The following is a 144179-nucleotide window of genomic DNA, read 5'->3' on the forward strand; positions in this document are numbered from 1 at the left end:
GTGAAACAGGTGCCAAGGCCAGATGATACCTAATTTGGTCAAGGGACAAAGAGCGTGTACAGTATTTGGAAATCCTCCAGGACACAGGGATGTGGGACACTTCTCACCAGTTCAAGGGAGTTTTTCTAAGATAGCAACTCCGTTCCTTCACCTTCGCACTTCACTCCATCTCTTGCTGTGAAAGGGGTGATGGTGGGGGAGACTGGGGTAAACCTAGCCCTATAACCTGCCTGGCACTCCGGTACTGTGGACTCTGCCTGAGGATCCAACAGTTTAGGTGATCTCCCGCGGCCCTACAGGCATGGAAGGATCTAAGGATCAGTTCTACCCTGACCCCTGCAGGTTGGTTGTCGGGTCCTCGGAGCGCAGAGTGGCACTGGGCCCGTGGGACTCCCGGATTCAGCCTTGTGCTCACTTGCCCACCTGAGAAGGCGGCGATGGGGCCTCAGGAGCCAGAGGCCGAGGTCCCCGCGCGGCTGCAAAGTGACACCAGCGCCCCCGAGTGCCCGGGCCACGCGCAGGGCCCGCCAGGCTGGCGCGCCATCCTCCCCGCCCCCCGCACCGCTCCTCCCGGTCCCCACCCTCCACGTTCCCACCCTCCTCCTCCGCCCCCGCCCCTCCCCCGCTCCCCGCCCCACAGCGTCCCAGCCGCCCCGGCCGTGAGCGCAGGCGGCCCTGCCACCGCACCTGCTGGGCGCTCGCTCGCTGCTCGCACCCGCGCACCACTGCTCGCACCCAGCCCTTCCCCACTGTCGTCGCGCGGTCGATGACTCCCCAGACTCCTGGCCGACGACCATGACCACGTCCCTGCAAGGTGGGCAGAGCGCCGCGGGCCGGGCGGCCGCCCAGGAATCGCCGCTGGCCGCGCAGGTGTGCCGCGTTGCCCAGGGCAGGGGCGACGCCCATGACCCGGCGCGGGTCCCCGGACTGCACCCGCTGTCGCCCGCCTCCGACGCGACCCGCTTCGGTGCTGCAGACAGGTAGGCAGCTTGCGGGGGGGGGGAGGGGGAGAGGCGTCCGGGTTCGCAGTCGGCTGGGGTGAGGAGGCGGCCCAGGGGTGAGTGTGTGCCCAGAACCCAACCAAGTTTTGAAAGTGTCTGAAGACAATTCCCATGGAGCCAGCCCCCGCGGGGTCAGCAGGGTCTCAGGATCTCCAGGTGCCCTGTTATAAATAGCATCGCGGGTCGGTGGAGAGCCGTCTGTCTCACCTCTGCCCTTTAGTGTGAACCAGGAGGCCACACTCCAGACTGACCACACTCAGCTCCTGGGTGACCCTTTTCATACTACATTATGGGCTTCAAAAACCGAAGCGTGAATGCGTTCACCTCCCACGTAGAGTCTTCTGGGGACCCCGGAGACGCAAAGCAGGATTGACATTTGAGCAGTCTTTATGTTCCACAGGAAAGAGCAGAGGCTTTCAAAGGTTTCCCATCTCCACAGAAATCAGCACCAAGTGCCTTCGGAGTTGTCATACTTTAGGAAAGAAAAAAGGCGACAACAGTATAAAAAAAAAAAATCTGTGGCCCTTTGCAGGCATACATGCAAATACCACTCTTGCTTCTTTGTCAGGATTGCAAAGTGCTCTGGCTTCAGCCAAGTTAAAATAACTCACCAGCGGGCTAGCGGACATTCATGCTAACACGTTTTATTGACTTACCTTCCCAGAAGGATTGCCTTGATGTTCAATATCTATAAGCACTTGAAAAAACGAACAGACTGTGTGTGGGCAACATTGTGAATGAAATTTGAAGCGAGATGAACCACATCTATATTTAATAAATCATAATTTCCAGCAGTGATGAGTAAAAATTCTTGGGGATGAGTTCATTGGATGTAACTTACAGATTTTGTCAATTTAATAGGCGCCAGGCAATGGCTCATCCCTCGGGGTAATGTTTGCATAAATCATGACATGGCCTGTATTGGTGTTCAGGAGAATCCTGAGTGCAGGAAATGGAGTGATCAAGCCTAGTGAGGTTTTTTTTTGTTTTTGTTTTTTTCTTTTTTTGGCCAGGTGTGTGTGTATGTGGGGAGGCTACAGAATTTTTTTGTGCTAGTCGGCATATTTTCTCTTGCTCCACAGAGAGATAGCACTTTCCTGTAACTTGTATGGTGTTAGCATTGTCACAGAGTAGGGCCCATTAGCCTTAACAAAACGCTCTTTCCCCTGACAGCAACTATAGTTTCTATTCGGTTTTATGTAAATGACGTCCTATGTTCTCTTGGTGTAGGAGAAAAAAAAATGATCTGGATGTTCTGGAAATGCCGTCTATTCCCAACCCCTTTCCTGAGCTCTGTTGTTCTCCGATTACCTCAGTGCTGTCGGCAGGCCTGTTTCCCAGAGCAAACTCAAGGAAGAAGCAGGTATGTGCTTCTCCGTTTGGAAAATTCTAGTGTCTTCAGAGGTGTAAGTCCACGCAGACTTAAAAGAATTTTGCAATAAAGCATCAAGAGAAAATTTCCTTGACTCATGCTACATTACCCTTGCTGAAGAAGTTTTCCTTTGGGGGCCTCAGTTTCTTCAACTGTATAGCGGCAATGTCCAAAAGATCCCTTAGATTCTTGGGGAAGAATAAGTGAGACACGCATTGTCCTTGTCGGCTACAGTCATTCACTAGGTAGATGGGACAGTTGTGTATGCTAACAGGTTATCAATTTCAAATTTCAATGTTAATTGGAAGGGACGGAACAGTAGTAGCGGGTGGGTAGGGATTGGCTGTTTGTTTGCTTTTAACAATATCTTTCCACTTACACATTTCATCCTGCGCTAACCTCAGTTACCAAGGGAGAGAGCACTGTAAAGAACCTGGCAGGAATGGAGGGATGGTTCAGTAGCTGAAGGGTTTTAGCCTGAAGATCTGAGTTTCATTCCTGGGACCCGTATGGTAGGAGGAGATAACTGAGTCCCAAGAGATTTTCTCATACTTCTCGGTGGGTTCTATGGCAAGTACATGTGGATAAACACTACACACACACACACACACACACACACACACACACACACACACACGGAGAGAGAAAGAGAGAGAGAGAGAGAGAGAGAGAGAGAGAGAGAGAGAGAGACATGCATACACACGCCATCTTTTAAAAAAGATTCTGCATAAAGTAATTGAAGTCCAGGGGCTGAAAATACTTTCCAGTAAGTCCCACATTTTGGAATCTCCAGTTGCAGAAGATATCTGACTTGAAGGTAAGGTTCAGAAAATGAATTTTTATTTTTGTATTTTCTTTCTTGTTTAAGTCTGACTTATACAAATCAGATTGCAATGTCCAAGCAGCCAAGAGACGATGCCTCATGATTATACATTTTGGGAGAGAAAAAGCAACACATCCTAGAATTATTCATCTCTTCTCATGGACTTATTCCAGTTTTGAACCAGCAAAATAAAGAACATAATCCACCTGTTCTTTTACAGGGAAGGAACAATAAAATTCAACACTCAGATAACTGTGGTGAGGGGAGGGAAGGAGACAGGTACCCATGTTTCCATCTCTTCTCTTTTCTTTCCCCCTCCTTTTTTTTTTTTTTTTTTTTTTTTTAAACCTCGGATAGGTTCGGTGATGTAGATTTTCTTAGGGAAAGGGAGGAAATACTAAGGGAAGGAGGCATATTTTTATTGCAAGGCAGCAATAATGGACATAGCAAGAAATGTGCATGTAGGAGTTTTACAGGTGTGCAAGTGATGTGTGGATGGAGAGGCCCGAAGTCAACGTCAAGTGTCTTCCTCAAACTCTCCATCCCTTGTTTTTACATTTATTTATTTATCTCTCTCTTTTTCCCTCCCTCCCTTCCTTCTTCCTTTCCTCTCTCCCTGTGTGTGTGTGTTTATTTTCATGTGGAGGTCAGAGGACAGATTTCAGGCTTGCTATCTGATTCCACCATGTGGGTCCCAGGGATCAAACTCAGGTCATCAGACTTGGCAACAAGAACAAGTGCTTTTATTCACTGATGCGTCTTCTACCCCACCCCCTACACATATAACCTTTTTCTTTAAGACAATGTCTCTCAATGAACCTGGAACTCAGCAATTTTGCTAGACTGGCTGGCCAATGAGCTCCAGGGAACTAAATGTCTCCAACTGTACAGATGCACACTATCATGTCCAACATTTGGAAATGCTTTTTTGGTGGCTGTCTGGTATATACCAGACAGGGTTGGGACCTGATGGCAACTGGGAGAGACTAAGAGGGTCCATTCTCATCAGAGTAAGATTTAAAGTCTGATTGCAAAGCTGCACATAGTTTTACTGAAATATCCCAGCACATTGAGAGTTTGGGCATGGAGTTAGGGATGACAGATTTAAATGTGTGCTCTGTTGCATTGTTTTATCCTGGGTGAGGAACAATCTAAATGATGTTGGCATACTATTCAATTGGAGGAATTTATCAGACAGTTTCTTCAGTCATGGAAGGCTACATACTTCTCACATTATCCTCGACAGTAGACACCTAAGCATGTAGAGATGCTCTCCAAGGAGTGATTGGCAACGCAGGCTGTGGTGTGTGGTTGGGGTAGAGGCTGGAAAGAGGAAGAATGGTTGAAAGGGTGGCCTGGGAAGACTTTCTTTTTAATTTTATGAATAAACACAGGATCCTTCTGTCTAAAAGAAATTCTGATAGAATAGGCTGAGTTCAGAATCGAAAAGGAGAATAGGTATTGGTGTGTTCATGCTCACGGGTGGTGCAGTTAGTGGTGACTTTCAACTAGACAAAATCCAGACTCACCTCGGAATGGGCATCTGGGCGTACTGCAGGGATTATCTTGATTTGGTCTAATCTGATGTGGGAAGATTTCTTCCTGGAGGTGGGACCATTCTCTGAGCAGACACCTGACTGGATAAGATGGAGAAACTGAGTGAGCTGAGCAGGCAGGCATTCATCCGTTCATCTCTCTTTCCTGTGGATGCAGTGTAATTAATCATCTCAAGCCTTGCTGCTGTGACTTCCCTGGCAATGGCAAACTGTAACCTTGAACGGTGAGCTGAACTAAACCGTTCCCTCTTAAGTTGCTTTCATCGTAGTATTTTATCACAGAAAAAAAAAAAAAAAGAAAGAAACTAAGATTAGAAGAGAAAGAGGGTGCCTAGGTCTCAGACCTGGAAGTGATTTCAGATCAGACAGAAGCGTTGGCAATGGTTTTTCAAGTTCGGAAGATGGAAAACCAGGGAAAAGGTGACTCGTTGCTCACTTCAACAGGTTTTCTCTCTGCCCTTGCAGCCTGTGTTGGGCCTGACAGAGAACACTGCACACATACAGGAGGCTGAGCCAACTTATGAACTAATGCTGGCTGACTTACTGGTGCCTATTCCTGAGGGGTGTCCCACCTCCCAAATACACTTTTGCCTGTCTCTACCTAGGCCCAGGACTGATAACTTCATATAGAAGATGTCCCATTGTTGAAGAAGAAGATAGGTTTCCCTTTTATTCTTTCTTTTCTTCCCCCTTTTACCTCTCCTAAACTTTGCATTGAGAATTGATCTTTTATTTTAATTACTTTGTACAATCTCAGTTCTTTGGGATGTGGTGCTTTGAGTACTCATGGCTCTCTATATCAGTTATTTCCATAGGCTCAGCACCTTTATCACACACAGGCATGACCCACCCCCCTTACAACACGCTACTTCTGGCCCCAATATCTGCAGCCTTTGGATGAGATGTTGTGCATGATGGTATGTGGCTTCATTGCCCCTCCCAATATGACTTACAGCGGAAACACAGGAACATGACACCTTTTTTATGCATCCTCTTTCATTTGTTAAATCATTCCAGACATGTTGGAAGAAAATTCTTTTCTCTCCCTAGGAAAAATGAAGAATCGTTACTTGTTATTTACAAATGAATGTCTAAAAGGTTTGAGAGACTCCAGACTAGAAACGTTAAATTTCATTTGATCTTTCAAAGCCACAGTCAAAATCAGGCCACAAGTGTGCTTCCAAAAAAACATCTCGAGATGCTTCCATGGAGTGTGATTGGTATATTACACTGGAGCTACAAATAGGATGGGCTTTATCTCTTTGGCAAATAATATGTGCCAAAGCATGTAGTGCTGTGTGATTTCAGTATTATTTTAACACAAGAACTAGGATGGAATTCTCTTCTTTAGTTTCTACCCTCTTTGTTTTAATGTTACCCACATCAAACCATGAGCCTGCTTCTTTGTGTTTGACAGTAATAGCTATTTAAAATATTCCTTCCTTTAACATATGTGATCCAGGAAAATTACTTACATTAAAAATGATTTTCATTATGTAAAGAAATGCCTTTTATAATTTCTGATAGAAATTTGCTAGGAAATTATCCTTTACTGATGGATGCCAAAGACCCATTTGAAGACACTTGGAGAATAGAAAAAAAGGAAGAGATTTTGATCTTCACAGCCAAATTATTTCTTGTGTTGCTTTTCAGGCCCATAATTCTTGAGCTTGGACACAGTTTGTGTAGGTTTCTGGTCGGTTGACTCCCAGGACTGTATAGGGTAGCTAATGCAGAATAAGGTGCTTGGACATTTTCAAGACTCAACCCAGTGAAAAATCATGTCACTGAATACTGGGGTTGGGAGGGATGCTTAACATCATCTTCTGCCCTACTTTCATTGCTCTGTAAATTGTGTCTAAGTGATGCTAGGTGCTTAAAGGTGATGTAATTAGGACTTGGCAGTTGTATTTCTTCAGGACTTGATAGTAATATTTTTTCAGGAGGTACAAATTTCTAATGACAGCAAGGACCAAGGACAATGTAACTAGTGTAGGTAATAAACTTTTGTGAATATTCTTAGCTACAGCCTTACCTTCAATACATGACAGCAGGTCCAACTAACCCTGTCTGTTAATATTCCTCTAAAGATGTGGAATTTCTTTCTTTTTCTTTTTTTTAATACAACTCTATGATTTTCCTATGGCTTTGCTTTCCTAAAATTGATATGAAAAATCAAAGAATTAGTTATATCAAATCATATTTGTTAGTATTGTTAATAACCAACTTTCATATGCAGTTTATGGTCCTTGGTAAACATCCAAGGAGAGTATTAGAACGTAGTTGGTTACTGTAAGCTGCCTTGTCAATCTAGTATTTAGGAGGCTGAGTCAGAAGGATTGTGAGTTCAAGGTCACAAGGTATTTATAGTGCATCCAATAGAATATAATATCTTTATGTGCTCTGTGATAGATATATACTGTTTCTAGTCTGTCCTGCAGCATTCTTCTTTCCCCCCTTCTTTCTCTCATTCCCTCCTCCTCCCTTTCTTTCCTTCCTTCCTTCCTTCCTTCCTTCCTTCCTTCCTTCCTTCCTTCCTTCCTTCCTTCCTTCTTTCTTTCTTTCTTTCTTTCTTTCTTTCTTTCTTTCTTTCTTTCTTCTGTCTGTCTTTCTTGAGGCAAGATCTCCATGTAGCCCTGGATGACCTGATACTTGCTATGTAGAAAAGGTTGACATTGAACTCACAGAGTTCCACTTGCCCCTGAGTTCTGAATGCTGAGAGTAGTGTGTGTATCATAACTCTCAGCCCCTGTAGTCACTTCAAATATAGCTTATGAAAACAAAAATGTCTCCCAAATAATTAAGACATTAGTTTTCCATATTCTTTGCCTTGGATATCTTAAGGAAATTTCCTCTAATGTGTTGGTGTTGTTCAAAAGATAACTGTAAACAGAAGTTTCTGTCCCACCCGGTCTCACAGCTATTCAATCCCAAAGAAACACAGAGAGGCTTATAGTAATTAGAAACTGTTTGACCTTTTAGCTTGGGCTTATTATTAACTAACTCTTACAACTTAAATTAACCTATAATCCTTGTCTGTGTTTAGCCACATTGTTTGTTACTTTTTATCAATAAGGCATTCTCATCTTGCTTCCTCTGTGTCTGGGAGGTGACTGCATCTCTTTGTCTTTCATCTCTTTGCCTTCTGTCTTCTCAGAATTCTCTTAGTCTGGTCACACTGCTTATTTCCTATTTCCTCCCTGGCTACTGGCCAATCAGTATTTTATTAAACTAATATGAGTGACAAATCTTTATAGTGTGCAAGAGCATTGTCCTACAGCATATAACTAGATCTCTATCTTCCAATTAAAAGTCCTCATGCCATTGTGATGCCAATAATTATACCACTGTATATGCTGTCAAGCCTATATGTGTGGTTCAAAGGATTTATGTATGCTATTCTATATTCACTACTCTAATATGCATAAAAACAGAGAAAGAAAATCTACCCAAAAGCTCTTAGTTCCCACACTCAGCGATTATCAAGTTTGCTTAGTTTACTTCAGCTATTCCTTTAAAAAATTACAATTTTTGTGGGGATATTTTGGAGTAAATCTAAGGCATTCTATCATTGTAACCCTCTGCCTAGTTTTTATATGTGAGCCCTGAAAAATACATTTAAGAACTATAATCCAAATGGTATTGCTTCCTAACAAAAATAATTCCTTGATATCATTTGAAGACACTCATAATCAAATTTTCTCAGTTGGAACGACACAAGAAACATTCACATTACATATTGATTATGCTTCAAATGTCTGAAAATTAGCTGTTTGGAAGTCTGAATTTAGCTTCAGATGAAAACAACATACTAAATTGTATTTAGGTCCTCCAAGCTATTCTACAAAATTCCATTTAATGTGAAATGAAATGCAATATATATACATTTGCAAGAAGAATAATAGAAACAATGTTTGTTTCTATTAGAATGTCAAACAACTCTATCTCCATCACAGTCATTTGTTCCTTTTGAACGGTGCTACTTGATGAATATCATTGTTATTTTGGAGAATGTAAGAGTGTACAGATATTGCAGCACTGTTAAAGCAGTCTGTAAGAGCCAAGGTTTCTCAATGGGTCCTCAAAAACTACCTTTTGTGGAGAATTTTCCCTTCTTGCAGAAGTCCTTGAAGAAAAACGTCCCTGAGAAGGAGAGGGGAAATGGACTCCTTGTGTGTTTTCTTTGCTGTGTGCACAAAATCATCTGTTCCCTTCTCTGCCACTTTTAGAGCCTGTCAATATGGCTTTGAAAAGCTGTGGAGAAAGCTCTTTAGTTGAGAGAAGGTGGGAACATTGCAAATGGACTTTGGTTGGTATCTTAGCCATGTATTGATTCTCTGGAAGAAACAGAGCCTCACATGAACTGACTGGGAAAGTTATGTTTTAGTACAAAAGTATAAAAGTTCACTGGTTTCATGAGAGACTGGAACTGCAAAGTAGAAAGTCAACAAAAACCAGGGCAACCAAGATCTCACTCTTTCCTCTCACAGACACATCACCTAGCCGGTGCTTCTTGCGACTTTACTTTGTCATCTTAGCTTGTGTTCTTCTTCACCAATGGCTGTCCTCTGGTTCTCTTAGTAGTGATTCAGTATGCCATAACTGACAAGAGTCTTTGTCTGCAGAGATACCATCCCAGCCTATCCAACACTGAAACAGTTGTAGTCAAGGGGACAGAGGGACCTGTCCACTGCATGCTCATCTAGTGTGTGGGAGGGTCTTCAAGGAAGGAAAGGTTCAGCAGGCATGACAAAGAGAGACAGAGAAAAACCCCAGATGCCAAAAGAGCTTCCCTAGAGTGTGTGACTGAGAGTACACCAAAGCTAACTCTTGATAGGTATGTGTGACAGTGGTGACCACTAATCAGCTGTCTGACTTTGCCTGTGCTCTTTAGTGTCCAATGGTTTAACTCACGGCTTCTACATGAAGCCCATTTTCTGATGATGCTACTCTTCTGAGATGGTCAGATTGTCTTGAACTTCATGAAGCATGCTGGCCTCTGATGATGGGACTGTCAGCCTAGGTCATCTCCGCCTTGTGTAACTGACCTTCATTTACAACAGAAGCCCGATAGCTCGTTACACTCTAGTTTCTTTAGCCCATCACCCACTTCAGAGAATTCTAATTGGAAGTTTATTTACCTCCAACACTTGGTTCATTTTGAGGTCACATTTTTCAGTTCATCTTGATTTTTCACATTTTAAAAGCTTGGCTTCTGTTTTGATTTTGCCTCAGGTTATAGATTATATTCTGTCTGGGGAAGGAAAATTGGAGTCATTCACTGTTCAGTATAAATGTGTATCTTAATATAATAATTCCCCAGGCTTTCATATATTGCTTTGGAGAAAATGCTAATTTATATGGATATGTAATAAATTCTATTGTGTGAATATACACCCTTAATAAGTAGAGATTAACAAACTAAGCAATTACCTTTAAGAAACATAAAGGGCAGGTAAAAGGAGAACTTTGGAAACAGAGACCCTTGGCCCTGGCAAAGGAATAGAAAACAAGACTCTGAGGTAATTTAGAAGCTAAATGAGAGTGAACACAGGAAGAAACTCCCTTGCTTTCATGAAGTCTTATATTTAACAATTTTCAAAGCCACAGGGAAAAATGAATGCAAACAGAAGACTTGAACTCCTTAATCTGCTTGCAGTGTCTCCATTCCTAGAGGTCACTAGTGAGTTTGAGGGTTATCCACATGTGTGATTGCATAGATGAAACACTGTATGTGTTATTTTGGAATCCTTGTAACTCGAGAGCATTGTGAACTTACAGCATCCTGTGCTTAGCATTGTATCTGTGGGATGATGTGAGTCAGTGTGTTGTGATTGAAAGAAGTTAGAGTGAGGACCAACACGCCCACAGTATAATAGCATCCTACTGCCCATGCTTCCCATGCTTTGGAGCTCTGCCATTTTGTTTTGGTTCCAGAACAGGTGAATCCCATGACTTTTATGTCACACATGACTCCTGTGTAGTAGACAGAAGATTCATAGGAGGATGTCTTTCTTCTTCTCGCTAGATGCCTTTCTGAGCTTCTTCCATGTTCACTATTGATAAAGAATACATCTGAGGTGAGATGGGACAAGGGTAACAGTCCCTCCTCCACGGAGAGGGTGAGAATAGGAAGACCTGGTTCAAGCAAACATGGTATAGCAAGTCAAGTCAACTATCAAAAAGAGAACCAGGAGTCATCACATCTGGGAGGCAAAAGGGTGTGTTGCTGAACCAAGTACTTAAACTGAGAGAGCTATCGATATGAGGTTAGATGTGAATATTTGAGGTTGCCATAGGTCCAGTCTATACTTAGCTTGGGTTGGCTTCTTAAGTGTGCATTGGCTATAGCCCAAGTTCTTCTTCAGAATCCTTATGTTCCACCCTCAAACCCTTCATTTGGTTGTTAAGGACAAAATCTGAGGAGACTATTTTCTGTTCTTAATTACTACTGGCTATACCCTTGAACCAGGCAGACTAGACTCAACACAATTCCCTTTGTCTCTGCCCCTAACATCCTATTTTAAGCTTCCTGCAAAGACCTTAAAAGGCCCTGGTTCTACATTTGATCGTCTTTATTCATTTTTCTATGCATTGGTTACTAGGAACTTATAAGTACAACAAAAGGACATGGCTCAAAATAGTCTATTGACCCACATAAACCAAGCCTAGGAGCTTAAATAAACTCAGAAAACCTTTATGGAAAAACAAACAATACAGATCACATCTCTTCCACTGGATGAAAAAGTTTTTATCAGTGAAAGTCAAGATAGCATCTCTTCCTTTGGCCTATGGTACTGTACACAGTTGATCTGGTCTAGTGGCTCCTCCTCTATATTCTACACTTTGCTCATGAAACTGTGCTTAGAGTCCTGTCTGTGATGAACTAACTAGCAAGCTTATTTCTTTTGCCTCAATGCCCTTGGTGTGTCTACTTTCTGTGCTTGGAGACCCTCCCCTGACTCTTTATACACTGTTAGGTTTTGGCATAAGATCCTGCCATTGTTGTGGTCCCTTTGCAGAAGTGTGCACGACATAGCTTTCATTTCTTTATTTTCTCTACCCTGGCAGATTGCTCAGTTTGGGTTTTAACTGCACTTCTATGATCTGACTTGTCTTTCTATCTGTTTGGTCTGTTTATTGTTTTTCCATCCAAATGGATTATCATCAGTTTATTATTCCTAGGTTCTTTGACTGAAAATGAATGGACAGATGGATTCTTAAAGGGTAATACATAATGAAAGCGGAATTTTATCAAATGTGTCTTGTCATAGTTCAACCATAATCAATTAGTTTTATTAAAACTTAAAAGTAACTGCAGTTCTACTAGAGTATTCTATTTACAGAAATAGACTTACATATTAGGACTAATTGGACCTTAGAAATGTAATAATTTACTTTAGTTCTTAGGACTTTTGTCACCTGTAATGAGATAGTGGAGATATTTCTAATTTTACACATTATTCTCATTTAAGTGACAAGTGCCCAGTGGACTATTGGAGTTCCTTCTGGCTTACTTTGTATTCCCAAAATCTTCACAGAAATACTTAAATGCAAATATTATCTGCCTATAATTCTCTCAGCTCAAGACACTAGCAAATGCTTTATTTGTTTACTTTGATAATTTAATTAATTTGTATAATTTGAGACAATGTCTCGCCGTGCAGTTGCAGTTAGCCTACAATTTGTTCTGTTAGACCAGGGCACCTCATGCTCTCAGAGATCTGCTTGCTTCAGCCCCATGAGTAATTGATTACTAAGTATTAGTATTGCTAGTGACTTATTTAGGCCAGAGTTTGTCACATGACAATAGGAAGACACAGACCCCTTAGATACATGACAATAGGCGACTCAGAGATCTGAGGAAATCAGGTGTTCATTTTCTATATAAACATTACCTCCCTAGTGCTGTGGGACAATGGTCTTATACCCTGTAAAGCTTTGTAAGTTGTACTGGTTTAATAAAATGCTGATTGGCCAGTAGCCAGGCAGGAAGTTAGGTGGGGCGACCAGAATAGGAGAATTATGGGAAGAAGAAAGGTTCAATCTACAGTTGATACCGAGGAAGCCAGACCAGAGGAAGCAAGATGAGAATGCCTCATTGTTAAAAGGTACCAAGCCATGTGGCTAACACAGACAAGAATGATGGGCTAATTTAAAATGTAAGAGTTAATAAGAAGCCTGAGCTAATAGACCAACCAATTTATAATTAGTGTAGACCTCTGTGTGTTTCTTTGGGGATGAACAGCTGCGGGATTGGGCAGAACAGAAACCTCTGTCAACACTCTAGGAATTTACCATGTGCACAATAGCCTTTCCACTTTGTGCCTAGCTAAGATAGCGAATTATGGGTTGCTACCACTTTGGGGCACATATCAGATATTCTGCCTATCATATATTTACATTGTGACTCATCACAGTAGCAAAATTACAGTTATAAAATAGCAATGAAATAATTTTTTGGTCGGGGATCATCACACCATGAGGAACTGTTAAAGGGCAACAGCATTAAGAAGGTGGAGAATTACTCTCTAGGGCATCACAAGCCATTTTTATTTTCTTTCTGAGATGGGTTGTCATTGTGTTGCTCCTGACAGCCTTGACACAATTCTTTTGCCTCAGTTTTCACAGTGCTGGGGTTATAGGCTTCGGTTATCTTGCCCTGTGTTTAAACCCATCTGTCAAGGGTGCAACATGGTTAGAAAGGAGTCAGGCCAGTTTATTGAGATATATGAGGGGTATGAAGGGGCTGATGACACTTTTCATTTTTCATTTGCTTATTTCCAATTTTTGCCTTCAATTGTTTTGTGTCTAGACTGATGGGGGAAGATAAAGGCTCAAGAAGAGTGAAGGGCTCGTCTGTGAAAAACGCTAAGTGCTTAAGAAGACTGTTGTCATGGATTTCAATGTATTTTCTACTGCGTTAACTATATACTTATAGGATGTAACACCAGTCGAGAGAAACTGTGCTTAAAAATACCTGGTGTGATGTAGGCTAGTGCCGAGGCAAGACTTCCCAGGAAGCTTTTTGCCGAGCGCATTTAAAAACAGTACCTGTACTGGTTACTGGCACAACCAGAGTCAGAGTCACTCAGGAAGAGGGAGCCTCATCTGAAGAACTGCCTCCATCAGACTGGTTTTAGACATGTGTGTGGGGCGTTTTCTTGATTGCTGATTGAGGTGGGAAGGCTCAACCCACTGTGAGCAGTGCCTCCCCAGGGTAGGTGGTCCCTGGGTAGGAAAGGACTTCAAGAACTGCAAACTGAAGAAACCATGCAGAGCAAGCCAAGAAGCAGTGTTCATGTGTGGTTTCTATTCCAGGCTCTTGCCTTGGCTTTCCTGGATAACTGACCATCACTTAGATGCTAAAATCAACTCCCCGTTTGCCTACTTGTGTTTGGTTAGAGCTTTATCTGGCAATCGAAGGCAAACTAGGACAGGGCACTGGAGAGAAGCTGGGCTGTCGGGCAGTTGCAGCAAAGCCTTCAGCCTGTTCCTTAGATACCCTGGAGCCAGGTGGGGCCTACGGAATTGTTGAGAATTGAGTCATAGCAGCTGGGGTGCTTAGGAAATGCCTGGCTTTGGACTGAGTAGCTCCCTTTAGCAGAGTGCAATGGCTGCTTCTGAGAAAATGAGCACTTTGGTCCGGAATATATGCGATACTGGGTGGGTGCCAGCATCCCATATAGTTAGTGATTGATTCTTCTAAATGAAACATTTTTTTTTTCCTGCAACTACAAAGATTTTAGGATAAATTGGATAAAGGTTAAAGATTAAAATTTATTGATGATTTTTCAATCTTTGTGCCTATTTCAGCTTTGGGATTAACTATATGCTAATGAATTATATTATAAACTGTTTATTCCAGCTCTGCTCAGTTCCCATCCTATTTTGTCACAAAATATTTAAGTATGTCCCATGCCAGTGGCTGCTAGTGATTTTGCAGGACACATCATTTGCTTTCATCAAAAGCATAAGAGAAGCTCATTAGGACACTTAATTTAGACATTCCTAATTTGATTTTTATTTAATCATACCCAGAGTTGGAACCCAGAGGGGAAATGTATACTCACACAGTTTCCAGAGCAGGTCTGTGCACTTCCTAGGATTTCAGCATAACATTCAGAAGTCTTAGTCTCTTATTATTATTACTGCTTTGAGTGAAGGATGAGACAGCTTCTCATTTGGGGGGAGGGATTGTGCTTAGACCTCATACGTAACCAAGATTGTTCTTGAACTCATGACTCTGCTAACTGCACCTCCTATGTGCTAGGAATACAAGCAATGTATAGCAATCTAGTGTTATTTTAAAATTTGACTTTTTTAAAAGCTATTTCTATTATTCACTCTAACCCACCATTTATTTTTGTCCTTATTTTTAATGTTTTGCTTCAGAATGATATTGATATCTCCATATAAATGAAGAGTAAAGTTGAATTTTTTCTGATAGATTATCTTCTGTGAGAGGGGATTAACTTCCAAGTATATAGTTAGGCACTCTAGTTCTCTCTCCTCTCCTCCTCTTCCTCTTCTCTCTCCTCATCCTTTCTCTTTCAACAGTGTTCTACTGTGTGGCTGAACTGGCTTCTGTCTGATCTTCCTACCTTATTCTGATTGCTGTGATTATAGGCATGTGCGCACTACCACATGTGGTCAACATTATCCCCAAATTGAACACACTAAATCTTAAGTCTTGTGCTTTTGAAGAAAATATACTTAAAAGCATTCTGTGAAAGTAAAAAGCTGAAAAAAAAAAAAACATGCAAGATCCTTATGAATGCATTGGTTTTGCCAAGGTATGATAAAATCATCCATTTACTTCCAAAATTTTCTACGTATATTAGTTTGAAAAAATGTGTTTATGTAAAAAAGTATCAGTCACTACTGGCCAAGCAGTGTTAATGAGATATCTAGAAGCTAGAAAATGAATGAATCTAGCCAGTATTAATTTAGGAGGCTTGACTAGTTTGCAGCTGACTGATTGATAAAGATAATTTTACCTAGGTGAACCCAAAGGTTAACATTGTCTCTAATGAGTTCAGCACTCCCTTTCCTCCTTTTTATCGCTCAGATCTTATTACTGTAACACAATACCTGAGATAATCAATGTAAGAAAGAAAAGGGTGTTGGATCACAGTTAGGAAGGGTTCTTTTTGTATCATGGCCTTGAGTCTGTGGGGAGTCGCATGACATGTTGGGGAGTGTGGGGTGGAGCAGAGCTCTTCACCTCCTGGCGGCTGTGAAGTTGCACAGAAAAGGGAAGGGCCCCTGTGCCAGGATCCATTTTAAAGCGCTCCACTGTTTCCTTCCTCCTCACATCTCAAGTTTCCGCCACTTCTCAAGGATGCCACGTGCTGGGGACTAAGCTTTTCATCCCCAGGCTTTCGGGAGACATTCACAATCCAAACTACTGTGTTTGCCCAGCTTAAGCTTTCCTGAGTACTTGCTATCACCCAGTAGGCCTGTTCACACATGTGTGTTTACACATTGCTTTAACTCATAGGAAGTTCTATAAAGGCATCCATGCTCTTGTATTAATATTTTAAAATTTATTTTACTTTCAATTATGTCTGCATGTGTGTATGGAGGGCAGGTGCCTATGGTATACAGGAGAGGATACTGGATTCCCTGGAATTGGAATTACAAGTGGTTGTGAACTACCCTTTATGGAAGCTAAAAATTCTGTTCTTTTACAAGAGCATACCTTTTGCCTTAAGTTTTCTACACCCAGTTTCTAGGAAGTTAAAAAAAAATGCCTGGCACTTAGTAGGCTCTCAAATTTTTGCTTAATAAATAGAAAAATGAACGCATGAACGAGTGGGGGAGAAAACTGAGAGTTTTCGATTCCTTGGAGTGGGTGAGAGTCTATCTGAGATCATACTGAAAATTTAATATAAATGATAATTTATAAAAGAAATTTGGAAATGTTAAGTCTACTTCTTTGTCAGAGAGGGTTCTGCTGTTGAAAGAGGCAGGATGAAATCTTGGGCAGGATAAACATTAGAGTATTGTGTTAGCTCTATGAGCACATTCTAAATTTGGATCCCCCATGCTCAGGGTAAGTCCTGGTCTTTGTCTCTTGGTCTCCTTGTCAGCATTTACACCCTTCCCAGGACACGTGTGCCAATTAGAAAGCACACTGACTTTCTGGGACTGAGTCTGGTATGCTTTTTAGTCAACCCCCATTCACAGTGGAAGATTACTTTCATTCTTAGGAAGGGAGACACGGTCATGAGAGGCTCTGTATTCAGATGAAAGGGCCATTTTGGTGTTATTTAACTGTGTTTTGGCAAGACTCTGGCCAGTGTCTGGTTTCTCTTTAGAGCCATTTTGCATTATATTACAGTCCTGTGCTATGCCAAGGAAATTAAGATCAGCTGGAACCCTCTGTTGGCCATTGGCTTGGACTCTTAGGGCACTGGGGACTTGATGACCTCATTTAGACTGAACCTGCCTTTGTTCCCAAGCATAAGGGCTCCTTTACAAAACCACATCTGCACCTTGGGAAAGATATGGGAGAAAATACCATAATAAAAGATATTCAGAGAAAAATGGCTTCATGGTGGAAGATATTTGGGTCAACATCAAGTATGGAGTGCATAATACATTATGACAATTTAATTGAGAAAGATGAAGAGGAGGCAGAAAGTTCCTTCAACATGAACTTAGTCAAGTGCAGTTATCCTGGAGACTTATTTGGAGATTTTGGGTTGTTTGACTCTGTGTATGCATCTGTGTGTGAGGGTCAGAGGCCAATTCTGGGTGTCTCCCTCAATCCTTCCTATCTTATTGTGTTTGAGATAGGATCTCTTACTGAACTTAGAACTCTCTGATGGAATAAGGCTAGATGGTGACCATGCCCCAGTGATTCTCCTGTCTCCAATGTTTGGATTTGAGGTGTGTGCTGCTGCTGGCTATCTATAGGTTTTTGATGTGGGCTCTGGGGAGTCAAGCTCAGGTTCTGACTCTTTCTTGTCAGTCACTTTGCTAACTGAACGGTCTCCTCAGCTCTGAAAGATACGGCTTAAAGAAAACTAAAAGAAAGAAAGGCTTACAGAGCTGACAGCTGTTTATGGGTCTTATGTTCTCTCAAGTTGAGAAGATTTCCAGGATGAGGCATATTTTTGAGTGAACATCCTCTAGACAGTGGGGCTCCTAATGACCATGTGTACACGAGGTATGTGAGACACTCATGGGAGAACAATCATATGAACAAAAGTTGCATGACAAACATGGAGAGCCTTTTTAATGACAATGAAGATGATGATCAAGGTGATGAATTTTGGAGACAAGGACTCATTCTATAGCACTGACTGGCCTGAACTCACAGAGATATGCCTGTCCCTTCCTCCTAAGTTCTGGAATTAAAGGCATGAACTTGCCACACCCAGCCTGAATTAGTAAACTATTTCAATTGAAAATATGAAGAAGAGATTTTTCTTTCAGAACGTGGTTGAGAAAAAGGACGGGTAACATGGATTTTCCAGCACAAATTAAGTAGCTCAGTAATAATGCTTTCCCTGAGATGCTAAGGGTTACGCAACTAATATTCTTCTAAGTTGGGTGGGTATAGTGGAGACATTTGCAAGTTTCTAATGTTTCCCATTTGAGAAGAGCCTGTTTGCAGCCTCATCTCTTTCTTCTCATTTCTTTGCTGGCCAAAGTTCTTCCTCTAGATTTGTTGTTGTTGTTGTTGTTGTTTTATTAGCATCTGTGTTGTTAGTCTTGATGCTACTGGGTTTTGCAGCATTTGAAGAGTACTTTTTCTTTATGATGACAGGCCTTCGTTCTCAGCAGGGTGGCTGAAGACCAGCTGATCCCCCGAGACTGGCTTTTCTGCCTTTATTTTGATGGCTCTAGAGTTTGCTGCACCTTTCCTTTTTGAGACGCCTTCTTGGTTTCAGCTGCTTGCAGAACTTGTTGTAGGATTTTGATGTCTGTATACTTTAGGGTTTTATCTTTAAATTTGTTTTCATCGTATGGCCAGTGTGGTCTCATCAGCTTCCACAGTTGGCACTGCAGTATTGTGAGTTGGAGCTAGAACTTCATCGTGGGCCGTTTGCTCCATGTGTTGATTGGTGCAGTGTAGAAACTGCTCAAGCTCAGCTTGTTCCAAACGGAATCATGTGTTTTCTGTTGGGGCTTGCTACTTCCTCTCTATTGTCCTTCACTGGAAATTGAAGATTTTCAACTCATATTGGTCAATCACAGAGCTCATCTTATCCTCAGCTTCTCTGTTCCTGGCTCTTGTTCCCCATCTAATTAGTTACTAAGTCCCCTTGAGAAGACAAGTATTGGGTCATCCACTTGTTTGTAACCTGTCTTCTGCTGCAGTGGCTCAGGCCACATCATCTTTCTCATAAACATCTGGAGACTCTTCTCACTACTTATTCTCTTTTGATCTTCTATTTTTAGAAATACAATGTGCTTAAATTTTATTCTTGATGTTGCTGCTGAGGTCAAGTTCATGCAACACAATAGCTGTTTTACAATGATCGACTTATTGGCATTTAATACATTCACAATGCCACCACTGTATTCATGTAATTTCCAGACCTTTACATCACTGGAAAGAAACACTATCCCCATGAAACTGTCAGTTTATCTCTTCCTCCCTCTCAGTCGCTGACAGGCATTAGTCTGTGCTTTGTACCTATGACTTTACAAATTCTGGACGTTTTATAAAAATGGACTCCTACACCTGTAACCCTTTGAGCCTGTTTCTTACAGCCAGCCTGATTTTGTTTAAATGTAATTCCCAGTTTGTAGAGATGTAATTAGTTTCCCTTTTGAAGAAGGAAGAGATTGTCATTCTACTCCTTACTGCTCATTTCTTAGTTCTCTGTCTTCTTTGCCCCCTTCTTTTTAATTTGAGGGAAGCACTGTTCAAGGTCGGTGACATCATCCTTTCCCTTTCAGAAGAATACCCTTCCATATACCATATATTAGTTCCTTCCCGCTCTTCCCAAAGCTTTGGAAACTTTTGCTTATCATGACCACCTTTCTTTACAGAAATAATAGTTTTGAAAGCAAGTCCAATTATAATATTCATTTCTTATTTTTTTTTCATGGATCCTTCATCACTGTTCAAGTACTGATTTCAGTGGGGTCCTTGGGGTGCCCACTGTCTAATTCTATTTCTAACCTGTTCTTATTTGTATTGTGTGCTGTGACCACACTGAACCTCTTTAGTGTCCTACTGCCCAACTTCTCTGATAAAGGTAATGAAATTCAGCTACACCTTGACACATGGGACAAGGGTCAAGGCTTCAACATGACGCTGATACTTAATCTTTCTCTGTCCCTTTATCTTTAATCTCTAAATAGCTAGTGTGAAGAACATCTCTGTGAAGGTCAGCTCAGGGAACTTTCTCTTTCCCTGATAGATGATTATGAGCTGCCCTGATTGGACACCATCCACCTGGTCAGCCACATGGCTCTATCAGTCTATTTACTTAGCAGTGTTGCATGACCTGGGAAGCTTTCCCAGGCTACAGGAGTCATGGCTGCCTTTGACATCAATATATTCCTGGGTTCTAACCTTGTACCTGGACACTCTCTGCAAATACTTGTTCAATGATCAGGAAGTTCATAAAGCTCAACTGTGAGTTTGATTTGTTCCAGGATCTGTGATAGAAGAATATATATAGTCTATTCATATGTGTGTGTGCATGTATGTGTGGCTTGGCCAGAAGACAGTCTCAGATGCTGTCTTCTGATCAGCCGTGGAAGCCAACCGTGTTTCTTAAGACAGGAATCTCTGATTCAATCAGGTAGTCCTGCTGGCCTGTGAACCCCAGAGATCTATCTCCACCCAGGGCCCCATTGCCAGGATTACAAGCAAATGTCTCGCTTTTTTTTTTTTTTTTTTTTTTTTTTGTGGGCTCCAGGAATCAAACTGCTGGTTTCTATGCACGCTGGCAAGCTCCTACCCTCTCTTCCTGTTATTTTTCCCATGGAGTAGGTATATTGTCTTTAAGAAATGTAAAAAATTCTTTTTTTTTTTTTTTGCTGTTTCAAGAAATGTCAGAAACCTTTGTCATTGTTTTGCACTGCGTAGGATTTTGAATGAATTTTCAGAGACCAGAAGAGATACTGGATCATTGTAAGATCAGGATGTATTTTTACTGTGTTTGTGCCTGTGTTCTGGAGTTTAATTTTTATTTAGAGATCATTGTCTTAGATTTAATTAAAATTTATGTCAGGAAAAGAGTCCTACCGAGTGCCCTAGGGACAAAACAGGTGGAATGGAGAGGATCCCAGGGCTTCTGCAGAGAAGATGACAATCTGGTAGTGGGCCTGTCTTGTTAATCTACAGTACAAGCCACGCACATCGTCATTGGAATAAATGTCGCTCTATAAATATGACAGAGTAAAATACTGTTTGTAAAATTAGGAAGTCATTCAGGCACTTAGACTGTGAATCGAATCTTATTTAGCGAAGAAGGTGATAGTCTTTTACTTATCGATACAACTCGTCTGCCACAGGTTGTTTATATGTGATACTTCATGGTGGCAGTAGCAATCTCTTGTCTAGATCATTAAGTACAGGGTCCTCTGTGTCTCTAGACTGCGGTAGTAGGATTCTGAACAGGTACCTGCCAGAAGAATCCTCTCTTTCTGATGCAGCTTGTCTGTAGGCAACTTTTGAAGGGATCTTGCAGCTACACTGAAGGCTTAGAACAGCTCTTCCCCTTCCAGGAAGCGTTGGGCAGTCTGCCACCCTCATGGGAGGAAGTGGTTCTTTCTCACCATATGCTTGTGACAGATTTGTGCAGCTGTAAGTTTTCTATGGACAGTTCTTGTCGAAATCTCTTTACTTTGTCTTAAACTGATTAGCTTTTGCTTGGATATTAAGGGAGGTCACCTTTAAAATGAAAGCGTATTTACCGTTGAATAAGGAACTTGTGTGGCAGATGGGAGTTGTCTCTGCTCCATGCCTGCTGAGCGGCTGCTGAGCTCACAGGGGGGCGCTGTGTGATTATGCTTTGGCCTAGGCAGTTCCAGACACACACAGCAGAGGTGACATGCTTTAAAAATGACAGAGGGAGGCTACTGCCTGATTTGATTTGATTATTTTATTCTTCAGAGTAAACTTTCCTAGATCACATTATTAGTTCATTTTGTTGGGATTATTAGAGCAATATAATTTGTTAAAAAAATGGTCTGTTGAATAAAGGATTATGTGAAGTTCTTGTAAGGCAATTACTTGAAGAAAAGTATTTAAAATGTTATATTTGGGTAATTCTGATTCGCGTCATGGTGTCACATTGTATTATGAACACTGGCCCCAGATAGTGCCTCTTTTAGGCTCTGTGTGTGTATGTGTTTTAATTGTGAGAGTTTAAATTTTGATATGCTAATGGCCTAGTTGAGTATGAAACTATAATTGGCAAATTTCTCCTACAGATGTGTAGTTTATTTGAATAAGTGTTGTGTAGTGTTTTTTGCCTGAGAACTGACATGTATCATCAGGCTGTATCATGTCAGCATTATCCTTTCTTCTAAACTTACTGTCTACGCAAACATTTTATGTATAACTTAGCAGTCTTCTTTCTGTAACATCATTCCATAGATGATTTTAAAACATAAATTCTCTGTTAATTATAATGAACCGAAAGGTCTTGAGCTAAATAGATTAGAAAATGAATACCTTTTTAAATCATTCTCTTTTCAAACTGTGAATCTTTCGGTTCCCTGTATGTTGGATGAGGAAGGGGTGCTCCATATTCGTTTATAGTCTCTGCAGCCCCTGTGAAACCTTGGACAGTGGAACAAATGTTAGTGCCCGTGTCAACACCCAGATGCAGGCTATTGTAGAGTAAGGATGATTAGGGACCCTCTCTTAAGCCTCCAGGTGAGGGGAGGAGCCTTAATCTCCTCTGGAATCTTGGAGGGCTCTAATTACCTAGCAGTGTAAACCGGATGTACCAGTGTGAGTCTGAAGCTTTGAGGGGCTGTCAGCTTCCTTTCTGCTCATTGGAACACTCTCAGGAATCCTGAGTTGCCTTTTCTGAGCCCTGGCTGCACCACACACTCCATGCTGGAGAGTCCAGAGGATCATTAGCTTTGCCTGTTGTAGCTGGAGAGCGAAGCTACAGAAATATGGGACATCTGCAGAGTAACTGCCACTTTGGGAAGAACTTCGCCAGTCTCAGACAGTCACCGAGCAGAATCCATCATAGGCGTAGCTAGCCCAGTCGTTTTATTTTTCTTGTAAGCTATTGTGCAAAGATACCTTCCAGTGTTTGCTTTATTTGACATTCAGCTACAGAAAGCTAATCAAGAGCAAACACACAAATAACACATGCCCATGGTGTGTGTGCTCATGTATAGGCAACTGCAGATGTTTGCATTCTAGACATCCCTTTGGAAACTTCGCATGCGCTTTCCCATGGAAGCATTCAGAATTGAATTTCACAAGTATTATACTTAAAATACAACACTAGAAACGATCTCTGTCTTTCTCAGTTCTCGAGGTCGGGGCGGCTTTCTGAAGTGCACTTCAGTATCCAAACGCGTGGTCAAGCAGCAGGAAGGAAAGTTCTTGGTGCTCTGTGTGGAGAGGTGTGCTCTACTTCATGATGAAGGAACACACAGCATCATGGTTCAGGTCTTACTCGGATTAATTTCATTGCTTCAAGTAAGCCCCTGGCACATCTCCTTCCCTCTTCGTTTTCAGTCTTATAAGGACTCTTTTCCTTGTGTTCGTTTCTTTCTTCTCTTTCTGTCATCTTCCTCCTAAGAGAAATCGAATGAAGCCTATCTTGTCTCTGTGTTGTGTCTTTTAGAGGGAAAACTGTTTCTCTTTGTTTTTCTTTTATTCTTTTTTCCTCCTACCCCTTTTCCTCTCGCATCTCACATTTCTCCTCTCCCCATCCTCTCCTTTTCCCTTTTTCTTTCTTCCCATCTTCCCTTCATCTCTTCCTTCCGCTCCTTTTCTCACCTTTTTGCTTCCTCCTCACTCAATCCAGTTTCTTTGAGGCCCTGGGAATTGTTAGTTGATATAGTCAACTAGATTCCCTCAATTTACTTTTAGATTTAGGGAATGTGAAGGGTATCACTATATATTTTCACTTACAACAAATTAAGGTAAATAATTTAAGGACAAAGGCAAAAAACAAATTGTGTGTGTGTGTGTGTGTGTGTGTGTATACTATTGAGGATGGAACATAGGCTCTTCCTCACGCTAAACAAACATCCTTCCACTGGCCTGTCCCTCCAGCCCGCTGCTTAAACAAATGCTAGGTATCTCTAATAGATTAGAAACTTTTTTTTTTTTTTTCGAGACAGGGTTTCTCCGTAGCTTTTGGTTCCTGTCCTGGAACTAGCTCTTGTAGACCAGGCTGGCCTCGAACTCACAGATATCCGCCTCCCTCTGCCTCCCGAGTGCTGGGATTAAAGGCGTGCACCACCACCGCCCGGCTTAGATTAGAAACTTTTAAGAGGGACTACAATTAGTTCATAATTAAAATCACTAACACATAGCAATGCCGAGTAAAGTGAGCAAAGATTGGGGCTATGGCTTCTTGTGCAACTGTATATCTATGACACAAAAGGATGAGTGCACCAGATGGGCATTAGCTTGACATCTCGCAAGCACATGCAGGCTGACATGTTTCTAGCCTGGGTGCTGTATGCAGCAAGAGCATGCAAGGGTCTAAAGTTAAATTTTGTATTTGGTGTTCCCCTTTACTTCCCTTTCCACTTGCCTTGGTTTGAGGATGCTGCTTAGTTCTCTTGTTAGGACATCCTCAGACCCTGAACTGTGAATTGCTACAGGTCGGTTGTCAGCTCGTTAATGTGAAGGGAAAACCGGACATTAAGCACTCATCAGAATCAGGTGTCAAGGAAGCGTTTACATGTGATTCAGAAGACTAAGGACTCCATATAGGGATCCTTTTCTTCTGACAGTTTCTTTGAAATAACCACAGTTCTTTTCTCAAGCAAAGTAATGTGCACTGTGATAGTTCCAGGTTTTTGCCAAGGATAAGATAATGATTGTTGGAAAAGTTCAAGGTAAGTTTTGAGTTTTATGTTGCCTTGAGCCTGATTAAAGTGTAAAAATAAGATTCTAAGGAGTCCCAAATAAAGAATAAATCATTCCACAAAGTGTTATCTTCCTTTGCAGTTATCAGGGATTTCACTTTAGCCATTCTAAGGTATTTGCTATTTTTATCTTCTTAGACTAAATATACTTCAAATAATTCCTCAAGTCACCTAGAAGGGAAGTGCAGCTATGAGAGAATCCTTCATACTAATTTTAAGAGACATTTAGAATATGCAAGAAAATATGTGTCAAGGATTTTAGTTTTATTTCCCCTGGTCTCATTTGAAAGAAAATTTGCATCTCAATGACACAAGGGGTATTCATTACTTTCTTTATATGTCATTTGAGTTTGGGGATTGCTCACATTTTTATTACAGCACAAATTAGTTAGGAGCTAAGAATTTAAAAAGATGAAATTACTCTGGGGTACCTTGGCATATGTTTGTTTCACATCCAAGGCAAAGCTTATGTTCTTTGAGACATGGCAGAATCTCTTACCTCTGAGAAAAGCTAATGTGTATTTTTTACATAGAGCGAAATACAGGACATTGAAAATCGCAGGTTCATATCTAGATAGAGATGTAGAGTATACAACCCATGGTTATTCCCTGCCCCGCCCCACCAGACACATTCCAATAAGACAATTTTTCTACAACGTTGCTATAGTTTCTAATGCTAATCACTGCTCAAGTGATCTTAGATCCTGCTTATCTCTTCCTTCCTAAGATACAGCTCCATATTCTCTCTGGATTCTTAATTCTTAGGGTACCATTGTCTGGGAATTCTTGGTGTCTTAGGGTTCTTTTGCTGTGATAAAGATCATGACAAAAAGCAACTTGTTGGGGGAAAGGGTTTATTTCATCTTACACTTCCAGGGATAGCAACAGTTCATCATGGGGAGAACTCAAGGCAGGAACTTGGAGGCAGGAGTTAAGGCAGAAGCCATAGAGGAATGGTGTTTATTGACTCTTGAATTGCTCAGTTTGCTTTCCTAACCCCAAGACCACCAGTCCATAGATGGCTCTACTCACAGTAGTCTGGGCCCCACTACAAGCAACCTGATACAGGCATTTTCTCATTTGAGGTTCACTGTCCCTTGCTAAGGTTGTGTTAAGTTAAAAACAAAACAAAACAAAACAAAACAAAACAAAACAAAAAAACACCAACCAGGACACTTAGATTACTTCTTATGACCCATCCAGTGGAAGCCATGGTTTTTGTTGCTTGCCAGGCCTCTGTGATATGATCTATAATAGCCTACCCTTGCATGCTATCTTATTTTATGCATAACTGTCTTGCCCCTTCAGACATAGTTTGCCATCCAAGAATGAATAATTAGCCTCCCTGAAGAGTGTGTCCTGATAGCTTCAAGGAAAATGGACCACATTCTCTGTGGTGTCTATTAAATTTGTTTTTCAGAGTATCTATAATATCTGTGCCCTTAAAATCTATATTACTGCTCCTCTGAATAAGCAGATCATCAAAGTAGTGAGCTTGTATCTCAGTCATATATAGCACGAAAGTGTCTATGGAATAAGAGTGACTTTTCAAACTAAAAATCTGTAATATCTGTCTGACACTGCAAACACTGATTTATTATAAACTCCTTCTTAGGTCCTGGAGGATCTGTTCATCTCTCTCTTACTTCACTGGTGTATCTAATGGATGTGTTCTTACTGCTGTGTGCAGACACTGAGCAGAGCTATGGTAAATGGAACTGACACAGACCTATTAAAGTGCCCGATACTCAAATGTGGTGGCTGAGGAATAAAATTATTTTCATGAAGACCCATTACCTGAGGCCTGGCATGGACTAATTCTGGTGTTTAATATGAAGTAGGACCATGCATCCCTCATTTTAATTTTTGTAAATTTCCCTTTGCCATAGAAGTTTCAAGGAAAATTTTTAGTGGTTAAGTTAAAACATGTATACTATATTCAGAGGAAAAAAAAACAAAGCTATACAATCCCTTATGAGGAAATTGATTGCTTCTTCCCATCCTTGATGATGGTTAGTTCAATTAGTGTTCCTGGAGGTAGTCAGAATATATATGAACTCGAAGGCGTCTGGTCTCTTGAGGTACTTAACATGCATTATTTAGTGTTCTTGGGTAAATAATCCCACTCAACTCTGATGCCTTACAAAGAAAAACACAGTGGAAAGATGCATCTAACAAAAGGCAAGCAAGTTAGCTTTTCAAGTTAGCCCTGATGTTTAGTTGGACTTCATGTCGAAAGCGAGCAGACACATTCTGTGCTTCCACACCAATGGTATGCAGATGGCACTTACTCCGCTTATCTCCTGCTGTACCATGAAAATTAAATATAATATAGTCCTGTGTACACATACAATCTTTTTATCACTTATCTCCTGCTGTACTATGAAAATTATTAAATATAATATACTTGGTGTATGAGGTCCTTCTGTCTATGTGTTGCTTTCATTGGTTGAATAAAGAAACTGCCTTGGTCTTTTGATAGGGCAGAAATTAGGTAGGTGGAGTAGGCAGAACTGAATGCTGGGAAGAAAGACAGACAGGCAGACACCATGAATCTCCTTTCTGAGACAGACGGTAAGCCACAGTCACATGGTGATACACAGATTTAATAGAAATGGGTAAATCAAGATGTGAGAGTTAGCCAATAAGAGAGGCTAGAGCTAATGGGCCACACAGTAATTTAATTAATACAATTTCTGTGTGGTTATTTCGGGTGTAAGCTAACCGGGTGCTAGGGTGAAACAAAGGGACATTCTTCTACAACACATAGTCCTGTGTACACATGCAATCTTTTTATCACTTATCTCCTGCTGTACCATGAAAATTAAATATAATATAGTCCTGTGTACACATGCAATCTTTTTATATCCAAATAGCCCATGATCCCAAAGCCCAGAAATAAAGTCTATAAAAAAAAAGGTGGCTCTTTTTAGTCTTCTTGCTTGATAGGAAAATGCCACCAAATGACTTAGCACCCTTTCCTGTTATTTAAAAATTTCCTCCTCTTCCTCCTCTTCCTCTTCTTCCTCCTCCTCCGTCTCCAAATATATCCTAGTGTGGCTTTAAATTCTCTCTCTGTTTTTTGCAGTTTCCCAAATGGGATTATAGGGATTCACATCACACCTGACTGGGAGTATTTCAGTCATTATCTATATAATATATATCTGATGTTTGATTGTGTATTACAAAGTTCCTGCATTTGTTAGAGGTTGAACCTGGGTCCTGGAATCTACAACCAGCTATGCCTGACCTCTGTCTTCAATCAGCCAAGGAAAGAGATGCATCGTAGTGAAAAAGTAGAGAAAGATTTATTTAGTGTAGCTACATTAAGAAGAATAAATAGAGAGACACTCCTTCCCAGGTCTGTCTTCAGAACCATGACATGAGATTCCCATTATGGCGGCCAAGGGCTTTGAGTTCTTGGGCAGCTTCACTGGTATGTGCACGTCATTTTTCTTTCTGTAACTCCATTAATATAAGCGTGCACCTATCATTCACTCCTGCAGAGAACATTGTGATCGTACTGCTTTTACTAGGAAACCTTTCTGTTTTCCTAAGGTTAAAAGTTGTGTGGTTGTTATATCTGTTTCTTTTCCTCTCAGCTGATCACCAATCCTCCCAAGGAAACTGATTAAATTTGACACAACCTTCCAAAGGGCACAGTGCAGGCATCTGTCGGCCCCTTCTCCATCCCAGAATCTCTTTCCGAATGCCCTGTTCTATTTTGCTGCTCTCCCCTCTCCAGCACTGCTCAGTGCAGTCTGCTAGCTTTGTGGTTCCCCTTAAAATCCCCCTTTCCTCTTTCATGTCTTAGATTTCTCATTTTGAGTCTCAGGATTTCTTCCCTTTTCTTTTTTGGTGCTGGGGTATCTTGCTGAGAGGAGATGAAAAGTAATTTATTTTATATTTTTTTGCATGTCTATCAGTTGTGAAGTCAGCGGTAGTTTTGCTTGAGTTTAGTATTATAATTATTTTCACCCCATTGGAGGTATTTTCTTCTTTTATTTATTCCTTTTTTATTAAAAGGTTGTTCTGAGATGTCTCCTTGGGACCTGGATTTTCCTCTTAGGGTCATCTATTTATCAGTGATATTTGGTGGCTCAGTGTGAGACTTGTTCAGGAATTCATTGTGTTGGGAACGCTATGACCTTTTTAACCCGGAGTTTGTTTTTCTGTTTTTCTTGTGTTTCTCTGCAGCATATTTCTACCCTCTGTTTTGTTTCTTTCTTTCTCATTTTTGAAATTGCATAGATAAGATATTGGGCCTCTTGACTTAATATAACTACTTTTTACCTTAATCTCTTTTTTTTCTGTTTTGTAGGTATTGGTTTACGTTTTCACTTTGAGATAAAGTTTTTGTTTTCAGCAATTATGGCTTCAATATCTAAGAAAACAATTTTCTTATTTCTAAGTATTGTCTTCTATTTATATAATCTCTTATATTATTTCTGCCAACTCCCTCAGGATTAGCTCTGGTGTCGTTGAAGTTACCTCTGTTCCATTTATTGGTTTCGGTCAGTTACTGTGGTCTTTCACTTCTTGGGTGAAGATATCAGAAACATGACTACCCATTTTATTTTACCCATAAAGCAATGACCAGTTTGCTCAGTTTGGGGGCCAGTATCCTTTAATAGAGGCAATAGGAGTAGGCCAGAGTCATAGGCCAGATTGACCTCCAGAGCACAGAGTTCTTTTGAGAGATCTCCACTCCAGGAGAGTCAGATCTTTTACTTCACTGCACAAGAGAATTTCAAAATGACCTGGTATGAAACAGAGTTAGAGTTTATCAGAAAGAATTACAAACATACCTGCTAGGACTCCCAGAAAGTGGATAATATGTTAGAGAAGGCAGTGGGCTCAGAAAATTTGTACAGAGATTCCCAAGGATTGACAATTTAGCTTCCTGGCCCTTTGCAGATCAGCAGTCCTGGGGCTTAGCAGAGACTGGCTTTCTCTGCCTGTTCTCTGAGGATTACAAAAAAGCTGGAGTTCTTGTTGAACCTGGTGGGACATTTGGCTTCTTCTGTTTGATTGTGAGAGAGGGCTTTGCTGTGGCTCCCAGCTATTCCTGGTCTAACACGCTCAACCTCCTAGGATCTCTCTATTTAGCCTTGGTTGGCTTTGAACTCACAAAGATCTGCCTGCCTCTGTTCCCCAAGTGCCAAGGGCTGGGATTAAAGAAGTGCACAACCATACCTGGCCCAGCATGCTGTTTCTTTTTCTTTTTGGTTTATTTTATTTTATTTGATGTGTATGGGTGCTTTATCTGTATATATGTCTCGGTACTATGTGCATGTTTGGTGCTCTTGGAGGCCAAAAGAGGGTGCTAGACCTTTCGGATGTGGAGTTAGAAATGGTTGTGAGCTGCCCTCTGAGTGCTGGGAATCAAACTCAGGTGCTGAGGAAGAACAGCCAGTGCTCTTGACTACTGAGCCATCTCTCTGGCCCATGGCACAACTTTTTTTATTTTTAAAGTAAAGACGGCTGTGGCACCCTGGGCCCGAGGCTCTGAATGAGATGTTCTCGGTTGGAGGATTCATAGGGGAATAGAAATTTTTCCCTGGGGCCTTGAAGCTTTGGAAGGCTTTCTCACCTAGTGGATAATTCAGCGGCATGTTAGAACAGGACTTGGAATCCCAAGTGTTATGATGGCACAGGAGGTAAAAATGCACGTGTAGTTGTCTTTTGCGTGTGTCCTCCATCCAAATCTTTCTTAGAAATTTGGTAGAAAGGAATTTTTAATTGCCGGGGTATCTCACTGCTGAGTTGGTAGGAAGTCTCAATTGAATATAAAGCTGTTCCTATGCATTCCTCTCTTCAATGAGCTTTTTATTAGCTCTGAAAGCAATTTCTCAGTGTCGATACACATTCATTAGGCCTAGGAATCTTGCTGTGTTAAGAGACTATGCAGTTGATATAGGATTACAGCCATGTAGTGAGTGCTACTCCACAGGCAGTGTAGCTAGTTTTGAAATAAATCAAGAGAAAGTTTGCAAGTATGGATTAGAAAATGAGACTGGTAAAGTTGTATACTTAGAACACTAAATCAAAGTAATGGCGATGCTGTTTTGTGTTTATGCCAAAAATGTAATTGGATCTTGTCTGTAGAACCGACTGTGAGCATAGCCACACAAGAGACGTCACAGTAGATTGGAAAAGACTGGTCTTACCCAGTGTTGACAGCTTGTTATATGCTCTCTCAAGAGGTGACTGAATGCCATTTTTAGAATTTTTTGATGTAATGAACAATCATCTGGTTGCTTCTCTTCTCTCCAAACTGTTGGATTTGCTTTATTTTAGTGGGGCTTAAAGTCAGTGGTTTATTAATTTGTTTATTGTTTATCAGAAGATACATATTTGGATAAAGACAGGTCCATTCAAGCTAATCGCTGGGAATGGGCTTTGGTTCTGGTGACAGTGTTACTACCCAGCAACTCTGGAATAGGTAATTGAGCCTTAGAAATCGGTAAACAACTTTTATTTTGCTTACTGAATTGGTGATTGATCTTAGTGCCTGAAGAGTATCTGCTTTAGAGAAAACACACATAGTTGTGGTGAGCTAATTCTGGGAAAGAGATAAGGGATCTACTGGGAGAGAAGGTGTTGAGAATCTGAAGTCCTTCTAGGGACTTTGCAGAGCTCAGGGTTTGCAATAAGAAACATTAGCATGCCTCTGCAGAAGAACATGAAGGGTTGAACATGTGATCTCTCCCAACTTCCTGTGTTGAATTCTGTATTTGGAACGTGACGGAGACAGGAGGTGGGGATGTAGGGGATCAGTAGGTCAGAAGGTGGGAGGGAGGGTAGAATCCTCACACATGGAATTAGAGTCCTAGGGAGCTGAGTGAAGACTCAGGAAAAAGATGGCGACTCCTGTGGACCTGGAAGTGGCAGTGCCTTCAAAACCCTGAGAGAAACATTTTCGTTGTCAAGTATATGGTTACAATGCAAACTGATTAAGATAAAAACTTTGTTAGATTAAGAATATAGACCCTGTGAAATCTTTCTGTGGATCTTCAGTGTGCTCACTTTCTCTAGAACAGGATTTCTTCAGAGCATTAGTGTAGTTGAGGTTTGAACCTCACAGCAGGGCAATTTCTGGTTAGTAAAATTTAATAACCATATACCTCGGTGAATGGCAGTTGAATACTAATCATCCATTTGAGCTTTGTGATTGCATTCCTGAGTGATGGGAAGGCTCTGTGTACTGTGATGAGTACATTGAACATACAGAAACTGTGAATCTTCTCCATCAGTCTTCATGTGTCATGTGCTGGACTGAGAGTCATGACTACTACCACCTAAATGTTATCCAAATGAAGTCCTTTTATGATTTTACTTCATAAGGAATATTTAAACAGAATATACTGTTTTTTAAAAAATATCTTGCAGCAAGCTGAGCATTCAAAAATTATTGCATTGATTTCAGAATCTTTTTACTAAAAATAGTTTGCAATTTTGACTCATTTATAACATACAATAGTAGCCTTTACTTTGTTATTGATCTGTCAAATAGAAAAGGATGTCCAAAAAATAAAAAATAAAAAGATAGGTGCATTTGAAACAATTGTGTGAAGCTTTGCTTGATGAAACTTGAATAATATCTGAGACAATCACTTTGGAAGAATTTCACTCATTTACTGCCATCTAGATCTTCCGGCATATTTCAGGTCAGCATCATTATTACAAAATCATATCTCCTCAATATTTGAACTGGAAGTCTAAACCTTGCAGAATCTCCTACAATTACTGTCAAGATCACTTTTTTTTCCCTCTATACCTTCATAGAGCTCTATAATAATGTCCACATTTGCTTCTGCAATGCTTCCTCTATGTCCACTGGCAGAAGCAGCCTAGTAGACCAGATGGTCTGCTGATTTGAGGAGAGCCATTCCTTGGCCCTTGTTTAATTCAGGAGTTCATTACAGTCTGCCTAGGAGCATCTAATGAGAGAGCATAAGGATGCTGCTGAGAAGACTAGGTACTCTGGCAACATTTCTGCATTTTCTGCCCACCCTTGGCTGGGCATTGATTTTAATTGCCTTATCTTAGTAAAGACCACTAAATGAATCATTTGAGAAATTAAAAAAGCATTTTTCCACATGACATAATTATTTTAGAGATGTGCCTGTAGGTGTAAAACCCATGACTTATAGTTTTAGAAGCAGACTCATCTTTTAACTAGTTATGTTGAAAAGGAATCAACACTTGCATTTGGTTTAATTTTCAGGTCCAGTACTAAGATTTGAGAAATGTCACTCATAGGCTCATGAGTTTGAATACTTGATCCCTAGCTGGTGGCACTGTCTGAGGAGGTAGTGGAATCTTTGAGAGGAGTTTAGCTGCCAATCACTGCTGCAGGTTACTAAGTTCAGTCCTTAATGGTTTTAACCAAACCCCGATTCTAGGACTCTCTGATCCCTGGCACCCTGAAATGTGTTGAGGAGCTTCGTGCTGCTGTTGCCGTTGACTGTGTCACCCCAGTGCTGTTTCTCTCTACCCCGAAGAGGCAAATGACACCCTCCTTCTTTAAGTTGTTTTTTTAAATCAGGTGTTATTCATAGCTTTGGAAGAAAACAACTAATAGAACCACCATGCCTGTGTTGTAGGAAAGAATGAACAGGGAATCCAGAAGAGTGCAAGGTTCTCTTCTGCTATCAGAGATTCTTTATCCACCAAACTCATGGGAGGGGCTAGGTTTTACTTCTGTGAGAAACATTTTATATCTGTTCTGTTTCTTTCTCTAATTGGTCCTGATATCTAGAATAAACATTTCTTTTGGGAAGTAAACCTAAGCACCACTTTCTGGTCTTTCAAATAAAAATAGCCAGAGATTTTTTTTCCCCTGTTGAATATTTTGTTTAAACAAATTAAAAGATACTAACAGACTCCCATTTCCCCTTCCCCTTTCACTGGTGATGGTACAACTTATTAGTTCATAGTAAGAGACTTAGCTTATGCAGCAATACAATACTTTATGCCAACTTTTATATTAAAGACAATAACCATGGAGACATAACAAAACACGTTGGGGAATATAGTATACCAATAAACTAATTTATTATTGCTATGACAGATAAACTGACTTGAGAAGTTATCCTCTGAAATGATGACTACCCGAAACAGTGCCTGAAACAGAATGGGTATTCATTAGTGAGGAGCTGTTTCTTTATAAAGGGTGCCTTTGCGTGACGATACCTTTCATTTCATTTGGCTAAGTATACAATTCCATGTCCAAAATAATTTTGCTCCCAGAGCTTTGAAGTTATGAATCTGTTGTCATGTGATACCCAATTCTGTAGATTAAAAAAACCTTGCAATGTGAGTTCCATTATTTTTAAGGTTTTTTTTCTTTTTTCTTTATTTACTGATTTTTAAACCTTTCTATAGAGACCTTGTGGTTTTCACTGGTTGGGATTATGATATTATCCTTCAGTAGTCTAAAACTTATTTTTTTTAGAAGATTCCAAACTGATTCCTGCTTTGTCCTTGGTAAACTCCTTTAAACTCAAGCCTACAGTCTTTCAGCCCAGAGAACAAGATGTGTTTTGTTATTTTTCTTTTCTGTTTTCCTCTTCTGGGTCCAAATTTTGCTAAGCGTTATGCTTGCCAGTCTTGTGGTTTTAAGAGCATTAACTTCTAACATATTTGATGGTCAATTGTATCATCATAAAGTGGAAATTAAAATCCCTTGGAGGAGGGGTCAGGACTCAATATGTCAATCATCCTTACCGTTTCAGATGCTGTGTAGCTCTGAGCCTATCCTTTTGATCAAGGGACCCAAGTTTAAATATAGACCTCAGGCTCCTACAGTGCTGTCTAGGCTGTTTTTAGCATGAAGGTTATTGGACATGACCCATGTTTTCAAAGTAGCACTTACTCATTTGTGAAAGCCCTTTGAACAGTGGGTTATGGGACAAATACAGAGGTCAGTTCCAAGGAAAGGATCAAAGTGTGTGTGCAAATGGGAGAAAAATATTGACTGATGAGGTTACCCTCAGAGCTTGTTTAAAGGTAGGCGTCCATAAAATAAACAGTGGGCTTTATGATAATCTCACATAGCTTCAGCTAACGTTTACAGAGGCACAGCTGTGGTCATTTTCCATTCCTTCTTAGAGTCTTCCTTAGATCCTCATTGTTGATTAGGCTAATATGCCTTCTTCAAGCTATGCAGAAGACTGGCTTTGCTGAAATGTCCCAATTTTGTGCCCCCTATACTCAATATGAACAAGTTCAACAGAACCGCCATATATGGGCTGCCCGTGTATGCTTCAGCACTGCCAGGGCATAAATTTTATTTTTTTTAAAAAATTCGTTCTTTATAGAACCCTCCAGTAAAACTCAGTGTACTACTTTGTTTCCTGGATCTAACCCCCACTTTGACCTTTCTCTGAGATTTCTACCTTCCACTTCTTCCAAGGAGATTGTTCTCTTACCATCTGGCTCAGAAGCCTCTTCCCCGACCAAAACTCTTGCCAGTCTCTGTAACTCCATACTCCGCTTCTCTTTGTGGGCCAGAGCCGAAAAGTTACTTGTGTGTTTCTTATGACACATAGCTTACTGCATCAAGGTGATTTTTATATGGAGGGAGGAAAACACATCTCCTGTATATCCTTTTTTTTTTTTTAAAAAAAAAAATTTTTTTTACTGTGACAGGTGTTGGCTTATACCTTTAATCCCAGCACTCAGGAGGCAGAGGCAGGTGGATCTCTGTGAATTTGAGGCCAGCCTGGTCTACAAGAGCTAGTTCCAGGACAGCCTCCAAAGCTACAGAAAAATCCTGTCTCGAAAAACGAAAAAATAAGAAATAAAAAAATTACTTTGAAGTTTAATATAGAACAATTCAACCTGCTTTATTATGTTAGCCTGTTGCTCCTCATTTGTATTTATGTCTGTCTTTACTTCCCTTGTGATTCACACTTTGAGAGGGTTGGATAAAATTCTATTAATATATTATTGCAATCTGATTCTCTTAGTATCTGCATTTACTTTATAAATGTGTTACATAGTCATCTTCGTGTTCCCTTTAATGTGGATTGCACCATCCAGCACTGTAGTGTTTTCTTCTTTCTTGTTGGATGCTTTTCACCCGAGTTCACAGTCACTTGAGGTTTATGTCCGTTTCCTTCCCCTACTTCCTTCTCTTCTTTGTCCTACCTGTCTTTCCTATTCTTTTGTTTCCTGATACTGGATCACTGGTTTATAAAGGTTTTGTTTTCCCACAGAATAAAGTGGAATGATCTTTGCAATTAAATTGCAAATGTGTTTCCTTTCAATAAGTAAGTTTATCTGCATAATATTTCTGAGACATCATGCAAGTATTGGGTTATTATTGTCGTTTTCTACTGTTTCACAATGTATAGATTAAAAAGTCAAAACATTTTTCTGAACTTTGTGTTTACTTTTTGTTAGAGAAGTTTGTATTTTCATTACGTTTATGCTAGTAATTAGTACATAATTAGAGAGAAATTTAACTAATCTTTAAAATTACCATTCTTCTCCAAAGATCAATAATAAAGCTAATATTTTTCTTTTACACCTCCCTTTTCTGTCAGCTAATTTTAGGATTGTGAAATAAATTATTGAAAATTCCCTTGTGAGTTATCATTTTATATTGCTTTGTTCTTAGTTACCAAGGGAGTGAACTGTATATTGCATGTCATCTACTCCTTAGACTTTGATTCATATTTAGAAAGTCTTACCTTTTCCATACTTCTATGGTCTATATTTTTTGCATTTTATTATGGCTACACAATCATATACTTGACTGAACCTTAGTGCTGTAGCTAATTTCAGTTTTTACTCCAGACCTGTTGGCTCTCTCATGTGTATTCCATCATCTCTCGATGGCTATAGTTTATCTTTGAGCAAACTTGAGAAGGTCCCAAGAGAATAAGGTTTTATATTTTGTAACTTCTGAGCATTGCTGCATTTATTAGTAATGAATCTTTTTGTTTATAAATCTTATATTTTCTTTCATAAAGTGTTTCTTGAGAATTATTCTTTCAAGGGTAGCAAGCTGAATGCACCAAAATATGTAAGGGATGTATTTTTCCATCATTTTTTTCTTTCTTTTCATTTTTTGAGGCAAGGTTTCTCTATGTAGCTTTGGATACTGTCCTGGAACTTGTTCTGTAGATCAGGCTGGCCTTAAACTCACGGATATCTGCCTTCCTCTGCCTCCTGAGTGCTGGGATTAAAGACATGCATCACCACCACCTGACTTTCCCATACCTCTTAGATCTTAACAATCAGATCTTTCTTGATTATTATCCAAAGAGTTTAACTTTAGGAGGATGAAGAAGGAGGCTAAAAGTAAAATCTCACACTAGGTTAGAATTGGGTGTAATAAAGGGTTATTTATTTAGGGGTAGACTCACAGATTACAATACTCTGCACGAATGAGGAACAGAAACCGAATTATGCTGCCGAAAGAGAGGTCAGAGCCATGCTTTACATCAACATATATAGTATAAGAGGCCACGCCCAAGTGGGCAGGTAACTTAAAGGCTACTACTGGCTGTAGGAATTCCTACAGCACCTCTCCCTTTTGTTTAAAGAAGAGAGTTTTAAGCCTAATACAAAATTATATACAATAAGAATAAATATCAGGTATAAAAATTATAACCAGCATAAACAATATCAAGCAAGAAACATGAAAAATGTTTCAATAATTATCATATCCTAATGAGTTTAAGTCTTGTATAATAAATAACTTGGCCAAGTTATGAGAGGAAAGTAACTACAATTATCTAGTCTTCAACTCCATTGAAGACCCGAGAAGGAAAATATTATTACTTGAGTAAGCAGAAAGTGCAATCAAGCAGCTTCCAAAATGTGCAACAAATGACAGAGACAACTGGCTACCTGGGCAATCACCCAAAGTCTTATTTGCAACTTTGGAGCAACCAACTTTGGCTAAGGCCTAGAGTAACTGACAGACCATTGTCAGAGACAGGAAAATTTTTAAAACTCTCTTACTATGTCTTGACAAGATTTGACAGTCTTTCTTTCTTGTATCCTGCTTGTCCTGTCCAGACATCGTGCATTTTGTCAGTGGTCAATGCATAGGCAGTTCTTGCCCAAGGCCAGTTTTGCCAAGAAGAAAACAAAGTCCAAGTAGAGTGTCTTTGGTGCTCAACATTCTCTAAGGAATAGATTGGTGTTGCCAGGAGCAATCGTGTCTCACATCAACAGAACCCTAAGTTATTTAAATGCCATATTCTACAACTCTTTGAAGTGGTTGAAGAGTACCTATCTATGCAGAATACAATCTCTATGTATCTAAACAACCTGATTAATCTAACTATAAGTATGACAAACATGGATGACTATTGACCTATAATTCTTAATACTTATATAACTTAAAGACCAAGTTTTATTATTTAGAATATCAAACAATCTTTAAACAACTATGAAACAAATGAGGACAATGACCTCAAAATGTAAACAATGTATAAATATCTTGATCAGAGGTAGAGTTGTATATTGCAATATAATAAATAAATCCAAAAATTGTATCAATATACAAAATGTCTTAAGCAGATATAGAAGCATGCATGCATACAATATGACAAAATAAATTTGCCTAAGTATACAAATATTATAGACCAAAATAGGAACATATTTAATATAATTTAAGTTTGTATCAATATAAAGGAATCTAAACCAATGTAAATTGCCTATAAATAATAGCTCACAATCTCTATTACTCACTATTATTATTAGTGAGTAAGTTCACACTAATCTATTATCCCATCTAATTTTCATTCTTTTTTTCAAAGAGATCCCTGAGCCTACATAATTTCCCTCTCAACCCCTAACTCTACACCAATTATAATCAACCCCTAATTGATGTCCCTAACCTTGAGGACAAACTTTGTTGGGAGAGGGGACATTGTCTTTTAGAATTACTTCCAGCTGTCATGGGAGCAATGTTCTTTCTATGGGATCCTGTGAAAGAAAAATGATGGTTAATTTTCAAGATTATTGTTTTGTATAATTGCAAATAGTCTCTGAGTATTCAGTACAGTTTTTCTGAGATTCCTATTTGGAGTTCTGAATGTTGTAAAAAAGTTCGCCACTTCTGCTATCCAAGTTGGAACCATCTTGTTTTAGGGGCCCTTGGGAGTCTCCCTGACCAAGTACTCAAACTTTTTGCTCAGATTATATTATCAATTCTTTTCTTATATTCAACTTTTCTGATTATCCTTTACTCTTGTTCTTATTTGCTTCTGTGAAGATTTGTCTTTTAAATCTTTCAGTTTTGGAGTTGGGACATGTGCCATGGTGTACATGTGAAAGTCACTGGGCAGCTTGTAGTTTGTCCTTTCTCTCTACCTTCTGGGTTCTGGGGTCAATCTTAGTGCCAATCTTGGAGGCAATCATATTTACTCACTGAGCCATCTTGTCAGTCCAGTTCTTACATCTGAGAGTACTTTTTAAAATAAACAAGTAGGTAATTTTTCTTTTCACTTTGGCTTACTTTTATCATTGTCACCTCTTTGCCTGTAATTGTAATTTTCTTGGGGAATTTAATATACTGAAATTGGATCTCCACTTTCTGCTTGTGCAAATTCCATATTTCTTGCTACTGTTTTTCCAATGTGCTGACACTTATTTGGAAATCTTTGAAGAGGATCTTTGTGGAGGCTTTGTGTTGCCTGCACTACATTTCTGTTATGTTAAGTCCTTACTTCAGGCCCTGGGATTATTTTTGGTGTGTGGTTCCAGGATCTTTACCCTGGGGTCACAAGAGGGTTGAGGACTACCTCCTTTCAGCTCTCTTCCCTCCTCTTTCTCAAGTGCTTTTCAGTCTCTCCTGAGTTTCTGGACATGTCCTGTCACTTCTCATGTGAAAGTGATGGCTCTAATTTTTTTTTTTAATAAATGCAACTCCAAGGATATTTTAGTTTTAGAAATTGTTTTAGTTTCCTTTCTCCATAAAGCATCACTTTTATCCCATCTCAGAATAAAAGGATGAGATGCCTTCTTTCTCAGCAAGGATATTATTCTCTCTCCTCCCTTGCCCCTTCTTTATTCTGTTCTCTTCATATCACTTGAAGTTCTGAGGGGATGGAAAGAAAGGTAAGTACTTGTTTCACACATTCAGCTTACTTTTCTTAATAATATCCTTAAAAGAAATTACAAATGAAGGTGTTTAATCAAGATATTCATGTCAGCTGGGTGGTGGTAGCATTTGAAAGGCAGAGGCAGGCAGATCTCTGTGAGTTTAAGGCCAGCCTGGTCTACAAGAGCTAGTTCTAGGACAGCCTCCAAATCTACAGAGAAACCCTATCTTGAGAAAAACAAGAGTTCACCTTTTCCCTCATCTGGTAATTCTCTGTACTTTATATCCTTAATCTTCCTAAACAACATTCCTAAATAAAATATTGATCTTCCACACTAAGATAAAATCTATACCATAATGTATATGTTTATTCTGCAGATGATAGTCATACTCTTTAGTGGCATAGCATGGATATTCCTATCTGCCTTGCCGCATTTTTCCAGACTTTCTTTGAATAACTAGGTAGATTTTCCACTAGGATTTACCTTTATTCTTAAATTCTTTATCATTCGGGCAAATTCTCTAATTTTATATGAAGTTTTCTTTATTTTACATTCAATTACAAAACGTAATACATTGTTTAAGTTTGTGTGTGTGTGTGCGGCCACATAATCCACCTTGAGACAATACCCCCTTGACAGGCTGAGATAATGGATCTAGGAACAACTTTTGATAGAACAGGCGGGGACATTTTCAAATAATTGAATGAAGTACACACTGTGATTCCCGTCATCACTAGGGCTTATGTATAAGTCATTCGATTTCTTTTAAGAAGACATTTGCTGTGAGTTGTTAACCTGGTGAGATATTCTAGGCATTTTCCAAGAAAGGAAATAGCTATTGGAGTGAAGAGGGGAAAGCCGTGTGGGTAGCACTGGGCTCATTGGTGTGAAGCGACAGCATGTGGTAGACCTGAGAGGCAGCGGGCTTTAGAAGGATGGATGGTGACAGAGACAAAAGTTCTGATTTTTCACATAGAGGTAGAGGCTGTGCACACTGGCTGCTGTAATAAACTGCTTTTGAAACTCGTGTTTGCAGAACACTGTGCAGATTTAGCATTCATGCCAGTAGCCATGCCAAAAATGTCATAAAACAAAGATATGTTGCCTGGTGGGATGGTCCACGCCTTTACTCTCAGCACTCTGGTGGTAGATGCAAATGGATCTCTGTGAGTTTGAGGCCAGCCTGATCAACATCAACATACTGAGTTCCAGGCCAGTCAGAGCTACTGTCTTAAAAAACAAACAAAACAACAAAAAAGAAATATCCAATGCCATGTAAATGAATATTTTTATGCAGAATTAGGCATAAGTTAATATAAGGGAGCCTTATTTTTGTGGCCAGAGAGACTAGTCTTTCCCCATCGACTGTGCATGAAGATAAGTAATGTCTTCTCTACACAGAGAGTGCTCTGCTAGGTATTCTGGGAAGAGCAGGAAAAGTTAGAGCCTGAGTCCCACTGATAAGGATTGTAGCTTTCTTAGGCATAATTGCCTACAAACTGTGAAAGAATTTATAAGTTACTAAACCAATGCAATACTAAGCTCAGACCAAAACACAAGCAATCGATATAAAAATGGACAAAACAATAACTGCTATGACTTAGAAGGAAAGATGACTTCCTGGCAGTGTGATATTTGATGTGGGTCTTTGAGAGAGATGATGTACCTGGAGATTCAATAATTTCCCTCAGGTGGGTAGCTCAGTAGCACCGTGTGTGAGGATAGATGAGGGGTAGGGAAAACTTGGTTGGCTAAGAGGCTCATGTAAGACTTGGTTAAAAAAAAAAGCATTTTCTCTCCTTATACCCGCCCCTTTGAATAATACAGTACACTTTGTAGATCGTAATAATTACACTTGAGCAATTAACTATCTGTAGAGGGTTGATATGTTGGTAAACTCAAGATCTGGATTCTGTCTTGATATGATGGAGTCCCTTTTATGGCTTTGCACACTCAATGGAGTAATGCAAAGCAATGCTAGTTTGAAGTCACCCAGACTTCCAACCTGAGAATAAACTCGACACATTCTCATAGATCCCCATTAGTTCTCAAGCTCTGTGCTCTTTTCTATTAATAATTTCCGAAGGAAAGTGTGGCTTCTTTCTTGGAGTCTGCTTTATCCTAATGTGCAGTTTCTTCTCCCATGGTGCACCCCGGTATTGGACATTTAATAGCCATTAGTTCTGCCAGCTACGGAGTGTGGTGCTTTAATTTAAAAGCTGGTGTCTGTATTTTACAGAGTCAGTGATGTATTTTACTTAGTAATATACCTAATGTCTAACAATGTGGGCACACAGTGGGTTATTTTCTTAATTGATATAGTGAAATAAATGATTTTGGTTTTGGTGAAACACCCAGAAGATACTTAAGACTAAAATAATATTTTATAATATTTATGTTGAAATTGGGGATACGGTAAAGTAAAATATAATGAATAATATTCTTGAAATTATGTAGGTATTGAAGATTTTGTCGATATTGGCTCTGGATGATACCAGAATTTTATTTATCTTTTATTTCATAGATGGTAGCCCCATCTCTGCAGTCATTTTCTTTAAGATCACCTGCACACACACACACACACACACACACACTCGCACACACCCTCACACTCCACATGTGGACATCATGAAGGTTTGAAGCGAGTCAGCTAGATGGCTCAACAGGTAAGGGTGCCTCCTGCCAGGCCTGTTATTTGGAGTTTGATTATTTCTGGACCCGCCCAATCAGTTGCAGAGGACAACTGACGTCTACAAGCTGTACTCTGGCCTCTACACATGTGTGGTGGCATACGTGTGATCACAGATATGCACAATAAATTCATGTCATCAAATTAGAGGGGATATTTAAGAGGAAGAAGGTTCTCGTCTGGGAGAGTGGGAGACAGAGAGAGTAATAAGGTGAAAATGTCGATGTAGCTTTAGCAGAATGTAAATATTATTGTGGAATCATTGCTTCACGTAATGAATATGTGCTGACAACTTTTCTCATGATAAACCTAACTGAACAAGGATCACCCTGATGTCCTCCACACGGACCTGTCTGAGATTACCTACCTTGAGCACACCTACTGTCCCTGCTCCCAGACACTAAGCTGAGGGAACACTGGGCTTTGGAATTCAGAGTGGGGAGTCTGGAGGGGCAGTGCTGCTCTCTCTTGAGAAAGATGAGCTCAGTTTGTGCAGAAATCAGATTCTGCTGGGGCAGCGAGGAAGAAGAAGTTTGTGCAGTGAAGTGGGAAGTGTGTGTCTGGGTAGTCCTGCTGCCCCCGCCTGCCCTGTTAATGCGACAGCCCTGTCATTCTCTAGAGAAGACAATGTGCCTTCATGGCTGAGGGCAGTTCTCAGTCTGTGGGGCACTGCCGACAAGCACGAAGGGTTCAGCAGACTTTGCCAATGTGACAGTCCAGATTGACTTCCCACCTGGGAAAGCTGATCAGTTTTTACCTGCAACATTTTGGGACATTTTTGAGTGTTTCTTTCCTTCTTAATTGGAAACTTCATTGTTAAGCATTATTCTTTTCGTTTTGTCTCGTTTCACTTGTGTACTTCCTCTTACCCCTGATTTTGTTCTAATTTTTATTAGAATAAAAATGATAGGTATTCTAAGAAAAGCAAAAGGTTTTTCAAGGTTTAAGATAGCTTTAGGAGCAGCTGTTTTTAAGTTTTTTCTTTAAGATGCTGAAGTGTGCTAGATTGTGCAAACCTCTGCTTACCCTAAATAAGTGTGAAGATCGGACCAGATATCATGAATTCTCCGCATTTTTCTATTCCACATTATTTCTACAGATTGCTAGACTTCTGTCTGGTAGGTAATATCCAACAGGATATGACCTTGAGAATGGCCAAAGTTTCCAAGCATTTCTGTTGTTTGGGCTATGATCTATATCGCTTATATTAAAACTAGCCTTAAAACTTAGGGCATAAATTAAAATACTTTGCTAGTTTTCAGCCAGAGTTTCTTTCTGAGCCTCATAGCTGATGCTGCAGTTGGAGCATTTATTAGTTTTGTGAGTAGCGTAAGTAAATTTGGTTCACTTACGTAGTATATACCTCCGCGTTTCTAACTAATGTAATGGATGTAAACAATGTAAAGAGTTTTCGTATCGCCTCACGTTGAAACGCTTTGGCGAAACAGCTGTTTAGTCAACAAAGATGGCATTGAGTTGCACTGTTTTGGAAAAAAATAATGTGAAGGGAACTAGATGCCTGTTAATCTGGGGCTCTTTAAATATCATAAACAAAAGTATCCGAATGAGTCTCCAAGGACAAAGGCGGGGTTCTGGGAGCTGTGATTGGCTACTGCCCTGTCCTGTCCGCTGCCATCCTTAATTGGCTTTGAGTAGACTGGGCTCACAGGGGCAGGGTGACATTTACTACTCCCCTAGAGCTCCTCTCCGTGAGCCTTGAGATTCTCGAGGAGTTACCATCAAGGACTCCTTTCATTTTGTCTATGAGCTCTCAGAGAGGACCATACTCGAAGAGCAAGCATGAGTCTGAGTGCACGAAGAGTCACTCTGCCTGCAATAACACCACTAGTCCTACAGAAGAGGGTAGGTGGCTTATTTGGCTTTCTCCACCCTTGTCATTTTTCTGTCTGCCTTTATTTTTCTGTTACTGTGTATTTACTGCCAACTTCGAGCCTTACATAACCGTGAGAGAAGACTAGAATGCATTGAGACTACGGGCACTTAAAAAGACATATTATTGGAATTAACCCCGGGGGGGAAATGCAGCCAGGACATCCCTGTGGTAAAAATACCTCTATACAAAAGCCGCTGGTCTCAGTTACGGTCTGTTGTGATTTAGAGATTACATACAGTGAGCGTTCCCCCTTTTATTCTTCCCTTCTGTAACTTCAGGCATCTCTGCCCTTAGTCCAACAGGAAATCTGCTTGCTGTTGGGGTTTGTGCTTGTGAAGTGACAGCTTCTTTGTTTGCCTGAGATTCGTAATGCACCCAGCTCTTCATGGTGGGGAGGGTGGTTAGCGTTTCACGCATTATCTCCACGTGTCTACCCATTTCTGTGGGGTTTCTGTTTGCTCACGAAAGTTTCCATTAAATTCTCCTAGGAAAGGGCTTTCTATTAATTATTAATGCATGTGTGAAAATATTAGTGTTTTTAAAAAGATTCCTTTTCTGTCTTACTGGAGACATTTCATTTTGCAAGACTGCATCTGTCCCATGTGATGGAGTCACAGCAGGCTTCTCTTGCCAGCACACCAAGATCCTCCAAACAACTTACAGGGTCACCGTCATGGTGTAGAGAGTGAAGGCATGGCAACTTCCCTGAATGGTTGTAGTGGCATAAGAAAGTCTAACTTTCCTTTTTCCACGCAGCTTTTTAAAAGTTAACTGTTAACTATTAGTGCATTCCATTAAGCCAAAGGTCACTTACGTGAAACAGGATAGATTGAAAAACAAAACAAAACAACCTAAAAAATCTTTTTAAGAAAATCATTTTTATTGCTTTTAATTTTTAGCTTTCAGCTTATCTTTTTCAGCTGTTCAACTCCTAATTACTAAGTCCATTCTACTTGGCATTGGCATAGCTACATTACAATTTTGCCAATATGTGTAATTTTACTTGATGGTTTTTTTTCATCTTAAGCAAATTTAATTAAAACCTTTTCCTTTAAGCTTAACTCTTCGTTTTGGCTTAGATTTTATTGCAGTGTGGGTTGGTTTTTTTGAGGGTTATGCGTGTAGGAAAAGTATATGAATCTGCATCCAATCCATGCTCTGTTAGAGTTTTTCTGCCCAGTTAATATTACCATATAGGCTCACCATAACTCCACCGTGTGCATATTCTATGGCCATTAATTGGACTGGTTGCCTGTTGTCTGGAGTCCCTTACTAGCTGAGCTATGTTGGTCCATCACATCAGGTCACATTCTGTATATAAATGGCATCTGCAACAGAATTTGGGGCTGTTGTTCTGTGACCCTAACAGTAACTTTCGTGTTGCCTTGGTTCTAGTTAACATTTGAAGTTATCTATTTTGTTCTTGTCACACTGTATGAAACCATGGGAAAGGGTGCCGCCATTTCATCTGAGCACTAGCAAAGGCAGGATTGGTAAGAACAAAGTTTGGCTGGAAAGTAGCAACAGCACAGTCGGCTGAAGAGAAAACGTGGTGGCTCCGGACAGCCGCACTTTCTTCTGCTTTCTTACTGAGAATTTATTATCAGATTGTCATCGTAATAACTGTGTGCATCAAAATTCCCAAAGGCTGGCTCTGTGAATGTATACTGACACAAGGTGGCACGCCCTTATTTTACTCAACATATTTAGGCCATTTATCCTGCCATTTAACCCCCAAAGGATCTATTTGTCTACCCGATTGGTTTGATAACTTCAGAGTTTTTTGCCTTTTTAATTTTAGAAAATTCTTCTTTTTCAGAATAAAAGACACCTACCTGCTATGGTCACACAGTTTCTAAGTTTTCTTCTTCTTCTCTGAAGATATGAAAATCTTCCATGCTTGTCATTTTTCATATGCCATTAAATTTAAAGTGACTTTGCACTTAGCATGTGGTTCATTAAGTCACCATTTGGTCCTCAGCACTACCTACCTCCCCAGCAGATCTGACAAATAAGCACAAGCATGCTAGAATATTGTCAGGGAGTGAAATTTCTCCTCTTTCCCAGAAGGCTCTGTGTACACATTTTTCTTAGAGCTGCTCACCCTGGATGAGTGGTCCTTGCCAGACAATTGAGCAGCTGGAATCCCTATCATTTCAAAAGCCAGGAACATTTCTGAAAATACTTAAAAGCCCTTGAGGAGGGGGTCCTTATCAGCCAATGTGTCCTTCTGATGTGGCCCTGGGATTCTCTTGGAATGATTAGAGGCTGAATTTGAAACATAATCCTTTATTCAGTACAGGGCTTGTTTATCTCTGAGAGCGGTCTGGTAAATTCTGACTAGTAGAAGGAAGAGAAAATTTCGACTTCCTCTAATTCTATAAGGATTTGAGTTCATGGATTTCAGAAAATCCGAATTTTAATGATGAAAATGTTTCGTCAGACCTCTGACTAATTCTCATCTCAGCATTTTTTTTTTTAAGATTGACTACTAGTGGTGGCTTCACTCTTTTCCCAACCTTCATTTTCTCCTACTTTTTTTGTCTCTTTTTCAAAATGAGAAGACTGAGTCTCTTGGATGTTTAATACCTTATACAAGGTCACCCAGAAGGTCAATGACAAAGCTAGAAATAGAATCGAGGCTTTGTAGCTTCCACGATGTTTTTCCAAGATGTGCGTTATGTCCTGAAACCAACCTGTAAGTGAAATTGCCTTATGGTGTGTACCGTTACCATCATGAGCGAAGGCAAATCCTTTTACAGTCATCTACGCCTCCAGCAACTGCCATATGTTCTAGTGCAGAGCATATTTTATGTAGAAAGTGGTTGTTATGCCCCTCCCTTCCCCCTTTCTTTCTGCTCCCCCCTTCCGTGTGTGTGTGTGCATGGGAGAGAAGAGACAGAGGGACAGACAGAGATACACACATGTGCACACACACAGAGAGGGTTGGGGAGGATGAGAGAGAGAGAGAGGTTTGGGATATTATACTTGAACTAAGACTTTAGATTGGCATATTAATTAAACCAAGAAAGATAAGATTTTAAGGTCATGGAATTAATAGTTGAGTATTTTACTGTATAAAATAAATAAAGCAAGCTGGGCGGTGGTGGCGCACGCCTTTAATCCCAGCACTTGGGAGGCAGAGGCAGGCGGATCTCTGTGAGTTCGAGACCAGCCTGATCTACAAGAGCTAGTTCCAGGACAGGCTCCAAAACCACAGAGAAACACTGTCTTGAAAAACCAAAATAAATAAATAAATAAATAAATAAATAAATAAATAAATAAATAAATAAAAGCATAAAATGTCTGCAAGAACAGAAGAGCCTATTCCATATTTTAATTCTGCAGCTTGTAGTATTTGATACCCCCTGCTCGATTAATACTGCTTTTCTGATTATGCTTGCAAATTATCTTGCATTCACTATGCATCTTACCTTTGCAGGAAGCATTCTTAATAAGCACACAGCGTCATAAAGTAGTTTCAGAAATGAAACAAGTGAGAAAAACCCAATTTTTACAATATACTTTTTCTTAAGACCCAAGGTCATCTGTAAGTGGGTTTTCTGTTTTGATCCAAGATAGTGTCTTATTATGTTCTAAACATATTTCTCATACAGTGGGTCATTGCTGTAATTCCAAATCATCATATCACTGTTTTTTCCCAGAAAGTTTTGAGCAGATTCAAAGCTGCTCACTGAGCACGTGCTCCGGGTCTGGCTGACCACGGAGCTGCCCAGTTTCCCAGGAGTCTGCAAGGGAGCCATTTCCTCCGTCCACATAAGATGACGTTAACCCCAAGGGCTCCGTGCTCCAGTTCCCAGGGTTGCCTCTCCAAACCTCGGTGCCTCCTGCTTTCTTTCCCAAATGCTGTTGTCTAAGTCTCTACCCGAACTCTAGACTTATTCTGGTCCTCTAAAAGTTTCCCTGCTTTTCTCTTTGGTGTCTTAATTCTGAATGAAAGGGCATGTCTTTGTTACTCAGCAACCATGTCCTGCGACATTATTTTACTCTTGCCTATTATAATACTAAAATCTTTGTAGCCATCATGTGTATTTATCCAAAGCTCCTCAACTTCTTACATTTGGCTTTTTAGTCTTTGTGTGTTTTGCTAGTTTTTATTTATTTATTTTTTTTCAGTATTTGTTTTTCAGATTTCTTTATTGTTTTATCAATTCAAATTAAATATTTTATTTTGCAGTTCTAATTTGACAGTTTGGTTCTTATGTGCAAAATTTAACTTTATGTAAGCAGAAAGGTACAGAGACATGGCTCGAACAGGGAAGTGATTTGTTTTCTTACACTTTGCTGTAAAGATCAGACCACAGCTCATCCAGCAGGGCTGCGCTGTCCCCAGGCAACCAAATTCTCTCTTGCTTAGTATATGCTCCCTGATGTGGGTCCCTTTCCCTTTTATGGAGTGATAAATGTGAATCCCCAGGCGTCCAGTTCACAGCTTTGGCACTGAGGATGGATGCACAAGGCAGACAGGCAGACAGGCTAAAGGGCCAGTGCTAGCTCATGTTAACGTGACACGCAAGAACAAACCAGAGTTTAGGCTTACTGGCTGCGCCTAGACCTTGTTGGGTAACCGCACACAAAGCACCCTGGAAAAGCAGGCTTGGAGCTCAATGTGCTCCTCTCCTCACCAGTATCAGCAGTGATAATTTCATACATGTGTAATGTGTTTATATCATTTTCTCCCTCCCCTCCTTTAGTCCTTTATATATCACCCCTGTTCCTTCTCAAATTCATAGTATGTTTTTCTTTGATTATTATTGTTTTGCACACACACACACATGTGCACAAGTACAGAGAAAGAGAGATGTACACGCATATACACACATAAATAAATATGTATATAGAACCCAAGGAGCCAATTAGTGATACTTTTATGTATAGGGCTGACCACTTGGTATTGGACAATCATTTAAGAATCCTCCCTCTTTCTTCCAACAGTCATTAATTGCCTGTAGCTCTTCATCTAGGGATGGGGACCCATGAGATTTCCCCCATCTATGTTGGCTTGTTAACTGATGATGCTATTGTGGTCTTGTTTAGGAGATCACAATGTTGAGATATTTATCGGTACAGCTTCCTGTTTTATATAGAAATTACTGTCTCACAGCAGACATCCTGGTTCTTTGGCTCTTACAATCTTTCTGATCTCTCTTCTCTGATGATCCTGGGCCTTGGATCCAGGAGTTGTGTTGTAGATTATCAGTTGTGGCTGTGTGCCACCACAGGCAATGTGCAGATTTCAATGCAATACTATCAAAATACCTATACCATTCTTTACAGAAATGCAAAACCATCCTAAAGTTCATATGTAGCCAAAAAGACTCCAAAGCAACCCAGGACGAAAAGAATAATGCTGGAGGGATGACCACTTCATATTTTAAGTTGTGTTACAGAGCCTGCATTACATTGGCACAGAAACAGATATGAAAATGAATGGAACAAAATAGAAGACCCATACATGAGTATCTGTAACTTATATCTGACAAGTGGTGCTGGAAAACTGAGTATCAACATGTAGAAGGATGAAATTAGACCCACATCTGTTGTCCAGCACAAAAATTAGCTTCAAACGGATCAAGAACCTTGATATGAAACCCCAAACCATGAAATTTCTAGAAGAAAACAGGGGCAACACCCCCAAGGCATAGGGATAGGACAAGGGTTTTAGAATAGATTTCCATTTTCCTAACAATGGTGGCGTCCATGAGGATTCTTTGGAGAGGAATAAATAAAGGGTGACCTTGAAGCCCAGCTAGCCATCCCTACCACAAGTGCCTCCTCCGTCCAAGGAGTTCAGCAAATATTTGTAAATACTGTATTGTTATGATAGCACGTACCAAGTTTGGTGGCGTGCTTTGGAGGAAATTGGTTCTGTGCTTGTGCATGGGTGGCAGGCAGGGTAATTGGGGAGACGGCTGCTTCTCTGAGTGGACCAGGACCATGGATGTCTACAGGTGGTGTTTTGATTTAGATGGAGTCTTGCTTGTCGGGTACAGTCATAATTATTCCAACTTTTTAAATCTTATTTCTGCTCGCCCTTGATTTTCTTTCTGCTCATGTCGTTTTTATCAGGGTAACTTAACTTTGTCCTTAACTCAGGAGGGTGGCACCCGGAGCACTGTTTGGGTTATATTTACACAGAGTGTTCTCTTCCTTGAGAAATAAGGTTTCAGTAAACATGCCTTCGTGGACATTGTGTGTTTTAGAGGCAGAAAGCCTGGCACCTGAACTCAGCACTCTCCTTAACCCATGGAGTGACCTTAGGTCTACCCTTTCTTACATGAGAGCCAGTTTCTCTGTGTTGCTCACAGTGCTGGGTTTACATGGACACATGGTGCCCATGACACAGACAAATACTTAGAAGAACTAACACATAGAAGAAGCCCCACCAATGTGCATCACTTCCCTGACCCAAGCAAAGGCATGAGCTGTGTTTTATGTTTGTTTGTTAGATTGGTTTTAATCTGCTGTCATTGTAGTTGCTGAGAGACAGTTCCCCTATGTAGCCTGGAATAGCTTCAACCACCAAGTTCTCTCCTACAGCCTCCTGAAAACTGAGAGGACAGATATGCATCACTGTGCTTGGTTTCAAAATATCATGCTTTGTTAGCTTCATAAGCAGTATAAGTTATACCTAAAAACTTTGATGCTATCAGGAATTTAAATTTCCTACTACAGAGGTTACCTAGAACTTTTTGTTGTAGCAAATAAATTCAATAAAAACATATTGTCCTTGGTATCATGCCACCAGGGCCAGAAGAATGACATACTTTATCAATTCTGTTCCCACTGCTGACTTTCTGTAACTGTATTTATGAACTGCTGCAGAACTTAAAAAAAATGAATTGCTGGTACACAGACTTCATATGTATCTCCCTCTCATCTAACTTTTCTGGACACATAACTTGAAACACCACAAGATATGCAGTTTGATTTTTCTTCTTGTTAGTCAGGAACTTACAGACTGTGTGCTTGTGCACGTCAGAGTTGTATGACGGCCAAAAAGTTGGGAAAGTTTGCAGCCTAACTGTGTGACAGTGGGTCTGTGTAACCTTTGATCATGACATGGGCAACAGGGGTACAGTGTTATTCTATACAGGCAGAACACACTTAATTTGAAAATCCCAAATGTGAAATACTCCTAAATTTAAAGCAAAACTAATGTGCACCAAAGGCACTGAATAGAATTGTGAAGTGCAGATGAAATATGAAAGACTCACATGTATACAGAGGGATTCTTACTTTAGGATAGCTCATTGTGGATGTACAAATGCTCCGAAATGAAAGGAAAAGAAAAGAAGGAAGGAAGGAGGAAAGAAAGAAAGAAGAAAGAAAGAAAGAAAAGAAATTTGATATATTTTCCTCTCAAGCACTTAAAACAAGGGCTATCAAATGGCAGTTACTATTATTTGTGTAAACATGGTTTTTGTGAAAACAAGATACTGGGATTTCTCAATGTCAAAACAATGTTGGGATTTAACAATGTTGGGATTTCTCAACGTTGTTGTTTCTCTTTATTATTCTTAGAGTTTTATCCCTTAGGGTGAAAAACCACAGGTCAGGGTCTATTGGTGCTTTTGGTGACTTAGAAGACTCCCTGCCTTCCCACATAGACCAGTAGAAACCAAAGCAACTGTGATCCACTTAGTGCTAAGTCATTTTCTTTAGCCTTTGTAAGACCCTAACAAGGTTGGTGGCCAAACCTGTTCTGCTTGAAGAAGGTTGGTTTGGAGGAAGGTCATCCCCAAAGCTCCCACTAATAAATGACAGGGGGCCAGGTTATAAGTTTGGCCTCTCTTCCCAGACAGAAAACTGTCACAGAACAACCTGGACACACATGCTGTACAGCAAGCTTCATGTAACAGCTGAGAAATGCATACTGCATGGCCTGGCTCTGCAAAAGAGTCTGGCCACACACATTGTACGCGTCTGCTCTGCACAGCATCCTAGGTGCACACAGTGCATGGCCTTGCTTCACACAACAGCCTGGGCACACACTGCATGGCCCTGTTCCACGCAGCAGCTTCTCCTCTTACCTGTTCTCTTCACATGGGACAATTCTCACCTCTTTTGCCAATCTACTTTTTGCCCTCTGATGATTGCTCCTTGCTGTGTCCTCAGTCTTACCAGCCAGTGACTAAACTAGCTTATCAGAGTACCTGAGAATGCACTTAGTGATGGAAGAGTTTCTTGGGACTTAATCACTGTAGACTTACTTTGCTGTAAGCATTACAACACTACTGCTAATACACAATACATAACCTTGAGCGCTGTTAGCTCTTCGTACATTTTAAGGTATGAGATGAGGAGTCTACGATATAGAAGATGATCAGTTGATTCTTTCCAGTTTGACCCGGATAAAATTGCAGTATCCCCAGCACTGCAGACACCTGGGCTGTAACTCCATGGGAACAGGCACGGAGCCTCACGTTATTTTGTAAACCACAATGCCTGGTCCATGCCTGGCACAGAAGGCTGATTAAAAATAGCTGGGGTGATGGACAGTCTCAGACTCCTGCTTGGGGCAGTCTGAAGGGTTGGCTCTCTTGGCTGTGCCCCAGCCCCATGAGCCAGAATTTAAAAATAATAATCTCGTGTTGGCAAGGAAATAAGTAGGACTTTTGGTAATTTCAGATACTACCTCCCCGCCCCCAGAAAATAGAAAGATTTCCACCCTGCAGGGCATTAAGAATGCTCAGTCTTCAGACAGTTCCAAAAAGAGCAATGGAAAAATCGTGTTGGCAATAATCCCATTGTCAGAAAGTGATTATCGACTCATCGCTCTGTTTTACATCATAAGAACTCAGAAGACAATTTTCCCTCCCTCTCTCTTCCACCCTCTTTCTCTGGTTGTAATTTTCAAGATATATATTTCTTTTATTATTCATTTATTTAGTTTTATGTCTATTTATTTACTGTGTGTGTTTGGGGTGGGGCATGGGTATCCTTCCCGGGGTCAGAGGATAGCTGTGGGAGCCAGTTCTCTTCTTCTGCCCTCTGGGTCAGTATTTTATTTAGGTAGCTGACTTGGCAGCAAGCTGAGCCCTCACTCCAGACAGAAATCTATTTGGGGGCAGCAGGGTGTCTGTGTTTGTACCAACTCAGAATAAAGACTCCCTCTACTGGCTGTTTCTAGATTTGCATACTTTCCGACCAAAGATTTCTGACCAAAGGAAAAAAAAATGAAAAGGCAGACATTTTTTTTGACATTTCTTTCTTTCTTTTTTCATACCTTTTACATGAGCCAGAATTACAGCATGGATATAATTTGATTGTCCCTAGAATTGTCACAGCATAGGAATGTTAGGATCTGTAAAGTAATTTTTTGGGGGGTGCTATTTTAAGTCTATAGAGTAACACGTAAATATCACAGAAAGACTGTACATAGCATATATCATTGACTACTTGGCACTATATATTACATGAAAATATTATTTCATATATCTCCAGTTAAAATACTACATACCTTTTGTGGTAAGCTTCATGTGAGTTTCTGAGACATTAAATTATAAACAATATTTTAAAAATCAGTGAAAGCCAACAATTCCTAACAGTGCATGGATTGACACCACATGTCTCAATAAGTGTGATACGGTTGAACGTGTCATGCGTTCTTTCCCCTCGTAGTCCCTTTCTCCCTGTGATTTCTTTCCTCTCTACTCTTCTCCATTGGTCCTTTTTACTCTGTGTGAACTGACTTTGAACTTTTCACTTAGACACTTGGTGGTTATTCTGGGAATAAATGGTTCCTTAAAAATGAAAAGAAGATAGTTGGATAATACTGTGCCCAGCATAAGCTTGACCAGTGTGTTCCTCCCTTAAGTATGAGTAAGTGTTAGTGCTTGAGAAGGTTTGTGCCTTGCAGAGAAAAGTTAGTTCTAATGAATTTCATGTGCTTTAATGATGAAGGAGGCTGCTTGGTTTTTCTGGGTGCTCAGCCCCGAAATAATCACACAGAAACTGTATTAATTAAATCACTGCTTAGCTTATTAGCTCTAGCTTCTTGTTGGCTAACTCTTATATATTAATTTAATTCATTTCTATTAATCTGTGTATTGCCACATGGCTGTGGCTTACTGACTAAAGCTCCAGCATCTATCTCTGGCAGGGCTACATGGCTTCTCTCTAACTCCTTCTTTCTCCCAGCATTTAGTTTAGTTTCCCCCACCTACCTCTATTCCCTGAGCAGGCCCAAGACAGTTCTTTATTAACCAATGGTATTCACAGCATACAGAGGGAAATCCCACATCACTTTAAAGCACTGACTATTCAGAGACAGTGTCATGAATGAAGTTGTTGGGTACTTAGTGTGGGATTTGTATCTTAACTCTCTATAGCACACTTTAGATTCAAATGCACAGAAATGTAGTGTGTGTGTGTGTGTGTGTGATGTGTGCATATGTATGTGGGAATAGCTTATGGTAGAAGATTAGGTGTGAGCCAGGTCTCATGTGTGGCAATCTGAAATCTCTTTCTAGGTTAACTTTAAGACATGTCCACAACTGAGGCAACATAGGACCGTTTTTGCCCAATGCAGGAAGGTGAACTAATTTGGTACATTCTAAATCATCCTCAGTGCATTCTGGGTCTGTTTGCAAAACTAGATCCCTGGTTCTGCAGGTCCTTGAGTCTTGATTCGGTTGTCGTTGACTAGGCACTCCCTGTAACTATCCAAATGAAGCAAAAGAACAAACAAATGGCTGCTAAGCCAGTGCTCCTTCACAGGAAACTCATTGACCCTCCATCCTGAGGTGGTCTTGAGCATAAAAGGTTAGGAGTGAACTTAAACACCCCATGTCAGTGGGGCCTCGAGAGACCTGCCTACTCAAACTAGATCTTCCAAATGAGATAAAGAGAAGGTCCGGGCAGATCTGCTTTGTCAGCTCAACGCTTTCCACTACCATGAAACTATTCAACAGTCTATTCTCTTGCAACTACTGAGCAATACTATACAACACTTGCATTTTTACAAATTATTACTACATTCCCTGCTAGTTTTGAGAGGCGCCTTGTAATTTGGTCATTGTAGAAATGATCCTCAATTGTAGTGGCACCAACGGAAACAGGTAGGTGCCCAGTAGATCTAGGTGAGGCCACCCTCCCCTCCATGGTCTGTTGGCAAGGGTGAAGCTCCACTAGTCATGTGAAGGCAGTCCCGGTTTCTGCACTCTGGACCTTTTCTGCAAAATTATTACTACTATTATTATATTTGCTCTTTCCTTTCTCAGTACCTTTTCTCATGATATTTTCTCCATTCTTGTTTTTCTCTATGTGTTTTAACTTTTCATACAACCCCAAATGTGACAATATACTACTCTCCTCCCTTGGTTGGCTTTTGTTCAGCTGAGAAATGCCATGAAAACTTGCTAATATTTTCTCTTTGGTCTCTGTGTGTGGTTTCAAACTTGAGGGCTCGATACTGCTCCTGTGGAATCCCTCATGCCTCACACGGGGCCACTGACAATGGCTTCATTATTCAATTGTCCACTATGAGCCCTGTGCTCCACTAGCTGCTGGGGCCATCATAGGAGGCAGCTATAACTTTGATGTCATGTGGCATTCTGAGTAGCAAGGGCTTTTGATGCTGATGGCATAGGTACACCAGACATGGGATAGACACTCTGTCCCTAAAATGAAAAGGTCATTGAAACCTCTCTCATAAAAATAATGGCGTGTCTGGATTTTAGAGAAGAAAAGTAGGTTGTGGGGAGAGATGGTTCATGTAGTGCCAGTGGTATCTGCGCTATTGCAGATGTTCTGTGTTCTAGAAGGTGCTCTGCTCTTGAAAGTAAAGGAGTGGGGGAAGGGTCGTTGGAGTCAGGTGGATGGGGTGGGGGCTGCACGGGGCCCTGTTCTGTCAGTTCCGGAAGGTCAATATTAGTGACATTCACCTGTTTGGAAATGCACTAACTAATTAAAAATTCACAGTTTGTGCTCAGGTATAATGCTTATTAAATATTTCTCTCAAATGTAAGACTTTATTATGTGTTTCCTCCGAACCATGTCCTCCTTTGCTCTCAGTATTTCATACCTAGGGAAAGAGTACAGTAGAGACATAGAAAGTAACAGCGCTTCCTGAATATCAGGGGCTTTTGGAGCAGAGCTGTTTTAGAGATTCAATGTTTGAAAAACAGATTTGGATGAATTCATTATTTCCATTCCCTTAAGCAAACACAGAGGCTTGTTTAATTCAAAACTCCTACACTGTCTCCTATTATCTTGGGCCACAGCATTCCTTATTTAGAAGAATGTGAAGATTCAAGGCTTCTCTGACCTTGCTATAAAAAATGTTCGTATAATTTAAATACATTTCCCGATCTTTTAAAAAACAACAAGAAATCTCGAAGCCTTAGAAGATGTTTTATACTCTGACTTTAGTTGGTGTTAAACTTTTGAAAAATTAAAGAAGCAAAATAAGCTCCATTTCAAAGCCTAGATAGAGAACTCTTCAGTGAACTTTTCCTCTTAACTTTAATTTTCGAGTAATTACATGCTAATGATAGGCATAATTAATACATATGATAAACTATAGAACCTCGGTGTTTAAACATTTTATAATTGTAGTTGTTGTAAGATCCATTTAAAATCCGTGTATCAAACTATTGTAAAATCAGTATTAGGTAATAATACCTGGGCTCAAATTTTTCCTAAAAATAGAAACTTCAGCACAGGAGAAAGCCGGGTATAGTCATGCCCCAGACATCATACATCATTCCTCCATGTATGTCCTTTTTCTTTTTCTCACTCAATTATATTAATTTCTGTATTTACTGCTTATTCCCCCACCCCCCAATGACAATCCCTGTACCACCATCTCAAAAAACAACGAGGGCCGAACTCTGGGGCATTTATCAGTTTCTCACGATGGCAGTTTAGAAAGTTCTTGTGAAACCTCAAACTTGAAAGGGCCTGGGAATTCGCTCGGCATCCATTGCTGTGGTCAGCAGCAGGGACAGGGATGGGCCTTGCCTAGTGTCTGCTCTATTTTCCAGGGCTTTTCCATATAATCTATTCTTAGAATAAAATTCCAGGTATTTTCCCAGACATCCACAAGGTGCTCTGAAAACCAGGCAGTGTGTATTGTTCCCACTCATAGCCTCTCTGTCTTCATTTATTTATTTATTTTTTGACATAACCTTCAGCATAAAATTTGAAGTATTTTGTCTCTTTAAGACTAGGGCCCTCAAACGTTGTTCAGAAGTCAACCAATTTTGTTGTTGTTGTTGTTGTCTCCTATTTAAAAGAGTAGATGGGTTTTGAACTCTCATCTCTTTGTTTTTTATGGAAGAGGAGTTGATGGAGCAAGGGTTTAAGCATGTTCTAGGATATGCTTGTAAACGGATGCACTCAGCCCCAGTGCGCCATGTGACCAGCCATTCCTTGTGCTTCGGGCATATGTTGCTGGAGCAGACTTTGGAGCTGTAACCTGCTCTGAAGGTGGAGATGGTTCAGCTTGCTCAGTTTGTCAGCCATCTGCTCACACTGAAGGATGTCTCGTTGCGGCTGTTGTGTGCACCTTGGTTTTCCTTGGTCTGTTTATGGTGGAGAGACGCTATTAGCAGAGCCAGCAGAGCTCTCCGTCACTTGTCACATGTCCCACCATTGCTAAAGCCAGTCGGTTCCTATTCTCTGGATCCAGGCAGGATTTCTTTCTTTTGGTGTACAATTTCCAGTGATATTAGTCTTCTCATCCTTTTTTTTCTTCACATTATAAATCAAGCTGGGAATTTGAGGCACTTAACTAGAAATGAATAATATCCTTTTATTAAGTAGCATGATTATATAAACTTCAGCCCCTTTTAGCTTTTAGGCTGTAGAGGAAACAGGATACTAATATTATGTTCTAAGGGACCTGAAGAACAGTGTGCTGTTTGTTTTCCCACGATCCTTAACAGTCCAAGCTTGAGTTTTACACACACCATGCCTGTGGCTTCTGTGAGGAGTCGATTTCTTTTTCTTGGATAGGAAGGTTTTAGTGTAGCAATGCTTTATGTAAGAGACCAAACTCTGCTTTAGAGCTGAGGCTTAGGTTATCTTTTCTGTCTTCACATGTTTAGAGGCGATAAATAGACACTAAACAGAGTTTCCAATTGCCTTTCTACACTAGTAGCAGGACAAATGATCTCTTACTGCATGGGTTCTAGAGACCCCAGGATTATGCTGCAGGAAAATGACAACTTAGGTAAAACCGCACCCAACCCTGGCACGCACACACACACACACACACACACACACACACACACACACACCACAAACATACACATGCATTCACACAACAACATATGCCCCACAGGTACACACACTTACACAAACACACACTCACACACCACATACCTTACACATACACACTATACATATACCACTCAGACATGCACACACATGTTTAACCACTCAGACATGCACACACATGTTTAAACATACCACCCATATACACGTGTGCATACACATACAATACACATAAATACATATACACAGAAGTAAAGATTTTAAAAACATCAGCAGTTTTTTTTTTCAAAATCCGGCTTTGAAATGGAATTCAAACCAAAGTATTGTTTCTTTTCAATACATATTGTTTTTTTGAAATCAATAACACTTATTCTGTGAATTTCAGTTGCCTTCCGGCCCAAGTTCACGAAAAGTTTCTTTTTTGGCTTTGCTTCTGAAATTTAATTTAGTAATACTTACATGCTAGTGACAGATACAATTGATAGGCATAATAAAATAATGAGGCTCTCAGGTCACATGTCTCAATTCTTAGCAATCCTGATAATTTGTGACTGTGGAGGAAAGCAATGGCGTCCTGGGTGGGTGGGTACACTGTCTGCTTCCCAGCCTTCTTTTCTGCCCTGTGCTTTTCTTGCCCTCGGTTACCATCGTGCACTTCTGAGTGTCTCCAGCTTTTGCATTTCCGTAGCTTCCGTGAAATGAAAGGTGGAAATGGAAAATAAGAAGCAGGCCTCTCTAGCACCAGGTGATGAGAGTTTGCTGTAAGAAAATACACAGGGCAGTCGGGAAGCTGCAGGGGTCTTTGCAGCTCACCCATCCTTCTCCAGGAACCCTGCCTGGGTTCTTGGCTCCGGGACACACCTTTGCTCCACTGAATCCGGCTATGCTCATATAACTGTTGACAGGAGCCCCTTCCAGAGTCTGGTCAAGAACACTGTAAGCACAGGAGCACGGGCACAATGGGTGTGTCCGGTAGGAAGTCAGCCCTGGTCTAGCTCGGACCCAGATGTAGGAGGCATGCCCTTATAAGCAACAGCCTACCAAGATGATAACACAGCACCATGAAACTTCACACAAGTCGCTAGATAGGGAACTTCTGAGAGACAGATGATGATGGGAAGGGAAGTTCAGCAACAATCCTGGTGCTCCATGGCCGCCTTGTTGGCTTTGCAGCTCCATTCTGCCATATTGAATCAGTTCCTACTTGTAATTGTTTTCTTCCCACTGAAAAATTGTGTGTACCAAGAAAGTGACTTTTAGGCCAACAAAACATTCTTTTCATTTTTTCCTCAGCAAAGATATTTTTGAGTAATTATATTTATGTGGTGGAAAATAGTTTCAAACTGAATGCCAAGAAGGTATATTGAATGTTGACTGTGTGTAGATGCAGGTAGCTTTGCCGTGGATGCTGACTGCATCTGCTTGGCAGAGCTTGATTAAGCCAGGATGACCTAAGGTAGGTCACTGGGGTGCAAATGTAAATAGTGAATAAAGAGAAACTGCCCTGGAGGGTGGGGGTTTGCTAGTACAGGTGGGGAGGATACTTCAGGAAGCCCTGAGCAGTCAAGACAACCTTCTGAAGAGGAGGAGTTCATTTGATTTCAGGTGAAATATAAGTAGGAATTTCCCAAAATAAACATGGGGGGCGATGTAGAGCACAGACGTGAGTTCCAGGTGGAGCGTCACATGTTACAGGAAAGACAGCTTATAGGCTTATATCATGTTTTTTATCCCTTGGGATCACAGAGTGACTCATTCCGTAAAACCTTGATTGCTACCAAGAGATCCACAACCCTACTCTGATCACCCCCCAAAGGCCAGAGCAGAGGTCATCCTACTACTCTGGGATTAGGGTTTCAGCATATGAATTGTGTTGGGCACAAACATTCAGCATATTGCCTTGTGACTTCTTCTATCTGGGTTGCATCTGCCACTGTGTTTCTGACCAGTAGCAGCTCTGGTATACATCTCAACACCTACAGCCCAGAAGGATAGAGATCCCATTTCCATGATTGTTAAACAGGTATCTGTATGAGTTCTGCAGGCACTTACAACACTGGTTTCTGTCATGGTTCATTTCCAGATCCCTGGCTTTCCCGGGATTCCATCAAAGTCAGCTCCAGAACTCCAGTAGAGTATCTCTGAGCTGGAGGGGGAACAGCCACAATTGAAAAGATAACTGCTGATGATGATGGGGAAGGGGGGTGCTTAAGAAAGAAACGACAGTCAGAAAAAGAGGGAGAGGAGGCTGGGAGCCAAAGCTAAGGAAGCTTGTTGTAAATGTTTTAAACCCCACCCTCTCAGACTGGCCTCAGACTCACTCTGTAGCCAAGGCTGGGCTTGGATTCTGAATTATCCTGTCTCTGTTTCTTGAGTACTGGGATTACAGCCATGTACCACCATTCCTGACCCAAAATATTCTATATAATTTCTTTGGGTAATGTTTTCAAGATTGCCCAAACAAAAGTCTGTTCTATGGAGGTATTTTTATTTTCTTTTATTGTTGATAACTCAGGTCATTAAAATTAGGAAGAATGTTTTGTTGGCCTAAAAGTCACTTTCGAAAGTTAGCAAAACAACTTTTTAAAGATATTTTTGCTGAAGTGAAATTGTTGAGTCAAAGGAATGAACCTTTCAATAAATATCCTCCCATTAATACACAAGGAGTTTTCACCTTAGGTCACCTCTCCATTGTAAGAGAGAATTTACCTCATTGTAATACAATAAAGGCTACTTTAAAAACTGAGACTGAACAGGGACATTTTTCTCTATTGCCTTTGCTTGACTTTCTGGCCATGTGTAAATGCTGGTGTTCCTATGATAGGCTTGTTTTCTGGACTGCATTTTCTCGTTTCTCACTCTGTTCTGTGTCCATTGCCATGTGTATGCTTATCTGATTACTAGCTTCATACAGATAATTCTTGATACTGGGGAGTCTCGGGCAGAGCGCAGCTTGACGAATGCTGAGTGGCTCCTTTGTAGGAACTTCTAACTCTGTGTCATTTCAGCTGGACATTGGATGCTCTAGTTGTTCACTCCTAAGTCACAGAGTTAACAGAGCGTACACTTGCTTCTTACTCACAAGGATACTCCAAGCGGAGAATTGTCCTTGAAATCATTTGGGAACAAGAATTCCTTCTGCCCATGACCTTAGTCTCCTCAAGGCTGTACAGTTGTTTTTATTCTGTGGGAGGGTGCTGAAAGACATTCAGGACATGTGGTAGAATTTTATGGGACAGATCTGGAGGCTCACTGTTCCACAGGCTTGCATTCTGCTGACTAAAACTCAATTCCATGGCCACATGGACTGCAGGAGAGAAAAGGAGTGTTAAAGGGACATGTGAATACCTAGCGAGCCCTTGCCCAAACTGCCATACTGAAACGGCAACATCTGTCTAGATATAGTCTGTTGTATTCTGGGTTTTATGACTGTGTCTCAGTGTAGAGCACCCAATTTTTTTGGATTGTTTGAAAAATTTAAATATGGAAAGAAAAATGTAGAATACTGATAAGAAGCTCATAGCTTTCAATAGACCTGAGGGTGAGAAAAATGACAGGCTAGTCATCAAACGGAACTTAGTTTAGACAATGGAGAAAAGACAGATGTTGAATAAAGTGGCTGGGTAGCCTAGGTGTGGATGCCTGAAAAAAGATGAAATACACAAGGAATTTTATGGGGACTTATGCTCAGTTGACAAGTTTGATGACTTACAAGAATGACATTTGTTTGAATGGAATATTTTAATGAATGTCTACATATAGCAAGGAACTGCCTATATATTTGAATGTCATATATCTGATAAGGCCACTATCTCGTTCCTACAACTCAACATCGGAAAGTAATCAGAGTGAGAAATGAGCGGCACCATTTCCCTGCAGTCTAATGGTCAGCTGACAGGGTTGTGAGAAGCCCTGAGCACTGAGATGTATAAATCAGAAACACTATAGGGTGCCATCCCCTAGGGACCAGAGGACATCGCTCTCGAGATGATGTAGCAGAAAGGAGAAAAGCTTCCATTTGGATGCAGGAAGAAGGGCATATTAGTCAGCATTATGAGAAATGGCAGACATGTTTCTAAGGAAATTCAACAGAGAACTACCACGTGACCCAGTGCGCATGTGTAGGCACTCAAAGGAACTGAAATTGCTATCTGTTATAGGCATTTGTAGCTTCATGCTCATTGTAAAGTTCTTAATGATGCCACAGTATAGAAACCACCTGTGTCCCCACAGTGGAAAGGTGTATATGGAAGCTGTAGTGTTTATGTGTATATGTGAGCATAATGGACCTTTTAGAAGGAAGAGATCCTGATTCGAGCGTAGTAACTTTTGCCTATTATTTCAGCATTTGAAAGTCTGAGGCAGAAGGACCACTGATAATTTCAGGCTAGCCTGAGTTAAATAGTTTGAGGTCAACCCAGGCTATATAGTAAGACTTTCTGTCAAAAGAAAAAAATAATTCTATTTGCCTCATGTCTTAACCTGGAGGATGGTTTGTTAAGTGACATCACAGACATAGGACAATATTTTATAATATCATTTACTTGTGGAAGTACTGAAGAAAAAATATCAAATCTATAGCTATACAAGACAAGGCAACTGGCACTGGGTTCAAGGGTGGGGAGGTATAGCTCAAATATGCAAATCAGCAGATGCGTGGGAAGAGAAAGTCTTCAGCTTGTAAAGTCCAACATGTGGGCTGTGAACTCGTGCCATGTGGGTTGTGGCAGAGCAGGTGATCTCAGCTCTCTGGCATTAAGCAGAGTGTGGATAACTGGGGCATGATTGACACATTAGTTTGCTTCCATGGTAACCATTTTATTAGTTAAGCCAACCTCATGCTGAATATCTGAGATAGAAAGGATCACCATGGAAACAGAAGCTTTGGTATGTTTGAAGAATTATTCAGGTTGTGATCATTGGCATGGTAAGATTCATGTAAATGTGAGTGGCACCATTACATGCGCTGGGTCCTGGATTCTGTACCCAGAAGGAAGTGAGCTGGGCGTGAACATTCATCTCTCTCTGCTTCCTGACTGCAGATGCCCTGTGGCCAGGCGCTTCAAGCTCCGGTCACCATGACAACCCACCAAGATGGCGCAAATGTCTTGTGACTGTGAACCGAAAATCAACCCATCATTCTTTCAGTTTCTTTTCTCAGGGGTTTTGTCATGGAAAAAGAACTGAGACACTAAGCAGGGTTCCCTGAGCTCTTTCTCTTTTTTCTTACAAACACAGGTGATTAAAGTCTACAGCGAGGATGAGACCAGCCGGGCGTTAGAAGTGCCCAGCGACATCACTGCCCGAGATGTTTGCCAGCTGTTGATCCTGAAGAACCACTATGTGGATGATAACAGCTGGACCCTTTTTGAGCACCTGGCTCACACCGGTGTAGGTAAGGATATGAGATGACTGTCTAATAGTGTCCCTTCTGGACGCACAACCACCAGATGGCAAAAATTTTCTTCCTGTAAACAAAACCAGATAACTAGGTGTTAAGTAGTCCTTCTCTTTTATTTGGTGCCATGGATGGTGGACAAAGAAAGCACAGAGTAGGAACAAAGGTAGAAATATTGTGAATTTGTCACCCTCCCTAGTTAAATCATGATGGAGCTACGTCAATAGTGGAACTAAAACACGGAGTTAAATTTCACTGTCAAATCTCATAATAATGCAGGAAAATCTCTCAAGAAGTTAGCAGAAAAAGATTTTGTTTGGTTGCTTGAGTGTTGGTTGGGAGTATACACTCTAGATTTTTTTTTGAAGACTTAAAAACGTAATCAAAACTTAAAAATAGTATCTTTTCTCAAATATTTAATGGGATACTTCTCTGGGTTGTGGATTGTGCAGAGAGTTTTAGGGTCTTCTTTTAATGAAATATAAACAATTTATTGCCCTCTAGAGTGAGAACAGGGTTTGGCAGTAATTTTATTCTCTACTTTCTTGTTCTTGTAGGTGTTTAGGTGGCAAAGCCTGCTTTTGTCTTTAAGTAGATGAGAAAGGAAGGGGTGAGTCATGGCACGCTGTTTCATGCGTTCAACTGTGTGCTGCTTTCACGTGGTTGCTGTAACAAGTTACCATGAACTCGTTTGCTTATAACAGGGCTGTTTACTGTCCTACACTCCTGGAGGTGTGAAGTCAAAGCCTTAGGTTGAAGTCAAGGCTTGGGCGATTCCTTTGAAGGCTCTAAGATAGAATTTTTGCCTTTCTTCTTCTTTTCAGTTGCTCATAGCTGCCAGCATTCCTTGGCTCGAAGACGCATCACTCTGATCAGCCTCTGGTCTGAGAGCCTACCTCTCTTCTGTTGCTATCAAGTCCCCTGTTATTGTCCCAGCCATGCTTAGGGCCTCCCTCTTCATCTGCAGCAGTAGCATCATTTCAGAGTCCTTACTTGATCACACCTGCAAAGTCTTATGTTTATATTTGATGGCAGGTGTTCAATGTGCCACACACATTACTTCTCTTTTTACCATATAAATGTTACTGAGCTGTCATCAAAATCATTTCTTATAACTTACTATTGACAGCCAAATTACTTCAAGTGATTTATTTAAAGAACTGTCGAGGACTTTTTTATACTACCATGACAGTCATTCACTTCTGGAATGACTGTATAATTCTTTACCTTTGTTTCATTTATTCTGAAAAATATGGTGATGACAACAGAATTATTTGGTGGACATGCTTTAAAAGAATTCTCGAGTTGGGAGATGTCTCCATTACTAAAGTGTTTGAGTTGCAAACATGATGTTCTGACTTTGATTCAGGCACCACTTTGAAAGTCAGATGTGGTTACTTGAGTAAGAGATTGCTATACAACACCCTGGCACAGATAGACAGACTCTGACAGAAAAGCAGGCAGGTAGGCACGCACACAAGTATTCACGCACGTGTACACACACACACACATACACACACACTTCTGAAAGTGGTGTTGGTACTGTTTACCTGCTTAGAAAGCGTTGGTAGACTTTCTCTTGATGAAGACAGTTGTGGAATGTCTGAATTTCAAAGGAAGAAGGAGAATATGCTTGAAGCCTCTCTGGGAACAATCAGCCGCTTGACTGCTGAGAATTTTAAGTGGCTAAATAATTGAGAGGAAGTAAATGTCCTCACTCGGTTTTAAGTCTTTGAATTGTTCAATGGCAGGATATAGTATGACATGATTCTGATAATGCGGTTTTACAGACATTAAGAGGTCTCTGTAGCAATACACTTCCATAGACACGGCTCTGTACTTCCCTTGACAGCCACTGGGTGTCACTACAGTTCCCCAGATGAAGCAAGCATTTGCTGTCAGTAAGAGGAGCTCTCTCTCTCTCTCTCTCTCTCTCTCTCTCTCTCTCTCTCTCTCTCTCTCTCTGTGTGTGTGTGTGTGTGTGTGTGTGTTGGGTGTGGCTTCAGTTCCAACTCCTCTGGAACTTAATGGGATCCATGTTTGTCTTGCTCCCATTTGGATTCCTAATTGAAGCTGTGGTACAAGGCAGTAGCAATTAACACTATACCTCGAGCACAAACCTACACTCTTCAGGAAGAGGGATTAATTGTGTTTTAGTATCATTGCTACAGCAGCGGAGATTTCCATTGTGAATACTACCGTGGAGTGGCTTTAATAAGCAGAATGAATGACCGGAGGCTTTTAATGAAACCGGTTTTACACGCACAGCCCTGTCCATACCATCTCTCAAAGCAAAGAGGAGTTGCACATTGCCGGGAGCTTGCTGCTACCTGCTCCTAAGCTGCAACTGCAGGTTTTTTTTTTTTTCCTTTTGTTTCAAACAGAAGAGGTTCGGTGTTTTTTCCTGTTTTCTAGAGCCAGTATGGAGTGACTCTTTCTGTGCTGCGTATAACTTAGCAGATTTTAGAGTTGTGACCACCCTTGTCACCGTCAGGAACCTCAGTGGAGCCCTTCGGAGGTGTTCTGTGCAGAGAATCAAGTACCCTGACCTCCCGTGCTCTCAGATACGGTATCTTGGTGGCATACGCAGTCCCCAAACGAGAAAATATTTTACCAGCAAGGAGTAAGATTTGACTATAAGTAAAACTGCCTCCTGGTTCTTTGGCAGGTGCTCAGAACTGCCTGAGATCCCCCTGTTTCCCCCTCAGGCATTATGGTAGCCTCACAGCTGGCCCTCTACCCCTTGGGTACCAACTTCATCCATCTGGGTGAGAGCCTGAGTCTTGTAGTTTTACCCACAGTAATTTGTAGGACCGGGATTGCCTGCCTACACCTCTAGTGCTCAGCCTGTGTTTCAGGCCTCCCTCCTTTACTTGGGACTCTTGGGCACGCTGCCCTGGTTGCCACTTGATTTCTTTGTCACACTATTGGATCCTTAGGTACCGACTTTATCTGGCTACCTGCTTGGGCACCTGGACTGTTATTTTTAGCGCCTTTAGCATTTTCTCACAGAATATGCATGCCAACAAGGTAAGTGTGGGTATTTTCTTTAGCAGCTGATCTGACTGACGGCAGCTCCCCTATTGTCCCAAACTAGGAGGGAAAGCGAGACTAGGTCATTGTCACTGCACACTCAGTCTTGTGTGGTATAGTCATCCTCTATGTTTGAGAGGGGGCAGGTTGTCACAACTGCCTTTTCCGTATGCCCAGCTGGAGGTATATTCTTTTTCTTGCCTCCATGGGAACACACTCACACACACACACTCACACACACACACACTCACACACTCTCTCTCCCTTCCTCCTTCTCTCCCTCCCTCTCCTTCTCCCTTCCTCTACATGTATATGTGTGTGTTATACACATAAGTAAAAAAATAAATCTTGAAATGACTGATTTTAACAAATATAATATTAGGATGATACTTGAATAAAACATGTACAAATGCATTATTTTCCTTAATTTTATGAGAAATGTTTACATGTATAACCTATGTTGACCTGGGGGGAAAGCAAGGGAGGAATGCTTTCTGATTATCTCTGGTTGGTAGAATTAGTGATGGATTGTGGTGACCAATAGTGTGTGACATCTTCCCTAAAAACTTAGCACAGACACGTGGACTAGCACAGATGCGTGGAGTAGCACAGACACCTGGAGTAGCACAGACACCTAGAGTATCAAGCAGGGTCAAATACCCATCTTCTTAGCTGCTGTACCATTTTTTATAACCGTTTTCCTAATGACCTGATCGTTAAAATTAAATGGAACTTCCATGAGATAAGGGACTCTGGCTGTGCATCCATCTTTGCATCCCAGGGTCAAAGACAAGTAAATGTGTTTTGAGTCCACTTCTTCTGAATTGTAAGGCATTTATATACAGTCATTCAAAGTATTGTCTTATGAAGTCCAGTGAGGAGAGAGACTTGGAAAACACTCCATAGAGTTCCCATGCTCAGTTGGATATTTAGTCCTTCTCCCAAGGATGTGTCTGGTGGCATGTGGTCCATGGAGGCTCTTTATGAGCATGTCAGCTCCGCATGCTTTCCCAGTGGACTGGAGCAAGCATAGACACAAGCCTTTGTAGAAAAAGAAGTCTTTCTGCAAATTAAAGTTGCCGTCACGGATCTGAGGTAATGCATAGGTTATTTTGATTTGCTGGAAAACGAATTTAACGATCTGTAAGCCTTCAAGGTAAAGTGCCGTCATTTCCCTGTGACTTTTCTTGGGGCCTTAATCTGATTGGCAGTTGTCTGGGAGCTCTTGGTGGTGTTAAGTAGCATTCTCAGCCTAAGGAGCTCTTTAGAAATTGAGCTCTGGTTTATTCTTTGCTTCTCGTGTTAAGGTTTTGTTTTGCTTGGTCAGAGGCTGTTCATTTTGATCTGGAAATAAGATTGGCAAAATATAGGTGGCTTCAACGCAGGTCTGGGAAATACAAGGGACATTTATTTGTCGCCTGGAGTTTTCTGTAACAATGGTGTAGGAAGAACTGTTTTCTGGGTGCATTAGAAGAAAAAGCCACTTTGTTTCCCCTCTTATCAAGCGATGAGAAGAGCAGGGCTTTGCCTTCTATTTGAGCCCAACGCCTTGCTTTTAGTGGATTCAGGGAACAAATCCAGGCAGAAGGTCACAGGTGAGCACTCCCATTCTCGCGGATTGAAGTTTCTTAAAAGACTTTGAACTTAAATCAACACTTTCAGAGGAAACTTTTCTTTTCTTTGTTTTCTCTCAAAGAAAAAGTTCTTGAAAATTAAGCAGAAAACAGAACTATTTGGTAACTTTTTTTCTAACAGCAAGACCCCGCAAATACATTAGAAGCAAAAATAAAATTTAAAACAATATGCAGTTTTCATTTTTTGTTGCTGTTGTTGTAAACATCATTTAAGACTCCTCAAAGCTTTTCTTCCCATTTCTCATTCTTACTCGTTGTTTTGAAGTAATTTAAGGAGGCCTTCCTGGTATTCTTTACTTATGTATGAGTGATGTTTGATGACCACAATTCACTTTCTGATGTCTGAAAAGAAACTTCAGAAAGCTTATTTGAAAGAGGCTTAACCAGTTCTTCCTTAGGCATCTAAGGGCAGGCAATATGGCCTTCAGGAATAAAATGATTTTTAAAAAAAACAAAACAAAACAAAACAAAAAAAACATGTGTCCATGTTGATTGTTTTTGTGTGACTCTGATCAAGTTTCCAACTAAACTACCTCAAGCAGGAGGCCTTTTATCTTGGTTCACAGTTCTGGGGGCGTCCATTCATGGTCACTTGATCCCACATCTCCATGCTGTAATGAACAGACCATCATGGTTACAGGAGCGTGTGGAGAACAAAGGGGCCAGAGGCAAGAGGACCCCAAGGACTTGTTTCCTAACATTGTATCCCACCTGCTAACACCCTCAGAGTCTCCTGGAATAACACCACTGGCTGTTCAACGCGTGAACCAGTGGGGATCATTTCATAATTCGAACTAAGGTTGCAGCTGGAAAGTTTTTGTAACATTTACCTATGTTGGTTTTATGAAGTTAAAACAAACAGACAAATAAGCAAACAAACGTAAGAGAGATGGATTTACACAAATGGTACCTACGGTTCTCTCTTGAGTGGCAATTCAAAGGCTGGAGTTTATTCTCATTTTGAACACAGTATCAAAGAGCTATGTTTTGGAGAATTTTTTGCATTAAAAAATATAGAGAACTGAGAAGGATTACTTAGCTGGCTAAAATTTGCTTGTTTTTAAAGTATAATTAAAGGAGGACAGTTATGAGGAGAATTCAACTGGTACCAAGGGAGCTGCTGTTTTTCTCTTTATTATCAGGTCTTGGTAGCATGGTTTATGACAGTGCCTAGGTTTTTACACTGGTGTTCTGCAGCTTTTCACTCCCTCTACACATTACCTGTCGTCTTCTCAGAAAGATCTGCCCCGGCATTGTGTCTCTTCCTGTTGAACATTATGCCTACAAATGCTTGTATTTAGTGAGCCACCTCGCTAAAAGCAAACAAGTCACAACAAGGTGTGTTTAGTTGGTCATCAGCTGTCCTTGCCAGGGTTATTTAGATCTCTGTAGCTGTGGCTCCCCGAGGAATGAAATCAGCTGGAGGATGCAATGCAAACGTGCCTCCAAATCGAGATGATGATGATGGCTGCGTAAAGAATATCTAATGTGATGTAATTTTTCAAAGCCACACTTCGTGGGAAGAAAACTTTAAGTTCATTGTCAGACTTGTAGATGAGGCAGAAAACATAGCTGCGTTCAGCCCTGTGGACTTTTACTGGATTTATATATTATCTGAATTATCCATAGATAAGAGACAGAACATTGCTTTAAATGGGTAGAGCAGATATATTTTGCTTTTTTAAATAGAGTCTAGGTTTTGATAGCCTTTTGAAAGCATGTTTCTTCTTAATATTGTGAGGATATTCTTCTGACCTTACTGTTTGTATTTTTTCAAACATTCAGTACTAAAGATCTGTGGAATTTCCTGAAGTACTACTCCATGGCTTATCTTCCTTTTGCAGATCTGTATTCTGGCTCTGCAGTGTGTGTGTGTGTGTGTGTGTGTGCATGTGATGTCAACAAAGCACCAGACTGCATTCTACTTGGTAACCACACACACCACATTGTTTTTTTTATTTTTTTTTTTAGTTTCTTATTCATTGTGACTGTACAAATACAGCTTGATTTTTTTCCAAACCATTTTATATTTAATTTTGAATTCCTCCCAGACTCAAATGACCTAAATTACTTTTATGGAAGGTGAAGATTGGATAATTTGAAATCCAACTGTTGCTTTTATTCTCCTTACATTCAGAAGAACATGATTGTTTATTTTCGATAGATTAGCAAATATGGACACATTTCAAAATCAGAAGAAACAGATAATTAAAGCAATAGGAAATAAGAGAGTGACTTATACTTTTCCTGGTTATTGAATTAGGACTCGCTGAGGTGGCTGTGTAAGCACCAGCAGGAGCTTCCGTGTAGGCTGAAGCAGTGTCTTGCAGGAGAAAGGCCATCAGTTTGGGTCAGGTGCAAGGGCTCAGCCAACCTGGAGAGCTTGGCTAGCTTTAAAACAGAAACACAACTTACCCATTAGGTTATCATAATCATTTCATAACAGATTACCACGAACTTGGCGAACTATAAACTGGAGAAGTGTATTTCCACAATTCTGGAGGGTTTGGAGGGCTCTGAAGGGAGCCTGAGTGTTTACCTTTCTAGGTGCTGGGTACTGCTGATATTCTTTGGCTTGTTGCCACATCACTAAATCTCTGATTTGTATTTCAATTCCCTTTGTTGTCTATTTCAAATCCCTTTCTGTCTGTGTTTTGAAGGATGCTTACAGATAGATTGAGAGACTAACTCTTTATTCCTCAACTTTATATGTTTGTTGTTGGATGTCTGCAAAGGCTTGCCCTTGGTAGGATAACATTTACAGATTCTAGGAGTTAGGCTCTGGTATCGTTAGGGACATAATTCAACCTATTTAGGGCATTATACAAATGAAATGTATCAGTGACATGCTCACACACTGAGCCATGCAGAGATGCAATCTCTTTCTGTAACTCGAATGAATTTTGGACTCTTGTTCTCCAGCTATCAGAAAAACAGAGAATTTAACCTCATGGTATTTGTTGGCAGTCCAGATTGTTCTGTTGGGGTCAATAATTCAAGTTCTGCAGTCAACATCCTTTGGTTTGAAATGTTTATATTCGACCATTGAGACCCCTTTTACCTTTCCAGCATTCTGGTGGGAGTCATCATTCTCAGCCAAGGTATTTATCTTATCCTTGCGTCACTGTTTTCTCCATGTTCTGGAAGCTCCTGCTTGTCTCATTCTTCTTTTATGAAAAGCACAAGGTCTTTCTTATTTATTTATTTATTTATTTATTTAAATTTTCAGCTCTCCCACCTTCCTTCTGGGTACATAACACTCATCCTGGTATGCTGTGAGGTTGGCATTGCCACCAACCTCTGCTTCTGTTTGATGCATGGGTTCTTGAGGATTAAAAAATTAAGTCTATGGTTTTGGTCACTCTTCACATTACTGCTTATAGGGACCATGGCACCCTGAAAATGCTCCTGTTCCTAAAGGGGAGCAGATAGAGTCCTTGGTTCCTACGTGACCCAGGTCTGACTTGACCCTCTCTCTCCTTCATTGTTCCCTTACCATTGTCTGAGGCAGCAGAGGACCATGCTAGACATGATTCTTCCTAAGCAATTTTATCTGCCAAAGATTGATTACATATACCTTGAAGTTTAACCATCAAGAAAATGGCTGTCTGTTGCTTTTTCGTCTCTGTGTTGGTATACCTTCAGGGCGGGGCATAAACTCCTTCCTTATTGTTAGGGACAGGCAACTGTGCAAAGAAACACAGATGACTAAAAGCCAGGACACAGCTATCATTCTTGAATTTCTTCTCTTGGCGGTTGCAAAGAATATAGGTGCACACTCTGTGTGCAGCATGTGCACTCATTTTAACTGAGATTTGTGGGAAGATAAACTAAATTAGTACTCAGACTGCTAAAATGCCGCCCTGCGCTGCAGTCCATTGAACTCTCGGCCTCACTAGCATGGTCTCGGTCTTCCCAGTTCCTTCTTACTAATTGCAGTCCTTCCGAGCTTAGACTAAGACCTGCAGTGTCTTCCACCAGTTGGCCTTTTTATGCACACATTTGGACTCTTTCCTCCGTTCCCACTGCTTAGACCTTCAGATGCACACAGATTCCTCCCACCTTTTACAAAGCCCACAGCTACTATGTCAATCTAATCTCTATCATCTAATCTAGCCTGCCCAGGTTAACTCCAATCAACTTCCTAAGTGGACTTCATGTTTTCAGTCCTTGGAATTGTTAAAAATCCGCTCTATACTCCATAGCGAGTGTGATGCAGCTATAACAGTCTAAGCCTGTTATTTCACGTTGTTCCTCTGTTCATTGTACTGTCTCCTGTAAGTCCTTACCCTGGAGGGTGGGGTTCAACACCCCCCTCTCTACGCCTCTAGAATCTTATGCCTACCGCCATACTGTGCATCAAACATTCCAGCCTCATCCTTACCCCGGGTGCTGCCTTCTTACTCCTCAGTGTGTGCTTGGCTCTGGCCTTCTTGTTGGCATCTTTGCTGGAAGTTCACCCTCCCCACAGGCCCTTCTCTGTAAAGCCACTGGAAATGAGCCCTTTCCCTTGCTCTCAGCACATTCTGTATTCCCTGCACCATCCTTTCCTGTCGAGATTATTGCCATCTTTAAAGGGCTTACATTTTATTTATTGTCTGTGCTTTCCTATTAGGGGCTTCACCAGGGCAGTCCTTCTCTTCTGGTTTTGTCCATTTCAAACCTCCCAGATCCTAAGAGGAGCATCTGACCCTTGCAGGCCTTTGGTGACAATTTGAATGGATAGATGGATGGATAAGGTGTCCTTGCCAGCTCTTATAGTTTCATTTCATGAGAAGTATAAATTCCTAAGTCTTTTGGGCAATAATCTTATGAGCAGTGGTTGAGGGTTGACTGCTATGATACCAGTGCATCATAGATCCAAAGAGTAACTGGAGGTTTGGGGACTAGCAAAGAGATTCTGTGAGAAAGGATGAGGGCCCATTGGCATGGTGGCATCCGGAATGGGCTGTGGTGGTTTGTTGTTTCTGAGGGGGATGTGGAGAGAGCACAACGGATAGCTGGGACTATTAGGAGTAAAGGATACAGAGTGGGAGGCAGAAAAACATGCTGAAGGCATTTTTAGTTTGACGTTCCTTTGAGAGAGTATGGCAAAATGAGATGATATTAACATTCACGAAAATAATATTTTAAGAAGAACAAGTACTTCTAGGTTTGAAAGGAAGATAATTGTAAAGGTAGTGAAGCACACTATTAAATTGTGGTAGAATAGCATAAATAAAATTTAGCATCTTAGCCAATGTAACTATGCAGTTCAGTGGGTGTGTATGCCACATAAACTCTGTAGACCTGGCACCTGCCTGAAGGATGCTCTCTTCCCACCCTGAAACGCTTTACTAGTTAAGCAGTAATGCTCTATTTCTCCTTCCTGCCAGCTCTGGAAACTCCCATTTGTTTCTCTGTTACTTTATAATGGAGCATATTTGGTACCTTTATGGGGGTTTTATGGGGTATTTATCTTTTTGTTGTTGTTGTTTTTTTTTTTTTTTTCCTCCGTAGCGTTGGAGCCTGTCCAGGAACTAGCTTTTGTAGACCAGGCTGGCCTTGAACTCACAGAGATCTGTCTGCCTCTGCCTCATGAACGCTGAGATTAAAGGTGTGTGCCATCACCACCTGGCAGTGTTTTTGTGTCTGCCTGATTTCATTTAGTACAGAGTCTTTAGAGTTTATCATGTTTAGTGTACATCATACCTTCATTTCTTTTAAGATTGATTTTCTATCTTGTTCATTTGTTATCTATTTTATATCTATATATCTATTGATTTTAAGGTTGATTTTCTATCTTGTTTATTTATTTTCTATTTTATGTCTCTTTATCTATATCTATTTTCTTTCTTCTTTTTTTGGTATTTTTGAGACAGGGTTTCTCTGTAGCTTTGGAGCCTGTCCTGGAACTAGCTCTCCTAGACCAGGCTGGCCTTGAACTCACAGAGATCCACCTGTGTCTGCCTCCTGAGTGCTGGGATTAAAGGCGTGAGCCACCACCACCCAGCTCTATATCTGTTTTCTATCGTGTTAATTATGTCCTCCATGGGCATGGTATTGTTTTTGCCTTCTTTAGGCACAAATATCTTCTGAAAGTTTAACTTTCATTTCTGCGGGGCTTAGAGCCAGATGTGAAATTGGGAGTGGCACTGAGTGATGATTCTGATCTACTGCTTTAAAAAAAATGATGGTGTGGACCTTGGCTCTTGGCAAATGTTTTTTGAGGAGATGGAGAATCTCAGCACTGGGGAGGGCAATTTTAGGCAGAGGTTTCACTTTGGGGAACTCTATGGATGTGTCGAAAAGAGTACTTCATTTGGAGAAAGAAAGGAAAGAATGAGGCCAAAGCCTGGGTTCTGGAAAGGGAAGCAATGAAAGGAACAACCCAGTGAGGTGGCAACAATGGTACCTGATCCACCTAAGGCCGGAATTTGGCATGCCCGGGAGCAGTTACTACAACTCATCCGTATACATTGAGACAATTTTTTTTAAGAGAATAGGTTTCTGTCAAGTGTGTTTGCTTACAAGGGTTCTTATAGTATGGCCCAGATCATGTCTGAGTGTTGAACCTCAGAGATGCTGCTTCCTTTCAAAGAGGTCCTAGGAACATTTAAAGAACGGAGGAATTCATGTTCCCCTTTTAGCTATTCTAGGCTTTCTCTTCCTTATCGGCAATTTCATAATTAAATTTTCCTGACTTTTTTTGGAGAATGAGCTGCACCAAGAAAGGGGAGTTCAAGCCATGGTGGCAGCTTCGTGACTTTTCATACACGGCATGTTCCTGAGTAACATCTACAGGAATGAGAAGGAATTGTGACCTCACTTGCTTCATGCACTCCCCACCTCACCTTCCATCTCCATTATTCCTGGCTACATCGATGAATTTTCCTCCTTGGAACCTTATGTGAAAGGATTCATGCAATATACATCTGCTTTCACTTATGAGATTTCTGTTTGGGATTATTGTAGAATATAGTTTTAGTGTGCTCTTAAAAATCATTTTTATGTCTCCGTATATGGGTATATAGGTAGTCTCCAGTTTGGAGCTATTATGAATAATACAAATACAAATACCATCACAGTTTACATTACAATAGATTCTATGCTGGTTATGTTTGACTTTTTTAAAGTTACCACTGCTTGGTTCATTTGATATTTTTTCTTTTCTACTAAGTACCTTCCTACTTTAATTAATTATCTTCTTTGTTAATACAGGATCTATTTTCTTTGAATTAATTTTGAGAGTCTAAAGTGCCACAAGGAATTGAGCTTCACAAAAAATTATATCCACATGAGTGGAAATTTCCCTTTAAAGCAACCGTTTTAAAATTTTCAGCTACCTAGATTATGAGTCTTAAAATGCACAGTGAACCTGTCAAAATTCTTCATCTCTTAATGAGGTGAATTGTTCAAACCTGGAGCAAATATTTTAATTTTGGCACCATGATGAGTTAAAGAAAGAATAGCTCTCATGTCTTAATACAGATTTGTCATCAAACTCATACTGCAATTTACATAGCAATAGAAGGAGACTGAGAATTAGCAGAAATGGATTTGTGATATTTTATGTAATTTTCTTTTTAGATGACTGTGTTGGCATAAAAGTCAATATAATAATTCAGAATTGAAAAGAAAATCTTGCCAGTGTAGGTATTTAAGGACTTAGACAAAACTTGTTGCTTAATAATGCATTGTGGGAGCTACACAATTTACTCTATATATTTGTGTGCTGATGTAGCTGGGCGTATCTTCATGTTTGTCTGCTGAACTATCTCTGTGTCTGCCAACCTACTCATTGAAACATTTTTACAGAAAGAACAATAGAAGACCATGAGCTGGTGGTTGAAGTGCTGTCTCACTGGGGGATGGAAGAAGACAATAAGCTGTATCTTAGAAAAAATTATGCCAAATATGAATTTTTTAAGAACCCAATGGTGAGTGGACTCTCCATTAGCAGTGGCAGTGTGAAATGAGTCAGTTAAACTTTATGTGCAGCAGAGCATTATTCAGAGTAAGACAGAGCTAGTTACTTTGGATTTGTGCTCTGGTTTCTTGTTCCAGCAATGGTGAGCTAATGTGATGCATGGTCGTTTTTATTCACAGGTAAAATGCTGCAGCATTTTTGACAAAATCTGAATGGAAGTGAATTTGGTTATTTAATTGCAAACTATTGGGAAAACCAACTGGGAGATACTTTCTGTGGCTTATCCCTTCTGCCTTTTAAGACACAAAGCCAAAGAAATTCTGTATTTGCTTTAGAAAATGAATTGTTATAGGTCCCCAAGTGTCTTCCAGAGCATTACTGTTTAGAACATTTCATAGAATTAAGGGAAGTATGACATTCTCTAAATTAAATTGGTGATTGTTACAAGCACTGTAGCCTTTCCAGATATTTAAGACTGATATATCTCTTTCTTTAAATTACTTCATTTTCAGCGTAGTAACTTCTGAACTAAGTAGAAATGAGATAAAGAACAGCGCATTACCTAGTAAACACTGTGTTCATTACAGTTCTCTTTAAAGAAAGTAAATTCATGTCATCCTAATGAAGTCTGCGGATTCAGAGAAGTCAGAATCGCCTCTGGGCTCATTATTTTAAATTGTTTTTGTCTCTGCAGCTGTGGTGTATTTTTATACTAAGTTTTGGATAATTGGATTGAAACAATCCTTTATGAAAAATATATGATACACACCATAATAGAATATTTTCAAACCCTGGAAGACCTCTTATGTTCTCTTTTATTGTAACTTATTAATAGAAACATAATGGGTTGATCTTTGACAAAGAAAACGAGAGTTCTAATAACGATGAAATGGAATTAGATTTGAAGGAAAAGTATTTTCTTGTGGGAGTCTTTATTAAGGCACTCATTTAAAGGTTATATTGAAGGAAATATGGCTTAGAGTACAATTTTCATTTTATTTATTTTTATTTAAATAAAGCTTGACATTCATTTTTCTAGATCTGAGTAGTGGTTCTTGGGGGTGATGTGACAATCTATAGGGGCTTTTATGTTTGTTTGTTTGTTTGTTTTGTTTTTTATCCATGCAGCATGGGTGAGGGTAGAAAGCTGGGCATTAACCATCCCTAACACACAGGTCAGCCCCAACAAGCGCTGAAGTTTTCGACCATGGTATTAGTAGACGCCGTTGACTAACCCGCTCTTGAAGTAAATAGAGTAGAAGATATGTTTCCAAACTTTTCTTATCATGAAATTTACCTCGGGGAGCCCCAGGACTTATTAAAAACACAGACTTCGAGACCTGTCCAAATCTACCGAATCAGAAAAGTCAAGAATGAAGCGCTGGGACTATCTATTTTAAACAACTTCCTGGGGTGAATTTTATGATTAAACTAGTCGAGAGAAAGAGTGGGAAGAAATGAGTGGCCTTTTAGCCTTCCAGGTGAGTCCTGGCTGTTTTGTGTTCTGGCCTATGACTATTGACACAGCCTTTGCCCCTTACGTCTTGACTTTGTGAAATGGGTCAGACCTTCCAGTATCTGGTAGGGTGATTGCGGAACTGAAGGAATAGATTAGAGCAAATTCAATATAAACTTAAGGGCTAGGATTTCTCCACTAGTGTGATTGGGGTGTCAGCTGATCTGGGGACGCACTGCCACCTGGGTTCTTTAAGAGGCCATTTCTTTAGGTTTAGGAATGGCATTTTTCAAATCATTTTGTGGGAATTTTAGACATGCTGGTTTTAAGACGTTTTGCCACCATGGCATCTTTCCTGGCAGAGGGTTGGGACTGATTTAACTTCTATCTTTGGTCAGTATTTCTTTCCAGAGCACATGGTGTCTTTTGCAACTGAGACCAATGGTGAAAGATCCCCTACACAAATGCTGCAGGTAAAATGTTTTTCTTGAAATATGTAAGAACACCAAAATGGAAACCTTGCTTTCCTAACTTCCTAAATTTTTGCCAGATTTTGAAATGTTGTAGCCTGCAAGAGTCACATTTTTCCCTGAAGATAAAAAGGAAAAAGAAACCCAAATAAATAATTTGCTAAATAATAAATTAGCATTGCCCATCCTGACGGTAAAGAATTTGCAAAATTAAAATAATGGTTTTTTTTGTGTGAAAGAAAACTTGCATGCAATTTATACTTAAAAATGTGTATCTGTCGAAAAATGTGCATCTTCTCAGTAAGTTCCACACATTTGACTGGTATTTGAGAGAATATGCACAGCAGTTAAATGAATAGAAGAGAAGGGGTGTGCAGTGCATTCATTCCATAAGCCAGCACTTGCAGTGCTGTGAGGGAAGCACATGCATCAATCCTAAAACATCCATCCTTAGCATCTCCAGAAAATTGACCTTACGACCACTGGGCTCATTTCTGTCACCCTGTCTGTGGCTTGGAAGGGTTGTTTACTCAGGCATTGTCTTTACAGTCAACTGTTTGGGTAATGTTATTTCCAAGAGATTAAGAGATCTGGCAGCCACGGTTGTTTTTCACAGGTTCATTAGTGCTGTTTAAGCCAAACCTGGGTGTTCACAAATTCAATTAATGGTAATGGTCTCTGGTCCAGTGTTTATAGCCTGCCTTTTGATATATTAGGCAGGGGCATTTAGCACAGGTTTCTTTTCTGCGGATTTTTAAGTAGGGGTGTTTTATTTTTATCCTTAAGGATATTCAATAAATATTGTTAGAGAATTTTTTTTTTCTACAAACAGCTTCCATGCTGCATGGTCTCATGGAGGCACCCCTTGGAGTAGTAGCGGGGAACCCCAAAGCTTTGCCTGCGGATTCTTCACTGATTTGTGTGATGTGGTGGTGGGAATGAGTTTTTCTTCCACTTCGTTTCCTAAATTGTCCTCTCCCATGATTCTTTTGCCTCAATGTTAAATTATAATAAAAAGGAAAATCACAGGCTTTAGAATCAGATAGTCCAGTGCACGCCCTGACCTCTCTTCTCCACTGAGGCAATGTTTCTACTTTTTAAAAGGTTTCTTCTCTTTCTAGCGTGACCCCTATGACTCTTCTTTAAAAATTTAATTGGTTTGGTTTAATAACTTGGAAAGCACTCAAACTAAAAAAACCTACTTGCCTGTTTTGCATATCAATTAATTAATGGCTCATTGCATCAAAAAATTTTAGTGATTTACTTTAAAATGTAAATATCTCCTATCAGCATTTCCCTGAATGTATTGCAGGCCTTTAGGGTATATTACGCCATTTCAGTTAATGATTTCTGCTATTTTAAATTTTCCCATTTTTGTGTCTGTGTACTCATAGGGATTTCTGTTTCCGTTTAGGAGTTGCAAATGCATTTTCACTGTCTTAATAAGGACACAGCATAGCCACCACTCACGACTCTTCTTTGCCTTTTCCCCAGTATCACATGCCCACTGCCTCAACTAATTACTGCTTTGTAACAAACTGTTCCAAATCTGAATGGCTTACAGTACCTGCTTACATTTTGCCAGTCATTTTGTGGGGCATGAGCTGGGTAAGAGTTTGCTGGCTGGCTCAGTTCTGTAGCTGTTTGACTCAGTGGCTAGAAGGCTGAGCATCCCCTTCAAAGCCGACTTTTCACTCTGTCTTTCCACATGGTGTCTCATTCTCCAGGGCTTTCCCACTTTCATTAGACTTCTTGCCCATGGGGGTCTCAGATAACCCACCTTTTTTTCCTCCTTTTTTTTTTTCTGACCGCTGATTTCCATGAATCAATTCGTGGAAGCCATCAAGCTAGAACTTCACCTAGAATTGGTAGTGTTACCCCAAACAAAATCTAAGGGTGACAGGTTTATGAAGATTCGGGGGGTGAACAACAGATGCCACCTCTTCATGATTCAATATGAAGATTGTATTGTAGAAGAGAATGTGGGCTAGAAGATGCTGTTAGATTTTCTTTAAAACCTCACCCTGCCTTGCCTACCTAAAACGGCAGGAGACAAAGAGAGATTGCATGCTTTATCCTCACTAGTCAGGTGAATTTGTCTTAGCTGTCTGAGTAAAGAGTGAAGTCAGGATAGTGAACCTACAGAATACGGCATTGCATAATATCTTTTAAAGACAAAATACTTGTTTGGGAATCTATAAGTAGAAAAGATGAAACATATCAGGACATAATTCTCCAGATAATGCCCAGTTTTACGTAGACATTCAAATAATTTGTGATTTGGGTTTTTATCCAATTATTGATTACTCTGAGTGTATATTTTCTGAAGACTCTTAATGTGGAACTTGTGCCGGGTTATTGATAGAGTTCTATCAAGCATGCATTGTAATCTTTTTACAATACAAACACCTTTGCTGCAGTTTAATTTTGTGTGCTCATATCTGACAGGTAAAAGACTATTGACATCTTTGCTCCCATAATATTATGAATGCATCTAATGTGTTTTCCAGATGTTTTTAAGTTCAAGCACATATCCCGAAATCCATGGCTTTCTACATGCAAAAGAACAAGGAAAAAAGTCTTGGAAAAAAGTTTACTTTTTTCTGAGAAGATCTGGTTTATATTTTTCTACTAAAGGTACATCAAAGGTAAGCCAGTATCTGGGGTATGTTATGAACTATCTATTAGCTCTAAGATATCAAGTTTGACTTCGTTATGGCAATTTTTCTTAATTGATGTCCAGAGTTGGAAATTTATCTGAATCCTAGTCATCTGCTAAAATACTTTTTAAAAGTCTTTGAACCTACTTTACACTGATTTTATTTGTTCCGTAGCATTTGTGGGGCCTGGTTGCTCTTATTCCCATATCAAAGGCATCATTTCCTCCCACTACAAAATAATTTTCTGGTTCTTCTTACTCATATGAGGTTTCAGATTTTGAAGTCCAATAGAATTTTCAGTTTTTTTTCAAAAAAACTATTCATTTTATTTTATACATGCATTGTGCTGTGCGCCTGAGTGTATGTGTGTGTACCACATGCAGGCAGGGTCCTGTAGTGGTCAGAAGTGTCTGGAGCTGGAATTAGAGGCAGTTGTGTGCCGTCACTCAGGAGCTGGGAACTGAACCCAGGCCCTCTACAAGAGCAGTAAATACTATCAACCACGGAAGCATCTCTCCAGCCCCTACAGCAGTTTATACAACTGGTCTCCAGAGGCAGGCAAAAAATATACCTATTATATAAGACTTGGGGAAATAATATTTTAAATGTTGGCTGTCAATTGATATAATAATATTCTTCTAATCTACATGAGACAGGCAAAAATAGCTCAGTGAGTAAAGGCATTCACTGCTAAATCTAGCAAGCTGAGTTCAAGGTTGTTTGAACTCACATGTGGGAAGGAGAGAACTGACTCCTACAAGTTTTTCTTTGAAATCTCCACAAGCACACACACACACACACACACACACACACACACACACACAATAATATAATTTATGTATAGAGAAAATTCTAAATTCACCAACTTAAAAATATCTATGGAAATAAGAGAACTTCAGTTTTTTTAGACCTTAATATTTATGCTATCCAATGTACTACCTAGTAAAGAAAATGTTTCTCATTTTTGTTCCTTATTTTTTTTTATGTGGGTATATTGGTTGAATACTTTCACTTCCAAGGAAGGTTGCATGGGACTTACTAATCACTACCATAAGACTTGGCAATATGGCTGTGAATTACATGTTAGTGAAAGTCCTAAGTACCATCTTTCCTTCTTTTTCCTTACATAAGCATACCAATAGATTTTGATAACTAAATCTACATAGCCTTTTAGTATGCATTTTTATTATCAAATTAGGTTCTGTCAATGATAATATATATTCCAAAATATTACAACAGTAAGAAAACCTTTCTATTTCAATTCCTCATTTTATTTTATTTTTTATTAAAGAAGATGTATACCAAGTCTTTTCTGTCCCACCTGCCAGAATCCAAATAACCAAATGAAGACTTGTTATTAATTATGATAGTTGGCTGATAGCTTAGGCTTGTTTCTAATTAGTTCTTTTAATTTAAATTAAGCCATGTCTTTTAATCTACAATCTTTTATGTGACTTGGTTACCCTTACTTTGTAAAGCCCATGCTGCTTGTTCTGCAACTCTGGCATCTCCTACAATCTTGTTACAGAATCCTCTGTGCCTGGAAATCCTGCCTAACTATTTGGCCATTCAGCTTTTTGTTAAATCAATTCAAGTGACACGTCTTCACAGTATACAAAAAGATTATTCCATAACAAAGGTTTTCTTCCAAAAAATATTTTCAGGCGCGACATGGTGGTACATGCCTTTAATTTTAGAACTTTGAGAGTATCTTAGTAAGTTCAAGGCCAGCCTGGACTACATAGTGAGTTCCAGGAGAGCCAGGACTATATAAAGAGACCGTTTCAAAACCCAAAATAAATAAATAATTTAAAAATTTCTGCTTTATTCTCCAAAGAAGTACACCTTTTTAGATTAAAATGCTTAGAAATAGTGATACACAGTGACATCTTTTGAGTTGGGATAGCTTACTGGCAAATGACAATGAAATGCATTCCTGTTCACACTGCTGAATGTATTTTGTGTGTGTGTGTGTGTGTGCGTGCACGGTACGTGTGCTGTTGCTAAACACTGTGCATACAAGACCACCTGGGATCTTGTTAAAATGCAGATATTGATTCAGCAGACCCCGCATGGGCCCTGGAATTTTGCATTTCTAACAAGCTCCCAGGTGGAACAGGTTCTGGGGTTCAGTGACCACACCGCTAGTAGCAAGGTTCTGGAGAACAAACGCATTCCGGCCAGTTTTGATTATTGAGTCCACCTTAGAATTAAGCACTTCTCCAAGTTATTAACCTATCGCGGAATGATGTGACCTAGTGATTTCCCATGGCCAGCTCAAATCTCTCGGATTTTCCAGAGGAGAAATAGCCGCTCACGATTTCCCTTTGCCCTGACAGTCAGACACATCCCATCCCAGGTAATTTCCCTCAGCTCGTCTGTGCAGACTCCGCTTCTTTTGTGGAACAAGATGGCCACAGCCTGCTGCCAGACAGCATATGGATGTGAGGGATGGTCCTGTCTGCAAGAAGCAGAGATTTTCTTTCCCCATTTTCTTCTCAAGAAGCCGAGTTTCCTCCTGTAGTAGAACCTCCGAGATGCAGGAAACACTTTTAAAAGCCTTTGAGGTTTTCTCTTTTCTTTGTTAGCTTGATACAATGGTTAACGGTTAATGAGACTAGGAAACTTAAAATGGGAATTTGTCTGTTAATAAAACAAACTGCCATTTGCCAATTTAAATGAAATTGTTTGCAGCTCCTGGTTATTTAAGGAAGTGGCAACTCCTTTTCTTTTGTTTCTATGACGTTGCACTGACATATTGTTTGAGGTGACTTTCTCTTGTCCAAGTTATAAATCGTATAACAGGGAAAATACAGAAGCTATTGTGAAACCATATACATCTATTTCAACATTCACATGTATGTTTCTTAAAGGAACCACGACATTTGCAGTTTTTCAGCGAATTCAGCACTAGTAATGTTTACATATCACTGGCGGGCAAAAAAAAGCACGGAGCACCGACTGCCTATGGATTCTGCTTTAAGGTACAGGTTTAATATTTTGGTAGATGGTTAAAGCAAGCCTCAGTTTTTTAGGTAAGCTTGGGCGTCTTTTGGTTTCTGGTTTCTTTCTTTCTTCCTTTTTTTTTTTTTTTTTTTTTTTTAAGACAGAGTTCTCTTATGACTAGGAGAATTTTAGTGACTTTTATTTCAACAGGTGTTTCCTTCAAGATTTGCATTAACAATAAACCATGTGCTGTGGCCTTCTAGCCTCACAAAGCAGGAGGGCCCCGGGACCTGAAAATGCTCTGTGCGGAGGAAGAACAGAGCAGAATGTGCTGGATGACCGCCATTAGATTGCTTAAGGTAATCTCTCCGAGAGTTGGGGGCCTAGCCAGTGCTCTGAGATGTGTCATGTGTGAAGACACCTCCCTTTCCACGTGGGAAGAGGCTGTGCTAGTCTGTGTGACTGGTGGAGAAGGAAGAGACATAATCACGCCCAGATGTGATCACTCTTGAGAGAGGACCATACAGCAGAGAGCGTGGCCCTAACCCCTGTGTCTTCGGTGTGTGAAATAAGTGTCCTGTTTCTAGAAACGACATGTCTCTACTGTTGTGAGCTTTATCTGGATAGCCTGGGTGGCTGGACGATGTGTCTCCTGTATACAACTTGGTCTGCATTTGTAAAACGGCCCCAGATCCATAGGGATCGGATGTCATGCTAGGTGAAGGGAAAGTTTGATTTTATAGTTTTCAATGTTTTTATTGAGTTCAAACTTGTCATTACCTTATTATGAAGCATTTATGTTTGACACATTCAAAATCTTGTGCAACCATAGCTTTTATTTAGGCTCAAAAGCAGATAGTGGTCTCAATAAGTAGATTCTTCCAGGCCCTGGTAGCCACTGATCCGAGCTGTTCTTTTGAAGGTATCCTGGGAATGAAATGATGTATGTACTTTTCCACACTGGTATTTGTTTATCCACTGATGGACATTTGTGTTCTTTCTATATTTTGATGGGTGGTGTGTTTGTTATCCTAACAAACACAAGAGAGTCAGAGACACAAGAGCCTCTGGGACAGGCTGACTGGCTGTTCTAGTCAGTCTAACGAGCTTTGGGTTCAAAGTGAGATGATATCTCAAAAAATAAAATGGAAAATGATTGAGGGAGACACAAGACATGAACCCCTAGCATCCAAAAACATGCATGCCCACATATGTACCCTAGTCTACATACAAAACCACACACATACACACACACACACACACACACATACACACACACACACGAACATACACATACACGAAAGCAGCATAGGAGACATCCTATTGCTTTATGAAAAATACTCTATATACATAAAAATTTATACCAAGTCTGAGGCTTCGAACAGAGGCTCGTTGCTCCATATTGTGCTTTATCCTGGCTAAGTGTCAGCTCTTTCCGTTCCCATCAATTAGAACTCTGCCAGCTTTGCTCTCTCTTAGTTTGGTGCCTGTCTGCCCCTCCATGGAACAGGCAAATGTTGAGGTGACCCATGCCCTACCCCTCGGCCAGAGTTAAATGCTTTCTAAAGACCCCCAACAGCACCGAGGCACTGCCAGGATCAGGGACAATACATCTTTGAAGAAAACTGTCTTATTAGTAGGTAGCCGGCTTTTCAATGCTGATAAATAAAAGGTGGCCAAGCAGCGTGTTTCTTGTGAAAGTGTTGGTTTGAGGTTACTATCTCTTCTCTGAAATGAATGGGTGTAAAAATTAAGCTCCTCTACATTTCTTTGTGAAGTTATTGTTGGCTTGGAGTTAAATTTCATTAGGTCCCATTAATGTCCATCAAACTTTAAATTAAAATTTTTTTTTAGAAGTTGAGAAATAATTGGATAAAGGAGTCAGCATAGAGGAGTTTAAATGAGAATGGGTTTATATTCATGTTAAAATCAAAATCTTGAGAACAGTAATTCTCCTCTTTGACATTTTTTTCCTAATTACCAAATATATTCGCTTTGTGGGAATTACTTTAGGGAAATAGTTTAGTAAAAAGAAGCTGTTATGGAATTCATCCTGTGGCTAAGATTTGGTTCCTTGATTCTGTTTTCTATTTAGTCTCCATATTGGTCATGACCCCCCACCCTCTCGTTTTTCTATTACTTCAGGAAACAATTTAATGCATGTGATTGTCAAGGCAGAGGTTTCTAAGTATTGTGCTGGCAAACAACTGTGTCATCAGCCCACACTTGCCCCGTGGAGGCAACACAAGGCACAGGGAGCTGGCCTAGGCAGGCTCAAGGAGTGAAAGTAGGTGACCCAGGCTGGTCTGCAGGAGATCTGAAGCTAGCTTTTAAGAAAGACTCCAAGCCAGGGAGGGAGGCCCAAGCTACACTCTGGCCTTAGGATGTGAGGTTGAAACCTGGTTAAGGCTTCCCAAGCCGCAGAGATAGGTGCCTTATATCTGGTGGTTGGAATGCTCTCAGTGTTGGTCATTCTTCCAAGTGGAACAGACACGCAACGATGATCTTCACCTGGAGTTGATGATGTATTTTACTTCTCAAAGCTGATGCCTGACTACACCTTCTTTTCTAGCATCTTTCTGCTGCACAGCATTGCTGGCTCAGATGCGACAAGAGCTGCTTGTCGGTGATGATGGTTGTGTCAAAAGCTGATGCTAAAATCCAGGTGGTAGGACCTACTAGAGGTTTCTTAGAGGTCCATGCAATGGCAGTGTTTGAAGAGTGAACCGAAATAATTAAATCAGTAAAGTTGGCCATCTCATTAGTTTTTTTTTTTCTTTTAGCACAGTGAAAAATTCAAGGGGAAAGCAACCAGATACATTTTTAAATGAATTTTTTTAGATTTCATTTTACATTCCAATTACAGTTCTTCCTCCCATTTCTTCTCTCATACCCCTTCACGTCCTCCACCACAACTCACCTCCCATCCACTCCTCCCAAAGGGTAAACGCTCCCACAGGGAGTCAAGAAAGCCTGGCCCTTTAAGTTGAGGGAGGGCCAAGCCCCATCCCCCTGCATTAAGGGGGCATCTCACCATAGGGAATGGGCTCCAACAAGCTAGCTCATGCACCAGGGATAGATCCTGGTCCAACTTCTAGAGGCTTCTCAGATAGACCAAACTATAAAACTGTCTCCCTGATGCAGAAGGCTTAGTTTGGTCGCTCGGAGGCTCCACAGCTGTTGTTCTAGACTTCATGAGTTTCTACAAGCTTGGTTCAGCTGTCTCTGTAGATTTCTCCTTTATGATCTTGACCTCCCTGGCTCATATATTCCCTCCTCCCTCTGTTCAACTGGATTCCCAGGACTCAGCCTCGTGCTTGGTTGTGAATCTCTGCCTCTGTTTCTATAAATTATGGGATGAAGGCTCTATGATGACAATTGGGGTATTCACCTAACTGATTACAAGGGAAGGTCAATTCAGGTACCTTCTTCACTATTTCTATGATTCTTAGCTGGGGTCATCCTTGTAGATTCCTAGGAATTTCCCTAGCCCCGGGTTTCTCCCTAACCCCCATAGTGGCTCTCTCCATCAAGATATCTCTTTCATTACCCTCCCACTTCATTCCTCTCCTCCAAACTGAACCATCCCATTTCCTCATGTTCTCATGACCCATCCCTTCTGCTTTACTGCCCCCCTCACCCCCAGTTTACCCAGGTTATCTCATCTAATTCCCCGTCCCAGGGGGATCCATGTGTCCCTCTCAGAGCCCTCCTTGTTATTGTTATCTAGCTTCTCTGGAGCGGTTGGTTGTGGTCTGGTTATCCTTTGCTTTACATCTGGTATCCACTTATGAGTGAGGACATACCTTCTTTGTCTTTCTGAGTCTGGGTTACCTCACTCAGGATGTTTTTTTCTAGTTGTTTGCAAATTTCATGATGTCATTGTTTTTTATAGTTAAGTAGTATGCCATTGTATAAATATACCACATTTTCTTCATCAATTTTTCTATTGAAGGGCATCTAAGTTGTTTCCAGGTTCTAGCTATTATGGATAATGTTGCCATGAACATAGCTGAGCAAGTGTCTTCATGGTATTATTGAGCATCCTTTGGGTATATAAGCCCAAGAGTGGTATCACTGGGTCTTGAGGTAGACTGATTCCAAATTCTGAGAAACTGCCATACTGATTTCTAAAGTGACTATACAAATTTGCACTCCCACAAGCAACAGAGGAGTGTTCCCCTTACTCCACATCTTCTCCAACATAAGGCGTCCTCCAGATTCTTATGCAGACATCTCCAGAGTGGGTTTGCTCACAGCAGTTTCTATGCTTGTTTCTCGAATATATGATCTTGGCTTACTTTCCCACGGTAGTGTTCTAGTTAATTCTCCACAATACTGTTTCCTGAAAGTAAAGGCACTACCATTATTTACAGTTGGAAAATTGAAACTCTTTGTTAGGAATCTAATTCATTCCCCATTTCTTTGATACACGAAGTAAAAATAAATATTGTAAGAATACTTAAAGAAAAAATGGCCTGCGAGATACTCCACCTGATGGAGTCATTTTTTTTTTTTTAAGTGGGAGGACCTGAGTCACTAGAGTGATGGGATTCCCAGAACCCATGTGAAAGGAAGGCTGGCTTGAAGGTGCATTTGTAAGCTCACTGGGAGAACAGAGGCAAGCATAGGGGCTTGCTGGTAAGCCAGTCCTGCCTATCTGGCAAGTTCTTGGATAGAATGTGGGTCTTTTCTAAAAAAAAAAAAAAAAAGCAGGAGGAGAAGGAGGAGGACAAAGAGGAGGAGGATGTAAGTGAACTGAGGAATTACGACTAAGGTTGATCCCTGGACTACACAAACACACACATGTACATGCATACACAAGCATATTCTCTCTCTCTCTCTCTCTCTCTCTCTCTCTCTCTCTCTCTCTCTCTCTCACACACACACACACACACACACACACACACACACACACACACACCGGGACCGGGTTGGGGACAGACACAGGCACACATGCAGATAAGTATTTATGGAAAGATAACATGTATGTTATCCACATGGAACCAAATTTATAATTTACTTAATCAGCAAAGCAAAACTCACCCATCAGAGGGACTGAATTTCTCACTGATTCTTAGGACATGTAAGGTCTTAAAAATAACATTGTCCCTAAAAGGATACCACATTTTCTAAGTCAGCTCTATCACTAGGCAGTGTACCAACCACTCAAAATGTTTATACTACAGTTTGGCACCATGGAGAAATGTGAATTTTAGAGTTTTCTCTTGAGCTACACTAAAAGCTTTGTAGACATGAAAACGCTTCCTTTTTAAATGTATCCTTTTAAGGGTCTGAAGTTAATAGTTCACCGTTTAGTTGCTTAAATGATTAAAGAAAATGTTATTCATCTGTTCACTCTAGAGTCCTCCTTGTTTTCTTTTTCTTTTTTTTAAAGTTTTTTAAATTGATTTTATTGAACTACACATTTTTCTCTCCTCCCCTCCCTTCCTTTTCCCTCCCCTTCAACCCTCTCCCATGATCCTCATACTCCCAATTTACTCAGGAGATCTTGTCTTTTTCTACTTCCCATGTAGATTAGATATATGTATGTCTCTCTAAGTTGTCTAGGTTCTTTGGGATTGTTATTTTAGGCTAGTTTTCTTTGTTTTGTGCTTAAAAACCACTTATGAGTGAGTACATATGATAATTGTCTTTGTGGGCCTGAGTTATCTCACTCAATATGATGTTTTCAAGCTCCATCCTTTTGTCTGCAAATTTCAAGATGTCATTTTTTTCTGCTGTGTAGTACTCCATTGTGTAAATGTACCACTGCATCTTCTTTATCCATTCTTCGGTCAAGGGTCATTTAGGTCATTTCTGGGTTCTGGCTATGACAAAAAATGCTGCTATGAGCATAGTTGAGCACATGTCCTTGTGGTATGATTGAGCATCCTTTGGGTATATACCCCAAAGTGGTATTATTAGGTCTTGAGGAAAGTTGTTTTCTAATTTTCTGAGAAATCACGATACTGATATCCAAAGCAGTTGTACCAATTTGCACTCCCACCAGCAATGGAGGAGTGTTCCCTTTACCCCACATCCTCTCTATCATAAGTTGTCATCAGTGTTTTTGATCTTGGCCATTCTTACCAGTGTAAGGAATCTCAGAGTTGTTTTGATTTGCATTTCTCTGATGACTAAGGATGTTGAGCATTTCCTTAAGCGTCTTTCAGCCATTTTAGAGTCCTCTGTTGAGAGATCTCTGTTTGAGTCTGTGCTCCATTTTTTTATTGCATTATTTGTTCTTTTGATGACCAATTTCTTGAGTTCTTGTATATTTTGGAGATCAAACCTCTTTCTGGTGTGGGGTTGGTGAAGATCTTTTCCCATTCTCTAGGCTGCCATTTTGTCTTATTGACCATGTCCTTTGCTTTACAGCAGCTTTTCAGTTTTAGGAGGTCCCATTTATTAATTGTTTCTCTCAGTGTCTGTGCTACTGGGGTTATATTTAGGAAGTGATTTCCTGTGCCAATGTGTTCAAGTGTACTTCCCACTTTCTCTTCTATGAGTTTCAATATGGTTAGCTTTATGTTGAGGTCTTTGATCCATTTGGACTTGAGTTTTGTACATGGTGGATAGATTTACATCTATTTTCATTCTTCTACATGTTGATATTTAGTTATGCCAGCACTGTTTGTTAAATATACTTTTTTTCACCTCTTTGTTAAAATCACGTGTTTGCAGGTGTGTGGATTAATATCTGAGTCTTCAATTTGGTTCAATTTGTCCTCCTGTCGGTTTTTATGCTAATACCAGGCTGTTTTCAGTACTGTAGCTCTGTGGCAGGTAGAAGTCAGGGATTGTGATGCCTCCAGAAGTTTCTTTATTGTAGAAGATTGTTTTGGCTATGCTGTTTTTTTTTTTTTTCCCTTCCAAATGAAGTTGAGTACTGTTCTTTTGAGGTCTATGAAGAATTTTGCTGGGATTTTGATGGGCATTGCATTGAATCTGTAGATTGCTTTTGGTAATATTACCATTTTTACTATGTTAATTCTACCTACCCAAGAGCATGGGAGAGCTTTCCATTTTCTGGTGTCTTCTTTGATTTCTTTCTTCAAAAATTTAAAGTTCTTGTCATATAGGTCTTCCACTTGTTTGGCTAGAGTTACTATTTGTGGTTATTGTGAAGAGCGATTTTTCTTTGATTTCTTTCTCAGCCCATTTATCGTCTGTGTAAAGGAGGGCTACTGATTTTTTTTTCAGTTAATCTTCTATCATGATACATTATTGAAAGTGTTTATGAGTTGTAGAAGTTCCTTGGTAGATTTTTTGGGGTCACTTATATAAACTATCATATCATCAGCAAACAGTGAGAGTTTGACTTCTTTTTTTCCAGTTTGTATCCCCTTGATCTCCTTTTGGTGTCTTATTGCTCTAGCTGGGACCTCAAGAACTATATTGAATAGATATGGAGAGAGTAGACAACCTTGTCTTGTTCCTGATTTCAGTGGGATTGCTGGGAGTTTCTCTCTATTTAGCTTGATGTTGGCTGTTGGCTTGCTGTATATTGCCTTTATTATGTTTAGGTATGTTCATTGTATCCCTGCTCTCTCCAAGACTTTTATCATAAAGGGATATTGTATTTTGTCAAAGGCTTTTCAGCATCTAATGAGATGATCATGTGGTTTTTATTTTTCCAAGAACACATCAGAAAAATCATTCACCATGATCAAGTTGGCTTCATCTCAGAGATGCAGCAATGGTTCAACATATGAAAATTGTTCAATGAGCTCTCCTTGTTACCTAGCCATTCTGGGTCTGTGGATTTTAGCTTGATTATCTTTTGGTTAACAGTTAATATCCACTTATAAGTAAGCACATAACAACGGTGTCTTTCTGAATCTGTGATACCTTACTCTGGATGATTTTTTTCTAATTCCATCCATTTCCCCCAAAATTTATGATGTCATTTTTTTTTTAAACAGCCGAGTAACACTCCGTTGTGTAAATGTACCACATTTTTTTTTATTCATTCTCCATATGAGGGGGGCATTTGGGTTGTTTCCAGTTTCTGACTGTTATGAATAAAGCCACTTTGAAGGTACCTAAGCAAGCGTCCCTGTGGTAGGATCAACTGTTCGATGGGTATATGCCCAATAGTGTCATAACTGGGTCTTGAGGTAGAACGATTCCCAATTTTCTGATGAACCACCATATTAATTTCCATAGTGGCTGAACAAGTTTTTGTCCTCACCGGCAATGGAAGAGTGAACCCCACAGAAGAAGGGGGGAAAGAATTGTGGGAACCAGGGGGGTGGAGGATATTTGGAGAACATAGCCTGAAGAATTAGGGCTCATGGGACTCACAGAGACTGAAGTGGCAATCACAGAGCCTCCCTGGGTCTGTGGTAGGTCCCCTACACATATGTTATTGTTGTTCTCTTGGTATTTTTGGGCAACTCCTAACAGTACCATGAGGGTGTCTCTACTGTTTTGTGTGCTCTTGGGACTTTTTTCCTCCTATTAGGTTGCCTTATTCAGTCTTAATATGAGGGTTTGTGCCTAATCTTACTGTAACTTGTTAAGTATGTTTAGTTGATATCTCTGGAAGGCTCTCTCTCTCTCTCTGTCTCCCTCTCTCTCTCCTCCCCTCCTCCCTATCCCCCACCTCTCTGAGGGGAAATGGAAATGGAGTGGATCTGGGGGAGAGGGGAGGTGGTGGGGATCTGGGAGGAATGGTGGGATGGAAAACTGCATTCAGGATGTATTGTATCAGAGGAGCACACATAAAAATTGTAAAAAAAAGAAAATGTGTATTGATAATGTATAGTTATGAATGTGTTGTTGACAGTCAGTCAGTTGATATCCTGAGAGCATGTTTTCTTATGTGTCTGTTCTGCAGTATGGCATGCAGCTGTACCAGAATTACATGCACCCATACCAAGGTAGAAGTGGCTGCAGTTCTCAGAGCATACCACCCATGGTAAGGACCAAGGTTTCAAATCTTGACTTTATAATTATATCATCTAGTACTTCATTACACTAAACATATAATGTTTACATTTTAACTTTTGGTCTCAAATAAAGTAGTTCTCTTGCAACATTTTTATGTAATGTTACAAAGAAGTCTATCATCTATCTATCTATCTATCTATCTATCTATCTATCTATCTATCTATCATCTATCTATCTATCTATCTATCTATCTTCAGTCTCTGTAATAAAAAACACAGAATATATAAGAAGCGTTCAATGAAAGCCAATAATTTTATTGTTAAAGTAAAAACAATGGAAAGGATTATGTGAGGCATTCAGGGTCACTATGACATCTGAGATAAGATCATAATAAGATAATTTATAGAATATTTTTCTTGGCTATGTGGATTTATGCCTCAATAACCATTGATTTGAGTTTTAGATTTATTGATGTCTTTCAATATTAATTTAGTATTGTTATAGCCAAATAACATACTGTTATTAAAAAATTTGAAGGTACATTATGAATACTCAAGCTCATCTTCATCCTGATATTTTAATAATAATATGTTTTATGTTCTAGGCTATTAAAAAGTCATCTGCTTTCCAGGAAACCACAAAACTGGAATCTAGTAGAAATCTAGGTCATCTATGACATTTGCACAGAACTGCTTCCCCAGCTTCACCTTGATGTTCATTTGCAGATACACATCTTGTACTTTCTCAGAACTTAATTTTAATTCCCTACCCATTAACACAAAACATTTATTTCTGAATGTAAAGTTTCTGTTCTGTTCTTTTTGCTGTACTCCTTGGTATTTGAGTGCATTCAAAATTCAGGTGTATGTGCCTGCGTTACAAATTAGTTAATGTGCATTTCTGAAATATGCGTCTCCACTGAGGTTAACATACATTCTTCATGGCCGTGACCAAGGAAGGTCCGTGTGTCTCACTGCTCAGCTAGCAGATGCAATGTCCTGCACTAGGAATCAGGCATGAAATGATGGTGGCTACGGAGTCTGATAGAACTGCAGAGAAAAGGCCCTCCAATTTTGTAGTTATGTTCCTTTAAGTGGTCGAAAAATAACTTTTCATTTTTGAAACATACCCTTATAAGTCTTAAAATAAGGAACTAAGGAAGATAATGAATCTTATAAAAACAATCTCTTTAAGGTGGGTGTTTTTATACTTTGCCGGCTTACTTTTATCTTTCAATCCCTCGCATATAAAAAACATTGAATTTTATTATCTTAATCTTCTAAATCTCTCCAAATTTCTTTTAGAGTCTGAAGTTATTACGATGAATTTGTTAACAGCATCTAAGCATTTGGAAGCAATTATTGCTTAATGGCCTTTTAATCATAGGAAAATATTATAATCAAACTCCTTTCCATGCCCATCTCTGTCATTAGCATCCAAGCATGGGATCACTCTTACCTTTAGAAACTGTTTAATATGGGAAATGCTGGCAGTCAAGGTGTGTGTGTGTGTGTGTGTGTGTGTGTGTGTGTGTGTGTGAGAGAGAGAGAGAGAGAGAGAGAGAGAGAGAGAGAGATTTCAGTTATAGTGTAACTTGATTACTATGTATAGAAAGACAAACTCCATTGTGACTCTTGCTGGGTCTGGGGACTGAAGAGGAGAAGCGGTTTAAGTGCGTGTATGGGAGAGACCTGTCTTTGGGGTGGGGGTGATTATCGGAAAGGGCAGTGTTTATGACTTTTATCTATGTAGTTCATAATTTATGTGCTAGAGACTTGGAAGCAGTGGGAGACGTTTTGCTTATCCTGGCGTCTGTGCAGGATCCCACTTTTCTAGGTTATTATGGAAGAATTAGAGCCTTAATAGAAGCCACACCCTGTCACCTACGTTAGCTGCTTCTCATTCAGGGACTACTTAATAGGCTGTCACATATAAAAGACAGGAAACCCAGTTACACATTTAAAGGCATATTCTATAATTTTTTCAACATATACACTTTGAGAAGAGAAATGATGAAAGCAGTTCATACACCATACTGACCACCATAACTGCATACAGCAACCCTTCATTGACTTTGAGATGGGAATCAGCTGCAGTCATTTCAGGAGGCTGGATACACCTGGTTTTTCACAGGGCAAAGCCCTTACTTGTGAAAGAAGGGCCTGTTGATAGGGTCCTAGCTGGAACGGAGAGACAGGGGAAATCGACCAGAGTTCCTTCTGTTCTCCACTTTTGACCTAACCTATATATTCTAAACTCAAGTTCTTTCCTATGCCTCCTATTTGTGTCAATAAAAGAACCGTAGACAAGACACAGCATGTCAGTTACGCCTTTTACCAGAAACTGTCTACATGACTTTGGCTAGTCTCTGGTTTCTTATCGTGCAAAGATAAAGGGGTTATGGAATAGTCTCTGAGGACAACGTGTCTCTACTGTCCTGTGACTCTGTAGGGATGAGATGAGGTGACAATATAGGAGAAATTCTGTGCCCTTTTTGTAATGAGGGGCTGTGGATTTATTCAGCTCCTTCGAATGGGATGGTGTGCCTGGTAGCTAAACTCATAAATAGACATGTTGTGCCAAGGGCACTAATAGTGGATGGATCAGATTTCAGCGTGGGTTGGAAAACCCAACCTAGTCCCAGGCCCTTTCTTGTTTGGAAAGAAGGCAAAGGCTGTTACAATCATGGACTGTTTCTTGGGGAATGTCTCATCCATCTCCCAAGAAGAATGGGGGAGAAAAGGAGGCATATAATTGAGAAATCCAACCAGTTCTGAACGTTATCAGCATTGCTTTCCTATGTGAAGAAAATCGAGCTGAAAATGACCTTTCCAAGCTGTCAAACTCAGCTTCCTTTCTATTTCTTTGTCCACTAAAGGTAAACTATTAATTTTTCATCCACCACCTGCCATTCAGTAGAAAACATTTGCTGTATTACTGCTTTCCCACAGTGTAGTTACCATAGCGAATAAAAATGTTCTTTGCTTGTCATGCAGTCTCCTTACATTTGCCAGGTAATTATGAACATGGGATCTTATTTTACATCCTTGTCTGCCATTTGTGGGGAAGAAAAGAAGAAGAAGAGAAACACAGAGCAACTGATTGTGTTTATGTCTCTTTCCTAACATAATTTTTATGTTATCAGGCACTCGAGAGTGCAGAACCATCATGGCATGTGGAGGTAGAGATATTATAGGGATCAAGCTATCATTAGGATCGAGGCCAGTTACTCTGTGTTGGGGCAGGTGGATGATTTTCATTAAGGTCGGCAAAGCAAAGGCATATCCGACTGGTCCACAGCCCGGCACAGAAGATCACGGGGTGAGAAGGGCAAACTAAAGTGTGACAGCAAATAGAGATTACAGAGACAGCATCTGCCGGAAAGAGCAGCTCTCAGTAATAAAAACTCCCCGCAACAGACGGGGGATTGCATGCGGGTCTCAGGAAGAGAGGTGAGCCGTAATAAGGCTGCAACTTCTCTCATGTTTTGAAGAGAAAATAGCAGATTCTAATAAGTAGGGGTCTGTGATGCAGTGATAAAGGAGCCCTAAATGCTTCCTTGTGGATAAAATTTTGTGTGAAGTCCACATGTGACCATGGGTTGTTGACTGAATCCTCGGGGAGGTAAGAAATGGCACTCTCCGAAGGTTCCCACATGTGGCGTGGCTTGACTTCACCACCATCACTACACTCTGGGTTCATTTTTAAAATAATTAGTGGATGTTAATAATAAGTGTCTTTCTTTCATGCTGTTTTCTTTGGGAAAGTCTTATGTTATTTCTCTGGCTTACGAAAACAACAAGACTCTTAACTAGAGACTTCGAAAATTCTGTTTTCGGGATTCTTGACTTTGTGGGGTGATAAACTTTTTAAGAGATTTATTGTCAAAAATAACACCCTAAAGGAAACTAGGTCCGGGCATTGGTTGTTTTATTTTCAGAGAATGGAAAACAAAAGAATAAGCATCATAACAAAATAAACAACCAAATAAAAATCGATGGCCTTCTCACTTATTTAAAGCAGTCTTCATTTTGTGACACTGTCTGTGGTTCAGGCTCATGTGTGTAGTTTCCGTTTTTCCATGGGTCTCCCCAAAAGAAGGAGACAGATGATGCATTGAACACAGACATTTGAATATTATGGAAATGTCTGAATTATTATCCCACAAAATTTTGCTTCCTAAATTAAATTTGAGTTGGTGCCAGAAATTTTCAAAATAGGTGTTCAAGTTTGTTCCTCCATAAAACACGAGTATTTTTATTCAGCAACTATGATACATTTTAGAATTATAACAAACAATGAAAAAAGCAAGTTTCTCAGGATTTTCAAATTCCTGACATGGTATTCTTTGGGTTTTGGGGACTATAAATCACTATTCCCTAGAATTCTTAGAAACCTTAAAATTGTGTCTATTTCAAAGGTACTTTTATACAATCTATGTACTATTATATTTGGATAACTAAATTCATTTTTAAAGAATATGTACATCAAAAATTAATAATAAAAACATGAATACTAATTCTAAGTAGATGTTTGCCAACTTAAAGTATACCTTTTATAGATACATGTTTTATAAAGAGTGAGTCCAGGCTGGAGAGATAGCTCAGGAGCTAAGAGCACTGATTGCTGGACCTGGGTTTGATTCTCAGCACCCACATGGATAAATCTTCTATAACTCTAGTTCTGTGGAATTCAATCTCCTCTTTTGGCTTCCCTGGGCACTACATGTGCAGACATATATGAAGAAAAAAACACACAAAATAAAAGGCTATTTCATAAGTAGTTGAATTTGACACTTAAACGCTAATTGACAAAAATCTTAAAAGGATGAACTAATGGATCATTTTAGCATAATAGTTATGCTTCGCTCAATAGGTATTTTGCCATCTTCCTGGAAAGATGAAGAGCTAGTTTATTTCAAAGTTTTTCTAAATCCATCCATTCAGCATTCACTTAGTTATCTTGACAATTACCCAATAGCTCACTGGATTGATGAATATTAGACCACCATCTTACCTTATACACAATTTAACTTTTAAATTTCTGATTAACCACATTCAGAATCCTGTAGGAGGCACAGTCTAAAGAAAGCTTTGGAAAATCAAGAATTGTTAAATACGCAGGTCTTTTTTCTTCAAAGGAAGAAAATGACTGCTGTCTGATCACCTAGAAGACTGGAGTGGACGTTGTCTAACAATCTGGTGATCATTTGCTATTCTATGGAGCAAGCCTTCTGGAATCCCCCAACATACTGAACATTGTTTAGGCCCTCATCCTGAGTTTAGTCTCCCAGTGAATAAAACCCATCCTTATGAAGAAGGTCCCATGAACTTTATTAGTAGATAAAGTTCATCTACTAATGGAATCTATCCTAATGCTTGTTAAATCCCTCCTCCCTAGGCCCTTGCCCTGAGCACTGCCTCTCAGTCAATAGAATGGATGCTCATTGTAAAGGTCACAGGTGCTTTGCTACTTTGCAAGGGAGTTCCTATATAACTATGCCTAAAGCTTTGTTGAGATAATTGTCACATGGAAACCTCTCTTCAAAGAATTGCTGTGCTTAAATGTGTAAGGGAAATAAACTGTGAGGTCAGACTCTGGAAGTTTTGACCCAGTGCCTGCTAAAGCCACGTGGAATCTGCATCTGGCATGGATCATTTCCCTGCTGACCGTGACCCTTGCAGTGTCCCTGACCGAGTGGACACATATGGACAGGAAAACACTGAAGGTTAGTTGGTAAGGTATATATTGATAGCTCAAAAGTTTTTGTTCTATTGTTTGAATCTTTCAGAGAAGCATATCGGAGAACTCCCTAGTAGCAATGGACTTCTCAGGTCAGAAGAGCAGAGTCATAGACAACCCTACGGAAGCGCTTTCCGTTGCTGTTGAGGAAGGGCTCGCTTGGAGGGTACTGCTCGCTTCATTGTTCTCAAATGTTTATGATTTGAGTCATTTTAGAAGATTAGAAGTTGAGATTTTATTTTCGTTTCTTTTTATGCTCAGAAGAAAGGATGTTTACGCCTGGGGAATCACGGCAGCCCCACCGCCCCCTCGCAGACCTCTGCTGTGAACATGGGTATGTCTCCTCTCGGTGTTTGTCAGCCAGTGGAGGGAAAACTAGATGGATGGTCCTTCAGATTCAGTCACATGGGACAGGATGGGCAGTGCGTGTAATGAGATCATGGTCATTTCAGACAAACCTTTGTCTTCCTTCAGCTATCCATCGGTCCCAGCCATGGTTTCATCACAGAATTTCTCGAGACGAAGCTCAGCAACTGATTATCCGGCAGGGGCCTGTGGACGGGTAAGTTTGATATTTGCAGTTTGAGAGATAATGTTTGGATATTTTCCCTTTATGAATAATGATAACTTGGCACCTACTAAGAAATTTTAATTTTGACTCATCACAAATGAGAGGCCCTTTTGTTCCATAAGTATGGTTGTCACTCTGTTATAGCAGTGTTTAATGTTTGTGTGTAAATAATTTATCCTTGACCAATTAGCATTAATATTCATTTTTTGTGAATGCTATCATCTTAAATATTAGTGGATGAATGGTGGCATCTAAATCTCTTGACGTGTCAACATTTTGTTTTGTAAATGTAATAGATATAATCTAAAATATATTTTATAGCATGATGTTTTCATAAATCAGGTATCTTGATATGTTGCAAAATATATTAATTAAACTTTTTCATATATGTTTTGAATTCTTTCCCCATTTTTTGTTCTTTTTATGTCTTTATTGCCATTTCTCTAAAATAGTATGTGCCTATAAAATTGCTTTTTGGCGATAACCCTTATTATTTTTAATGAGTATAAAAGAAGAAGCTAAATGAATTATCCAACATTTATAATAAGGATTTTATGTTTCACTTAGTATATTTCATTCACTTAGTATAATTTTAGCCATATTTCTTTCTCAAATGCACAGCAAATTGGAAGGTGGGGTTTGTGTTTGAAGAGGAAAGAAAACAGCATCCATTTAAGCAAGTGGTGATGGATCTTTTGTCTGCAAAAGTTGGCTCAGGATGTTGACAATATTTAGTTTTGGATCCTGGCATTTAGATAAAGATGCACAGGTGCACATCTTAGATTCTAAGAAGAGATATGACTATGTTTCTATATGTTCTAGCATAGTCCCTGGGGTTATAAATGTGATGAGCTACCGAGTTATACAGAGAAGAGACCAAGAAAAAAAAATGATAAGCACTTACCTAAGTGTTCTAGAATATTACAATTCCATTAATTTTTGAATCCAATCTTTGTAAATTAAATGGTATAATTGAATAAAGAATAATATTGAATATGTTTCTTTAACCTTTTTTTCCTTTTTCTATTTGGAAAGATGTGGCTCTGCCAAGTACACCACTAGGTGGTAGTGCTGATCTTCTTGGGGAAGAGAATAACAGCTGACTTTACCACTGAAATGCCCTCTGCCCAGTCCCCCAGTGATGTAATTTCTGAGTCTCACACAGTACACAGGAAATGGATGCTTTCCTCAGACATTGGCTGCCGCTTGGCCCAAGCACAGTGAGATTAGTATTGGAGTCAGCGTAGGGACATTTACACAGGGTGCCTCCCAATAATTAATACAAAACTAGATTTGCACAGCGCTGCCAGGAAATACGAATCCCTGCCTGGCAGTCTTTTTTCCTTAGGCTATTAGGCCACATCTTGCCTGTCTAGCCTGACATTATAAAGGTTTTATGCTGGCCTCTTCAAGGTTAAAGTGCAAGTTGTTTGGTGTTTCTTTTACTTAAAACATCTTTACCTAAACATTTCGCAAACAATTCCGAGATTAATTTGTTGGAGTAAATTCATTACTTAGTACTTGTGTGTGTGCTGGTAGAAACAGGAGGGCCACTGCAGGAGAAGGGTAAAAAAAACTATTTGATTCCAAATAATTACCTCCTTTCAGGGGCTTGTCAGTACCCATCAGTTAAAATAGCAATGTCCATCCTTTGTGATGGATAGCTGTGTGGAAGTACCTAGGTTCCCAGTGAGAATAGGGCATCATAGTAGTTACTGATGCCACTTTAGAGTTACATTGACAGTCACAATCATGCAACCTGCCAAAGGGTTGTGTATCTACCCTACTATACTCCATTAGTATAGTTTAGCACTCTTGTTTTCCAAGTTGCATGGTCTTTCTCGTTGGTCAACCAGTAAAGGAGGTCCCGAATCTCCCATTTATATGTATGCTTTCCTGCATTTGAACACGATGTGTTTTTATGAAATCTGAGTGTGAAGAAAGACACAGTGAAATTCCTTCTCTCTCTTTAGAGTTTTCTTGGTACGGGACAGTCAGAGTAACCCCAGAACTTTTGTACTGTCAATGAGTCATGGACAAAAGATAAAACACTTTCAAATCATACCCGTAAGTAACTGTAGTCACAGTTGCATGTCCTGCAATCCATTGGAGATGCACAGATGCATGTATTGGAGATGTTCTTAATGCATACGCTTTGGGAAACTTTGGTTGTCTTTTGTTCCTTTTAGCAAATATAATTTGGGAGCTTGTGCTTTGACTAGAGTTAAGTTTGGCAGAAATGGTTTTATGAGCCTGAATTAATATAAGAAATACAGGAATTGTAAAAATTAAATTTCCCTCTGTTCCACAAAATGTGATTTAGCAATACTGTGTAACCCTCATGCCACGCATTGTTAAAGGCCACTAAAAAGTCCTTCTTCTGAAGGTCACTAACAGATTATTTTACAAAACAGTGCTTGAAAGCCCCTGCCTCCTTCCTCCTCTCAAATATATATACTTTTTTTTCATGTTAACTTCTTTTTAACCGTGACGAAACCAAAGGTGTATAACTAGTGAATATACAAATTATTCTTAGAACATTAAGAAAATCCTTTGTTATAGCCTGCTTTGGTGTTCCTCTTGTGTTGCTGATGCATATACATATGTGTGCATGTGTGTGGTGTACACACTGGGAGCCCACAGAGCAGCAGAGATGTAATTCATCCTCACAAAGGTATTTCTTAGCTTGCCAGAATGCTGGTGGTTCCTCCCGAGTCTCCTCTTTCTGAATTTTTCCAGTAGTTGCCTAAAGTGTCCTCCCTGCTTCTTTGATTATTTTTTATTATGTGATCAGCAACCCCAGCAAATATGAAGAGATTTGTGCCCAAAAGCATGACTAAAAACCGGTCCACAAATCAAATCACAATCCCAGAGAGCCTAGACAACAATGAGTACCCTAAGAGAGACATACATAGATATAATCTACAATGGGTAGTAGAAAAAGACAAGATCTCCTGAGTAAATTGGGAGCATGGGGACCTTGGCAGAGGGTTGAAGGGGAGGGGGGAGGCAGGGAGGGGAGCAGAGAAAAATGTAGAGCTCAATAAAAATCAATTAAAAAACTGCAAAAACTCTAAATGAAAACAGATGTTTTATGCTTAGTAAAGACTACAGAATCTTCACTGCTGATAGGCAATTGTTGTGCTATCCTAAATATGATGAACACTGGGAGAATTAGGAGAGAAAGAACTAGAGTGCTTAATAAAAGAATAGATAGCTCCTTTTAAATGCAAGAAATATTACCAGGCAAAGTGGCCATGGGGCTATTTTCATTGTCCTTAGTTTTATAGACTTGTTGATTTAGGCTTATGAAAACAGAGTATGCAGAGAACTATATTTGCAGTTCTGGGCAGTTTATCCCCTCCTTTGTTTTGGTTTTAAAATATTTGCTTGTTTGCTCATTGCTGTTCCTTTCACTGGCTTGTTGCTTGTCCTATTGAAGGTGGAAGATGATGGTGAGTTGTTCCACACCCTGGATGATGGACACACAAGATTCACAGATCTCATCCAGCTGGTGGAGTTCTACCAGCTCAACAAGGGAGTCCTTCCTTGCAAGTTGAAACATTACTGTACTAGGATGGCCCTTTAGCCAAACTGTATGTGACTCACAAAAAAAAAAAAAAAAAAAAAAAAATTGAAGAAAAAGGATACAAGAGAAGAATGTTTAAGGAGAAAAATAAAAAATAGGCTGAAAATAAACCATGGTGAAAAAAATTGAGTTACAAGAATGGTCATGCATTGAAACTTAGTAAAGACTTGGATTGGTATTATACTCATTACTTAAAATTTATTAGTTAAAATTAAACCTTAGTAAAAAAAAATCCTTGCTTGTGTTTTTGTGTGATTATACATTCCTATGGTATTTTGTTAAACATGTAACTTTAAAGAACAAATTGTCTTTGTTTACTTTTGTACCACCAGAATTCTCACCATGAAATATGAAAGAGCAATGGGGGTAGGTATACAGACTTGGGGACACATGCATCCACTGAGCACTGATGAGGCAAAGACTTGACAGGCATGAGCTCAAGGTCTGACTGTGCCATGAGATGAGTCCCTGTCTTAAAGAACAAGGCTTTGGATGTAGCCACATGGTTCTGTCATTGCTTGAAGTCCTGGGTGTGATCCTCAGCAGAGCCAAAAGTGAAAACCAAAAACTGATTCAGAATGTTTCTTTACACACTGTATTTCAGCTATGCTACCTTAAAAATATTAATAATATAATAAAAGCTTGAGTTATCAATTAAATGGAGCTACCTATAACTAGGCTTATATAGTTATAAACTATTTTAATGTACATATACTCCTGAGTTTAAAATAGCCAAAGCAGGGAAAAACCCAGTTCATATTGTTAAGTGGGCTAAATTATTTTTTAGAAAATTGATTTTTGTGATAATTCATAATGTTTTAAAATCACTAGTTATAAGTCTCTTCCAGTAATGGACCCTTACTTGTGGATTATTAAAATTTTTTCATTTATTAAATTCATTCATTCATTCACTCATTTTTTGGTAGCGAGATTTATCTTTAAGGAAATAATCAAAACATAGAAAAGGTTAGGATAATTAACATGTGCTTCAAGACTTATAATCTATGATTTTGTGCCTGGTCACCACAATATTTCACATTTCTCTCATGGTCTGGTTTGCACCATACTTTAGATCCTTTTACTAATAGATCAGTTTCCCAACAGAGCAGGTGAAATTAAAGGTTTCAATTGAAAGATCCAAACAGTTAAACCTGTTTTCTTCGCTTTGTATGTTTTCCTTTTAGCTCCTCACTGTTGTAGCTAATCAATTTGCAAACTTGAAACACTGAGATACTACCCCCCCTCATCATCTTGGAGACCTTCCAGAAAGAAGCCAATACCTCCTCCTCCCCCTTTTCTCTGCCCTTCCTCCTTAGGCTCCTCCTCTTTTTCCTTTCTTTCTTTCTTTCTTTCTTTCTTTCTTTCTTTCTTTCTTTCTTTCTTTCTTTCTTTCTTTCTTTCTTTCTTTCTTTCTTTCTTCCTTCCTTCCTTCCTTCTCCTTCCTTCCTTCCTTCCTTTCTTTTTTTCCTATGACTCTTTTTTTCCTTTTGGGGGATAGTAATAGTTGTTCTTAAAAAAGGACTAGAAACAAAACACCAGCAAACATTGATATATCTTTTTTTGTTTTGTTTTGTTTTTTGTTTTTAAACTGACCTTTGTAAGAACCTCGTGGGAAACTTAAAGATTTCTTAAAAAATATTTCAGAAGTGCATACTTTATCTTAGATAACAGTGCTGTATTTTGGTAACAGAGCATGGTAAATATTCCCAAGATGCTAATAAAATCAGTCATCACTGAGATGTAATTATTGTTCAACTTACTTTAACATTGCAAGCTTAACTCCTGAAGTACTGAAGCATAGGCCATTTGTCTGTTGTAAAATCCTGCTCTGCTCTCTCTGAAGGCTTAAAGATACAGGATCTTCAACTGTATCAGTCCCTCTTCATCTTCCAGAACAGGTCTGAGTAGATCTGATTTATTTCCAATTCATGAAACACACTTTGTGTTTTGAGTTAGAATACATTTTATCATTTTTACAGACATTATCCAGATAGATAATATCATAAACTAGGCTGCTCGCATAAATCCTAATCCTAATCAATTGACCCATTTGTGTTTGTCTTTGTTATTTATGTCTCTGACTGTATTCATAATCTAGAGTTATTATAAATCAAAGAAAACTATTGAGGGAAGCTTGGTGAAGGGAAGTCATTAGTTTTTATTCCTTTTGAAAATGTGTGTGTGTTCATTTAATGTAATGTTAAGTCTGGTGATGTCAGACTCATTCAATTGCTAGAGAATTTCAATGTATTCTCTAGAAAATATGAATTACCTTTAGATTATTTTCCACTTTGATTTAACTCTGGTCACTCAGTTTGCACAGTTTGGATAAGGGTGAGGAAGAATCAGTTGCTTTCTTCTCTGTCTGTTCACAGGTTACAGTGTGTTCCACTCTCTTAGAGAGGAGGGGATGGGGTGCAAACACCTGTTCTCCTTTCTCTTTCTACCCTGGTACTTAAGGATAAGAGTATTAGCATGAAATATTTAAATATCCAAGAAAACAAGATTAAAAAGTGTTAGGAGTGTTTTGTTTAAAATTAATTGCTCATTTGTGCTAGAGTATAGGCCTTGTCTAGTTGAGGAGACTAGATAGGTATTCGGGTTTAGTCTTCTTTCAGAGGGCTTACCATTAGTTAATCAGAATCCTCTAAGGCCTCTGACTTTTGAACATTGATAATTGCAGACATTTTATTTGTATGTTTAGTCCTTAGGTTATAGTGTCTGGGAGGAGGAAGGATTGTCATCGGCAAAGGTCCAGAGCAGTTCCCAGAGCTGGCCTCACTATTAAGAAAGATGTTCTTTTTATTGACAGACATTTGTAAGCCCCAAGGTGTTCTGGATGCACCCAGTGGCTGGCTGAAGCTTATGGACATCTGTCATGGAATGCCTTGAAATGTGTACAATTGTATAATGTGTATAAATAGACTTTGAGCTAATTGTGTAGATACATACTTCTGTATTCTTCTGCATCTAGATGACCTCACTGCAAACTCTGATGAGCAGTTTCTTGCTGTGTCTACTTCTGGAACAGTGTTTTCTGTTTTTCATGTAAATCTTTGAGTTTCTATCTTGTGTTCTCTGGAAGCTCAGTAGGTGACTCCGAGCTCTACTTATACTCCCAGAAGGGCGGAATAATCTTCTTGAATGCAAGGCCCTCTAACATTTGTTGAACATTCATCGACAGCTCCATGCCTGCTCTGGGATGTATCATCTTTGCCAATCTTGGCTCTCTCTTTGCCCATCTGTGATGTTTAGGAATGCACGTAGCTAGGGTACTTATAGTAAAGTCTCCAACTGAATGTTCCTTGGGTTATAACTTTGATATTTGCATAAAAGAAAGGCCAAACTCTTGCTCTTGGCTGAGCATGTAAAAAAAGAATCACCTTAAAAGTATTGCAAAAGTTTCTCAAGTATGTTTCTCTCCAGTACAAATGCACATTTGTGTAGCTGTAATAATACCATGTGATCAGTTCCTCATCTTGCCAGTTGCCTTACTAAGTTCACAAAATTCCCATCTTTCTAATTCAACCTCACTCAATACAGAGGCAGTTAAGATGACAGTTTGGGTTTTACATTATATGGGTTTGAATTCCAAACCATTTCTTGTAAGTACATAGCACTGGCAAAATAAGTTTTTTTTTTTTTTTTAATTCTTTAGAGTACTCCACCACAGCTACCATCATTGTCATCCTTTATCTTCCCCATCACCTCTGAAATTGCCTTGACTATTACTTAAAATCACTTATGCCGGACAATGGTGATGGACACCTTGAGTCCTAGCATTTGGGAGGCAGAGGGAGTAGATCTCTATGAGTTCAAGGCCTGCCTGTTCTACAGAGTACGTTTCAGGACAGTCAAAGCTACACAGAGAACCCTGTCTTGAAAAACACACACACAAACAAAATCACTCACGAAAAATGCTTAGCAACTTGTCAAGAATCTCAACGAAGAATTTATATTGCATTATTGACTGTACATTTAGGTCCACTGCCTGCCAGAGACATCCCTCTTCTGTATAGTGGTATTGTTGCCCATCCTTTACGTTTCATGCCATGAGCAATGCACTTTATATGGTACGCCTCTACGTTTGGTCTAAGCCTCCCTCCAAGGCTGTATCTTGGAAGTAGCCATGAGCACTGCTGTTGGTCCTGCCCCTAACTTCTGTAAGGCCAGTGAGGATGGCCAGACTATGTTTGTACCAGATCCTACAGAACATTCCTAATTGTTTTCACCTGCTACGTAGGACAATGAAAATGAATTTGGTACTCTCTATTATTTAATCTTCTTCATTCCTAGTAATGGAAAATACAATGAAAAATACGGAAGGATGAAAACTCATTTTGGGGATATCTCATGGCCACTGTGGGGGGAAAAAGGAATGCCAGGGTAGGTGAGAAGTTGAAAGAACTCTTCCTAGGTGATTTTTTTTAACACTGAGAAACTAGGAAACTGCATACTATCGTTCTTTTTCAGCCTGGTTCTAAAGTCCAATAGGGTCTTGTCACCTTCAGAAGCTCTTGGAATGAGGAGCAGAAGATGCTGTTATTGCCTGATATGCTTGTTGCATTAACTCCAGGATGTACTGAGTGCTTGTTTTGTGACAGCCACTTTTAGACATGCAAAGTTGAGTATCAAGCTATCTGCCCTAGAAGGCAAACTAAGAGATGCACTCTAGATAACAGGGAGGGGGGCATTGGAATAATGCTTAAAGAAATGCTTAAAGGTGGAGAAATGAAATTGAATCCTGGAAAGCCAGTAGGAGGTAGGTTTACAAAGCCTCTGGCAAAGAACAATATGGTTTTATCCGAGGGCTGGAGGACAGTGCCAGACAGCATAGAAATGCTGTCGATAGAAGTTGAGTTTTTCATTGGAATTGAAGTGCACAGACTATAACAACAGAGAGAAGAGCTGCTGAAAACAGGACTTGAAAGCCAGCTCCTTCTTCATTAGAGCGGTCCACTATGAGACAAAGTGAGTTTTGCTTTAGTTAAGTGAGACCACAGTAAGGAAGTTCAGTATTTTTATTCCATTTTTTAACCTATTAGGCATTGTAAGTAGGATTTATCCCTTTATTCATCTTTGCATCTCTTTTACGCATCTCCAAAATTAAATAAATGAACAAACTTATTCTGCATATTTCTTAAAGTTGCTTTAATGACCTGGAGAGAGAAAGGGAGTTGCTGATAAGGTGAGCAAAGTTGGGGCAGAGAACCGAGAGGGATGATGGGAGAAAGATGGCTTTGCAATATATTTTATGATATGGTAATAATCAGAAGAGATGGCTTAAGAGCTGTGGTATGAAAATACAGTTGTATGGAGGACATAGTAAAAGATTGGAAGAGAGGACTGAGGGAGAAAGAAAGAGCCAGAGATACTAGGTGAATAAATGGTGAAGAATCAATGATTTTAACAGATTAGATCAAAATTTTTAGAACAAAAGTTGGTTTTATGTAGACCTCTTCACACAGGAAGGTGAATTCTTAGGGAAGATGCTTATGGGGGTAGTAACATACAGAGAGTGTGTTTCTCACTGGAAGATCAGAATTAGAGCAGAAAAGTGAAGGAGTTGGCAGTTAGAAAAAACAGTGGGGAGGGAATCCAATGGTAGGGTCATTGGGTCCTGAAAAGAAAGGTGGCTGTTGAGAAAGCAGAGCTCAGTTGGCAAAGAGCTAAATAGTAGAAAGGTGGTGGGGTTTTCTAAGCATGTTTAGAACGGTCCATGACAAAGAACCCCCCCCCCCCCCAAAAAAAAAACCAAACAAACAAAAATCAAAAAATATATTTAAGTACTAAATGAAGGTCAGCATTGTTGGTCTGCAGGTAACAGCAGACCACTTAGATTCTTACAGACAGATCATGGGATGTGGTTTGGACTTCATTCTGAAGGAAATGGAAAATCTATGGATTTTAAACAACCAAGATAAGATTTATATCAGGATAGGGCCCCTCTTGATGCTTCATGAGTCATGGATGGAAAACAACAGTAGATGCCTCCAACAGACCTATTTATTTATTTTGTAAAAAAAATTTAAACCATAAAACAGGGTATTGGTCATAATCATAATGGCTAATCCCATATGTGCTTATATTGGTGTGGAAGTTTTTCTCTAACTTTTGAGGAGAGTTTTGTCTCTGTGAGTGTGTCGGTGTCAGAGTGTTCACAAACATGGTAGCACAGACAGCTGAGTCTGCTGTTCCTTTCACCTAAAAGTCATGGGATGCTGAGGTGCTTTGTATTTTTTGTTTTATCTTTTTGTAGTTTTGCAATGAGTAGTCATACTTTCAATAACCTTAAAAAAATTTTCTTCGCTTTCCATAAATATATATCATGCAGGAAAAGGTTATTCAAAGAATATTCTTGATAGCTTCCTAAATTTGACTGTATCTTCTTGCCATTACTGGATTTGAGCTTGCATTGTTTTGTCTAAAGTACACATTTGGAAAACTTTTCATCCAAAAGTCTGGACTCATTCATTCTCATTAATTGTGATGGCTGATGAACGTGCATGACAGAAGCCTGAATATTTTTTCAGGGAAAAAAAAAGAAGTTGAGAATTACCTTCTCTACTTAGACTGTGGTCATTGTCATTGAGAGGAGCCAGAAAATTTCCATTTCAAGGACCTGCTTTAGAGATGTGGTCTCCTCTCCCCATCCTGCAGCCCTGTTCCTCTGATACCTTCCCTTGGTTTCTCATAGAAAATAGCCTAGCCTTTGGACTTTTTTGCTCTTGTGTGTCTTATCTTTGGTACCCTTTGAAATTGTCCTTCACTCCACACCGCAATTATGAACTTAAAATTTTTAAATTGGTGTTTTCGTGTAAGTTCCAGAACTCTGCACATTAGTTGAAATCATCTGTGAAGCTCCTGAAGAACTGGGATCTTAGTCGTTGGATTTATAGAGAGAATGCAGCTGCCACTCATTAGTTAACTAATATCAAGATTGTTGAAGGTGTCACCCAGTTCTTCCCCACACTCACCAGTCCCCAGAAGCTGTAAGATGTGTGCTTAAAACAAGTCAGAATAAAGGAAACTGTTGGGACTAATTGAGTCCTGGCCTTGAACTGCTCTTTCCTGTCTAGAGCCTTCTAATTGAAGTTACTAAAAGCTGTGCTTTGCCTACAGGATCAGAGGATGGGATTTTCACCTGTTGGCCATTGACTGCAGGGTATTTAAGCCTCCAAGGTGCTATTAAAGAAGGGCTTTTTGGTACCAGTGTTGGAAGGTCTGTGTCGGTTTGTCTCTGCGTGTGTATTCTCAACCTCCAGCCCCTTGCCCGAAGCTCACGAACTGGGTTCTAGCTCATAGAGAACAGACGGGGGGGGGGGGGGGCGGTGCGCAGCAGAACATCTTCATGAGTAAAATATTAGATAACATTGGCAAAATCTAATCATTCAGAGTTTTATGACTCATAGATGGCACAATACTGTAAATACTGGTGTTGACAGTGAGAATGCCCTGAGCATCATGCCTTAGCATTTCATGCTAGTTACCCCTCATCTAGCTAAGATAAATTCATTTTGGGCATGTGACTTATTTTTGCAAGTAGTCATAAGTGATTACTATCTTATACGTGCTTTGTGCACCGCCCGAAAGATTTGGGAAATGGCTTTAGAAGATTCTGCAAGCATGTGTATGTGTATTTTATGTTTGCGATTGTTCGTGTGTGTGTGTATTCACATAAAGATGCGTTCATGCATTTGGAAGCCAGAAGTCAATGTTAGGTTGTCTCCTGCAGTAGCTGTCCATCTCATGTGTAGACAAGGACTGCCACTGAACATAAAGCTCACTGAATTGGTTAGATTTGCTGGTTATTGAACTTCCAGAATCTTCCTGCCTCTATCTCCCCTTCCCTCCATGCTTCTAGTGCTGGATTATAGAAACAGGCCATCACACTGACTTTTTATATGGGTTCTAGGAACTGGGGCTCAGATACTCATGCTTCTGCAGCAAATACTTGATCGACTTTGCCATCTCCCCTACCCCTTTAATAAGTTTTGATTGATATGGTGGCGAGGTTTTGGGAAATTGACAGTATAAATATATAATTTCTGAAGAATTTGGTTCCACTGATGAAGTTGAATCTATGAATGTGTGAAATTCTAATATTGGAACACTGAGGACAATAGTGTCAACATTGATGCAATGCTTCTCAAGGTGTACTTTGTGAATTAAATACATGAGAAATTCTCAGAGTTTCTACAATAGGTAGGCAATGGTGCCACCAAATTTCTAGTGGCAATAAGCCTTCCAGGTCATTGTTCTTCACTTGAGAATCAAACTAAACTTTAGACTCAGTTCTAAACTTTGAGAATCTTAATTTACTTGATGTTTTCTGGCTCATTGGTTTTTATCCTAATTAGAGTAGCAAGGAAATTCAGCAAATTCCTGGCACTGTGAGATGACAATCTTGATGTCCATTGTGAAACACTAAAAAAACGCTTTATCTGCTCACTTAGTTTTTCTTATTTTAACTGAGAACAGTAAGAAATTTTATCAGCTCCATTTTACACCGGGAGGTTACCACCTATGAGTGATTTACAAGGTTTTGAAGTCATCAATTTGGGGCACTAAAGGCAATGGAGAGACGGGGAATATGATTTGGACAACACCAAGGGAAGACAAGCACAACATGCAAAAGCTACCTCTTTTACCCTCTGCAGTAAGGAGCCGGAGTATCCATGCAATGCTGGAGGGCAGCCAGTAGGTGTCACCAGTGCGCCACGGATCTGCGGGACCAGTGTTTTCCCTAGGTTCTCTCAGGATTAACTGGCTGGTGGTCTTGTACCTCATAACATCCAATATGTTTTTCCCTTCCCTTATAAATTATTGACTGACTCTGTGCCAATTAGTTCTACCAGTTGGTAGGTTTGTTATCAAGTTAAGCTTCAAGACAAGAACCTAGACTCGAACGATTAAAAATTTAGAAGCAGTTGATTAAATATGCAGCTAGTCTGTGAAGTTACTTCTTGAAACTATTATATTGGTTTTTAATACTAATGATTTGTCTAATTAATAAAAAAAGCTTGAAAGGGTGTATGATAAAGTGAGGCTTTTGAGAGAATGAGGATGAATGTCAAGAAGTAAGTACATTGTTAGGATATATACACTGTGCAAGATAGATACAGCTATTTTAAGAAATGATTCCCTTCTCAGAAAATTCTGTATTCTAGAATGTCACAAATGTCATGGAAATTTCATGTCCAACAGATGAATGATCTGAGAGCTAATTAGATAGGTTTTGTAAATGATATATTTTTGCTTGAATTAAAAACATTGGTGACTGTTGTGGATTTTGCAGCTTGAAGGTCTGCTGTGCTGTCAGCAGCAAGACACGGAGGCTCCCATCACACGAGAGCACTGTCGAGACTCCAGCCCCTGACTTACAATGGAGCTCTATTTTAGTTGACAATAGAGTTAAGATATGTCCCTAAGCAACTCTGATTGCCAGCTTTTAGGTTTTAAAAATGTATGCATGCATCTCCAGGTCTTGACTGCTTCTCTGCTGTGGGCAAGGGTTGAGATTCAGCCCCGATATCGCCACTGTCACTAGCAAACAAGCCATTGAAACCTCTTGTACTTTTCTCCCTCCCCTGTGTCACTGTACACATTAAACAGGGGTAGTCATGGACTTCTTTGCTCCATGTTCTGTCTTGTCACTGGTTCTTTGATTAGGTAATTCCCATTGAAAAATAATTCTGTAAGGGTAGTTGTACAGTTCAACACCGCAGAGAAGAAAACAGAAGGGCTGAAGCTTGCTTTCAAGTCATGGGGTGTGTGATTCAGTAACCTTAGATTTCAAAAGGGTTCTGTTCAGCACATAATGCTGTTTCTGGGCTTTCGAAGGTCCAGGCATTGCATTGAATACACTCCATGGGTAGCACATTCACGGAGGGCTGGAAGTGCATGCCTCAATGTGAGCACCATTGATACCCAAGTTTGATATTACTGGACAGAAAGTATCTGTCAAGCCTCTTCCAGAGTCCTTTGAAGTAGGCCCTGTCTGTGCTGATCTATAGGATTAAACCTAGTAACCCACACTTGAGACACCGTGGAGACAGGGCCATGAGGAACATTAATGCTTATTGGCTAACCTTTGGAACACGATTAGAAGCAGGAGAAAATGTTCTCAATCTTAAAGATGGGAAAAAAACATCAACAGTAAATAGGTGATTAATTCCCTACAGGTTAGCCTGAGTTCTAGGGTTGACTACCTTGTCTCATGCTAATGCATGGATGTGCAGTTGTGTGCAGTTGTATATTAACTCCATTGCTGCTGCAGAAAGAGATGTACAGGTGCATTGAAACCAAGGAAAGACGACTGCTTTCACAACTAAAGGGCTTGCTAGGTTGTTCGTAACTGTGTGTTCTAATAGCACAATACGATTTGATTTGTGGTAAAGCAATATGGGTAAATACCATGGCAACTATTAAATGATGTTAAATCTTAGGAACCAAGATTCTTTATTTACCAAAAATGTATTGGTAGCATCATTTGTCTTCTATTCTTTAATAATTTAGGATTTGCTTGTATAGTGAAAGGATTTTTTTAAAGTTACATATTTTGTAGTTACTCAAATTTTTCAATGGCCTGATGGTGGTTATCTCTACTTATCTTTTCTTTAACAACCTGGTCTATAAAGTCTTTGAATAGGGGAATCTTGCCACTAGACACTTCAGTAGGCTAGGATTTGTGGGAGCCAGCGTGTGCAAAAGAGAGGGATAAGAAGATCTTATGTCTCCGCCCCAGAAAGACTCGGGGCCAAGCCTGCTTATTAACTCTGTGACTTGAGATGAGCAATGTTTCCTTTCACAAAAAGAATTGCCATATGAATCCAGACAATATACACAAAGCAGAAGACCTAGGTTGTAGAATAAAATCCTTCAATAAATATTATTTTCTATGTCTTTTTCTTTCTCTTTTGAATACAATAGCCATTCCTTAAGTACAAAGGATAAATGACCACTATGGTAACCAGGTGTCTTTTAAAGCCATGTAAGGATTATTATGTCCATTCTCACTATGTTTTTTTTTTTGTGTGTGTGTGTCATGTATTCTAATTTGTTCCTATTTTTTTTTTTTTTCTAAAGACGGCTGCAGTAGGAGAGCACTTGACTTGCATGCATGAGCCTTGGTTTGTGTTCAGCACCAATACCACACTCAAAAGAGAATGCAAATCATGACTAGCTTGAGTTCTCTGCAACACTCTGGGCTATGCTTTTGTGGGTTGCTGTGTTTGTTCTGGGTGGGTTCCTTCCCTGCCCTCTTTTTTAATCCATTTCCCTAGACGTAGACATTTTTCTCAGCCAGGGTCTCCTTTGCTATTCCTAGTCTGACGGTACTCCAGCGAACCACAGAAGACACTTTTTCATTGAAACCATCCAAGAAAAAGACTAGTTAGATTTATACGGCAAACTGTCCTCTCAGATGCTTACATTCCTAAGAACACATTCAAGTATACTTTGTCAAATTAGTGTGTGCTTGGAAGAGCCTGGATGGTTCTCTTGGACAGGCGTTGCATTTCAGATTCTGCTGTCGGGTCTCGCCATGCTGTCTGCCAGGATAGGCAGGCAAATATGGTCTGATTTGAATAATAGATATATCTCCCACCAGAAGATACAAAAATAGAACAGAATCTTTTCTCAGCACTTAAAAATAATTTTGATGGCTGGAGAGATGGCTTGGTGGTTAAGAGCACGGGTTGCTCTTGCATAGGATCCACGTTCAATTTCCAGCACCTATGTGGTGGCTAACAACCGTCTGTGAATCTAATTTCAGACGATGTGGCACACTCTTTGGCCTCGACACGTGACATGTACATGGTGCCCATACTTAGGCAAAACAGACACATGAAATAAATATAAATAAAAACTAAGAAATGATTTTGATTATTTCTTCTTTCCTTTGCTAGCATGTTAGCAATATCTTCAAATAACCTTCAATTTGTGTATTAGGTGGCTATTGAAGCTGTTTTGGGCTGAGATTTTATTCTAACTCTAACACACCTATTTAATATTTAGTGGTCACATTCTATGTCCCAGCAATTGTCATGTGTGCTGAGAAACTGAAGTATAAAAAAGACAAGGTCTTTGTCCTCCAAGAACTCACAAGCAAGGAAACTGTAAAGCTATGAACAGGTAATTAGGAAAATATGCTGTTCAGATAGAGAGAAAAATCGCATATACAATGACTCTAAATGGGTAACTTCACCCTATATTTGGTGTTATTGTTTTCAAAAATACATGTTCTCATCTTGTATCTTTTCCCTGAAGATTTTAATGAAAGTGCTTTAAATATTTCATCTTCCCTATTACTATTGTTTCCTACCATTCAAGTGCATAAAATCTTAATTTCCATGTTCTAGGATAAAATTTTTAATATACATATATACAAACATATATACTTCTGATTTATGAATTGTATCTATAACCTCCTTCCTATGCACAAATTTACCTTTTAGATTCCAATATATGACAATATTTATAGAAAGATTCTATGCCATATGCTTATTATTTTATAACAGTAATAGTATGGACAATGTCTGTGAATAGCCACACAGACTACAGCATTTTATATTTCCATATCACTTGATATTTTTCAAAATATATTTTTTAATATCTGAATCTTCGGAAACATGTTTCCCAGAAGAAATGGACCATGTTTCTTACAGACTAAAAGGGGCAGCGTCTATGGCTCTCTCTTTAACACAAAGAAAATTCCAAATGTTTACGTGATCCTTGACTTGTCAAAGATTGCAGATGCACTTCAGATACGGTTGACTGATTGTATAAATGAGTTTTTCCACTTTTATAGTTATATCAACAGACATTTCGTTAAATTATACTTAAAGATTTGATGAGATAGGTGCTGGGGAAAGCAAGTCAGCTCAAATTTCATTGTCACGTTCTGATTAGTCTAGGTGTGGCAGAGTCTGAGAGGGTGGTCTTAATCAGCGCAATCATTTGCAGGAAGTAATGAAACTTAATAAAAAAATAATTCTAAGAGACCTCGTTAAGCTGGAACATTATTATCAAACAGATATATCTGTGGACGACTGTACCAATAAATTTCGGAGCTGTGGACACTTAACCACATAAAGTAATGAGGGTCAGCGAAGAGGAACCACTTCTCTTGTGCTGGGAGAAAGTGTGCTTCCCGGTTTTGTTTTCTTTCTCTGCTAAAAAGAAGAAGAGGTGCTTTTGGTTTTCCACCCCAACGTGTCTGAAAAATCCAGTAAGTCTGCATGCACTGCGTGAAACAAAAATACATTCTAAAGAAATGTATTGGATTATTTCTGCTACCCAAGTTTAAGATCAAGCTGGCCACAGCAGTCTCCTGAAGTTTGGGAGTCTTGATACCCTAATAATAGTGCTTTGGATTATAGTCATGAATAGCGACGTAGGATTACTTAATCCAGAGAGTTTGCTTTTCAATGCAGAATTTAGTAAACACTCAGTATAGTTGCAGTGTTGAGCTTAAAACAGTTAAAGCCAACAGGTGAATATGCTTGAGAACAGGTTATGTTAGTTTTACAATTAAAAATAAATTTAAATTTCTTCCTTTGACATGAGATGAATAAACAAATGTGCTTGGTTGGATTTGCTTGTTACAGAACACGTATACACAACGGCATGAAATTGCTGTAGACTTAAAAATAACCGGCATGCAACTTCACACAGGAAACTGCCAGCACAGATGACTACAGCTTAGCTCGGCCAGGAGAAAACCAAATCCATTACAGAACACAGGGGATTAATGAATTTTGTAGAGATTGAATCAGATGAATTTTAGATATAATTGCACAAACTCAGGCATCAATGAAGATAAACACTATATAATCCCCTTAAAAGATCTTTTTAAAATCTGTGTAAAATATCCCAAGAATTTGAACAAATTTTTATTTCTTATACTGAATCCAATAAAGACATGGAAGAGCAAGAAGGAGTTACCTTTATTTGATTTTTGTATTTCCTTTTAGGCATAAGAAGTTAGGAAAGGCCTGACTCCTGCTTGCCAATTGCAACCTTGAACGGAATTATTTGAGAAGAAAAGTCTGATAATCCGTGAGCCGTTTTTGGGTCGGGACACCTTGCACGTTCCCACTCTGGATCTGCACTAACGACTGCATTAAAGCTATTCTTTCCCCTAATTCCTGCCTGACAGTCAAATGTTGGTTTTATTAATGCATGCCTTTAGGAGGACATTTAATAGTCTGCTCTTGTTTTGTGGTTTCTCTTCTCTCTTTCACCTGCACAGTCCATGTTCTCTCTGGAAGCCCTCTGGAGCCGCCTGGTAGCTCTTGCACCTTGGCCCTAGGCAGACAACACCAGTGGTCATCAACGTTGAATTTTCTCTCCTGCCAGGTTCATGGAAGATTGATCCCTAGCGCTGGGAACAAAGCCGTGTGCCACCACACTCAGAAGACGTTTCTGCGATTGTTTACCATTTCACTGCTTACATCCCTGTTCCTGTTTCTGGATTCTCATTCGTGTCCATCATTCAAGTTGTCTTTTGTACTCTATAAGCACGTGGCATTACATACTAGGACTTTATATAAAACAAGAGCGTTTTCGCTGGTGAAGCAAGTATATACCTTTCTCTTCTTCCAGAATTAGTTTTGAAATGTCCTCTTCTGTGGATTTAAGAATCAGTTTGTCAGAATCTTGGAGGCTGGAGAGGTGGTTCAGTGTTTAAGAAGACGGGCTGCTTTTCCAGCGCACCCGTGAGATTCCCGGAACATATAAAACTGCTCACAACAGCCTGTAGCTCCAACCTCAAGGGATCTGATGCCCTCTTCTGTCCACTACAGGCACTACTTTTTATGAGTGTGCCGACGTACATGCAGGCACACTATCCATATGCATAAAAATAAAGAATTTAAAAAGAAGAATCAGTTTGTCAATATATGGAAACCCCCACTGTGCATTTGAGTCCAGTTGCGCCAAGTTTACAGATGCCCATGGCGTTTTTCCTTGTCCGCATTCCATTCGTACATTGGACAAAAGAACCAGTGCCTTTAATGCTAAAGCAACAAATAGCGTGTATATATCACTTTCAGATCTATTGGGACTCACATGAAATGTGAACCTGTGCTGGAGAGGTATGTTAGCAAGGAGAGCAGGTGGTGTTTAAAAACGGGAAAGAATTTGGAGAGGATTCAATTTAAAAAAAAAAAAAGAAACAGAGAATGAGCAAAAAAAGAATCATAACCATGGCAGAGAATGAAATGAAATTTTATCAGGTATGTGTATGGTGGGAGGGGGCGTTAGGGAGACATCCCAGGAGAGAGGATGCTAGCTGTATTGTTTGACGGGAGTGCTCTGAAATTGGAAACTTTTGAGTGTGTTTCAAAGTGGCAACCTTTTCCCACAAATAACAAATAAATTAGTTTCACGAGCCATTGCCAAGTTCAAGCTCTAGAATTCGCCTGTTTAAATGGTTGGTGCCAATGCATTCTTGTCCATCCCCACTCTCCTCTGCCAGCTTCACTGCTGATTGGATACTGATGGATGGCATTGTTCTGTTCCACGGCGGCACTTTATAAATAACAGAATGTGCAATTCCTACGTTCGCAGAAATTGGACCTTATGGAAACAAACGATTTCCCTAAGAGCAAGACTTTGGATGAATATAGGCAATTTGATCTATCTCTAATAAATGTGTCAACATGGAATTAAAACAAGATATATACGAGTTTAGATTGAGTATGAACGTTTTGGGTATAGAGCAAATTTGCTATTTAAATGCACTCGTGCAGCCATAAGTGAACAAAACTAAATAAAAATAAAAATAAATTGGTACTAGAGAAAATGTCAAGCACGTTTTGCATGTTTGTTCAGCAAACTTCTCTATTTGGCATTAACCAGCGTTCATATTTTATTTCCCAAATGTCCTTCCTTACTACTGTTTCTGAAGGACGCTTACATTCTACTCACAGACATGTTTGTACACTATACTATAACAAAACTCACAGTATTGTGGTAAGGAAAAAAAGAAACAGAGAAATTTGATCGAAATAAAATAAAGGGAGGGTGGCCCACAACTTCAAGGTTATCTTCTAAGGGAGCTACGGACTCGATGACTTGGAATGTTAAGTCAGCTATTTACATTAGCTAATTAAGAGTTCTGCAGTAAAAGTGCCAGTGGCCAGCTAGATTAAAAAGATTCAAGGAAATCTCGCAGAGACGCTTTCCAGCAGGGAACAGGAGTTACAGGTCTCGGGAATCATGAGAGCTGCAAAGAGCGACAATACCATCTTGTCACATCCTGCCATTGTGCCAAGGACACCACCAAGTACAAATTCTCTTTTGAGTTGAAGGTTACCCGTGAGATCGTTTTGATGTCGTGGTACTGCATTCCTCTACTCCATCATGGAACAATACCTTCATCGTCACCACGTGAAACACCCACAATTACTACTAATCTCACCTCTCTGAAGAGTCTCTTCTGTGTCACACTCTTTCCCTATGCAAGTTCTCCTTCAGTTCAGAATGCCATTTTCCCCCCTACCCAGTCCACACAAGTAACTTCCTACACTTTCTTCGTGGTAGTGCAAGCCTTTAACCCCGTTACTCGGGAGGCAGAGGCAGGTGGGTCTCTGTGAGTTTGAGGCCAGCCTGTTCTACAGAGTGAGTTTCAGAACAGCCAGGGTTACTCAGAGAAAACCTGTCTCTGAAGACAAAAAAGGCAAAGCAAAATAAAAAAAGAAAGAGAGAGAGAGAGAGAGACAGAAAAATAAGAAGAACTAGTGATATTTGTTGCGTGTCTATTGCATGCCATGCACTGGCCTAGGCACATGACAGGACTCCAATTATGACGTCCGCATACTGGACTGGTAAAGTACATTTTATCATTCCTGTTTAGAAGGTGGGAAAGCTGAGATGATAGGAGAGTAAGTAAATTTCCTGAGATCCAGATGACAATATTGTATTTCAGCCCAGATGGATGCCTGTGGAACACTGTGATCTGTGCTACATTGACACTACAGGACTGTAGCTCTATCCTTTCTGAGCATGAACCATGTCACTGTCCAGACCCTGTCCTGTAGTGAATATGAATAGATTGCATTTTTATCTCCCCCATCTCTCACAAGATTCTTAAAGGCAACTAGGAATACTATATAGAATTCATATTTTGGTTCGTAATTAGACAGACCTGCATATAAAATCCCAGCTGTCATACATATTTATAATATAACCTTGACCAATTACTTCACCTCTCAAGGCTCAGTTTGTCTTATCTGCAAAATGGAGATAATAATAGTTGCGTTATCATGTCATTCGAGAAGCATTAAGTACATTACTAGACAGAAATTAGCTGTGATAAAATTATTATTTGTATTCTCTAAGTTTAGTGTGGAGCAAGTGGTAGATATGTATTTGTTATGCAAAACAGGATATGAACGAACAGAGAAAAGACAGAATGTACTATAAATCATCAAGATATTGACACATTTGTTTCATGAGCTTTGAAACTTTAGCCTCTGGTGTTGAGAAGTAAGTCTTCTTTAACTGTGTTGTCCTGAAGCATAGGGTCCTCCCGTACCCTCCAAAGATGCCTTTGCTGACTTAGCTGACACATTAAAGCAAGCTGCCAAGGATATTATTTAGGGCACAGAAAGTGGATTTTTTTTCATGTAGTGGTGTTTTCTGAGCTGAAGGACGGGTGGACATTGAGAGAATCGAGTCCTTTAAATAGTTCTTCAAGCAGATGGAAGGAACTATTGTAGACGAGCGATCTGAGCCATAGGGTCACTGTGTGACCTTCAAGGTTTCATTCTAGTTTACCCTTCAAAACAGGAAAACAAAACTACAAAACTCTGGCTTTCCTTCATCACTGTCCCGCGTGTGTATGTACTATGTCTGAGTGTGCACAAGTGGGGACCCACATCATCTTCTTTGTCAATAAGACCCGGGAAAATTGGCTGGGCTCTACAGGGGAGGTAGGCAATGGCGTGTCTGAAATTTCAGTCTTTAAACATATGCCCTTACAGTTAGAAACCTAAAAAAATAAAAAAACAAATTTGAAGCAAGAGAGAGAGAGAGAGAAAATAAAGAGCAAAGAGACGACTTCTGCAAAGGACGAAAAGTTCCATGATGTTCATTTTTGTATCCAGTGTCAGAGCAGGAGAGATTCACCAAAGTCCCCAGCCTCGACTGACCTCTGCACTTAGAAGTTGTGATGAACATAAGAATGGTGTGACCAAATGCCAAGACAGGAGAGGAAGCCCTGATGGAATTTACTGAGAAATTTGGGGAAGATTCTATTTATAAGGAAATTTTTTCTTAGGTGCAAATTAACAATAGTGAGTTGCTGAAAGACACCTATGAATCTCCATCTTCACGTGTTCCCTACTTCTCAGCCAGGAGAACCTTTGATTCTGTGGGACTTGCTCTATCATTTCTTCACCAGTGACCTGCAAGGTTCCCCTGGATCCAGGCCTTACTTCCCTTTTATTTCAGGTGTGAGCATTTTGTGAGACAGGGTCCTCTCAGGGAACCCGGAGCTCATTGATTCAGCTGGGCTTGCTGGCCAATTAGCCTTACGAACCTTCCTGTCTCTGTATCCCTAAGCTGGGACTACAGACACATGCTGTTGTGCCTGGCTTTTATGTGTGGCGTGAAGAACTGAATTCAAATATCATACTTATGTGACATGTTCTTTACTGATCAAGCCATCTCCCTACATCTTTAAATTAATTTGTAGTTATATTATAATAATGATGCTATCAGTGTGTGTGTTGGGGGGAGATCTTAAGAGAGTTGTACACCAACCAGCTTGCATGGGCCTGACCTCGGTCCTCTGGACAAATGCTGCAGCTGGGTAGCTTGATCTTCTTGTGGGATTCCTGACAGTGTGAGCAGGCGCTGTCTTTGACTCCACTGCCTGCTTTTTCTACCCTTCCCTCCTACTGGGTTGCCTAGTTCAGCCTTAATAGGAGAAGAGGTGCCCAGTGTCACTAGAACTTGACATGTCATGACTGGCAGATATACATGGGAGGCCTGACCTTTTCTGAAGAGAAGGGAGGAGAAGTGGATGGCAGGGGGAGGAGGAGTTGAGGAGAAGGACTGGGAGGAGAAAAGGGAGGGGAAACTGTGATCGGGCTGTACAAAATAAATTAATTATTAAAAAGAGAGGGTTTATAGTATAACGTGGGTGATGTGAAGAGGAAGAGGGGAATATTGTGAACGAGGCAGGTTGGAGAATAGGGATGGGTGGGAGGATGGATAACTACCACTAAGATGGTAGTGGTTGTAAAATCTATATGAAAATCCAATCATATATATATATATACATATATGCATACATACTTACATGTATATATTTATATAAAAGCATTTAATTGAAGTTATATACACAGGGGTTGCTGCTTCTCCTAGAAGCCACCGGTTGCAAGATGTGGGATACCCTCCTTAACCTATTGGTCAACTGTTTTCTGGAGACTCCCCAGCAGTACAGATTATTGTCATTGCCCTTTGTTGCCCTTTGAAACTTTGTGAAATGACCTTATTGCTGAAGAAACTCTGGACACAGGACATGGAGAGCTCAAGTTGGTACCGCTTATGGTTGCTCCTTTAGCTTAGGCTCTGGGGTGTAAGAAGGACCTTAGCTTCTTTTGAAACCTCTGTGTAGCCAGCGCTTACCTTACTACCTAGAACACACAGTGTGGGTAAGTGCTCAGCCGCACCTGACAGGTGAAAGAAGGAGTGGATGAACTGTGGCGGCTCTGGTGGAGTTCTATTAGGAGAATCAGTCACTTGGATTGGAGCCCCCAGCCAATAGCTTTGTGTGTTTATGAGGGTCATCCATTAATGGCTCAGTTAATGGTTGAGTGTGAAGCCAATTTAGAGAAGGGCTGCAAATGACAGTGTGTCTGGATTCTGCTGAAGGTGAGGACTAATTGAATATTTAATGTGCTTTTGTTATGTGTAAGGGACTCTGGGGGATCCAGATTTGAGCATGATGTGACATCTTTCCTGTAAATCCTGTAATTTAGATGTGGAGTAGTCCTGTAAACAGGTAAGCTTAGATGGGTGCAGAAGGACTGACCTGCACCCTGTACTAACTGTTGTTTTGCTACCTTGTGATGTAAGTGTGGTGTGGGGCTATTGATGCCACCTGGGGTTTCCAAATTACATTGGGAAGTCTGTGATTTCACAGTCTCTCCTTTAGTCTGTTCCCTAGAAGCAATGGGCGCTATGTATTCTCGTCTACATGCTATTACCAACATCTTACTTGGAACGGGTGAAGTTGTCTATTATTTACCTATCAAGTCAGGAAAACATTGCTGATTTCCTCCAGAGGGTCAAGAACTGGGTCAGCTGTGCCAGGCAGAGGAGAGTGTGAAGGAGATTGGAGGCAGCTATGTGCTCTCATTGTCCTATCCTGTCCCTGAGAGGACAGACGGTGGGAAAGGATGACGTCAGAGAGTGGAAAGTGGGGAGGGAGAAACACTGGGCAGGGAGTCACTTTGCGTAGGTAGAGGAGGAGTGGCTTCTTGGAGGAAGGTGGTGGCATGGGTCTCAAGCTTCAAGGATGCATATGAGTTGGAGGAAGTGTCTACCCTTGGAAGAGGGGTGCAAGAGGAAACTCAAGGTAGGGCAGGGCTGTGTGTCTAAGAACTAGGGAGGCAGTGTGCTGGAGACCGCTGGGGAAGGGAAGGGAGGAGGTTAGACAGGCAGAGCAGCTAGGACTACGGCTGTGTACAGCAAGGAACAAGGAGCACTTAAAGAGTTAGAAGCACCACACGGACAAGCCCTTGAATGAAACTCAAAACAAACGACAGGGGAGATGGCTCAGCACAGAAAGGCCCTTGCAGTGCAAATCTGACAACCCAAGATGTCTCCAGAACTCAGGCAAAGATGGAAGGGAAGACCTGTCATAAAGTTATTCTCTGACCATTCCTCATGTGCTCACCGCCCCCATACTGTGTATATACACACAACGATAAGATTAAACAACAATTGGATGATCTGATTTTTATTGTTAAAGGATTATTAATATTAGTGAGAAGAGGTCATCCTCTCATCTGAAAATGTCCCCAGAATACGTTAAAATGGAATTCTTTTAATGGTGGTCTTAAGAGGTAGGTCCTTTTGAGACGTGATTAACTTGCATCCTGACTGTCATGGATGGACAGTGTTGAGAACTGGCAGGAGGAAGCTATCATAGACTTCGTTTTGCTATTTGGCTGTAGGATATCCACGGTGTGTGAAGAAGAGATTGAACTTGGTGACATCTGTGTTTCCTAGCACCCCAAACTGGGAAATAGATCTCTGATTTTTAATAGACCTCATATAGTCTTAACCACCTTTGGGATTGCTACTAGGTTCCACTTCCCGTTTATGGCAAGTTCCAGCCAAAGCTTACCCCAGTGATGGTGTGTGCCAAAACCCAAGTCTGAGCTGCTGGGTTTTATCAACAATGTTCCTGGGTTTTCTATAGGGATGGAATGGCCATATTTTTCAGAATTGATTTCTTCATTCATTTTCAATTTCCTTTTCATGATTAGTTAAATCAAAATCAAATGTTTAGGGTCCTTTTAACCTGCTCACCTCAAACCCAGATTCTCTTTTTGAACAGATCTGTAATTTCCCAAAGTGGTGCGTGGCTGTGGCGGATCACACTTATCCGGAAGAAGCAGGTTCGGCTGGGGGTTCATGCTTCAGTCCGTTTTTCTTATCTTCCTCAAATGGCCGAAGTTAACTGATTTGAAAGGGCCTCATTTTAAATTACATTCATTCAGTGAAAACAGAAATTAACACTTAGAGACATCTATATGCTAATGATTGCAGCTCAGGGAATTCACTTCTAACCTTTCGAAAAGGCACTGGTAAGGAACCATTTCACTAGAAAGCAACTTAGGAAAACTGGTAGATTAATTAAATACCATAAAATTTCTTTTTTTTGAAAAAAAATCTTTATTTCATTTATCATGCATGCCATTACTTTTTTTCCCTTCCTTTTTAAATGTGAGCTACTGTGATTCAGAGTGCACCTCTACACCGTGTTATTTAGCAGATTGTTCAGCCTGAATAATACAGAGCCCAGGGTGGGAAGGGCGGGCAAGAATGTTGGGAAACGGGAGGAACAAATGATGAAAAGAAAGGAAGTCAAATCCTCGTGGCCACCCCTCGCTTCTGTGTAATATGGTGCAGAGTTTTAGAACGTCTGCCCTGTTTGGGGGAAGCCTTCCTTAGGAGAGGGTCCTAGTGAGTAGAGGTAGGGACAAGACACCCCTGAGTCCCGCTAGCCGGAGCCCCTGTGCCGTGATAATACCACACAGTTACCCAAGCAAAGGCCTGCGGCAGCTCAGGGCTCCCTCTCTCCCTCCCTCCTCTGTGTTTGCTCACCCCCACGTGCTTTCATTCACTCCTTCACAGCTGCTAAAATCAGGGAGAAGCGGCTTTTCTCAGTCAGCCCTTCCCTGAGGAGGCAGATTCTGTTAAGGGTTCTTCTGGAGGACATTTTGTTGAGGCCTATAGAGTTGGAGACCCTATCGTAAAGCAGCACAGCCCCTTCACGTGGTAGACTCATGAAGTCCAAGCAGCTTTATGCCATCCTTACCCTCAGTAGGCTGCTCTCGTCTTCATAGCCGACCAGAGCGGCACATTTGGGGCCACGGAGGAGCTCTGTGCTATGATCTTCTCTGGGATCTGATTTCACCTAGTTAGGGTAGCAGGCAGGGGTTTTATTTCAATTTTCACACCCATCGTTTCCCTACCTGGAAAATGGGCGCAGGAACACTTGGGAAGATTAAATGAGAAAATGCCTGTGAAGGTTTTGGTATAATGATGGGCACAGAGTAAACACTCCGTGGTAAGTAGTGTCTAAAAGGACGAGAATAAGCTGAAGAAGCAAACAGTCTTCCTGCAAACCTTATGTTTCTACAACCTGTAGCCTCAAAAGTGGTGTGCTTTCACCAGGGCACCCTGTCAGTGAAGGAGCCAGGTTATACTCATTTTTATTTCTCTCCCTGTTTTTAATAATTGTAAGATCTGATGTATTTAACACTTATTTGTAAAACAAACCCTTTCACCACAAATTAGGAACTTGCCCATCATCTTGGAAGGCTTCCTTGTGTCTTTCTTTAGTCCTCGTTGATTCCTGTACCCATTTCTAGTACCCCATTCCCAGACACCTAGGAGTCTGCTTTCAGTCTTCACAGTGAGTTTGCCTGGTCGAGGATCTGATAGAAAGGACCCACACATGGGCATGATCTCATGTAGTTTTGCCTTGACCTACTTTCTTTCGCTTAGTATGACCATTTGAAGTGTAGTTATAAGAGAAATATTTTGGCTTCAGCAAATAATTTTGTTGTGCATACTAACAATTTATTCCTGTTTCTTGCTGGGTAGTAGTTACTACATATAAAAAAATCACTGTTTTTTTCAAATATCGATTGTCCAATTGATGGACTTTTTGGGTTATTTTCTGTGTTGGGGAGGAATCTTTTGCTCTACTCATTCAGATATAAGCTTTGGTAATGGCATTTTCGATTTCTTTCGGAGAAATATCTAAATGGAATGTTGAGATTATATGGGAGTGGTGTTTAAGTTGTTAAATTGTCTTCCAAAGATCTCTTCCAGATTGCAGTTTTCTTCTGCAACACACGAGATTTATGGTTCGTCACAATTCTCAACAACACCAGGATGCTTGGTTTCCGCTATTCTAAGAATGTTTTGAAATGACATCATGTTTTCCTTTTTAATTTCCCTAAATCTGACCACGACCTTTTCTCTATCATCACGTCCTGTTTGATGGACTGACTATGCAAATATTTAACCCCTCCCTTTTAATTCAGAATACTTGTCTCACTGTTATGGAATATGTTTTACTATTATTGATTTTAAGTAATAACAGAAATTCCTTGTATTACCAAAAAGAAGTATCTGAGATTTATTCATATGTTTGGGCTAAAAATCTTTTATCGGAAATGTGATTTGCAAATATTTTCACCCCATCTGTGTCTGTGTTTTCATTCTCTTTATGGTATCTTTTGAGCAACCAGTCTTAACTTGGATAAGGTTCAATTTATCAATTTTATCTTTCATGAATCTTTCCCTAACTCTATCATAAATTTTATCCATTTATTAGTGTGTATATTTGTATGTGGGAGGGGGTGTCTTACAGATTTCCATTTGATGTGTAGATTTATGATCTGTTGATTAGGGATATTCAGTTACACTAGTGCTATACTTGAAAAATCCTATTTTTTTCTTCTTTTGAATTTTCTTTGCATCTGACCACCAAAATCTACTTCTCATTCAGGTGAGGATCTATTTTTGGACTTTTATCCAATTTGCTTTGTTACTGAATCTGTTTATTTTTAAGGCCAGGTGTAACTTGAAAACAATTTAATTTTGAGACAAATTGTTGAGTTCCATTCCATCGTCCCCTACCCTGATCTCTCCACGGAGCTCAACCAGAGAATTTAGTACACTTTATTTGAACAAAGTGAAGTTTTTCTGTGATTATGACCCCCTCTACAGCTTATTCTACCTTTTCCCATTTCTCTACTTTCAATTTCCTCTGGTTTGTATTTGCTTTGAGAGGACAGTGGCTACCTTACAAAGATCTTTCTGTGCACTGCTCTCTGCTGCATGCAAACCTATACCGACCAGTGTACGCCATCATCATGGAGGGAGGAGTCGTATGGACAGCTGCCAGGAAGGAAAGAAAACATCAATCAACCCTCTCAGAAGGAATCTTGCTAATAAGTGTGTCGATTTTCAAATTATGCCCAGTTTTTCTCTGTCCTTGGCTAGATACACAGAGGGAACTGTTCACTTCTGCCTCAGACATGACATCAGGGGTTCTCGAAAGCAGAAGCAGGTCACAAATCCCAGGGCAAGATCCAGTTGAGCCTGCTTGAGAGCAGGGCTTTCTCAGGCGGGATTCTCCTGTAAATCCCAGCTGTCAAACTGACTGACAGAGACAGCTCGGACAAGGAAACTAGCTAGCCTAAGGGAGGAGTCCATAGAGAGTGTGTGCTGCAAACTGGAAGGCTGGAAAGTGGTTATCAGCCCTTTAATAGGTCTAAGCTGATTGGCGAGCTCCTTGTTGATTCTAATGAGGCTATTTTTATACTGATAACTATATTATTCCCAGCAATTGTCATGGTTACACAGACAAAAGGAGAAGGCGAATGGTAAACTTTCTGAATAAAGGAGATGGCACGAATTGGAATCATTTAATCGCTTATTCTAACAACAAAAACAGGCCCTGTCTGTGCTGAGCTAATGAACTCTGGTTATCCCTGAGGCTCTACCCCTCCATGGACATCCGTCTCCTCATCTTTAAAAATGAGGGGTTGGACAAAGTCAATGATCTCCTAGGTCCCCTTTATGTTGAAAATTCCATGATTCTCTGGTTATCCCATCTATTTCTTCATCACTGAAGCTTTTCCATCTTTTTTATGTAAGAAGGAAACAAAGAGAACTTTACTTGGACAATTAGAAATTTTATATTATTGAGTCCCAAGCTTGATTTCAAGACAGGAAAAGAGGGTAGACCTTTGACTGAAGAAATTAATACTGGTTTCGATTTTTAATTGGTGTTTTGAGTGCTGGTGGCCTAATCTGGCTTGTAGGGTCACGGGCTGTGCTCACAACACTGGGAAGTGAAGACAGGTACATGCTAAGAGCACACTGACTAGTCAGTCTGATAGAAACAGCAAACCTCTAATTCAGTGAGGGACCCTTTATCCAGGCAATAAGCTGGAGGAAGACACCCGACGTACCTCTCTGCTATCCAGATATATGCCTGTATGCACTCGGACATTTTTAGTCACATGCATGTGCCACATATGTGTACCACATATCCCCAAAACGAAATTACAAACAAACAGCAACAAATAGAGTTCTGAGTCTCAGGGAACTAAATGCCCATGCAACAAACTTTTGACCCGGACTTTGAATCCTGGTGCACCTGATATCTAATGCCTGCTCCACTTCCTCTCCACCAGAGATGGCAGCAGACTTCATCTGTCTCTGTTCCTGCAAGTCACTGAGTGCCTTTCCCAGAGTTCCTCTCCTATCAGAGGCAGTGCCTCTCACTGTTTGCGCACTAGCATGGGTTTTCAATGTTCCCACGCTTGGTCAAGCATCTGCAGGTCGAGCCATTGGCATGCCCTGGAATTGCTGGAGGAGAAATGAAGGGGAAGGACAGCTTGGTAGGGCCTGTATTATTTGGGGGAATATCTCTTAGTGAAACGTGGAGATGAGTCAGTTACGACATTTAAGTTGTGTAGATGAACACAACTTAGAAAAGTGGGCAGAACGCAAACCAGTGTTTAAAACTAAGCATAAGATTCGAAGGCAACCAACAAGCAATTTTTTTTAAAGGCTCAGATGCTTGTTTTTTCAGGCTGTGTTGGCAATGGGGTGATGGAACACGAGTAGATCGTTTAAGCTGGTTCAAAGCCCTTTTGCATTTACACTGCTTGAACAATCTCTCTGTGTTTCATTAGTTGCCAATAAGTTATCTCTTTGTTTCTGCGCTCAGTTTTATGGATTCTATGGCTGTAGCGATGAGAGCGCAGGGAAACCATGTAATGACAGAGAGAAGCACTCACTGGGGGAAAGAGAAAACACTTTGAAGCTGTGGGGCACCCAGGCTGCATCTGGGCACAATGCCAGCTCCTCTGCAGCTGAAAAACTTGCCACAGAAACAGCTGCCGATGGCTACAATTCACCTGCAATAAAGACAACGGATACAGGACCACTCAGCACACTAATCAATGATTTAATAATTGTGTCAATGAAACAGATTATTCAATTGGCTCAGGGGCACAGGAATTCCCTCTGCTGTTATATACAGGCTTTTGGAATGGCCTACCCTTCCGCACTAGACTTGCACATTTTCCTCTACTGCTTTTATTTTAAGACCCTTTTGGTTACAGCTTTTATACGAAAATATATTGGAACATCATATGGCCCCTAGACCAGTGTTTATTGACATTTATGGAGGTGCTAGAATTTCTCCTTGAATGAATAGAGCCTTTCCCACTCTGTCTGTCTAGGTTTGTGGAATCTCTCCCTGAACACAGCATTATCCCCTTGGGGGCCATAGGATGTCTTCTCTGTAAAGAAGACAGTTTTCTGAGAGCCATCACACTTTTCTATGACTGAACAGTTGTGCCAGAAAGAGTATATGATAGACTCCATCGTATTCTGGCTTTTGCTCACCTCTTGTTTTCTCTGCATTATTGTAAGTTGGTTTAAGCCAGCCAATATTTCCTCTAATCTTAAGAACTTCTCACTGAGATTTTGGGGTAACATCCCCTCTCTCCACTTACTGGTGGTCAAATACACATATGTAATAAGGCACAACTCTTCCTGGCTCTCTGTTGGATTGTAGCAATCGCTGATCTAACCCCTCAGTCCTCTGCAGGTTCCTTGAATGACCCCTTAGATTACAGGTGTGGAGCCAGGATAAGGCATGCCGGAATAAACTCTGAGAAGAGGAAGTGGACTTTGGCTCCCACTCAAAACTAAGAAACCATCTTCACCTGATACCCCTTGGCAAAGGAAAGATTAGTTTTCTTCAATGAAATCTCACTGGGTCTACTAACCACACTTCTGGTTAGGGTGAATGCCTAGGAATAAATGGTTGACAAAAAGTTAAAACAAAAGTCAAAAAGGAAGAAAAGATGCTCATTTTTTTTTGTACTTCTGTAGACTTTTGTCCCATATTGTTTTGTTTGGACACTTGTGTGTCTGTGCATGTCTTACTGGCTTGTATATTTAGGTCTCTGTTTTCTCATTTTCTATTTTAATTTTTGTTTGTTGTTTTGTTAAATAGAGAAAGAGAAAGTGTGTAAGGGTGGGTGGGGTGAAAGGGAGGATCTGGGAGGAGTTAGGGGAAGGGAAAGGTATTCTCAAAATATATTGAACTAAAAGAGTTTTTAATTAAAAAATAAGTAAATGGAAAAGATTTGGTCCCACAGCCCTGGGACCAGTCTGTCCTGCCCAGTGTGCTGGTGATGCTCTTTGGAATTTGGTACTTTTTGTCAGGTATTTTCAAATGTAGTACCTGCTCATTTGGAAACCAATGGAAATATTGTACTCAGCATACTGATACATACAAAGGAGGTAGGAAAAAAGTTTATGTACGGAAATATATTTGTTTATATTATCTTATCTTACAGCATCCCATTGTTTACTTTCCATAGTGCTGGTTCATTTCGGTGCCCGATTATTAAGGGTCTGACCTTTGAGAAGACGATGGTTCTTCTAAGAGTGTGTGCATTTTGGTAGGCTTGACTAAGACCTAGACAATGACTTGAAGGACTGAGTCAATAATGGGATGATTTCAGGCAATGTGACAGGTATTGGGGGGATGTGCTTTTGGTCAGAGGACCTGCCTGTCTCCCTTCAAATTTCATAGAATAGACAGTTGTCTACTCCATAAGCAAATGGACTATATCCTTTTCTACTTTTTCCCCTTCATAATTTTGACACGAGCTGTGCAGTGGCAAGCAGGTACTGACTGGTAGTATCCATTATGTATGGGGGCCAATTTTATTAAGGATCTGGGAAATCCCTCCCTGGGTGGCATATTTAGAAAGTACTATTGGCATCCCGTCCCTCCGTGTTACCAGTGAGTGACATGTCAATGTCTTGATGCCTCATCTTAATTATTCACTCTCTGCCATTTCCAGAGCCTTGCGATGGCTCTCGTCTGTGCTGACACATGGAATATAGCAAAGAGCATTTGTGGATTACAAATATAAGCACAAGATCAGAGAGGAAAAGTTAGCTCTATAAAATTACACATATGTATATAAACACATACGTAGGTAAAGATGAGGTTGTTACTATAAGAGTGTGCTGGTATCCAGCAGAGGAGGTATAAGTCTATCTCAGTGTCAGAAACCTCAGTGACTTTTTATCTTGATAACCCCTCAGGGAAATGTTGGATTATTTAAATGATACCATTAATATTTATATAATGTTTTCTATTGTACAATTTGCAGAGTGCTCTTCTGAGGACAGAATAAGGTGACAGACATGAAAATAAGTTGGTAAATTAGAGGTTGGAGGACGAATTTTATACTAATTATGACTATGATTCTTTTCATGCCGTTGTTTGGAATAGGAGCTGGATTTTCAGTGTTACTACTAAAATGGCAGTCGTGAACAAAGTACAATCACTGAGAGAAGGGGAGAATGACTTGGGAACCAAGGAATGCGGATTCTATTACCAGCTCTGCTGATAATAAACTGAGTGCATTGGGCAAATCTTTCATCTCATGGAGTCTTTGAGAGATCATTTATAAAATGAAGGTAAGTTGGTAAATCCATTCCGATGTTCAGAAATTAGTAGAGTTTTAATGTATATGACATCTCTTATTTGGAATTTTTCCATGATTAAGTATTTCTTTCAAGGATGACAAAATACTTTAGTTTAATCCCCATAATGTCGTAGATTGTAAAGAATTGGGGAAGTTGAAAGATTTTCCCGAAATGTGCTCCATGTCAGCAGCCTCCTGACAGGATATTATAAAGACTAGTTCAAGGTAGAAAAATAAAAGGATATAAATAAAAGTAAAAGCTGAGGAAAAACATTTGCTGTTAATGATATTTTCATTCATTCTGATTTGCATAATCCCAAAGTAGTACAGAAAGCTTCCCCTTTCTTTTAATTTCCTCCCCCTCTTCCTCTCTGGCTACCTCTTTTTCTCCCTCTGTTTCTTCCTTTATGCTGCCTTGTCTTCCTTCCATCCTTCTTAGTCTGACTCCTTTCTGAGAAATGCAGAACGATCAGTCCCAGATACTAACTTGTAATGGTAAACTGTATCCGTTGCTAGCAACTTCCAAGGAACTTGTCTTACGTCCCCTCATTATTTGTGGATGATGAAGAGATGCATTTTCATTTTCCTTCTAAGCTACAGAATTCCTAAACAATGTGTCCATCCTTTGTTATATCAACCCCTGGGTTTTCCTCTGACATGGTGTTATTTTAGCAAACACTTTGAAAGCTTTATTAATTCCCTATTTAAAAATCGCCTTCACAAATTAAATAAATCAACTGTAGCTGTAGGGAAAACAAATAGGTTTATATAGTGTACCTCCCAAGATCTTAGTGATAAGGTGACAATTGAACAGGTTCTATCTCCAAATAGGTTGGGGACCAGCATCAGGGGTGAGGAGTAAAGAGGTGCAAAAGCCTTGAAACACTTCTTGCAGAGTAGAACACTGTTAGGCACAGCAAGGGGACCAATCCCTCTGAAGTCAGCACAGGATGCGAAGGCAGGGGAGGCGATGCTGAAGATGATGAGGGGCGGGCAGAGTTTGCAGGACTTCACAGGCAGTTGTGTGGAGTGGGGAACACTGGAAGGTTTGTGCAGAGGAGAGAGAGGCTTGGAGCAGTGGTGTTACAGCATCAGCAAGTCATGTCTAGTGACGTGTGTGGAGAGCTCTTTAGAGACAATTTGAATGATGCAGATGGCAGACAGTGCTTTGGAATGAGGTGACAGACATGAGATTTAGTCTGTGGACATTTTGAACTGGCTAAGGAGAGAGAAACAGGGAAGAAGGAGGGAGGAAGAAAGAGGTATTGCAGCTGGAGAAACTGAAACTATCCTATTGACTGTAGTGGGGAAATGGGGACTTTGTCTAAGAGAGTAGTTTTCCAATTCTGCATGGCAAAGAAAGTATTTTTTAAAACTTTTAGCTCTTAGTGTACTCGTATTGACTAATTCCTCTCATTCACACTCAAATTTAAGAAAGGAAATTGAGAAGCAGATAAAAGTCCAGGGTGAGGCCATTTTCTCCAGTTCATTTAACATTCAGGTAATATATACTGTAACCTCTTATACATTAAAAGCACTCTGCTAGGTGCTGCAAAAAGTAGGAAAATGATCAAATGAGAATTATGCTATTAGCACACATATAATTTAATAGTGGCACCTGAAGTGTGATTCATTACAGTAGATGGAGTGCCATGATGCTGGGGCGTATGGAAAAGTGGTTATGAAAGGGAAGCATGTGCTAGCCTTAAAAAGCAGGCTGGCATTTTACATTCTAGGATAAACAGCCACATCATCAAAGCTAGGGAGGCTGTGGAAGGCAGAAAGCACCTTCTTATTTGTTAATGACTTTGTGAAATTGTTGAAAGCAATCTGAAAGAACAATTGAGAACAACCTTTGTGAAAAGCTGGGAGAAGTAATCCCTGAGACTCTTTAATGTAATGCATTTCTTCACCTCTTGAGTATGGAGAAGGAACTTGCTGTTTTCTTTGCTTAGGAGCATTGAGAAAATAATTCCATGGTTGGAAAATTCTGATCAGTCAGTCCAGGTCCTCAGTTCAAGATTCAATTTATATGAAATCTAAGTTCAAGATTATATTTAATTAGAGGAACTCGGTTTCTTGTCAAACCTCCGGTCTTAACCCTGTAAACAAATAAGACCACCGGTGGTGGTGGGGCCCGATGTCGGCTGAGCTCAGTGTAAGGTGCGTGGCTGTAGTTAAGTGGACATAGCAAAAGAAATCAAAGCAATTGCTCTCAGTCTTGTGGGTTCCATAATGTAATTTGGAAGATAAACACAAGGACAAATGCATGCAGTTCCACAGCGTGATCAAAACACTACCCACCCGTACGGCGGAGTCTCAGAATCTGAGCCCAGGGTAAGGCGCTGAATTGCGTTCAGGAATAATCAAGGCTAGCTGGGTCCTCAGAGAGGATAGCCTTACGACACTGACTCAGAAAAAGCACAGGCAATCCATTGATATCGACGCTCAAAAGCGGCGATTTCCTGAGCTAAATGGCTGAGACTGTCTAAAGATGCCGATGGTCCTTGATTTCCAGCATTAATCTTCACGAACAAATTTTTGCTTCAGTCATGTTTCTACGCCTCAAGTCTGCTGGGTTTTCCTCTCCTGACGGCTGACATCTGTCTAAGAGCTGAGTGGTGACAGTGTCTTTTTGGATAGGCTTTTCCATTGACAGTCATAAAATCTCTGTTTGGAAATCACTGAGTGCTGCCAGCACAGAATGGACATTCTAACATGACAAGAAGTTACAAGGAAAATGCAGCATCCTGTGTGGACAGACCTCCACTCCCAGAGTGTGGAGAGCTGCTTGTCAGTCTCTGTACCTCTGGACGAGGGCTTCCTTGACGACTGAGGTTTCCCCCCTTTTTTTTTCTCAATGAGGGGCTTAAGCCCTTGGCATCTCTGCATGCAAGATACCCTGTAACACCCCCTGTGCATTCAATACATCAAAACAAGACAATCACGTTTTCCTGGGTCCTCTTTGTAGATCCTGCCTCCAGAAGCTACCCCTTTGCAATGGAAAACATCTGAGGTAAAACGGCAAAGGTCACACACTCATGCGCATGGAGGAGGATGGCTGGGCTGACTTCTGGGGGCACATTGAGGGAGGCTGGAGAGAACTTGTCAGTGCCCCATGTTACCTGAGCGCAGCACATTGAAATATCACATAGGTGATGCATAGCATTTAATGAGTCGGGACTGAAAACTTTAATTAGCTTGTAGGGCTTTTTATTATTTTATTTTTTTTGTTCATTATATTTCCTGCTCAGTCTCTGTGGATGTTCTGCATTTTCATCATCAAATGACTGGCTGGCTATTTTTGTCAAACAAGAAGCCTGAAACCATCAAGTCTGAGTGTGGAGACAGTCTGCCCGCTCTGTCAACAGGATGAAAGGGAGGCTCGGGCTTTTTTAATTACAAGGATAACATGTTCGCTCATCTAATAATGAAGATGGTTAGCAATTTTAAATTTTAATAATCAATTACTGAAAGTAATTCTCCATTAAACCACAAGAGAGCCATTAAATCTCAAAAGATGGAGCATGCCGCATGTAACAGTAGCAAGTTTTCTATTTTTAAATATCATTAGGGAATATCTGATTGTTTCATTTCTCTGCATTTCTTTTACCTTTCTCCTCGTGCACACCATCTCATTTTCCGCAGGAAGACAGCACACGGTCTTATAAATAATAAAAGAAAACCCTTGCAAGGCTTGATCCAGGGGTGTGAAATATGTGCTAAGAATGTAATTTATTTCAGTCTGGCATATTTGGATGGAATAATCATGAAGGTGACTAATTAATATTGTACTACAAGGTGGGCAAAGCAGTGCAGTGGGCTACTCGAGGCTCCTTTAACCTCTGGACACCTGTGCCCGAGTCTTCAAGGACTCACGACCACTGAAAAGGCTTTTGAGGGAGGACAGAGGGGTCCCCAGATGTATTCCCCTCGATGTGAAGAGCCCTGTCCAAATCCTACATCCACCCTGAATCAGTCCCTGCTCTCAAGTGACAAGAGAAAAAAACGAGTCCTAGATGGTTATGGCAATGGGGCAAACTTGTATGTTGGAGGAGAGCTTCCAGGATGCTTCCGCTGCTGGAGCCCTAGCCTGCTTTAGCAGTTTACTTTCATTTCACACACACACACACACACACACACACACACACACACACACACACACACACACACACACACACCGGCATCATTTACTCAGCATATTTCTCAGTGTTTAGGTAAGATGCTGGGTGGAGTTATTAGAAAATAACAACAGGGGTTTTTAAGTCAAATAGGCACAAAGCTCCCTTAGAAACAGCTGATTCCACTTTGAAAAGTATTTGTGACTTAGTCCAAAGGCATTTGATTGGTTGGCAGACAATGGGTAACTCTCAGGAAACTGGAGGTACCATTTCTTAATATCCCACTCATTTGCTCACCTTTGGGATTCAGGGTACTCAGTTGCTTCTAGTGGTACCCTAAATGGGCTCTAACCATCTTTTACTTGATAACCTTTCAGATGGTAGTATCTCTGAATATCTGAACTATTCTGGTCTTTTTAATGATTGCTTCCCTTGCAGGGGAATTAAAGCAGGCATTGTGGCAAGTCTGCAAAGAGGGACGTGTGTTGGTGGGAGCAGAAGTAGGTAAGGATGGCATTATGACATGTAAAACTAAGATACCACTCTTTTCTCCTGTTTATAGGAAAATTGAAGTTTCTGGATGCTGCGGGATTTCCATTTCTCTCTCATTCTGCTACTTGAAATGTAATCGTTAGACAGCACCAAGGAGATACTGAATTGCTGGAGATGAAGGACCTGTACTCAACAGTGCGTAATTCTGATCTGTGGCCATCTGAATAACCGACATAGGGACATGAAAAAGAAATTGTTAGTTTTAATCCTGAAGTTAATTTCAAAAGCTTGGTCATGATGGCGAGTTCACATTTGTGTGTGACTGTGCACAGCTGGAACCGTATGTCAGGGATGTGCTTCACCCAGGTTGGGATGACTCTTCCATGTTTGTGTGTGACTGTGCACAGCTGGAACCATGTGCCCATGATGTACTTCATTCAGGTTGGGATGACTCTTCCATGTTTGTGTGTGACTGTGCACAGCTGGAACCATGTGCCCATGATGTACTTCATTCAGGTTGGGATGACTCTTCCATGTTTGTGTGTGACTGTGTGCAGCTGGAACCGTAAGTCAGGGATGTGCTTCACCCAGGTTGGGATGACTCCTCCATGTTTGTGTGTGACTGTGCACAGCTGGAAACACGTGGCTGTGATGTACTTCATTTAGGTTGGAAGGATCCAAATACTGGTGCTCATATAGACAGATTTCAGGAACCGGAATTCTGCTAATGCTGTGAACAGAATCCACGTTATTGAGTTGGGTTTCACTTAGGTAATAACTTTGTTCCTTCTTGTGTTTCCTTTTCTACCCCCAACTTCTACAGAAATACTTTCAAAGCGATGCCTAAGAAGAAAACTATACTTCTTTATTTTTCAAGTCTTCACTTGAAGACGCACTCTTGATACAGATTCTGGAGCAGTCAGTCTGGAGATAGGTGTGTTAATTCTATAACAGGTATCAAAATAAAGTGACACAGAGCATGGAGAAACTTGCATCACTCTGGCTGCTAGCTTTGTTTAGGCTGTTTTATATTAGTCCCTGGGGTGCATGTAGGTAACTAAGCAACATGCATTGGGCTATTTTGTTAGAAAGTGAGGTTGTGAATCTCCTTCCCTTGGAATCTTCATTATAGCAGAATGGGAAAGTCAGCTCTTAGAAGCTTCCCTATGGAATGTTTGATATTTCACAGACAGTTCAGAGAAAGAACAATGCCAAGTCCTCATGGTTCTTGGGAGGCACTTGGGTTACTCAGAATTATTTTCTATAGAAAAGTCAGGAAAGTCATCGCATTGGGGGATTGTTCCAGGGAATTCCCTCTTACTTGTTGAGTGGTAAAAACAGAATAAAGACAAAGTTTTAGTGAGGCGTCATCTAACCCCAAGAGAAGGGTGAGAAGACCATCAGGTAGTCTTTCTGGAATGCTCATGGGTAGAATCCTAGACATTTGGGAGATGCTCTCTGGTGAGAATCTGAATGGAGATAAAGGAGATAATGGATGCTGACTGAGGTAGCATCAGTGACCATCATTACCTCAGTCAGCATCACCTTAAACAGAGGAATTCTGAATCTCACTTTGAGGATTGCCGCATTATGAAGTGATAAGTAGGGAAGGTAACGAGTCTACAAAGAGGCACCAAACAGCATATCTGATAGGGTGGGGTTAGGGTTTTGGAATTGTACCGTGCTGTGTTGGAGTCCCAGCTCAGTCCTCTTTTCCTAGGGAGGAGCTGTGTGGGATGCTTACACTTTCAACCTCAAGTTTCTCATCGGTCAAGTAAAGACAATAAGACAATAGGGCGGGGTTTCTCAGTTTGCATACATTCCGTGTTGGATTGGATAACTCTTTGTTTGGGGCTGCCAAGTGCTCCAAGAATTTTTACCATTGTCCTTAGCATGTATTTCTTATGTCATTTTATGTTCTGACAACCTTAAGTGTTCCCTGGAGAAAATGACATTCATTGAAGACCACTGCAATCATGTTCTGGAAGGAATAATAAGGCTCCACGTGAAGCACTTAGGATTATAGCTCCCATATAATGTTCCTCAGTAATTAATTACATACATTTACCTGCTGGTAAAAATGTGAGCAATAATTTGATTAGATGTTAAATAAGGTAGATGGGAGATTATGTCGCTCACTGTCACTGTATGAACATCCTTAGCTGGGATTTTCAGGTAGCCTTAATCTGCTTTGATTTGAAGAAGAAATGTGTTTTGAGGAAAGCCTTCTTTGCTGCTTTGCATGTGTTCCCTGCCTCAGCTCCTGAGGACTATGAGTCACACAGCTCACCTTGCAGAGGCCTTGCCTAACCGCAGCTGCATGATTAATTGATTAAACACTGCAGCATTCACAGCATATTCTTTCACAAGAATCACGACTTCCCTCCCCATCAAGTTGGTGTTGCCTAGCTGTCCACAGTATTCTCTTAGGAAAACATTCATGGCATGCCCATGTGGGTCCCTAGTAAAAGTTCATTTATACTGCTTCTGCACCACACAGTGTTTGCTTGTTTTGTTGACATTATCTGAATAGGAATGATGGTTTTCACTTCTGTGAGCCATGTATGCCTTAATATCTTACCTTGTTTGCTACTATTCAACTGCACAAAGAATACAATGACTTGGAAGGCAATTCTAGCCTCTCTTTCAATCCAGTAATTAAAAGGCAAACTGCACAACATAGTACATGGAGTTTGGCTTTCCATAAAATTCCCAACAATTCTTCAGCAAAAGCAAACTTCAAGATACCAATGAGAACAGGCATGGTTAACCAAGGCAATTTCTTCCTGCATTAATGGCAAACTTTTCAAGAATCTTCATTTATTTGGCTTCGGACTGAACTGTTGCATTTTGCAGAAAGCAATGTTAGCTGTTGCACAAGGAAGATTAAATTTTATTATAAGACCCAACTGCTACTATTAAAATGAGCGAGGGAACATTTATGTTTCATACTTTAAAAATTAAAAGATGCATGAGCATACATATGTGCGTATATATGCATATATATATATATAATTTTAAATCTTTTGATTAGGAATCTACCTTTCAACTTAGATTAGAAATATTTGACATTATCATCTCAAGTGGCATAACTTTATTTAAACCATATGGGTGTATATTCCATGACGTCTAATTAACTGAGTGATTTTGTACTGGTTTGTACACTGTTTAATATTTCAATGATATTTTAAATTTTTTCCAAAGAGATGGTTATTTCATGGCCATCATAGACTGTCTTTGACTTTTGTTTTCTTCAAACATTGTACTAAGGAATTTTAATTGTGTAACGACTTTGTGCTGGACCACTCAATGTTTATGTTATTCAACCAGTTAAGACCAAGGTTTTATGAAGGAATTCTTTGAGTGTTAAAAATTATATGATGGCCGGGCGGTGGTGGCGCATGCCTTTAATCCCAGCACTTGGGAGGCAGAGGCAGGCGGATCTCTGTGAGTTCGAGACCAGCCTGGTCTACAAGAGCTAGTTCCAGGACAGGCTCCAAAACCACAGAGAAACCCTGTCTCGAAAAACCAAAAAAAAAAAAAAGAAAAAATTATATGATGGTCTGTGTAATAATAGATAACACAACCAGAAAAGTTGCTAATATAGAAAAGTGCATATGTTTAGTCCAGAGCCATTTTGCAGACAAGAAACTAAATGCATAAGTAATGCACTTGGCATAATCTCAATGATCGAGTTAGTGCAGTATTTGATAATCTTTCCTCCATTAGTTAAAGTATTGCCAGTAAGAAGTATTGCCAATAGAAAGAGCACTTTAGATTCTCATGGAGCAGCAAGGTAGATAACACTCATTACTAAAGGGCCAAGAAGTGCTGGAGCAGCAATAGATAGCATGTTAGGCTGAAGCTCATGCTGAGAGGTTTGTCCCTAGGTATCAAAGAGTCTAATTTGCCATGCTCTACCTGGGAAAATATGAAGAATGGATCCTATGCTTTATTTACTCATACAGAAAATGGGTCTAGTCATTTTAGCTATGCCAAGGGACTTAACAGGTCTGGTATATTTTACAAGGCATAAAAACAATCCTACCAAATGTTATCTGACATTACCAACACATTAGAACCTCAGAGTTGAAATAAAAATCATTTATTATTTAACCCATTATAATTTACAAATTATATGTGGATAGTATCTTATATATTTGACAGGGTGTTTTGAGAGTGTGTAGCTTTCTATTCTGTTTTGTCAAGGTCCACAGGAAAATTTAATTTTATTTGTTAATTACTTAGAAAAGGTAATTCTTCTGTGTTTTCAGTTGAGATGATTTTAACGCCATAGATACTTTTGTTTTCATTTCCAAGAGAGATCTCATGACCTTCATTTAAAATTAACTATCAATGTCCCTAAAATTTATTATTATTTTAGCAATATATCTTTTCAAAGAACTTTTGTTTTAGATAGTGAAATGATGAAAAATAATACTGAAGACAGCTTCAAGTTTTTATTATTATATAACCCAATATTTTTATAGCTATCTAAATCTACAGATTGAATAGAATATAAAATGCAGATGTGAACACAATATGTGTTTCTTTTTAAAATTTTATTTGTTTTAATTTCAGCTTACATCCCCTTTGTCTAAGGACTGAAGAAATTATATTTCTGGAAATGAATTATATACATTTAAAGGACATTTTCTTTTATCTGAAATCAAACTAGCACAAATGCTTCTCCTTTGATCATGAGCAGATTTGAAGTGTGGCTCTGGCAGGGCAAACTCCAAGTACCTACTCTACATAAATTAATCTCTGAAAGGAAGATGCATTATGCTTATAATTGAAGTTATCATTGCTAATACCACCATTAATGCTGATTGAATCTTAAATTTGTGTTGGGATCATTTATTTGAGGACACTAAATCTCTTAAAAATTCATGTCAAGTGCACACTATGCAGGCTAATCTAGAATCTTGAAGCTATTTCTTAGGCATTGGCAAACTAGAGAAGGACAGGTTATGAATCTAGGCAAAAATAAAAGCCTATACTTTATGACTGGAGGGGGTGATGTACTTTTCAGAAAAAGAGAAACTCACAATTTAGTTTAAGTTTTTAAAAAATATTCATTTTCATTGTGCTAAACCAAAAATTCTCATTTTAAAGCATTTCTTCTTTGCTTCCTCTGCTAAGTTCTTGAACAAAGTGACATTTCTGGTTTTCCCATTTCTTCATATTCTTTTCCCTGTTTCTTCACAGCTTTTCAGTACAGAGAGTGGACATTACCCTCTACCCAATTTCTCTTTTTGTAAATTTATCAGGAGGGACCCTCTTGAGACCTCCCCTCTCTTCTCTAACTATATCCAGTCATTCTCCAGCTATCGTTCCCTATATGAAGGCACTGACAGCGACCACTTCCATTGTCTTAGTGTAAACAGCACCTGTACAGTCCTGAGGCAGAACCATGTATAACTGGCACTTAATTTAGATAAAGATATACATACTGGATGTTTTTTTTTAGTAAAATCTAAATTATTTCCTTTTTTAAAAATTTGCTCATATTGAAGTTAGATATATTTTTGAGTAATGCAAATATAATTATTTTGATCTTGTTTACTGTCTTTAATGGTTTTTAAAACCTAAGATACGGTCCATATTCCTGCTTCAGGTGTTCTCTGTTGAGCTTTTCTGTATCTTTTTTTTTTTTTTTTTTTTTTTTTTTTTTGCAATTTTGCTTGTCTTCTGGTCTTTTGTGAGTGTTGTTTTCTCTACAAGAATTATCTCCACTACCTCTTTGCTTGGCTTCTTTCAGTTCATCGTTTAGCTTTCTCTAACACCTGGGCACCAGTAGCTTATGTAATATAAGCTCACTCTTGCTTTCCCGGATCTTGCATTCAGTACCTTCCATAGTGGTAAAGGCTCTGTGTTTTTGATGGAACCTTGGACTTCCGGTGGGAAAGCATGAGGTGTGCTCGACGTGTGTTTTGGACAAGGTGCACACTTATTCAAGTTAGCCTCAGTTAGCGCACATCAAAGATGAAGATAATAATAGGAAGTGGTGAACTTGACAGACACCTCTGAAGCAGGACTCACTGGCAGGCTACCCTTGTTCAGACTTTCACCGAACATTCTTTAATCTGTGTCTATTTTCTGTCGTGTGGGAAGGGAACATCATTGTTTTGTCCTTGCAGAGAACTTTCCTTGGGTGATACATGGGGACAAGAGTGAAAGGAGGAACAAGTGCAACCATCTTTCCAGCCACGTAGCTAATTCACATGCCTAAGACTAGATTTAGGAAATTACAGAGTAAGAGGCAGAAGTTGGTGGTGCACTTCAGCAAGGCACTGTCATTGGATAAGAAAGGCAACACACAGTTTGAAAGAAAATCGTTCTACTTTTTTTTTTTTTTCTCCCTGGGAGTCCATATTTTATTTGCTCAGCAGATTGGGGCCTTGAGTTTGCCAGGCTCAATTTATAGGGATTTATTGTTAAGGCTAAACCTGACAGAGAGGAAACGATTGTCTCATGGGAATATAAAAGTAGTATACAGAGCATGCTGACTTTGCTGAGAGACCTTTAAAGACATCTAAGGGACTTTTATGGATGTACATTTTTGTATTCTCTTAATGACCCTCCAAAGTATCAAATTTTCTTGTTTGTTTTCGCCTTTTCCATTTTGTTCTCCCAACCAATCGGAGTGCTTGTTTTGTACTCTCTATTTCCCCTTTGTGTAAGTTCTTACTTATTCAAAACATCTATTTCGAGTGAAAACTGCCCATAGCAATGTACAGAAGTATTGTCCTGAGGGTTCCTTGAAGTCCCAGGTTCTCCTTTACCTGCGGATTGTTCATCGTCTTCTTTCTCACATCATCTGAAAGGGCTCTGACCTATTCTGCTTTGGCTTCCCTCAGAGCTCTCCCCTGCATCCCATCCTCATGGGAGACCAGTGGTCTCTGTGGCTCAGTGAACTGGGAAGTGAACTTAAGAAGACAGATTGAATGTGAGGATGTCCATATAACGTGCTTGCTTTTAACAGTGCGTTCCTGGCACCCTACCAACCTCAATAGAAAGCATTTGCTTTTAACATTGGGTTCCTGGCACCCTACCAACCTCACTACAAAGCACGTCCCCTGATAATTTCAACCCTGATGTCTCAGGCTAACGGAGAAGTCTTTTGGTCACCATGAAGATTTAAAAATAGTCCTTAAATTCTATTAACTAAAAAAACCCATTAATGAATATTTCATTGAAACTCCAACCAAAAGACAAATAATCCAATATCATGTCTATTTTTACGCTGACTGTTTGCTTATA

General features: G+C 40.1%; 1 protein-coding gene across 2 annotated transcripts; it reads left to right on the forward strand.

Moving 5' to 3' along the window:
* Positions 1-644: 644 nt before the first annotated feature.
* On the forward strand, positions 645-104321 carry Grb14 (growth factor receptor bound protein 14). Of its 2 annotated transcripts, XM_057755216.1 has the most exons (14): positions 645-980; positions 2232-2364; positions 63939-64095; positions 76563-76684; positions 78529-78603; positions 81111-81248; positions 84134-84244; positions 84470-84565; positions 93052-93132; positions 98896-99012; positions 99108-99180; positions 99321-99408; positions 101391-101484; positions 102860-104321. In XM_057755216.1, the coding sequence occupies exons 1-14, from the start codon at positions 796-798 to the stop codon at positions 103004-103006; spliced, it is 1617 nt and encodes a 538-aa protein (XP_057611199.1). In that variant the 5' UTR covers positions 645-795; the 3' UTR covers positions 103007-104321. The 2 variants fall into 2 exon arrangements, with proteins under 2 accessions (XP_057611199.1, XP_057611200.1); XM_057755217.1 differs by lacking the exons at positions 645-980; positions 2232-2364 and adding an exon at positions 44235-44425.
* The last annotated feature ends 39858 nt before the right edge of the window (positions 104322-144179 follow it).

Source organism: Chionomys nivalis, chromosome 22, assembly GCF_950005125.1.
Source record: "Chionomys nivalis chromosome 22, mChiNiv1.1, whole genome shotgun sequence".
Taxonomy (NCBI): Eukaryota; Metazoa; Chordata; class Mammalia; order Rodentia; family Cricetidae; genus Chionomys; species Chionomys nivalis.

Excerpts from the sequence above, each read along its gene's own strand:
- Grb14 (XM_057755216.1), top strand. The coding sequence starts at position 796 with ATGACCACGTCCCTGCAAGGTGGGCAGAGCGCCGCGGGCCGGGCGGCC. Across the intron at positions 64,096-76,562 it reads CCTGGCTCACACCGGTGTAG|AAAGAACAATAGAAGACCAT; the intron begins GTAAGGATATGA and ends ACATTTTTACAG. Across the intron at positions 101,485-102,859 it reads AACACTTTCAAATCATACCC|GTGGAAGATGATGGTGAGTT; the intron begins GTAAGTAACTGT and ends GTCCTATTGAAG.